The 144,179-nt window shown below is 42.1% G+C and overlaps 2 protein-coding genes across 3 annotated transcripts; one reads left to right on the top strand and one right to left on the bottom strand.

Annotated features, from left to right (window-relative positions):
- Positions 1-71,045: 71,045 nt before the first annotated feature.
- On the top strand, positions 71,046-109,565 carry SLC7A10 (solute carrier family 7 member 10). Its single transcript, XM_080352095.1, has 11 exons — positions 71,046-71,291; positions 92,807-93,011; positions 99,398-99,549; positions 100,275-100,400; positions 100,861-101,014; positions 102,659-102,782; positions 102,878-102,981; positions 104,083-104,179; positions 107,322-107,471; positions 107,822-107,999; positions 108,898-109,565. The coding sequence occupies exons 1-11, from the start codon at positions 71,153-71,155 to the stop codon at positions 109,023-109,025; spliced, it is 1,557 nt and encodes a 518-aa protein (XP_080208221.1). The 5' UTR covers positions 71,046-71,152; the 3' UTR covers positions 109,026-109,565.
- A 5,183-nt stretch (positions 109,566-114,748) lies between these two features.
- Positions 114,749-141,693, bottom strand: LRP3 (LDL receptor related protein 3). 2 transcript variants are annotated; one of them, XM_080351888.1, is made up of 7 exons: positions 141,207-141,693; positions 136,369-136,416; positions 130,916-131,054; positions 122,671-122,879; positions 121,306-122,392; positions 120,060-120,192; positions 114,749-119,160 (listed from the first exon to the last, which is right to left on the bottom strand). In XM_080351888.1, exons 1-7 carry the CDS (start codon positions 141,271-141,273, stop codon positions 118,348-118,350), a joined length of 2,496 nt encoding a protein of 831 aa, XP_080208014.1. In that variant the 5' UTR covers positions 141,274-141,693; the 3' UTR covers positions 114,749-118,347. The 2 variants fall into 2 exon arrangements, with proteins under 2 accessions (XP_080208014.1, XP_080208013.1); XM_080351887.1 differs by lacking the exon at positions 141,207-141,693 and adding an exon at positions 137,949-137,990.
- Positions 141,694-144,179: the final 2,486 nt, after the last annotated feature.

Here is a 144,179-nt window from a genome sequence, read left to right as displayed (position 1 = left end):
ATTCTGATTTCTTTCTGCTCTGCTGGAGCATTTTTTGTTTTCATCCCCCTTTATTGAGTTACTGACAGCCAGATAAAATACTACAATATACCCACTGTATCTAAAAAATAGGCCTGACTCATTAGGCTGAGTCAATATAACACATTTTCCAAATTAATCTCATATAGTCTAATTTTAAACCATTTTAATGTAATTTTAAAACGTTTCAGATTTTGGCAGAAAAAAAGAGGCAGCTAGCAATGATAAAATAAAGATCCAGCTGGCAAGGAGATAGAAAGGAGAAAACAATTTTGAGAAATACATTGTAAAATGCAAAGAACCAAATATCTACTATAATGAAAACAAATGGATTTTAAATAAGCCAGCTAAATTGTTTATGTATTTTTTAAATAAGAATAATTAACCATCTTACAAAAACAAAACCTTCTTAAATACAATGTACTTACAGAGGCTCTTGAGTGGAAAAGCTTTCTACTGCTCTGGCTTATAGAAGCAGCACACACAAAAGAAATTCTTTTCTCTAAAACCACATAGTAACAAATGTTGTGTTTTGTTCTCACATTGCTCTGCAAAAAGTTGTAGCTTTCTTAGATGCAGATAATTAATTATTAGCTGTCTTAAATACAGATAGGCAAAAAAAAAAGATAACCAAGCATACAGCTACCTTTTACCTGCTACTTTCACAGGCAGTATTTTGGACTGATTATGAGATGAGCTGTTCTTATTGAAAGGAAAAATATGGAAGCTTCCAGAGGCACCTCTAACAGAAGAAATAAGAAGTAACCCGCAGAAAATGGCATTGCTTTTTATCCTGAAAAGGGTATAATAAGAACAAGTAGGATCTCTCTACTTGGTCTTTCCATAGAAAAGTACAGCAACTGAGACAAAAAGAAGAAAGGTTGAAAAGCACGATGTGTTTGACTGAAAATAAAAAACTTGATCTGGAAACTGCTTAAAACATGTCTCGAATGTCGACAAACATCCTGGATAGGCTACATCTCTCATCATGTATCCCTGTCTCTCCTCCCAGCATGGATGAAAACGTTGTCACAGGAAACCCTTGCCACAATGTATCAGATGTGAAATAGCCCAGTTGGGGACATAGTCCTCCTGAGGCACACAGACTCGCTGAGCCGGTTTCTCAATTCCTGCTGTTAAAACACTCAGGCTTTAACAGTTAATTTGGTTTAGGAGGCAAAAATACACTTGCTTTTCAGATGGGTATAGAACAGCGTAACTTTGGAAAGAAAAGCCATTCTGGATATTAGAACACCAATCTAGCTACAGTCAGAGGAAATCCCTGTGATAGAAAACTGACATACGCAAGGACACCAAACCTTAAGCACTTAAAAATGGTCCACATCAGCCAGGATTTGGGTGCTGTGTTATACAACCATGGATAGTGATGTAGGACAGGACAGAACCTTGCAGGTGTCCACCCTGTGGAGCCCCATCCCTGGCTGCAGAACAGTGCGGTGGCCACACTCACCGCTGCACTGGCTTGCAGAGCAGCCCGCATGCATCTTGCACGTGGTTGATCACGATCACTCCAATGAGAGACAGGCCTAGCGCAGGATGGGTACTCACTGCACTCTGTTCGCCACATGAGAGACCTCTCTGATTTGAGTTAAGAATCAACCAGTAACAGTCAACACGGAAAATTGAAATGGCAGGTACTTGGTTAAAATCAGCAGCAAACTGGCAGCAGCCTTAGGGAGTGTGATCCTTGGTCATGCTGTGCTAGAACATCATCCTGCTAAACCCAGAGTCAGTAACAATGGTTATTTTGGCTAGCTGTGCTCACCAGGATCAGCTAGGATTCCAGTCCTACAAGGAGATCTGCAATGACTTGACTGCCATCGAAGTCAGTAAAAGACACAGTCTCATTGCAAGATCAGGGCTACAGAGTTTAAATGCATAGAGCAGCCAGCTCTTCCTTGTCTCCTTTCCGCTGGGTCAATAGGTGTGATGAGGCAGATGACCTAGCTGTATCACCTCACAAAACCTCACTGTTGGAGGTTTTAGGAGTTGGCCTGCTGGCCATTTGAAGTGAAGCCACAGCCTAATGCTCACCATCAGTTTTCCCTATCTATTCATACCTTAGCATATAATCAGATAGGTAACACTCATAGTCACTCTGCTACCGATCGGGGGGCTGAACAGCCACAGATGTGCTCAGTCTCATGATCGTGTGATGCTAATGAGGTGGTATGGAACCAGTCTGGGAGGTGTCTCTTGACCAGACTCCTCAGGTTAGTTGCTGCTGACAAGTGTCTGTCTCCCCTTTTCTTTCCCCAAGGCTGTTTGCTCCAGTCATCAGTAGGTTTAGTGCCAGTGCCCTCAGTTAGGAAGGACACCACAGCTGCCCAGCCAGACTCATGTCCTGCCACTAACTCCTTGCACAACCTCTGACCAGTCCCCAGTGCAGAGGGGTTTCAGGTGCTGCCTCCAACAGTGCAAACAATAAACAGCTTCTGGCACGAGCATAGACCCAACTTCGCCAGCACAAAAATGAAATAGTACCAGGGGATGGTTTTACTTATTCAAATTGGCTGTGATTTCAATATGTCACTCAGAAAATTACTGTGGTGTGCACAATTAAAAAAAAAATAGGAAAAAACAAATCGAAGGGTTAAAGAGATAGAACATTATAATTGATGAGATATTTGTATTGTTTGGTGGGGGTTTTTTCTTCATGATTCTGCCAAAACCAACCTATAACCACAGCACTCCATTTTTCAAGTGTATTTGCCTGAGGCAAGGCAAATTTTTGCACCTACATACGTGGGCTTTTTCCAGGCATGTATGTGGCTGTTGTGAGTGCTATTATCCTTCATTAAAAGTGATAGATCCTCAAGATAAACAGGCATGGATTACTGTTCCCCAGCTGAGTCTGGATCCATTACGTAAGTAGTCACTCAGTTTCTATAGTTCAGCTTCACAAACATAAAGTTATATGCGCTTTCTCTATGTCTCTCATCACATTATAATCTCTTTTGTCTTTACCTGGAATCTCCTATAATTTTTCAGAAACCAAAACAGTTTCTCTTACAAAATATGAACCAAGTACTGAAAATACATACATTAAACTGTGGAGTGTTAGCTCAGTAAAATCCAAGTTCCAAATCAGAAAGTTTTTCTTTAGAAAAGACTCCAGGTGTAATTGCAGGCTCATGCAAGTTTGTTTTTCAGTAAAGGTAATAGAAAATTTTTCCTTTGTTGTGAAAAAAAAAACCCAAACCAAACCAACCAACCAACATCCCACAGTAGTCACTTGTTGTGAGAAAGCTTGTCTAAAGTCATGAAAGGTTGCCTTAGATATACCAGGATGCAACATGACTTTTCTTTTTTTAAAGAACAGACCACATCATCTGACGTTAAACAGACTCTGTCAAAGATCAAATTTTCACAGATGTTATAGTATCTATATTTGTTCAACAAGCTTGCTTCGAGTTTCCACACACAGCTAACCTCTCAATCAGCTCCTTACACTGTTTGGTAGCTAGCCTGAAAGCTTCAAGCACATCTACTTATACAGACATTTAAGTGTGCCTGTGTCCCAAAGCGCTGCAGGTAGTTTCCATCCCTATGAATGAAATCAATGCAGAGAAAGAAGACAGGGCAGGAAGACAAAAGAAATAGTATCAATATTATTTGCAGTGTAGAAAAACTGCCTTACTACTTCTATTTATCCACATCCTAAGTGCTCTGGGGGCAAATTCTGGTCCATGAACATTTGGTATTTGGTTGGAGTGATGTCTATGTGCAGTAGGCAAGCGGCTGACTGCTTTTGCCTGCACACCCATCCACACAGCCCAAAGTACATTCTTCCAATGTACAATGGCTCAATTACGGCTCTGCCTTCAGATGTTCATTTCCAAAGCCATGGCAAACATCTAGTTCTCAGCCCCCTGGCCGAGTTTGCCATGTAGGGAACTAGGGCTGGCTGGAAAAGAGCTCTTCCATTTCATGCAAAATTATTTCAGTGTTTGAAATTTGTCTTCAACACAACATAAAATAAGAACAAAAACTCACAAATATCCTGGGAGACCAGGCCCTGCATCCTGAACTCAATAGTAAGCAGTGAGACCATTCATTGATCTGTGGGAGAGTCAGGTTTGAGTCCCCACTCTGAACCAGGAAAACACAGACTTGAATTTGGATCTCCCACGTCTCGGATGAGTGTCCTAACCACTAAGCTTGGGTGGAGCTCTTCCTCTTGCTTTACCCCACCCTGGATCTGATGACATTTTTACTGGAACAGATATATTTATACGAAATTTAAAAAAAAAAAAAAAAAAAAAAAAAAAGAAGCGTCCAAAACTCAGGAACAACTCCGATAAGAAAAATCATTTTCAGATAATTAGAATCTGACAGAATCTGGATTTATTCATCTATTTTGAAAATGGGTAAAAATACGATGCTTATCCTCTTTGAAGGATCTCATTGGCAAATACAAGACAGGCCTGTTCTGCAGTAGGGAAACAGAGTTTGTCCAGTGAAACAGAGGAAAATAAAGCCATTGCACACTTTAGAGTGCTCCACAGGACCCATTGAGCAGCAGCCAGAGTAGAAGGACAAAGCAAGAGCTGATGCCAAAGGTTTCAATAGAATATAGACTGTCCCAACACTTTTCTAGTCATTGAAAAGACACTGTAGGAGCAAGGAGGATAATATGGAGGCTTCATTGAGCATCCTGAGGCATTGAGAGCAGGGTAAAGAGTAAATTTTATCTCTTCCCTCTCCTGCCAACTCCTTGAAGGGCAGCACTAACTGGGCCCTGGGAGGTAGGTCAGGGGTTTTTCAGGTGAGGATGCCAAGCACTTCAGCTGGTAAATTAGCCCAGAGCACCCTCATGCCCCAGACAACAGCTAGATCCCATTATTTTCAGGGCAGAACATGACCCTGTTGAGTATGGTCCCACTCCTGGTTTTGTATCGTGAATACTCACAGAGAAGACTGATGTGAAAAATGGCATTGGTTTCAATGAAGCTGCCTTGTCTGTTATGTTTCACACTTGCTGAACAGAGTTATACCAGTTTTGTCGGAGAAGGAATTACAAAACTGACCTGACAAACTGCCATGGATTTCACTAGGGACCAGCCCAGCCTTCTCTCGGTGAAGTCCCCACTGAACTGCCTTGCACAGGGCTGAGTCACACAGTGGACTCTGCTGCATTGCTCTGGTCATTACTTCCTTTTCCTGACGGGTCTCTCAACCATTCCATAGATTTTACACCCATGGAATCAAAAGCTCATTGTTTTATGTACTCACAGATCAAAAAAGATGCACTAATTTTCACAGAAGTTGTTTCTATTTCTTGGGTTTTTTTTTTAATTATGGAAGCCTTTTACTATGAAATATGGGATTCTCTTCAATTATTAACAGCTATCTGGTAACTTATTATACAAGATAAAATTAAATGACTGTTTAACCTTGGGCCATACACCAGCAGCAGTCATTTTGTGTGACGCTGCTTCACACTGAATTACCTTGTACTAGGGCAAATCTTAGGGTTTTGGGTTTGTTTGTTTGTTTTTTTTAATTTTACTCTATTTATGCTCAGGAAAAGGTGGTCAAAAGCAAAATACATTTCTCTGGCTCTACCGGAACTTGAATCTAATCCTAACACTACTGAAGTTCTCAAGCACAATCTCAGTTCTGTGAATGTCAAGAAACACAGCAGGTGTGCATTAATAACTGTTTAGGAGGGAACTATTTTGAGTTTTGATCCACTCAAAGCAACAGATGTAATGGGAGATAAAAGAACTAAGGTCTCTCTCTTTCCACACACCTGATTTCTTTTAACATCATGGAAATAAACAGTCTCATTGAAGAGGCAAAAAGCACAAACAAAGTTATGTAGGAAGAAAAGAAAGTTAACTTCTAACACAAAGATATTTGGAGAAATACATGCAGCTGATTACCCTACAAACACTGAAGAATACTGACAAGCCTATCAGTCAGTGCTCCCAGGCAGCGGAACACCTTGTGCTGACCAAGTCACCAGCCCGCTTGGTTGCAATCTTTATTTTTTTTCTCCTCAATATATCAAATTAACACCTCACATCTGCTCTTGAAAAATACATCTCCAGTCAGCTCACTTCCGTTATCAGCAGACAAATATTATTACTTTTATACTATCAAAGGAAAGACTGTAGTCTAGCAGATGACAGCAAGAATGCTAACTTTCTATAGAAATTTTTTTAAGCAGTAACTATTTTTGCCCAGCTTAGATATCGATAGTCTTGTCAGTGCTCCCTATTTACCACTGGCTGGTTCAGGAGCAACAAATTGGGGGCAGATGCAGAACCAGTCATTTCATTAGAGATGTAAGAAAAACATTACTGGATCAAAGGTCCTGCATTCAGACACCAGCAGCAGTGAGTAACACCGATATTTCCCCAGTACAGCCTCCCAGCTTACAGCTACTGCTTCAGCTTCCTACCGTGAGCAGTACCTTTCTTCCTAATAGTCTTTGATGGATTTTCCCTCCATAAATTTCACTCATACTTTTTAAACCAGTCAGCTTCTGGCATCTGCCACAATTCATATCATGTTGTACTGAACTCCTATCTCTTTGCTTTGAACACATCCCTTAATAATTAATTTGCTGTCACATTCTGCAACATTCGCTGCTATCCTCTAATCACCTCTACAGGCCACTCAGGACCTTGTTTGCCTCTTACTCAACCAGGCTGCTAATTCCCAGCCCCTTTGGGTCTCCTGTGCATGGAAACTGTTCCTTGCCTTTGGTTGCCTGCAGCTGTTCTGTCCTTCCTGAGGTGAGCGTGAACACTGTCCGGTGTTCAAAATGTGGATGTATCAAGGATTTACACAGTGATTTAACAGTGTATTCTGATGTGTTCTCTATTCCTCTCCACTTAATTTGAATATTTTGTTTACTTTTTAAACTGCTCCTGAATGCTGAAGCTAACATTGTTACAGAATTAGTTAATAAAACTTCCAAATCTCTGCACGAGTACTAGTAACTATTATAGTTCAGAACCAATGAGGTTGATGTGTTTTTCCTATGCCTATTGCTACACGCTGAGGTCAAAAAGGCTCTGCTAGTATATTGTTGTACAGCATGCAGCACATGAAGATCTGGCATCAGGTATTGTAAGTATTTCAAAGTCTCTGTGTGATTCAGTTTGGTCTGTTAATCTGAAACGTCAATTCAAGTCTTCTCTCAGCTTCTAGGGTTCTTCCCAGAGGGCTGTTCAACCCTTACACTAGGTCATCCTATGTACTTTATAAAAGGCTAGGGAGTCTAGATTAATATTCAAGCTGTTGGAACAGGCAACAGGTCTCTTCTTAGCTCTTTAAGAGAATCATCCATGCATCTCCCAAAAGATGTTTAACTGCTTACACATCTGCTTTAACAGCAGTCTTGAGAGAACCCAGCAAATAACAAATATGACACTAGTTTGTATATCTAATATTGAGGTAAGACCATTTCCAAATAGCTGGTTTTTCTTACTGGAATACTAACCCTCTCCCATACTTTCCCACTCAGTCACTTCACAGAAGACAGGTATCTGCTTTATTTTAAAAAAATCGTTGCTGATGATAACACCAAAAATATTTAACAGGAGTAAATGGCTGAGATCTTACAGTATGTAACCCTTACTTTTACCTACCTCTGACCAAAACATTTAATTGCGAGGGTATAACTAGTTTCACTGTGTCAAATCCTTCCCTCTCAGCTGTATTCCCAATACAGAACATTGTCCTTTACCCTACATTTAACACAGGTGATGGAAAAGGATTCTAGTCAGTTCTATTCCCTAAACCATGGAAGCTGTTCTTCCACAATAATCTCTTTATCAAATAACCAGATTGTTTTCTTACTTAATATGACAGACATTATAAAACACTGGGGACTTTGAGTTTCTTTCCAAAGTTCACAAGGTATGTTGGCTTGTATATACATGCTTTAATGACAAGAGCTAAAACACACTGAAAAACTATGCAGCAGTATTGAAAGTGATCCAGGATGAGCAATACAATATTCAGCTTTACTAATTAGTGCAGAACATAGTTACTAAATTACCAATATCATTAACACACTGCATGCAACTTTGCATAATAGACTGTAAACTAACCACATTGTAATTCCTGAGAACAGATAAGGACATTTGGTAGATGAGGCTCCTGAAGAAATTTTCCTTAGTCACAACAGGATTCAACTCTTCTATTTTCCCTCCCCATCACATATTTTTTTAAGCAGATGAACAATTTGACACAGATTTTTTTTCTTCAAACAATTAGAGAATCTGGTATGAATCTGTGCAAAGCTGAGTGAATTTTCTGGATAAAGTATTAAAATCCAGGTCTCACTCGGTCTCCAGTCCTCTTTGTATATGCAAAACAACATCACATAGATACGGAAAGATAAAAGCCTGACAGACTCCCACTTATTTACCTTTTGTACCACATTACTTATTGCAACCAAATTTGACAAGAATGGATACATAACCAAAAGAAAGAGAATGCTGTAAATAAAATAAAGCTTTATACATTTTTAAAACTCAGGAATATCAGGAGTTCTTTGGCTTACAGCAAAACAAAGGCCCCCTGCCTGGGTTCACCTCCTCTGTGGGAGCTGCACCATCAAAATTGACATAATAACTCTTAACCTATAAGTGGTCAAGAATCTCCCATGAGCTTCCCTGCACTATCACTTCCATGGCTGACCTACCCAGGTATTTATGTAACATTACCTTGCCTAGATGTGAGCCCCTCCTCTCCAAAACCATACACACTTTATCGTTATGATTTCACAGTTACCTGTGTCTGAGACCAGCACTTTGGGTTGAGATGCTTTAGGACTCCTTTCCAGACAGCTGGCCCAGCTGCTGGAGAACTTGCTTGTCTTCCAAGAACACCACAACAAAGGCGTTGCAAGACTAACAGCCCTCAAATGACTTAGTCTCACTGTAAGGTGCACAAGCTCCAGTCCACATTACAGGCAAAGCTGGGCTAAGACAGGCACCCACTTCAGCAAAATTTGTTTTAAAACCACCTCAATATCTAAACCAAGAAACTATTACAGAGATACCAAAGGGACTAAGTCAGCCATCCAGCTAAGATGCAGGTTGGCAGTGCAGTATTGATACTCTGACTAAAAAGCACCTTGTGGGAAGTGCCCCCTCCTCCTTGAGCCTGGGAAACATGGTGTATCTAGTGTATACAACCTGAGGCAAAAGCTGGGAGTCACCCACTTTCTCAGCTCTAATCAGATGCCAGAAAGCACTTTTTATCTCTTCCTACCTCCTTTCTCCCTCTCTCTCTGTCCACTTCGCTTAGAATGGTAATTTGTGATTTGCTTGCAGCAAGGTCTATTCCTACCCAATCTAAGACATGGAGAGTCTTCAGTGTGGTGCCCTTTTCCAAATCCTCTTGCACATAATTAGTTGATATTTAAATACTGTCTGTTGGAGTGGAGTATGTTGTCTGTAAACAATGTGAAGGGAGTGAAAGAGAGAGACAGTCAAGCCAAACAACTTGATATCCTGCCAGCCTAGCAGGCATCTGAAAGGAGTTTTCAATTTCACATCAACATTTTCGTTCCAAGAAAAAAGGAGAACTTGCACTCTATTTAAAAGCTGTTACAGTTCTATATGCTGCCTGAAAAGGAGTGTACTTCACCTAAACTCCTCGCATTTTATCAAAAAGGCAACCTATTGACACAAATTAGGAGCTATGATGCCCTTCCATCTCTATCCATCAACTACTTCTGTCAAAAGACTTTGTATATTTAGGCACACTGGAAGAGGTTCAAACCTGCCCTTTAACCTGGTCTGAGATGTGCTTCTAAGTTAGTGTATAAGTTTCAGCATTAAATATCATGCCACACTCTCCTCACTTTATCCTGAACCACATGCTATCATCTCTGTAAATGATGTCTTTAAAAGTTAGATTCATTTGCCAAATTGAATGTCTAAGGGTGACTTTCGTCTATACTAATAAATTGAAAACACACACTTTGTTAAAAAGTAATCATATCTCAATTACATTCCCACCACTGAAAGTTTTCAAGCTTGTGTCAAGCAAGGTAAAACTACTGGGTTCCCGAAGCTATTAATGCAAAATGGTTATATAGGTCTTTTCAAAATTTGGAATCTACAAACATCTGGCAAACCTTTTGTTATTACATCCTCCCTCTCTGCATGTTTTTCCTTTTATTTGGTTCTTCGAGTCAAGTTGATCAAACACCCTAAAACATATTACTGTATTTTAAATAAAATAATTGAAGTTGAAACAAAAAGGTCTCCTAAACATTGTCTAAATAATGCTTCTCCAGTCTCCTAACATGTTTCGTCCAAAGGAGATGTCTTCATACATTTACAGGCATGAGAATTTTCTGCCTGTTCTCCTTGCTGGCCACATATTATTGGAACTTTAGAAGCCACATAGACTTTCAGCACAAGTCCTGAATCGGAGTTGATAAGACTTGCTAATGAGGCAGGCATATTAGCTTGGGCTTAGCACCGTGCTAATGTGTTTGTACTTGCATCCAGTAGCTCAGTGTTCAAGCAGAAGATCGTGTGAGTCTTTCTTCTCTGGTAGACATATCCATTGCATTTTACAAAAACAGTACCTGTAACCTGCAGGCAACTATGCAATGAGATAGAAGCAATGCCTGTCAAAACACAGACTGAACATTCAAATCCACAAATATTCCTACTGAAATAAGAAGGGCTATGAGCCTGTAACACTGGCTTATTGTCAAGGGTACAGTTAATCCAGGTACATGCACCATTTGCAATGCTATTCCACAGTCCCTATGGAGTTCACTTAAAGCATTTCTTAAATGGCTTTTATGGACTCTGAAAGTGCTCCAGGTACTCCACTCAACTGAGCAGCTTAGAAATTTTACAACTTCAGTATGGTATACACCACATAGAGAGCAGACAGGTTTTCAAACAGGTTCTCCTGATCTTTCACTCTCTCCCTTTTGAAGCCTTCTTTCTCAGGAACTCGCAAATACTTCTTCACAACTGAGTCTCTCCCACCTCCAGCAGCCACATCTCCCACCTTTAAAAGAAATGCACTTCACATACTCTATAGATTATTGTCTTTGCACAGTCTATCCCAAGTCTTCTAAAGCAAAAATGACGTTTCTCAGGAACTGCGAAGCATTGTAAATTGCTTAGCATTCACATGTGTAACATGATAAATTAAGATGCCAAAGAATCTAGAACCTGCTTCTTCCTTTAAGGTTTTGGCTACAAAGTCACCAGAGCAGGCCTACAGTCACATGGAGATGATCTACACATATTTGATGAACTCAAGAGCCAGTCTACAACTGCCATCCTAGCACAGGTCAGATATTTTCCTTAAAAATAAAAATGTGATCTGGAAAAACACAGTGTTTTAAAAAAAAACACTCACAAGGGGAAAGCCGTGCAGCAGCAATGTAATGCTGCCACTGGCTAATGTTGATACGAAGAATGCCGTTCTTCTAGCCACCAGGTCACAGCAATTAGATGAACTGTGGCTGCCGACGTAACAACATTTTGCACCAAGCTGCTGTCAAAGGACAGGGTACACTCAGATTTTTTTTGTAAAAGGCAACACGCTGCCAAGAGAGGTTGTGGAATCTCCATTTCTGGAGATATTCAAATGATGTCTCACCATGGTCCTGGGAAACCTACTTTAGGTGATCCTGCTTGAGCAGAGGGCTTGGATAAGGTGACCTCTAGAGGTCCCGTCCAACTGCAGTCATTCTGTGATTGTGGAATTACCTGGCTCCTTTCCAGAGACACAAAGATAATAACCACTGCTCCACAGTGACACTACTTCAGAGCATAAAGTGACAAATAATAAAGATGAACATGCAGTACCGATTTTATCACATTTTAGAAGTGGCCCTTCGGAAATCTGCATGCCACTCCCTCATCAGTGCTTTATCAGATAAAGCCAGTGCTTTATCAGTTCCCTTGAGCCATCAGTCAGTGCTGATCCTTGGTGACTCAGGTTGCCTATCTGGGCCTTTTCTGTGGTGCCACTAACACAGGTGACCCTCTTCCAAACAAGACTCAGTGCACAGTCCCTTACAGCACACCACCTCCTCTTCCTCCTCCCTGACAGGACAGCAGGAGCGTAGGTTGATCTGTCCAAAGAAAGATCTTCAGGCCGCCGAGTCAGGGTGCCTTGTCGTCTCATGGTAGCAGGACAGCAATGCAGAGGCAATTACATGGATATGACAGCTTATGGACCAAATCCACATGTGTATTTCCACATCATTGTGACTGTCCACATCGAGGGAGGCCCACTCTCCATTGGGTACCATGTGGACAGCTCTGAGCCAGCTTCGCCCAGCTGTCTCCAAACTCATTTTCTAAACTGCTTTCGAAAGGCGCTGTCATCCTCCTCTTGTCACCACTGCAGAAGGCACTGGGGTCACAGCCACTATAGGAAAACAGGAGCAGCTGCAATCTAACATGAGCTGAAAGGATTGAGCCACAACTTCCCCTCATAATACCATGGGGAAGATGAAGGTCCAAAAGGTGGCTTGGGTGCCTTGCCACAACTTGGGAGGGGCTGAGATAGTTGCAGAGGTGGTGCGCTCAGCTCCCTGGAGGGAAGGTGCGCCTGCAATCACTCATCAAGAGGTTCCAAACCAATTAAAAAGAGACGCTCACAGGCTACGTAGTACTTTCCTTTTATTTTTTTTTTTTCTCAAAGGAAATTGCTGGGCCATGGCATCTATGAACTCGCACCTCTTTTCTAGAACCACACGCAGGAGATTCTCCTCCAGATTTTCTGTGAAACTTTAGCACTAGCAAGAGCCTATCCTGCTGTTCTTATTCACATATGACACCAAAATTATCAGATCTGAGTAAAACTTCTCAAGCAAAACCATTTCCCAGTAGAAAATGTCATTTCACTGAAAACAATCCTTTGCTCCAGCAGTATACTCTATTTGTTAACATTTAGCAAATGGGAACTCTCAAAGTAATTTTTTGTGCATTAAATTTTAAAGTTTCGCTCCAAACAAAATTTCTTAAAATAAAAATAATAATTAAAAAAAAGAAAGAAACCAAAACACAGGAAGGACAACCAAAAAACCTCAACTTTCTAATAGCTGTTAAAAATATTGGGTACTTGTTTGAACTTGTTATAGGAAAAACAGTAGGAAAAGCACAACACTGTGACTGTGTTTGGTTTATGTTACAAGTTAATATGCTATTAAAATGTTTAGGTCTTATTATGCAGTTTAAAAATGTTAGTGCTTAATGTGCTCTGATTAGGGCTTAACAAGCCCTTTAAAATGTTACAATGTCAAACCACCAAATCACATTGTCTCTAAGGAGTAAGAGGCTTAAAAAAATCTTTTGTTCTTCACAACCTTACCCTTACATTAATAAAAACAAAATCCAGTCATAATGAGTTTATATCATATATCAGAATGTTTTGACATCCTTAATGACTGGGAGTTAAAAAGTTGGCTTAACTCTATGTGCTAGTGTGTGCTTGTTTGAGTGTAGGAGTTAAGGTTAGTGGTTTTCTGAAAGCCTTAAGTAACAGAGATAATGGAGATGAACATCGCACGTTTTTGCCATAACTGGTGTCTGGAATCCTATTGCCTAATTTAAAGGGCCAGATATGCGACTGTGAATAACTAAGAAAATATCCATATAGCTTCACAGCCACGATGCAGTGAGCAGAACACCAATGTAGTGACGCCGCCAATGAAATCTGGTAAATTCTGGTTAGTACCCGCTGCTAAGCACTAAGATGCAGGTTTTCAAAACAAGTCCGAAAGTGTAACCACAGTGACATGGGGGGCAGGGTGACAGCACAGACTGACAAACCTGGGCCAGTCCCTGCCACCTTACTCAGACCATCCTGCACTACATGCCAGCCGCAGTCTTGCAATGGCACTGGCAGTCATGGATTTCCAGTATTAGACAGTTCTTACAGTCACGCTCTCATAATAAACAGCTCTTGTTACTATTCCTCACTTGCAAAAAATCTCCACAGCAAAGGACATCTATCACAAACTGCAACATGACGTGACAAACAATTAACAGAGTAACAATATTTGCTTTATGAAACAGATGCTTACGAGAAAAGAATTGCAAAGTACAACATTCTAATTAGGGGAGGAATTGTTCTGGTCTGTACAACAAAGGATACCTGCAATGGCAGTCAGTGGATATTCCCTATCTATAGCTGTGCATGAAACATTATGACAGTAAACACGATATGCTTTTGTTCTGCTCTTCTAATTTCAATGTGTATTACTCTCTTGAATGTGAATGATCACTTGGGCAAAATGTATTCACTTCAGTGTATGCCTGGCTTTGTTGAAAACCGTAAATTTGGGAGACGTCCAATCGCAGCAAAACAAACTCACATAACTTATCTAGCTAATTACAGAGTGTGAACAGTGAATTCTAAAGTAATAGCCATGGTAGAGCTTGAGGTTGAAATATGCTTGCATGCCTTATTCATCAAATAATGCCAAATAAATAATTCAGCAAAATGCTCAATCTTCATGGATAATTAACAAAAAAAGTGGCCTAATTAGCTCAATAAACTGTTTGCTGCAACTGACTCCACTAAACTTTAAAGGACCATTCTTCATGGATACAGTTTTCAAGAGGACTGTTAAAGCATGACTGGGTATTTTCCAGTGACGTGAGATGTGTTTTCAAGCTGACTACTGTCACAAGTCAGACCATTTCAAGATGTTGAGAGCACCAGTGGGTCCCCACATTATTTTTTCACTGCACGTAACTCAAGGTTACGTTATCAACTCAACTTACACACGCCTCTCTGCTAATATACCACTCCGCCATAGTCAAGCCCACAGTATTTACTTACTCCTCATTAAACTGGATCAAAATTTCTTGCTAGATAACAATACATGGAGAATTTCTCTTGCCTTTGGTTTTACTTGTTTACTAACATGAGCCTATTGTGAAACAAACATGAAAAATGTTCAAAGGCTTAAAAAGTTCTTTCCCTTTCTCTTCAACTTTCATGTGCTGTTCCTTTTAAATATGTGGTAAATTTATTTTTTTAATTTTCCATATTAATTTCCCACGTTCCTTTGTATTAAAATAACTAACACAGAAAAATGATTCCATCTGCTCTGCACTCAGTTGTTTATGCCTTCAGAGATGCTGGGCTCTCTGCAGAGAGCAAATAGAGCACTTCAGAGCTATTATTCCCAGTCCAAATTTTCTCCAACCTCAAGCACCCAAAATCACAAGGTTAGATTAAAACTAATTATTATTAATCAAAGTCAGCAAGTAATCCAGACACACACACACACACAAACCTTATGCTTTAGTTTTCTTTCCATTTTCTTTCTAGTGTCTGAACTATTCTAGTATACATATGGCAGGTTTTCAAAGCTTTCTGCTTAACAATTACAGCTTAAAACTTGTGTGTGTGAGAGAGAAGAAACAGAGTGAGAGAGGGAGAGCAAAAGAGAGACAGGCAGCCCTGTGCCTGCTGATTCAGCAGGTACTCCTTGCCCAAAAGGGATGGGGGGACCAAGGCCAGCAATGGGTGCCTGGGCCACCGCCTGGCATAGTGCCCCGATGTACCCAGGCACTGAGGTCAGCCTCGTGCTCTCCCATTTTCCGGGGACATGTGGCTCTGGGAGGTGCACAAGCACAAGGCGCATGCCTGGGGTCAACAGCTCCCCAGGACAGCCCACAGGCAGATGTTCTGCACAATTGCCTGCACATTTCCCCTCTGTGGGCCCATAAAACACTCCAGCCCATCTTCCTTCTTTGTTTTGTGCTCCTCTCTAACTCATTAACTTATTTCAACAAATAAGGATACTTTTTTTTCTGTCCTGTGTCACCCCAGTCTGGTGCTGCAATGACAGCAGAAGCTTTGCAGGGAGAGATTTGCAGAGAGGCGCAAGCCGGACTCCACAAGCTGCTTTCCAGCTTCCTTCCCTGGAAGTGGCTGGTGTGAGTGAGTTTTGCTTCATGCACATTTTACCCTGTGCCTGGGACACTAACCAAGGCTGGCAGCAAACTACAGGCACAGGAGCCTGCAAACATGCTCGCTGCCATGCTGTGGAGCGTTACTGCCCTGCTTTCCCGCAGCGCAACAGAGAGTAGCGTTTACTGTAGTGGAGAAACTATTAAAGTCAAATCCTGCTAATATTCCTTAATAGGCGAAAGGCAGAAGAGTGGAGGAAGAAAGCAAACAATACGTAACAGCGCTTAAATTATAGCAAAGGACATTTACAATACTCCCCTGTCAAGAATATGTCATGTAATTGTATTTACTGCACTGAACAGAGGTAACCAATGTTTTGAGAGGGTGGTTTTGCACTCCCAAGATGACTGTCCTTTGGGGACAGCATATGTGAATAATCAGTCAGACATGGGATATCAGCTGTGAAAAAACCTCCTCCAGCACAGTGTGCCAGTTATGATGGCTAGAAAGTTAGCTCCCTCTCCTGGATTAGACCAGAAAGTTAATGTACGGTGCACTGATCCAAACCAGGGCTCAGGCATTCTTTGGCATTTTTATTCTTTTTCTCCCTTGTCCTGGAACCTCAGTCAAGAGAAATCTATGCTTCCTGAAAAACTGGGAGATCGCACATCTGCAGAGTCCCAGCAGTGTGACCTGCTGTCACAAAGCGTCAGGATCCATAAAAACGTCATTGCAAACCAGACCTCAGTCATGGCTTTGAAACTTAGCGCTTCAGCTTTTCTGCAAGCAAAAGGACCATTGCTGTGAGTAGGAATTCAGCCTGGACAGAGTACACATAAGGACAGTGGGACTTACTGCCTGAGCTGAGAACTCAAGAACTTAGGCCAAGTTGGAGACAGAGAGCAGACCATAAGAAGAAATTTTACTAGGGTTTTCAGTGTATTTACGAAGTGTCTTTGCAAAAAGGTTGAAATATTGCACAGTTTTCACATGGTTTCCAGACCACACAAGAACACAAAGCACTTTTATTTAGAGAATTACAGCCTCAGTTTGCAGATCACAGAAGCTTGTAAAGCTGAGATGAAACTAGGAAAAGAATGAAAACATAGGTGTTCATAGCTCACCATTTGGGATTTGATCAGATTCAGATAAAATCAATGGCAAAGTAACTAAGAAGTTCCCTTTGTTTTAAATGTAGGGCTTACCATAGCTATGTGAAACAGCACATCCTAAAGTTTAAATAAAGTTGTTTTCCTGTCTAACTGTAGACTTTATTAACTGATAAATACAATCCTTTAAGATTATATAGGATTGTTCATCTGAGAAACTGAAATTTTGAATAGTACCCTTTAGAGATAAACATATGCTCCTTATAAATAAGAAAACAAGACAAAACCAAGAAACAAAATGAAATGCACACAGGACAAGTGATTGCCCAAACAGAAGACCACTAGGATTAAAGCCCAGACTTCTCAACTCCTCTATCTCTGCTTTCACTACAAAAAGATGCATTCTAAGATGGAGATTATTTTTTAAGTGAGAGAAAGAAAGAGACATATCTACAGACAATTCAACCTCCTCTAAGTTGGAATCACCTCCTGCAAGAGGCTCTTTCTTTCTACTGAGGAGTCAACTGCCTTGCAGCTCAAACATCCCAGTTAGGTAGTCAGAGCCTTTTAAGAGCAGTATTGCCAAAGAGTTTTAGAGCACACATGGGATTCCGTGCCATAATATCTCACTAGCTGGGTAAGAAAAACAATCTCGTTATCCAACCTCAAAAGCTTTGGAGTTTATATTACTATTATAAGTAGATATTCATAGATACACACAAAGTTGTCTCCAGGGGTGTTGGTGCTGTATAAACACTGAGCCAGCAAAGGTTACTCTAGTTCAATTGCTTAGATAGGACAACCTCCTTATAAAAAAGTTGTGAACCTCTTGGTTGCTGAGCTTGGATCCTCCTGAGCATCTCTCTCACAAAGTCACTATTCGGCGGCAGACTTTGGGGCCAGTTTGAACAATCCCCATTACTCTGAGGTTTCAATGGGTGCGAGAGTCCCTTACTGATTGGCAGCCTTTCCCAACATGGATGAGGTGCAAATGGGATGTATAGTGTTGTGGGCAATGCCTGCATTGCCCTGCTCTCCAGATCTGCCACTCTGGAAGACCTTCATGAGAGGCAAGACATATCAAAGCAGTTCTAATAAAAGTAAATAAAAGTCCTATTTTAAAGCAGAGTATCTGCCCAATGAATTTCACTGCCAGAATTATGTTGTCCTATTTAGTTAAATAAAAAAAAAAAAAAATCTACCTTAATGCCACACAAATTAATAGTTAGGTTAGGACTAGTCAGCTAATACTAGCATCAAATGAGGTAGGTTATAAAAATGTGCTCTCTTTGAAATACTAATAGCAAAACATCACACACAGAACAGCCTTCTCACCCAGGAAAGGGTGCAGAATTTTCTGCCTTTGAGGATGATCAACAACTGTTGATTTCATTCCTGGGATCTGGATGAAGTTTGGCTGTAGCAAGAGACCAACTGAGTCACTAGAACGCTTCCCACAAAGGACAAGCAAAGGACTCATTAGCTTTGGTAAACACCAGGTGGAAAACAGACAGCAAGGGCTAGCAGCAACCCTGATCATTCTGTAGGAGTTCAGTCCGGAAAGGAAGAACAATATCTGGATTAATGAAGCACAGAGATACAGAAAAGATACACACATATTGGAAACCTTCAAAGGGTCCTGTGACATGTATGTATATCCCCAGAAAGACATATATTTTGAGGCAAAAGGAGGACTCAAGTTGTTCTAAACTATGTTTTCCTGGCTCTCTGCACAACTGGTATCTGTAAAGGACTCTCAAGACTAGCAGAGTATGGAGCACAGAACCTCTCCCAGGACTCAGGCTAATGACATCATTTCTATGTCAGGATTAATCTAAGTTGCCAGAAATTATTTTGGCTCCTGTGGCTTCTACAAAACTCCTGGAGAATTAAATATTCCCAAATCTTCATTTTGCAAAAGCTGTACCTTAAATTTGGCCCTATATATGTCATAATACCATACAATCTGGCAGTATTTAAACACAGATAGTTTGTGCTGAGTGCACAGTAGTAACTAACAATATAATTGGTCTTCTATTCTGAGTATTTGGTGTAAGAATTTACAAGCTTGTATAATGTTCCAGGGTTGTAATATTACACATCTTGGAGATTTACTGTAATTCCTATTGATATGAACAAAAAAATTCTTTCTGAATGAAATGTTGCAAGTTAGCAAAGACTTTTATTCTCTACTGCATAATCTGATTCCTGTTTACCCTCAACTTTAATATTAGCTGTGACAGCTATATTAAGAAACGCCTACAAAAAGTGGTGGCTTCATAAACTCTCAAGTTCTGCAGTGACTGTTGAGCTCTTTTTAGTCAAATAACAAAACTGAAAATAAATCATTCCTTTTATTTTTTCACTAATAAAATGTGTATTTTTATGGTTGGCTTTCACTATTATTATAAAATAAAATTAAGGGGGGGGGGGGGAGAAAGAAAGTTATGTCCATTATACCAAGTGTTTTCCACAAATGCCTCTGATAGGTTCATTGCCAATATTTTGTTGCTAGTCCCCCTGGAAACCAATACAATGGATTTCAATTTTGTTTCTTAGAAAGGACGACTCCAGTTTCATCTTTCACTCTGTAGATGTTCAGTAACTGCTGAGATGTTCTGATGGTCAATGATGTTATCCAAATAGGTGTCAAATTTTATAACAGTTCTGTGTTAAAATAATACTTAAAAAATAGTATATGCACACTAATAAGAACCAGTTGAAAATTATAAAACCCCCAGTTAATTTAAATAATTTAAATGTATTATTTTTAAGTTAAAATAGAATTATTTACAATTTAAATATTTAAAGCCAACCAATCGCTTTGGTACTGTCAGCTTTTCCATTGCTCGATTTCTTAGCCCTTCTACTCACTTTTGATTCCACATCTCTGCAGTCATGGTATAATGGGAAAAGAGAAAGTAAGAAACAAAAAAGTTCATATTTTAAAAAACTCATTTTCACATGATGAAGCTTTACCTTTTAACCCATTTCAACTAATTTGCAACTATTTTCTTGAATAAAACCAGAAAAATTCTCAAAACTGTGTATTTTAAGAACGTGAGTTCCCAGTAAGGACTGAGAAGTCTAAGGGGTTTTTAACAAATCATTACTGCCATGATCCATTTGTGAAAACAGCCCTGACTTTCAGTGAAAAGTAGTGAACAATTAAGCTAAAGCTAGAATATTAATGACAGCCAGTAATCACTTTGAAGCTCTATGCATATGGCCTGTTTGGATGTAGACCTATTGTTTCTGGTCTTTTTGGTTGGAAGCAGGTCCACTTAATGTCAGCCTGAGCACTACAGCAAGAATCAGTCCTGCCACTCTCCTCCCCATGTTCCCATTGAGCTGAGATGCACCTGTCCCACTGTGGAAGCACATAAGAGACAGAGAAGACACATCTAGGGACAGGATCAAGGTCTGTGGCCATTCTCACCTCATAAAATGATTGTGGAAAAGTCAAAGGGCAATCCAGCAACTCAAGAAACTGCACTATGCCGTTAATCCTAGACTCTCTTTGAGACCATGCAAAATAACAGCCATTATTATGAGCTTATGCTCTGTCAGCTACCAAAGAGCGGCAAAGCACCCCCATACCTTAACTGCTACTTAAATGAGTGTTGAAACATGGGAGGTGATCAAGAGACTGTCTATAGAAGAAGAGAGTTTCTTACATACTCAGGAAATCCCAAGAGGTACTTTGTCCTGCTTGGAGACAACCACCATTGCTGAGGTAACTCAGCTGCTCCTCAGGACTCCTCGCCAGATTCTTGCCATTCCTGGCAAACAGGACATACAGTACGTTGCTGTTCTGTGTTGCTGCTCAGTACTGCACCAGTCATAGCAGGAGCTGAGCGAGTGCTTCATTCAAACTAAATAACAGCGCCCTGCAGTGTGAACAGGATTTTTACTTTTGATTTCAATGAATCACAACATACGCGATTGTATTTCTTTCCAAACTATACACACCAAATCCTAAGTGGTCGATTAGTGTTACTTAAAAGCTTATATATCATCTCATTTTCTTTATGTAGGTCAGATGTATTTGAATTTTTTTTCTCATCTTCTTCAGTATTATGAAACTGGATGGCAAAAATGTCTGAAGTTCCTCTTTTATAGAGGGTATATCTTGTACAGAAAGTGCTGCTTTCATTACATCTTGAACTCTCTTTTTTTGACCTGTCTCCTTAGGTTAAAAGGCAAAGGTTGGCCAGCAGTTGCTTTTATGAAGGACTCAGGAGCTAACTTATCAAGGCCATAACATCCCTCTTCTTGTTCACAGTGCCAGTGTTCAATTCACCTAGCTAACAGGTTGTTTCAGTTAAACATTCACATCCTGCACACTGAATTTGTGAACTATGAATGGTATCCGTGCTATTGTTGATACACTCTTTTAGAACCTGTGGCACATCGGTAAATGTGGTTTTTCTGCCCAAACATCCTTGAATGACACCAGGGTATTTGTATAAAGAATATAGTGGGAAGGGATGCTAAAAACTGAAACTAAGATGAAATTTGAAGATATAATTATAGTTAAAGAACTTGTGTTTGATTACTGGGCTTTACATCTGGGAGTGTCCTGTTGCGCTCTCCTATTAATATAATCTTGGCAATCTGAGAACGACTGGGCAAAAGAAAAAACCTATCATTCTGCACAGATGTGAATCAGCAGAATTGTATTTTCTCAACTGGGAAGTGGTTTAAACTTCCTCTTTCATCTCCTATTGTTTTTAGAAAATTGTCTTGTGATTGTTCTTCAGCTACACAAACGAAGCCACTCCCTAGATAGGCCCAGGATATGCTTTGATTTCATTAACAATTTGAAACAAAAACCAAGGGACCTAGCAGTAGGATTAGATACGTACCAGGAGATATGACACCATCTCCCTGACACGAAGTGGTTTTTTTTCCATTTCAAGCAATGCTGAACTTTGATTAAATGTAGATAGCCAAGAAATAGTCTCTTGGCTTAAAAAGGGAGATGCTTGTCGTCTGTACTTCCCTTGGCAGCACTTACTAAGTACAAAATGGGACTAAGCCACCCTCTGTTACTTCCCTTGCAAATCCCATGGCAGGGAGCAGAAGATCATATCTGCAAGTTAAAAGTGCAGATTCTGGACCTCAGTGCGCCCCAGACCTATTACGTATACACTGGCAGCTGCAGGAGCTCAAAATCTGGGTGCAACAAAGTCTTACAAAGAGCTGTTCTCACACTGGTGCATCTTTTGCCCAGACGGCAACTTCCACTCTGAAGTATCACACACATTGTTTGACTGTCTATTGCAGCACGGCCTCAGATGCATTTATTGAAATGCTGACCACCACCACCACCCCCATGCCCATTTTCTTTCACTGACAAGTGGAACTAACATGGAGGAGGAGGAAAAAAAGATACAGGAAGATGACAGTCTGCTGCCAGCACTGCTTACAGAAACATTCTGCGTGAAATGTTTGCCTTCATCACAATCAAATGCATTTGCCTTCATTTGTTTTCAGGGATTTGTTACATTTTCACTTTCAGTGGTATAAACAAGATAGTGAGAAAAGTTAAAAGAGAGATGTGCACCTAGCTAGTATCTGTGTCTACCATGTCTGATAAGTCTGCCCACATGTCAAACTCTCCACTTAATGGTCATCAGATCACACCAGGATACTAGAAATATCCCAGGAGTAATTCATGAGTGCTAACCACATCAAGCTCATTAAAATTACACTTGTCTCATTTGAAGTCACTAATACGTGAAAAATGCCCAATTATAGTTTTTAATTTCTATATCCCAGAACTTATGGGTGCCTGAGTTTTGAAGGAGAGGGACAGAGACTGCAGTGTGCAGCATTAATTCTGCAGGAGAGCTCCCAAGGGGAGAATGGGATGGTGGAAGCTGCTGAGTTGCAAACAACTGGAGGCAGGAGGGGATCTGTGAGGTACACCTGTGTTTGTCTGAGTTTTCCCTCTTCTCTCAGCATCTGCTTGTGGCTTTTGACAGAGACAAGGCTCAGGGAAGAGGGAGCTGTGGAAAGGTGCTGAGGCAAAATCTTCAGGGACAGCAGTAGACACTTCAACTCATACAAGATACTTCTGTATTTTTGGTTCCTATTGAATTAAAAACTATTAACTGGTCATAAACTTGATCAGAGAGATTTATGATTTTTAAACTGGGAAAAAAAGTTGACATTTTAAACTAGACAAATTTCCTTTAGTCAGTAAAAGACTTGAACAAACTAAGGGAAAAGTGATTTCACGGCTATCAACATCAGAGTAGTCAGCTGCATAGCATTCACATTTCATCGTAGAAACAAGCAGATAATCTCCTTCCATTGTTTGTAGTAATCACAGAGTGCTAAATAATTTCATGTCATTATTTTAGTTGTGCAACAAATGAGAGAAATAGCAACTGAAGTCTAAAGCTGCTTCTGTGTGTTTTGTTCTTGCATTTAAAATCTGTCCTTTTCTTACCTGTTTAAGACAAATGTATGATTTACACACAGTGAATGTAGGAAGAGGACAGACATACTTTTGCCAGAACAAAAGTGTCCCCTACATCTGCTTCCTCCAGAAATTGTCTTATTTATATATCAGTTTCAAGATTCCAATGCTGTGTAGAGGTGAGGCCGTGTAAAATGTGTTAAATATAATTGTATTCTGCTAGCCAGTAAAACTTAAGCTTTCTGTAAGACTGAGAAAGCCCAGACACTTAACACCAAGTGAAAACAGGAAGTCTGTATTATTCAGCACAATTCTCACTTCAAGCTTGGTGATCTCCTTTAAAATAGATTGGTGTTTAGGCTACCTAAAAAGCTAAGAAAGTCAAACAAATTTTTAATTCTGTTCATTCATGCCTGTATTCTGATAGCACAGATTATGAAATAGACCCTATTGTTTTGGGGTCTGTTCAAATACAAAAGCAAAATAATCCCAGCCTACAGGAGTTAATTAATGACATGGATAGAATAATCCTAGCACACTCGAGCTTTGCTTGTTCACCTTTAACATCTACAATGTGCTGTAGATGGGAGGGTAACACTGCAAGATCCGCTTATACATCAATAGCAAGATATTTGTTGTTCTTGCTTGGTACAACCTGGTATTGATCCCTTACTGCTGGCACAGATTAAAGGAGAACATTTTCAAACAGATCCTTTGCTTTTGTTTTGTTTTACAGAGCCACATGGTAACTGTGAGCTTAAAATAGATATGTTCTACCTTCGATCTCTAAGGCCCAAATCTAGATTCAATTTTAAAACAACATTTTAAAGACAATTCAGAAAATAATTGGAAAGTCTCAGATCATTTTTATGCCAACTTTGTATTGCCAACTGGCATTAAGTATCTCATCATTCATGAGTACAGCACCTGAACACATCACAATGCAGAGTGACTGCTGAGTTGCACATTTCTCAGTGTGTGTGTGTGTAAGGAATGAGCAGGGAGAAGAGGGAATGTATCTTCTAAAAGTACTTTAAGCCAAACGCATGCATCCTTAATTCACCGCAATGTCACGAGATGCTCTGTATACACCAGCATGACCTTAGATAACCCAGGGGCTGCAACAGCTCCACACCAGAGTAAGCTCAGACAACAGCATGAGCTGTATCCTTGCTTAAGCTGAACCTAAGAATAAGTTAATTTGGGGGAGTGTGTGCACATCTGCTGCTTTGACAGCACGAGGATCACTTTTCACTGTAACACACTTGAAGCAGAGAGAGGTCTGGAGAACCTGAACACCCAGTGTTGGAAGTGAAGACAACATTGTTGTACTGATGTTTGTTCTTATTAATATACTGAAATCATTTGATGGTATTCCTCATGAATGACTCTGGAGAAGACAACGAAAGGAATCAGATGTCAAGCTGCATCTTCCCCACAGAATCCATGTGTCTAAGTACAAAACCATAGAGCCACTGAGCGTACTATTACTAAACTATCATCGCAGAGCCAGGCAGATGTGATGTTAGCTAAATGCAAAATCGTGCAGTAATGACACAAAAATGCTCTTCCTAGGTGAACTTAACTGCTAAGTAGCCTACACAGAATGTTTCCTATTACTAAAGGCATTCATTTGGAGATCTCCCAGGTATTATGGCCCAACCCTGGAGAGCTGCGTGTCCTAGTGACTTGAGCCATGGAAGTGGGAACTTCAAAGAAAAGAGTAGAGTCACATTGGAAAGAAGGGGTGGACCGGTAACTCAAAAGAGCACACAAATGGGGAAGAACATAGTCAGGAAAAAGGAATATAAAGAGGAGGAAGAAAGAATGGAGAGACATTCTAAAGAAACAAGAATGCCACAAAGGAGCAAGGTCAGCAGTAGAGTGGAGGAGGGTGAATTTACTGGGAAATGCTGTTTTAGTCATGCCGAAACTGTTAAGTGGTCAACTGGTTTCATCTGGAGAGAATTAGCGGGCCAGAGGGGGAGAAGATTCACAAAACTGCCTGAGGAAGTGGTAGTGTCAACCCCCCATCGCCAAAAGCCTGGCTGTCAGCACACTCACTCAGGTTGTATGGGATCAGTTGCCTTTTCTGGCTGATGGTATCCGATCCAACATTTCTGGAAGTGCCTTGCCCTAGGGCGTTCAGAGAACAGGGAGAGAGTGATGGAGCAGTCTCTCATGTTAATGCTGTTTCACTCTGTAAGAAATACTTTTATTCAGCATGTGTGAAGGATGAGGGAGCAAGGAGAAAATTATTCCATTACCTGGTTGTTGACAAGAGGGATGAAAAGATTGAAGTTGCTGAATAGTGGCTATTTAAGAATTTCTGCAAAGTGGAACAGTGACCAAAGGACAGATTGAAAACAATAAAGGGAGCCCAAATTACATCCCAGTGAGGGCAACTGTGTGCTCTCTTAGAAGATGTTGCTTCCAATTCTCTCAGGCAGAATGGGAATGAAACATCTGTAATCCAGAGCAAGTTCTTTAACTGCTGGGCAACTGGATAAAAAAAAACTTACAAAAAATCCTGTTCGAAATGTTTGGAACAAAAGGAGAATTTAACCTGACAAACAACAACAATTCATGTGGTTTTCAATTTGGTAAAGAAAAAGTGTAATGTAATGGTTTACAGAAAGTTTTTTAATTATTACCATCATTATTGTTTAGCTTGGTGAGCAAGCCAAAAATGGATTTCTTGTACAGATCCAAAAGAGAGACAGGAACAGAAACAGTGGGCATTTGCCTGTGAAACACAGAAAGTTTCAGGAGAATTCAGGCACCAGCAGTGGGGAAGCTGCAGAGAGCAGCCAAAGTCAAAGGCAAGAAAGCTGAAAAAGAAAAATAAGATACAAAGAGGAAGAGCTAACCCCACCCTATTCTTTCTGGCACCACAGGCATCCAGAGTACATGACACATGATTTCTTCCACTGTATTACGGGAGTAGGAGGACTCACTTGATTTCTACCATGCCTCCTTCTTATCTACCATCTTCCACCTACGTGTAAGATTCAGAATTGCCAGAATTCAGATTTTCTCTCTTGGCAACATTGCCTTGTCCCTCCCTCATGTCAGTCTGAATGTGTTGGGGTTACTAGGGTTTGCTTTGATCCTGAACCAGATCTGAAGACATCTGCAAAAGCCCTGTTCAAGCTGTGAACACACCCTGAGGTTAAACAGGTTCTCCAGCACTGCTCAGTTATTCCCTCACAAATGTGTGTAAAAATATGTGGTACTTTTTTACAAAATAAAACTAGTTAGGCAGGTACAAGCATGATTTCATTCATTCATCTCATTCTTCATCCACACAAGTTCAAAATCATTCAGTCTAAGCAATTGTAATAGTAAAACCACTCGGAAACTTTGACTTTACAGTGAAATATTGTTCAGAATATACGTCGGTTGGCTAACTTCAGGATCTTATTTACTTTTTTTGGCACACTTTTTCAGTTCCTAATGTGGATAAAAACAACATACCTAGTAGTTCAATCCTTAGCCACACTGACTTACAGGAGTTATTTTGATTTTTTTAATCCACTCTATTTTACTTAAAAAATACTCAAAGGTTACATTGAGCCAGTCATGGATCGCCGTGTGAAAATGCACCTCTCTATCTAATAATCAAGAACACTTCAACTAAGGGATGGAGTAATATGCTGAGGACCAAACCCCATTCAGCCTTATGCACGTGAGCAGCCCAGATAGAGGACCAATTCTGTGAGAGTGTAGGACTTTAGGTCTTTAACACAGTGGAGCTTCTGTGGGCAAAGTAAACGTAATAGTATCTTCAGGACTTCAAATCAGCTGTGTTACAGAATATAGCAAATATAAAACCCATAGCTCATGTTTTGCTTTAAACTGTCTCTTGCTTCTTTTACACCACCAGTAGAAAATGGAGATTTTTATAGTTATTTATCCTTAATGTGTTTTAATGTTCTTTCTTTAAATATATCACAGAGTGGTCTAACAGCACATTATTATCACAATCAGTAACAACCACACACCTAAGGAATGGTTTAGGCCCTTTGCAGCGCACTATATTCATGTTACTTCAGCAGTGACCCGTGGGAAGTACAAACTTACGAAACATGAGATATGGGTTGAGTTTTCATTATAGGTTAAATAATCCAAAAGTCATTGTGATTCATTAACCCATTTTTATGCATGTCAATAAGATTGCCTGTCCTGTGATAATTGCAAAATTATGGTTATGAACCTCATAATTAATCTGTATCCTTAAAAAAAGACCAGTCAGACAACCCAAAAGAGGAATTCCTGTGGTGCACAGCATTATGCACAATTACTGCACATTAACACAATCTTAATTATTAATCTTTTGTATTTGCATAGTACTTTTGATCCAAAAGCACATTGAAAGCTGTATACAAAGAACACCAAAGAAATGCTTTAAGCTCCGCAATCCTGGAGCAAGACCTCCCTGTCCCAGGAAGCACTCCGCAGGCAGGGATAAAAGCTCTTGGCCACTCGCACCACGGCAAACCTGCCACAGAGGGAAAGTACCACAGGACTTCAGAAATTCTTACAAAAGCAGAGAGAAGCTCTACTTCAACATTGAGCAAGCTGAAATTTTACATCTGTCTTAGTTGGAAGAATGTCATCTTGAGATATCGGATTTTATAGCACAGAATGCCAGACATCACATTTCACGTATCCATTTTGTTTAAAAACACGCAAATTTCTGAATAAACTGAGTTGCACACGTTTCCCAGTCTTTGCCTGGTCACTTCCATGCTGCCCCTTACACTAAGAACAGCTTTATTTTCCCTCTTCTTGCTTATGTGTGCTGTTCTGCCATCTTCCTGTAGAAACCCTTCCTCACAAAGGCTTGAGCAACACAACTTAAAGAGGAAGTAAATTTTAAAAACAATAGCTAGAATACATATGACTCACTATCTAATTATGAATAAGATCTCTCTCACTTATCCAGATAATAAACTCCGCAGAACAAGTATTGTTCCTTTTTTTTTTTTCCCCTCCATTATTATGGGCCAAGTAGTTTGTCATCTTCTAATATATGCATTGTTAGGCTTACAAAACAGCTAAAATATACTTATCTATTTGGTATTCAGAAAACACCAGGCATTGGTCAATAGAATCAAAGTAACCTTGAAGTGTTGAACTTGATAGGAACTCTCCAAGTCATTTACAAAACACAACGTTCAGTCTCTCCATTGTAATAATCCCTTCAAAATGTCACAGCAGATACCACAACAATAGAACGGTTCTAATTTTAATATAGATACACATCATAACCAGAAAACACGTCCTGCTCAAGCGGACACTGTGATGCGTTACATGGCATCTGGACACTGGGGTATCACTGAATCTGAGATGTCACGCTACTGGCATTCACCTCCTTTCAGGGGATCAGCAGAAAAGCTTCTGCCCAAAACAACTCCCACTTTCACACGACAGCCATGAAATTGTTGTATAACCAGACAATAGTGAAAGTAAATAAATATATAAATATAGTCAGTGCTGTCTCCTCACTCCTGTTTACATTTTAATGAACTCTTCTAGTAATAACTTCCAGCTTCCTCCATTTCCAGAAAGCCAGCACTCCATAAATATTGAGTTGTACTGTTATCTGCTGATGTACCAATTTTCTATAAACAGAGAAAATCCAAACTTATCACTGGGCCTAGCTGTTGAAAAAGGTTAGTATAACTAAATAACAAAACAGGAATGTTGTTTACTTGTTAATGTTCTACTAATGAAAAAAAGCTGTTATGGCTTTGATTAATCTAGACTATACTAGACAATTCTGGCATAACTTTCCTTGAGGAGTGACTATTGATTTCCTTTTCATTCTACACTTTGATACAACATATCTGGAATCTAGCCCAGGTTTCATAACTGCTACTATCTCCACATTAACAGCCTGTGCAAGATTAGAAATAGCTTTTGAAGATATATACAAGGGTGAGGCAATCCAAGAATTTTCTCCATTTCCACAGGTTGAGCTTTTACATCTGTCTGTGTAACAGCTTTTAAGGAATTAAAGGTGTTTGTAGGCATGATCAAATTCATCAGTTGCATCTAATTAATTATGCCATTGTTTAATCTTTTAGCACTGCATTATTTTTCTTTTCTGTTCTCTTTACTGTCTGTATTAATAATACCTGCTGCAGACATGGTAATCACCAGATACTAAGGGATGGTGACTGCTTTATCAGCATGAGCTTGGGAGAGCCACACAGTCTCATAAATGGTGAAGAGCAAGTAATACCAATGGTCTCAAGCAGATGCCAATAAAAATCTTCATACTACTCCCTTTCATCTCATATTCTCTCTTATGATACTCTGTATATAAACCCATATTTCATATGGATGTCTCCTATTGATTTCTACACACACAAGGCACAGGCATAGCTTGTCCAAAACTTGTAGGTTAGGTATGTAGCTTTCACCTATGAAACGCAATGTATTCAAAAAAGGCCACAGAAATTTGTGAATAAAGAAAATCATTTGTAAAGAAAATATTTGAAAATACTTAAAAATATTTAGCGTAGTGTATTGATTGCCTTCCACATGTGAGAGCGCATTGTCATAATGTATTCTGGTCATTTACATAGTAAGTGACATGGTATTCATGCCTAGATAAGTCTTCTTTGAGAGTTGGTATGTTCTATTTTTCCACTTTACTTCCTCAAGTATCACAGCATCTTCAATCAATATTTTGCAATTGTCATGAACTCCAGAAGGACAAGGCAGGTGACATGTGGCAATGGCTGTTGGGCACAGAACAGCAGCCTGGTGAACAGCAGCCTGAAGGGGGTCTGAACAGCCCTCTGCTGTTGCAGGGTGAGCAGTCACCAGGTGGAGAGCTGAAGGAGCATTCCGCACAGAGCCAAAGCTCCTTCCTCCTCCTCGGCTACCCCAGTAGCCTTAGCTAGAGCTCTCTGCTCACATGTGGAGCAATGGGGGAATTCTGCAACCATAATACTCATGGAGCTAGAAATCATGACTAGTGCAGAAAAAAGTGAAAGAACTAAAGCTGTCTTCAAACAAGAGAAAAATCAAATAGTAGATAAGAAGTTTTCAGGTATGTAAAAGGTTTCTGCTTGGACAAGTATCAAGAAGCTTTGCAGCTCAATATTTGATAGTACTCTCTGAAACAGAGGAGCAGGGGAACGGAGTGGTCTGGGGGCACCAGATCTCCTTTGAGACTATTGAGACCATTCAAAGAAGTCTCTGCCTGAAAGAAGAATAGCAATAAAAGGACTCTTACAGACTTATATTTTTTTAATTAATTATCTTAGTGCATATAGTTTTTCTATTTTTGTTGTTCAAATCACAGAAATATAAGTGAGAAATGGAAGCAAGCGTCTGCTCTCAGGTTGCAGTGACACCAGACAAAACAAGTAGCCATGTTTGCTTCATAGCCCGCAAAACACCAAGCCACACTCCGGGTTTGTTTTCTGCCAAAGCTCATTTCAGAAAAGCTATAGGCCTAATGGGAGCATAGACTAGGCTTTTCTATCCATAGTCTAGTTTCCTGAAAAGCCAAAAAAACATGAACTGAGCTACTGAGAGGTCTTCTAGCACAGGGATCAAGGGTCATGGGAATGGGGCGTATTTCAATGAATATGCTCCCTGCTCTTAGCAGTGAGATCCAACCTCATATGCACAAAGTAGATTATTACCCCCTTGATGACCAGTTGCATTCACATGGGAACCTACCTCAAAAATTGGAAAATTGCTTCTTATATTTTAACTGGAAATTACAGTAGAGCTACAGACAAATGCATAAAAGAACACAAAGGAAACAGAAATTTTAGGCAAAATATATGCCACACATTTTTAATAGTGCAAGTGATTAAGCAAGTTGTTAGGGATGTGACACTAAGTCTTCATCAAGGTCAGATGTCTTGGTACCTAACTAGAAGATACTGGTTTCCTGCAGGTATTGCTTGATGAAAGTCTATGCCCTTTGCCATACAGGCCAAAGCATTTGCTTCCAACCCAAAGAATGTGATTAATAAGGGCAGTAACACAGTAGGTAAAGGATGGAACAAGGAAGGCCACAGGCAAAAGCAACAATTAATAAATAATAGTCTGCAACACTCTAATAAAGCACTTTACATGTCCAATGTGATAACTAATTAATCATAGCAAAAACTTTGTACTCTATGCTGCCTTTCATCCAGCACCTCAAAGTGCTGTACAAATGTTAATTAATATGTAGGCTGCACTTTGAGGAAAGATATTATGGCATTGGCCCCAGTCAATGTTAATTTGTTCTTCAACAGCATGGCTTGTGAAATCTGGTTGACTTTCCCTTTGAAACATAAAATGTGCAAATCTTCCTGGCAACAAATCTGAAAATGTGTTTCTCCATTCAAATATAAGCTATTCCATTGTATTACTGACAATATGGCATGCTCCATCCCTTCACATTGCACTCCAGTATAACCTCACATAACACAGCATGGTTTAAATGTAAAAGGAGATTAACTTTTGACAAGAAAATTGGATAACTGGTATTTTAGTCTGAACATCTGGCACATTTTTAGCTAAACTGTTTCTTTAAAAAGCTGGTTTTTTGCTTTGCATTCACATTACAAGTGTTTGACTAACTTTAGCTCAACAGTTGAGACAGAAAGCTAATTTCTTTGTGGCAATGACTACACTGGGGCTACCCAATGTGACTGGATGTCTGCATATTTTATAATTATTCTAATTCCTCTATTTAGCACTGTAAATTTACATGACATTTTGTATACATTCAACCAATTTCTGCTCATACAATCAATCTCCTGGCATCAAAGGAGTGTGTACATGAACGAGACACATAGGATTTATCTAACAACCCCATTAAAAAATCATAATAGTTTGCTCTTTAAATTCTTTGAGTGTATTCACATTGTGCACACATCCCCAACCACAGAGCTGCTGAAGCAAAACTTCGGGGCCCCTATGATCAGAGCTTGAAGAGGTCAGGTAGTTCCCCTCTGTTACACAGGTTAAGTAGAAAATGGTTAATAGTTGGAAAGCTATTACCAACTAGCCCAAATGCTTTTTTCTTGTCTTCTTAAAATCTCATAATAGCACATCCAGACAACTTTAAATTTATACTGTTAGAAAACACTATTTCTCCTCCAGAAGAATATGTTCTTATGTCATTCAGGTTTTGTATTAAACACGTATTTTAAACACACACACACACACACTTTTAAGTTGTCGGAAGGAAATGCTAAGGAGAAGCAATACCAAACTAATCTAATCCCTAAAGCACTAACACCAGACAAAGGGCTGCCCAGTATTCTGCAATAAACATTTACCATTTATTTTGGGAACCACTTCTCATCTTCATACCCTAGAAAAACACCATCAGAGCAGGACAGAAACAGAACTAGCAATTCCTGACTGTTGAAATGAAGAGAGTTCACAGCAGAGCCAAGTTTCACCTTAAGGGCTGGAGAAGGGAAGGAAGAAAAAAAAAAAAAGAGTACAGAACTATCATTGAACAGGTGTCTGCATAATAACAACATGAGTAGAACTAATAAGCTTAATTTCAGTGAGCTTTGAAGTCAGGTGCAGGCTATTAAGAGAAACAGTGGGTTAGCATTCCTGGGAGCAGCTTTACTAATAGTATTACACAAATAAGATGACATTTCTTTATGATTTGAATGGTCATAACCAGCCAGGGCTTACAGCTTTCTTTTATCAATATAGCGATTAAGGCAATCCAAATCACAATGTAAGCTGACACACCTTGTGTGTGGCTCTGTGTCTGTTTGTGTGCATGTGTAGCAACTGCTTATAAATTATACAAAGCATCTACCTGTGTTACATTTACCCGAAATGATTTAGAACTTAAAAATGCAGATGATGGAAACTGGAAAAAGATGTGGAACCTCTGCCTCGTGGCCAGTGCCACATTTCAATGAATCTGAAGTATCCAAAGGGTACACTTACTACTAAGGAACAGGAAAGAGAGTCAAGCTGTTGCTTGTATCACTAAACAAGCAGCCTTCTGCTGCTCTTTAATCAAGATGTATTTCAATTTCTCATCCTTTCTCCTATCCAGGGACCTGACAACAGCTCCCTACCTACCACTCATCTTAAAACAGAAAGACAGCGTGTCCCAGTGGCACAGAGAACCTTTAGACTCCTCTCTTTTGGAGATTTATGTGTGCTTTTTAATAAAAGGATGAACAATACTTTCCTCTTTGAGATAATAAGGAACTTAAGAATGAATGCAACTTCCATCTAAACACAGTTTAAGTGTGTTGATACAATGTTTCTTTGAATTCTTAAGGGTACACAAACAGCAGCCTCCTGACTTCAGCAAAATGCTGTCCTCACTTAGTTGAATCCAATATCTTCTTCCATTTTCATGTCATTTAAATCCTTTTAGACTAAACATGAAGACTGTACTCTCCAAAACTTAGCACAGAAGCCATAGCTGGAGAAAGCAGATGTCTCCATTAAAGCAACCTATTCTTCCACAAATCTTCAGGTTCATTAGAAATGCTGAAACTTAAAGAAGAACCATGATTACATCAGTTTGTGACCCACTGTACTTCTGGTTAGAGTTTTTTCTTTTAAACCTATACTAGATACCCATTTTCAAGGTCAGGGATATCAGAAGTGATTTGTTAGATGTAAAATACTGTTTATTATAGTCTAAAGAGTAAGCCAGCATGAAATAATAAATTAGTGCCAGATGAAAAACTGCCAGCATTCTCTATTATACATGCCTTTCCCTGGAAAGCATCCCAGATTTTTTTCTTGATAGGCTTTTTTACTTAAGACTCCTTGACTTATGGAGTGTGAGCAAAAGTTATAGCTTATAAAAGGGTCAGTGAGGAGCATTAAGGGGCTCCGAAAACAACAACAACAAACAAAACTTGCATATAAATCGAGCTGTGGCTACAGCCTAAATGGTACAAACTGATGAACTGCAACAAATGCTAAGAAAAACTTAGGGAGTTCACCCACATAACTGCAGTGGGTCAGATACTTGTAGCATCATCAGAAATCTGAAGACTTCATGAAGGAAGAAACCTGAATTATTCTCCTCTTCACCACCTCTCTGCATTGCTCTGTGTTGTTTTAGAGACCACACACATCTAAAAGAAATTAGTAACTTGCCCAAATTATGCATTTCATTCTCAACATGAACTTAAGCAATTTGGGAAGAACATATCTTGACACTATGAAAGGGAAAAGCACTACTGATTTCAGCAAGAAAGCTGCACTGTAATGAAAGACTGGTTCCTGTCTCAAGATAAACGTTGCCAGGTAGACCGCAAATTGGTATCTGTTGCTGTTCTTCAATGGAAAAATAACACAGAGAATTTATATCCTTTTTTTTTGCAACCGTGAGACTAAGAAATGAAAAAAAATCGGCCTCCTCTTCTCTCTCTCATGCATGATTATTGATTTCACCACTATATGCTGAGAAAGCAGGATGGGACCATGGACTGCAAGTCAGCATTAACAGTAGGGGCATAAGGAAGAGCTTAAACCAAGCAGCTGGCTGTGGCTGGAAACCTGGAGAGACAAAGGGATGACTAGAAATTTTCATTGTACGTGTTGCAAATATCATGTAGTTCCAGGTCTGTTGGCTTGCTGCATCCTTACAAATAAGCCAAAAAGTGCCATCAAAAGCAATCTGCCAGCAATAAAGCAACAAAGAGGCCCCCAACCAGAATGGTCAATGTTGAAAATAAAAGGCATGTTATAAATGTTTACATGATGTAAGTTTGGAGTGTAGAGTCCAATAATTCTCACTGGCTCTTCTCTCTCACTTCCGTTCTTGGCAGCTAGATAACAAGTTCAGCCAAGCAACTTACTTAAAATGTACTGACATGAATCTCCATAGTGTAAATAACATATCTTACCTATGAAAGGTGATTATGTTGCCTTTATTCTTGAAAAGGACATCTTCCTAGTCTTTTCATGAAAATCAACTGTTTGCATTCTTCATACAGTTTATAGCATAGTCTATAAACACAACACAGAGTATTACTGTTAGTAACTAGAAGTTTGACATGGGCCCAAATCTAAACCATGGAGCTGACACCCCAGAGCACAGAGGAAGTTTGAATCCGAACATTGCATCTCCAGTCTGTCTCTGTGGGAAATGAATTCACAAAGCAGTAATAATATCATAAACAGCACTTAACGTGTTAGGGCTGATCCTGCCAACCCGAACTCCTCCAGCGCAAAAACTCTTGGCAGGTCTTACAGGCTGCTGAAGTCTCACTGAAACTCTAAATGTACCTTACGTAGTATTTAAGAACCATACCACTGCCAAAGGGTGACATTAACCCTTCTTGTCCGCACCACTGAAATCAGTCATCATGCTGGTGTAAGCTATACATGATATATAAAAGTAGATCAGGCCATACATTACCCCTGCTAGAACACCAGCCATCTGGTGTCATCCTCCCTTCAGGGATTTTATCACTAGTGATTTTTAAATCAGGGCAGACAACTCTCATGAGCACAAAAGTCGTGAAACACACTCAGGTCACCTTGTGCAACAGCACAAGCGCTGTTGTCTGCTCTGCAGGATCAGATCCTTTTTGTTGACGCTGTCTGCAGCTGACAGGCCAGTTCAGTCTGGCTGTCCATCTGTCAGGGACTAGCCTGGAGGGTAGTGTACAAACTGAGAAGGAAGCCAGCAAAGGCACGTGCTGTGTTACTGGAGAAGATGCAGCCATGTCAAACATGTTGGAACAGCACTGCTCTGCTAGCTGGGATCTGTCCCCTGTCCTCACACTACTGGCACTGGCTACAGTTTCATTCTCCAGCTGGCTAGATGTGTGTCTTCCACAGCAGATCAGCATTATCCTCCTGAATACACAGAGTTTCACAGCTGAGATTTTTCTTTTCTCCTAACATATCCAGAAAAATTCAAGTTTTGTCTGTATCTTATTTTCTGAATAAGAATTCCTGGAGCAATTCTTTACCTTTCACTCTTCTCCAATCTTCAATGAAAGCACTAAAAGTGAGAGTACAATTTGGGCAAAATTTTCAGACAGTGAAGAATACTTTCTGTGCAAAGAACAAATTGGCATATGCAAATATTGCATATGGATAAGATTACTTGCAGGGACAGGTACCATGAAGGTACTTGCATAGACAAGTACACAAAGATATCTCCAGTACCCAATTCGTATAGAGTCACACAATGTTTGCATGAGAAATTCAGAGGTATATCTGCTTTAATTAATCTATTATATATACTATTAAACTACTGATCTTTAATGTGTTTCTTCACCCTTATATCAAGCTGGACTTCCAGTGATTTACCATGAAAGAGGAAAATGAGGATTTAAAACAATGGAAATTGCCTTAGCAACAGTCAGTTATTATCACCTTTCAATCTAGGCAAGTCCCAAACGCTTAAAAAAGACAAAAAAACAACAAACTCAACACTGAGATATTCTTTTCAAGTTGGAGGTGTAGAATGCCAAGAAGTAATTCTAAATTGCAGCTGCCCTAGGAAATCTAGGTCAAGACAAGCCAGGCTGACTTGGTGTGGATTCTTTTCACCGGGGCAAAGGAAGATCAGCAGTACAGGTTGAGATCAACAGGGATCTAGTAGCCGGGTTCTCAGAGGATTTTTGCGTCACACTGGCCCTCAACTGGAACTTCAACAGGTTCATGCCCTGTCAGAAGTGATGGAGAAATCTTCACAGAAAGGGAAGGATAGAATAGTGCTCAGGTGGTATGGTACGTGCTAGCATCAGAGCTCAAGAACTCCTTGACACCAGCAGAATGGATGTGACCCAGCAGCTCCAAGCTGCTGAGAAGGAACTGCCTGCTCACCTTGTCATACTTTGCCTGCTCCAGGGTGCCACCAGAAAACTTTCAACTGGAAGACAACAAAGTCAACAGGAAAGAGATGTGACTGTATGTTTGAATGCTCATGTATGAATACTCATACGTGAGCTGATCCCTTTCCTCCTGACACATTCCTATCTGGGATTTGGAGGATGCATCACAGAATTCATAGCATTGGGGATACATTTACTTGCTTTACTTAAGGTAACTTGAGCATAAAAGCTTTTAAAGCTAAACAAACTAAACAATGAAAAAACCAAAACATCTCAAATGGGATAACCCTTGTCAACAAAGATAGCCAACAGCTGACTGCCAAGTAAAAGTAGCCCATACATTTGTGGTTAAATAAACAGAAGATGAGCCTACTAAAAATATATCTTCATGCTATTCATATGTATATACACAGAGAGAGAGCAAAGCTGCAAGCTTTTCCTAGCAGAACTATAGCAGATATCCCTTAAAAGTGCTGCTGGAACACAGCAATGCAGCAGATCAGCTTGGGACTCATCCTCTCACACTTCGGGTGTTACATGTGGCTTTTGCTTCTACTATCAGACAAAACTCCCAGAAAAGCACCTTTCTGACTAGCTGCTGAGCCATTACACCTTTCCTTAACCCCTCTCAGCAAAAAAGACACAACTTAGGATAAATACATAAGTACTAGTTGTACAATCATATTGCCCATTACTTTTAATAATGTTAACTCCATTACTTGTAATAATGTTTTTGTTTGTTTCTGCCGTCTGGCAACCTCTGGCAATTTTCAAAATTAAGTCTTCTCTTCATACAGTGATTGAGGAACTGAAACACTACAGCACTGTAATATTGTTATAGTTTCACTGCATCTGAAATCCTGCTGCTCATTCCCAAATAATTTTACCTGAACAGTGAAGATTTTTTTTGATGGACTTTCAGAGCTTACAGCTGAAGTGAGGTGATCCTGCAATATAAAAAACAATTTATAATATTTGCTTAGCAGTTACAAAGACCTTTACATCCACAAACATCAAATACTCTAAAGCAGAGGCAAAACTTCTAGTTCTACTTCACAGAGAAGCAAAAAGACAGACAGTAGATACCAATTCTGCAGAAGAGCTGGTACTGGAACCCAGGTCTTCTCACATTTCCTGTTCCATGACTTATTCACCAGGACTACATTCCTTCCATTTTCTGGGCATCTTTCCACCTTTTGATTAACCTCCAGTAGCAACCATTAACTCGCCTGGAATTACTAAAGAAAGGGGAACTGAAGGTCATCTATGTTTTTGAGGAGATGGGATAGAAGCCCACCAGCAATCTAATATCAGGCTCACTCCTGGAAGAGAACATTGCCACATGGTTCTTTCAAACCTTCTCTGGCAGCAGAAAGATACTGTGATGTAAAATGCAGCCAGGAGTCATGAAGTCTAATGAAGAGCCAGAATGAATTCCTAGACTTTTTCCACCTCAGTTCCACTGATACAATGAAGTGATTCCCAACAAACAGCACAATTGCTCCAAGTGCCAGAGCATGAATCAGCACATTGGTCCTCTCCGACCAAGGATTCTCCAGCAGTTATCACACTGTTCTGTAAGGCCTTTGCTCTGCCCGGATCTCCTGTTGCCAGCAAAATGAAACCTTCCACGTTTTATTTGTAGAATCTGTCATAGCACCTCATTCAGCATAAAGAAGTCTCCCACTAACTTATTCTGCATATTTCAATTCTGTAGAGTCTCAAATAAGCTCAGACACTACAAGAAATCCTGTAAAATTTATTTGTAAGCACCACTGGAGCAATGTTCACATGCTGTCATGTACAGTAATCAAACATATGCTTCTCTCAGGACTCCAAAAGTCCATGTTCAAGGACTGCATTGACACCATCTTGTGTTTTTTCAAGCTTCCTTTTGAACATAGGACAACTCTACCAACAGCCTGTCACTCAAGAATTTGCAATAACTAAGTTGAAAGTACAAGGTATTTTGTGTCTTGTGGATATTCTAATGCATTAAATCAAAACAATAGACACAAGCATTCTGAATAGCAGGCCACTTAAGTTTATAAAAATGCGCAGGGATTCAAGGATTAACTCTTGTGAAAAATGCAGACATTTTACAGGATAATTTAGGAGGAAGGTAGGTACCTTAGTACAAAACTGTCATACAGAAACCTGATACCTCACCTGGATATGCCTTAATTCCAGAGGAAAACTTAATTTTTACCATATCACCTCATTCCTTGAGTTCTGCTCAGCACTTATACAACTGCCGTCTTGGACCAGGATGCAAGAATTCAGCGCCTGCCCACCAAAGCCTCTTGACTTGCCAGATGGTCTCAGCCATGACTTACAGCAATCAGAAGACCCCACTCTTTCAAAATGCAGTCAGAGCAATGCACATCCTATTGAAGTAGTCATGTGCAGAAAGGAATTCAGAATTAACTGGGTCAGAAAAGAGAGAGGCCAACATGAATACGCCTCCCTAGCCAGGTGCTTAAAGAGCTCAACTAGGAACTCTTTGGAACTGGACCCTGATTTCTGGTGGATTCTTTAGTCACTAATCAACAGATTCATTTCCTCCCTTGCACTCAGTCTGTCTCATACAGTCTTGTATTCCTTCTTACAGGCAGCTGACACAGCTGTCCCGGGAGGAGGAACATGCAGGCTGGAGATGCTCTTGCCTGAGATAGCTCTGAACATTGGCTTCCTCATTAAACTGCTGGACTAGTGGGTAAAATCACAAATGAAAAAAAAAAAAAATAAAATGTAAAAAATAAAAATTAAAAAATAAATAAAAAATAAAAAATAAAAATACAAATAAAAAATAAACAAATAAAATGAAAACTAAAAAATAAAGTGAAAAAAGCAAATGGAACTAAACTATTCTACTTAATTCTTTGAAAGAACAGGAGACAGCATCTATCCTCAGGAAGGTGGTTTGAGCTATGAATCCACAGCTCCTGATGCACATGGACCCACTGAAGCACCTACATATGCCCTCTGGACACCTAGTGCCCTCCACCTGGAGTCACGCTCTGCTCTCTCCACAGGCCACATACTGGAGGTTAACTCTACAAGATAAGGTGTAAAGCCACTTGGAGAAACAGAAGCAAGCTCTCAGTGACTGATCTCAGGTACCAGACACGATACAAATACCCACATGAACACCAAGCCTTGCATTTCCCTCCCAAATTAATCCAGCTATGATCCCTTGCAAATCGATCAATTCCTTGATCCTCTCCACCATGCTGCACAAGGTGGCAAGGCAGTTCAATCAGAGGATAAGAGCACTGAAAGGATAACAGGGGAGCGCTAGCATAGGATGTGAAAGTGTCTACCTGGAGCATATCTAGAGTTGGCTGAGAAGACATGGGGACAAACTCATCTGCCTTTATGGTAAAAAACAGTTATGTCACCCATCCATACAAACAGGGGACTTCTACAAGGTGTTGCACTGCAACTCTGGGGAAGTAAAGAAGTAAATCGAGCCTTTCAGGGATGCAACATCAACTCAACTCAACTGAAAAACATGAAAACCTTTCTCTTTTACAATGTGTAGCAGTCATTCTCAGCCATCAGGAAACTGGTGTCCTTTTGCAATCACAAATGTTCCACCTCTGTATAAATCCTAGTGTAAAGCTATCCGAATTCAACTGTGACTTCCCAACGTGAAAATCCTGAAAGTGCTAATCTTCCATTTTCATATGCTGTGCCTTCTGTAACGAAAGGATTAAGTGTATCTTTTAAAATAAGTATAAAAATTACACTAACATTATGTGAATAGGGAGAATAAACTTTGACAGACAAAAATAGAATTCTGCAAGAATATCTGACAGATGTTTTACTGCTTTACAGTGGTTATAGCCAGCACTTCTGCAACAAAGGGGAGTTTCAATTACTCTGGGGCACCAGGCACAGATTGAAACTCATATTTCCTTATCTATTTAAAGTTGCTCAAATAAGCATAAAGTAGTGGTGTAATCAGAGAAGCTATTTTCATTAATCTTTATTTAGATTTTTTTAAAAAATCAGGCCATGAAGTGAAGTTTATAGGGATGATCTTCCTTTGCATGCAATCTCACGATGCACACAATACCTGTGGGTTTACCCAGGCACAATTCCCATTGAATCTATGGGGAATTTTTTCCTGATTATAAAGCACAGAGTCGTTTCCAGTATTTTACATTAGTTATCTCTGACATGAGTATTGCCAGTACTGGAGCAACTTTAAACAGAGAAGAAGGACTAACTCTGTAGTAGCTTTTGCTTGAATTCTGCTAGCTATGACATTTTGTAAGTCCAGGATCAGCTGTTATTAAGGTCTCTGGGTGTATGGTAGGGCAGCCAGCATGTGACATTCGGCATTTAATTAGAACTTTAACTGAAACATATTGAGACAAAAGTCAGGATAAATGATGCCCCTCCCCTTCATTCGAATGAAATTATACTCTCCAACATATATGTGAGAAAATTATATTGTTTCAAACTCTAATTAGCAAAAAAAAAAAATAGAAAAACAATTCAATTACTTCACATGTATCCCTGTAAGTTATTCATACAGAGCACATGAATGCTGTACCTTCATTAGAAATAATACAGACATGCATTTATACCTAGTATGCCAGCAATTGCAGTAGATGATGTAATGCATATAAAGCAGAATGCTGAAGAGGACAGACTCATTTGGTAGATTTACCTGGAAACAGGAAAAAAAAGCACAAACCCATGATACTCCCATTAACTTCAGCAGGCTTTGGATCGGGCTCTACTTGCCTGCCTAATTAGGGCTCTTCTGGCTTCCTGGCAGTGAATTTCCAAGAGGCCACCCTGCCAAGACCTCTCCTACTTGCTGCTGACTCTACTACTCCCCCTCCCCAAGGAGGTGGGGGTTCTACAACACAGAAACCAAATACATCCTTTTCAAAACTGCCAAGACATGTATGAATCCAAATGTGCAATCCAAACTTCAGTTCAGCTTTAACAGTATTTCCTTTGTCATATGGAAATTATTGCGTGCTCTGCTCCAAGGAAAATACAGATATCCCAAAGCCTTACACAAAAGTTCAGCCTTTAACACTTTGAAGTAAGATACAAGAGTTGAAAGCTGTGGCGAGCTTTACCAGCCAGATTTATACGACGTGTTTTAATTGCCATCTAGCGGGAATAATGTGAAGCTCCATCTCTCAACATTTCTCACATTACAGCCCTTCATAAAGAAATTGTGTCCTCTCCATCCCAGGTGAACTTGTAGATATACAGGACACAACTGCCCAGAAGGTGTTTGTTCTGGCTCAGCTCACCTGCACACAGTGCCTCATTTTGTCTGGGCCAGGGAATGTCTATCAAAACCAAATGGTGGTGTTGCCTTTTCATCCTCAAAAACAAAGCTATATCTAATCGGAATAAGCCCCACAATTATCTACAATCTGAGAAACAAATTATTTCTGTATGCCATTCCCAATGTGAAGCTTTCAGAACGCTGGAAAGACTGAGACTAAGATGCCAGCAGCCCAGGCTACATTTACAGCAACTCTTTGTCATTGGTAATGAGAAGATACTGCAATGCTTAGGAATCTTAATTCAAATCTCAAATATTTATAGGGAAAGAAAAAACATATTTCTTCACTTACAGGTTATTACATTTTAGGGCTAATTCAAAAAGTAGGCTAGCCCTAATTTACAAACATGTAATAAAAAAATAAAAATCTTTTCTTATTTTCCAAAAGTAAAGCGCTCAGCCTACTAGCAAACTCATTAAGCAAAAGCAATTTCCATTTATAAGAGCTTAGATTCAACTTTCCAAATACCTCATTTCTATCCTCCAATTATCATGCCACATATGGAAGATATTACACCAGATACCCTTCACCTTTTGTCCTCAAAGCTATGAGAGGGACCAAGTGTTCCTTATTTCCTGATGAATCCTTAATTACCTGCAATGTGACATATTCCTCCTTCTTTCTTTTTGATCCTAAAATCTAAAAGGCAAAGTCAGCAAGGCACACTGTCTTTCTCTGACCCTTTCATTCTATATATTTCCCAGTCACAGACTTTAAATAATAAACACTTGCAAATGTATAGTACCCATCTGCATTCCCTTTCAGTCTGTCAGTCTTCACAGACCTGGTAGCCTGTTTGTTAATGGCTCAGCTAGATTCGTATCCATGACCAGTTATATCTCAAAGGGCAACACTGATGTGCTGGACATCAAACTGCTGTCTGCCCAGTGTGGTGCCAGAACCACCAGACCCCAGGCAACCCAGTGGTCAGCAGACATTACAGCACAATCAATGTTTAGTTTGTGACATGACTTCAGATCTCAAATCCTACGTGTTAACACAGGCATCACAGGCTGACACAGATAGCAAGGGAGAAACAAGGAACTGCTGGGGTCACCAAATGCATCTGTCCCTATTCCCTACCTTCCAGCAGCACACCACTCCTCATAATAGCCAAGTACGTTAAATAACACTTTTTTAGCTAACAAGCCTGACAAAATGTGTGCACCCTTTTATTTGGCATCCTATCGTGCAAATACAGAAGTTGCTAGGTAATCCAGCTTGCAAAAGAACAGCCAACTAGCACATGGCACTTTACTATCAGCCTGGAGTTCCCATGTTAACAGATCTTAATCAGGGCTGGATTAGCATATTTAAGAAACATTTTTTGTGTAAGTTTGGAATCTTGCCTTTAATATCTGGTCTATGCTAGCAAATAAGTCTATTGCATAAAGTTGACAAAGCTCACATTGGCCAACCTTACCCTACATCTGTGAGGATCACCAAACATACTTAATACTTAGGATAGTGACAGTGGAGACGACTACACCAGTAAGACTGCCACTGTTAGGGACTTCACTCAAGAGAGGTTTTACTAGAGCAGGACAAAAATGAAGCTTTGGTGGATAAGCTGGGTCTGTGTTTTGTTTAGGCAGTATTGTGGTACACCTGCAATCATCTGCATGCTGTACCTATAAAGTGTAAGAATGGCACAAACCCCTTCATCTTATTTTATGCTCTAACATACTTTAGAATAGGAGGGCATCAAAGCAGTGCAAGCAGTTTTCCAGACAGTATGTCTAGCAGCAAGATAAGTTGTCTTCATCACATCTGTGGCTTTGACTGGAAAAGACTGTCTCTGCGGACATGTTTTTCTCATTGCAAATAGCACAGAAGTCCTATGTGTTACAATAATTGTACGGTCACACTTTATAGTACATGGCAAGTGAGGACAAAAAGACTCTGAGCTTCCTATAAAACAACAACCTTATTGAAAGAAGTTCATTATCCCAAAATGATCTGATCTTATTTGTTAATACTGCCTTTCTATTTAAGGCTCATGAACACTCAGCTACAAGAAAAGCCCGATCACATGCTCAAATCCATGTTAAAGTACAAGCACAGTTTATAACTCAACACTTTCTGAATTATTATGTCCTTGGGACACAGAGTTTCTGCTACAATCAGTTATTTTTATTTCTCGTGTAGCAGTGATTCCATCTGGAAACAACACAATTATCTCCTATCCAACAAGACTGCATGCTTCCATGTGCTACGTGTCATCCCCTGGTATCTCAGCCTTCCCTTGACTTCGGTGTTTCAGTTGAAAAAAGAAAAGGAGAAGCAGGCAGTGGCCTGTTGCATAAGGGGTGCTCAGCCCCTGACAGGACTGGCACCAACACTGATTGCTGGGACAATTTTCTGAAGGATTGCTCCCTAATGCCATCTGGATCAAGCCTGACCAGCTACAAGGAAGCTATCAGAGACTTTGCAGGCTTTTACTGCTTGGTTATTTGACTACATTTAGGAGCAATATGATCCATCTTACAGTTAAATGCATGATTCAAGGTGCTCGAAATATCGAAACAGCCAGACATTTTGTGACAATCTACTAATAGCCATTAACATTTTCAAATGAAAAAACCCACAACTCAATGCCAATATTAGTTTAATTACTTACTGTGCTCATAGGGACTAACTTTAAACCATACAAACAAAACTGAAAACCAGTAAGTACCGTGGGTTTTTTTTCAAAACACAGTTAATAAAATAATAGTAATAATGTATCAGAAAAACACAGACGCAACATAATAATTATCCTTCACACTTGCACAGCACGTTTCATCTGAGAAACACAAAGTACTTGAAAGACTAAAATTAATTCTAATTAAACCTTTCAGCATCCTATGTAGTTATTTGACATTTACAGAGCGGTAAGCGAGACTCAGAGGTTTGGTAAGTTGCGCAGGATGATACAGTTTGTCATTGGTGGAGTCAGACCAAAAATCCAGATCCTGGTTTCTCGTTCTGTTTTAACTACCAGGCTACTCTGCCTATTTTGTTCAGCATCAGGTTTTCTGCTATAATAAAACGACAGATGAAGCAAAGGGAAGAGCAACCTGTTTGTATTCAAAAATTGTGAGATTTAATGGCGAGCTAAATTGTTTTAATAACTGACTATTTTCTTCAGGCTCTACATATGCTTCTCCTTTCCCCAGTTTTCCATCTCATACGTAGTCTAAGCATGTTGAATCAAGCACCACCAGGACAGAAATTACCTCTGGAAGGGAAAGGTTTTGTCTGTCCACACAAGACGCATTTTTCAGATCTAGAATTATTTCAAAATACATATAATAGCAGCAGCCATCACATGTAGTGTTTTCCATTAGAAATAATTGTTAAAACATACATATTTAACTAACTGTATTTTAATGAGACTTTTTCTCTTTAATTATTATTCAGTTCTTAGGAAAGGAGGAGGGAAACTGAAGAAGTCAGACAAGAGAAAAGATAGTGGGGGATTAAAAAGAAAGAAGGTGCCAATCAGATAATTGCTTAGACCAAAGATAAACACTTTCTAAAGCGTTAAAATAACATTTCACATTATAAGAGATGTAACATCTGCAAAATAACATTTTTTTTTCAGTTTTTTTTTTCTTAGCTTATTAAATAATTACAATGTAGCCTTTTTCAACCACTGAAACTTGTTGAAAATGTGTCTCAGATCTATTATTTTAAAATTACCAGCAAACATAATAATCACGGCAATTATTTGCAGGTCATCAAGGAAAAGACATAATCTACAAGAACCAACAATTCTGAATGCTGATATCTTTGTTTCAACAATATCATTCAAAACGTAATAGATTTCATGGAGAATTTGGTACATAGACATGGACATTTGGGAAATGGGGAGAAAACTATTACTAATTCATAAAGAAAATTTAAATCTGATCATCCTAGACCGTACATAATTCCTACTGGCCAAGAAACTGAGACTGACAGCGTTTAAATACAGTTTAACATTGTGAGTCCTTCCTATGTAAAGGAAAACAGGACGGAAAATTATAAATCTGATTGTAACTATCCATAAAGGGACAAGATCAAAGGAATAACAATAGATAGGGCAAATTCTTATGCTTAAAGTAATTGAAACACATTGCACACAGAGGACTGAGTCTGTTTAAAAGTACATATGCTGAATTCACCCATTTTTTCATGGAGAAATTACTTACCCTCATGAGTAGAAATATATCTTGTACTTTTGTGCCACAGTATTCAAAAATCTGGCCTATAATAAGTAATTTACAGAACTAAGATACACAGAATCGCATACAAATCACAGAATAGCAGAGATTGGAAGGGACCTTTGGAGGCCCCTCGCCCAACGCCCATGCTCAGCACAGAGCCAGCTAGAGCAAGTTGGTCAAGGCTCAGCTTTTGAACATCCCCAGGACTGGTGTCTCTGCAATCTCTTTGGGCAACATGTCCCAGTGTTGGACCACAATCCTGGCAAAAAACAAAACAAAACAACCCTCCCCCCCAAAAAAAACCCCGCACACCAACTTCCCTCATACCTAGCTGAAATGTCTCGTGCTACACCACGATAACCGACCTTGTCCTTTTGTTGCTGCCTCTGAGAAAAAAGAATCTAAAAGCATTAAATAATTCCTTGCTGAGCCTCCTTTTCCACAAAGAACTGCGTGTTTGCATTTGCTATCTGAGCTTCTGGATCTCTCCCATATAACCCACAAGCGTACGGATGTTTGTTTTTTCCTTTCTTCCCAGGTTTTTTGGGGTTGGAGACCAGCTATTTCATGTGGGTTTTGAGCAAACTGTAATTAATTAAACCGAGTAGCTGCAATCATCAACAGAAAAACCTTAGCCTGCATTCTGGAATGAACAAGTAAACTAATGCTCAAAAAAACTGATGACAAACTACTGTAACAATAAGCTGTTAAGCTGTGTGATAAGTACGTAACTCCTGATTTGGGGAAACATACTTCAATAACTCTAAGTCACATTGTGAAATGATAAAGAAGCAGAATGGGAAATTGTATTATTTTATACCATAGTTGTTTACACCAAAACGTTTGAGAAGAACTTTTTGAATGAATCACACAGAATCCCAGAATGTCAGGGATTGGAGGGGACCTCGAAAGCTCATCCAGAACAATCCCCCCATGGAGCAGGAACACCCAGATGAGGTTACACAGGAAGGTGTCCAGGCGGGTTGGAATGTCTGCAGAGAAGGAGACTCCACAACCCCCCTGGGCAGCCTGGGCCAGGCTCTGCCACCCTCACTGAGAAGAAGTTTCTTCTCAAATTTAAGTGGAACCTTTTGTGTTCCAGTTTGTACCCATTACCCCTTGTCCTATCATTGGTTGTCACCGAGAAGAGCCTGGCTCCATCCTCCTGACACTCACCCTTTATATAGCTGTAAACATTAATGAGGTCACCCCTCAGTCTCCTCTTGTCCAGCTCCAGAGCCCCAGCTCCCTCAGCCTTTCCTCACACGGGAGATGCTCCACTCCCTTCAGCATCTTGGTGGCTGCGCTGGACTCTCTCCAGCAGTTCCCTGTCCTGCTGGAACTGAGGGACCTAGAAAAAAGCTAAATAGACCTGATAATTCTTAGCTGTCACTAACGTCAAGTACATTGCTGCTACAGAATACTCACTTACTACTCAGACCATCATGCTTTGCTATTGTTGTTTGGGTACCAGGTACATGATGTACACAGTTAAAACGTGACACTAGAAGAACTGTCTGTTAGAGAGAGAGAGATGAGAGCTGCTGTATTGCAACAGCAGATCACCTTGCCTCACATTTACCGATCTTTTCCTGAGGAAAACGTCTTTCATATGACCTCCCACTTCCTAATTTAGCAATAAAACCTTCCCCTTTTTTTTTATTTTTTTTTTTTTTTTACGCTAGCAGCAGCTTTTCCTGTTTAAAATATTTTGCAATTTTGTTCAGTCTCTACAAGAAGAGAGGGGGAGGTGGGCAGGGGGCGAGAGGTTTGTTTTTTAAGTGTAGATCTTTTAACTGGAACTCTAATGTTCTGATGTTACAGGGCACCATAAGAAACAGGACAGGATATCATCTCTAAAGGTGAGAAAATTGCTTGTTTTCTGCTCGTGCTTGCTACACCTGAACACTTGTATGACAGAGCTACTCCTGTTTAATAAGCAGACACTCATTTTATGGGACTCCTGCTTTTACAGTCCTGGTTTTCTCAGAGTCTGTAATCCAATTTTTATTCACTTCCATCTACAAAATAATTCAAACTTCCACACATTGATGCCTTTTTTTTTCCTTTTTCCTTTTTTTAATGGAAAAGGAAGACAAGCAAAAACTTGGATTCACTCCACCGGGAAAACCCCAGCTTCACTGACCAATGTCACTGAGAGAAATCAAGACAAAAAGCCTTTTTTACTTCCTTTTCCATAAGAGTTGTCAAAACTGGGGGGATCAGAAAGGAAAAAGCATGATAGGATTTCTGCTTCACCACAAGGGCCTCTTATATTATTTTCCATGTAGCCATTAACCTCTGAAGTAATGGATTGACATGTCAACCATTTCATTAAAGTGACATAAGAAGAAGAATGACTCTGGTTAACACAGAGCACTGAAAGGCAACGAGAAAAGGTCCTCTTCCTACCTGATACATGAACAGTCTGTAAGAGTCTGGGCTAAATTTGATCAATGTGAGGCTAAGATCCACAGAAGTGTTAATTCGTGTATCCTGCCCGGGACACATGACCTCTCTCCCAATGACTCTGAGCACCCATCGTTCCTGTGAAGACGACTGTATTTGTGACTATCCATCATGGTGGGCAGCACCCAAAGCTAGCCATCCAAATTTTGAGTATTTACTTGGAAAATGTAAAGGCCTCAGTCCCAAAAACTGTGTTTGATGCATTTATATGCCTCTCGAAATTATTTAGAGTTTCTGTGATTGCTTGGATGCAAAGGCCATTGGCTAAGCAGTCCACTAATACAAGTAAACACGTTTCCCTTAAAGACCTGCTGGCTCTCAGATGTTTTCAGATGAACACTATTAAAAAAAAAAAAAGCTGGTGTTATGAAATAAAAATAACCAAGGGCTCAATACAATAGACACATATTCTATTTATGAAATTATACAGTATGAGGTCCAAGGAACATGCATAAGAGAGCAATGTATATATTTATACATATCTATCTCACACATGCATACAGCTTACAGTATTGTGCAACAAAAAGGTGTATGTGTTTTTGACCTCCTATTTTTCCTCGTAGCATCTTGTGTACAGCTTAGCTCCTATGCTTGGTCTAATGCAAAAAACTATACTACCACAGATACTTCTATATCAGTTTCAATCTCCCTATTATGTAAAGCACCGTTCGCCTAGTGTATTTCTTGCGGAGACCCCAACCTGATTTCAATAAGGTCTCAAATACTCTTGTAATATCAAGCACTGAGTTGTTGGCCAGCCCTGCACACAGCTACATGTCGAGTGTGCTCCATTTCTGCTGGAGGGCACAGTGCAGCAGGTAGGCAGAGTGCGATAGTTACTGGAAGAGCCTAATAAGATTTTTTTTCCAAGCTGGTAAGGTGTTTAAAAATAACAGTGCTGCTTTCCCCAACTGATTCCCCAACTTATACTAGTACATGGAGTTGTTCTTGCCCAGATGCAGGACAAAATGTGAAGACAATTTATTGCCCATAAAGATATCAAACAGCTTACATATCACTCTTTCAGCTTTTCCCTAAAACAAGGTTTTACAACATAGTAGGCTATCTCATAATAATAAAAGGGGCCCGTAGCGCAGGGCTAGAGCACCCAGACACGACAGCGACAAAGCAGCTCACTGTTGAAAAGCCTCCATTAGACTCCAAGAATTAGGTCTCTAATAACCATGTTGTTTTCAACAGGTTGTTCCCACAGATCTGCAGTCATACTTCCCAAGACAGCAACAGTTTTCCAAAAGTTCAAGTTTCTGACGATCTATTTCTTCCCTTACCACAAGCCTGTTCACCTCTCCAGTCTCTTCTGCATTTCAGCTGCTATGGAAATTGCACCAGCCTGTTACCACACGAGAAGGATAGTATTTCAACTCTCCAGTTCAGAACACACCAGAATTGTGGGTCTTTTTAGACTACAGTCTTTTCTTGCATTTTCTCCACTAGAATCCCAGAATGTCAAGGATTGGAAGGGCCCTGGAAAGCTCATCCAGTGCAATCCCCCCATGGAGCAGGAACACCCAGATGAGGTTACACAGGAAGGTGTCCAGGCGGGTTGGAATGTCTGCAGAGTAGGAGACTCCACAACCCCCCTGGGCAGCCTGGGCCAGGCTCTGCCACCCTCACTGAGAAGAACAGAAAAACGTGATAGGTGCTTGCCTAACACATCAGGTGACTGGCTCCAAAACTGATTAGCACTTATTTGTTATCAGTACTTTGCTCCTCACCACTGCTACTGAGTTGTAAATATTATCAGGTGGTGAAGAAAAACCTCATTTGCAAGAACACTAAGCATTTGGCTGCCTCACATTTAATATACACCTGGGATCACAAACTCAGCATCCTCTTGCTGTTCTCATTTGGAAAGCTCACTCTCAGATCCCAAAGCACATCTGTCAGATTGAACCTTGAAGAAGGCACATCTGAAGACAGACAAGTATGGTACTGTTGGTGACCCTTCTATTCCATCAGTCCAGTGCTCTGAGAATTTATCTGCAATGTAAGACACCTGGAATATGAATCCTACCCTGTATGAGGGCCTGAACTATGTACACCTTCCTGGGCATAAGCTCTGCTATGTTCCACTAGGCATTAGCAGTATGATGCTCAAAGTGCAAAAAACAGAGAAAGAATCCTTAGCCAATGGTTGCAGTACTCAGCTTGGGGAAAGGCAGCAAACTGAACAACTTCAGTAAAAGAAACAGGCAGCGGCAGCCTGTCCTTGACAAGCTATCTGAGAGAGCACTGCTGAGCATGTTGCCCTTGCCAAATTGTCCATCCTAGCAGGTGAAGGCCTCAGTGTCGAACACAGGGTCATGGGGTCTGCAGCACGGAAGTGAAGCTGTGTCAGCCCGTGGTTACACACGGGACCATAAGGGTGCAGAGGACCCTTCCCCTGCTGCGCACGCAGGTCGCAGCGCCGGGCAGCACACGGTGCGTGCTGGGCTCCCTGCGCTGCAGCAGTGCTTCACAAAAGCTGTAAGTCAGAGCTGCTGTGCAAAACTTGTGGAGCATAAGCCCAGCATATCACATGCAACAATTCCCCACTGCAGGTAAAAGGGACAGAGTCATTTTCATGGACTTCATTTCAAGATTCTGAATATAGTGAATTAGGTTAAATCCACACGAGATAAACTGATTTCTGCATCTGAACTTTTATTCAGAAGCATTCAAACTGTGCCTATTCTGCCCATGTAACACAAGTTCACTGGTCACGCCACACCACCCAAAAGCACCTGATGGTTAAATATCTAGGATATAGATTATCAAACTGGGTCTCATCTTTCCAAAATATTGCCACTTGGCCTCTTCACCTCTATTCTGCTAGCTGCTTTTCGCCCCAGAAGAGATGCAAACAGAAATAGAAAAAAAACAGATAATTCAAGAATTTTCAGGGAGAAACCAGTCTGTGTGCAGTATACCTGTGTTTATGGGCACCACAGTGACCTTCATTACCCTTGGAGGCAAAGGAGAAACTGAGTTCTTATTCTCTTCAAGCGCCTGCAGCCCTGATTCATGTTACCTTTTCACCCCAGCACACGTTCTTGCAAGGAACATGCAAAAAAGCAAAGAAACAACCATGTACAACTAGGGGCAGTGCCCTATTTTACAACACAAAGCAAAGGGCTGTAGGCATTCTTCAGAAATTGAAAAGCTAGCAAAAAAAGGGTGTGTTGGGGTATATGAATTTTACCTTCATAATTACCCTGTTATTTAAAGCTAATGAATAATTACTACAGCAACCTTGCTGTCATACAGTATACACCTACTCATCCACAGCTCAAGATGAAATCAGAGAATCGCATTTGGGACCCAATCCTCCAAATATTAATACATCTCATTGAGTTTAATGCTTATTTTGCCAGCATCTCATGGAATTAAGCATCATTTACTGAATCAGGTCCTTCACTGGCATTCACTGGTGTCTAGTCAGCTTCAAGTTAAGCACATCTAGGATATTTTATATTTCAAAGTAACTCTCATTCATGTTTACATTCCCCTACTGATTCTTTATTGGGTTTTTTCTAGCATTTGAAACTTGAAAATGCTGAATTTTCCTTCAGAGGTGCTGCTGACAAAGAAAAATCAAAACCAAAGACCTTCATTAGAACAGTGATCCACAATAACTGAGAAATCCCAAAAGTGAAAGTAAATTCAGACAGAGATGAAAATTTTCGCAACTTTTACAACACTAAAAGTTTGAAATATTAAGACACTGAAGTGTCTGTATTCTCCTCCATAGATCTTGCAATAGGGCCAGTAGTAGCAGAATTTAAATGGCTCTCCTGTAAGCAAATTTAATCTGCGTCCACCTTTTTAGCAAAGTAGATTTTCTGACTACTGTGTGCTCCTGTATGAGAATCAGATTAAAACCAATGCTTGAAGAAAAAAAAAAGAAAGGATAGAAAATAACAGCCTTGAATGTGCTTTCCCCATATTGTGCCCTCTCCATAGGAAAGAGAGAAGAGAGGTTGAGACTCATGAAGAGTGATGCAAAAGCAGGTGAAATCCCACTTTGATTCTGCTTACCAGGAAGGAATAAATACTATATTACCCTAATTGAAAGCAGGTAGACTTTACTCAGTTGCATTATCAACAATGAAACCACTGTCTCATACACAAAGAAAACAGAAATAGGCCCACTTTAGGCAAAAGCGGGGTTGGTTTTATTTTGGTTTGATTGGGTTTTGTTTGTTGGTTTGGTTTATGTGTGTGTGTTTTCTTTTTGAGCGGAGGGTTAGGGTTTTTTGTTTGGGGTTTGTTTGTTTGACTTAAAGACATCCTTGGGAGGGTACAGGAAAAGAACGCAGGCTGTGTCACAGCAAAGCACTGACCTTAGCTCTCTTCTGAGTAGAAGGAAAAGAATCTGTGCAACGTCTCTTTTTCCTCGCCTATTAATTTTCTCCGCAGCCTGTGGTACAGGCAGCTAGAAGAGAGGAACAGGCCAGCCCTTCTCTCACCATCCCAGGGGGAGATGCACAGAAGCATCATAAGCAGCAGAACCCAGCAAGCAGACTCAAATTCACTCCATCTACAAGGACACTTTTACAGTCCCTGTCATCACAGTTCCAGAGTTCTGGCAAAATATGCACTGTCACTCAAGGAAATCAGGGTGATCTGTTTGTTATTACCACTAAAGTTGAAACACACACAGTTATTAATTAGAACAATCTATACTATAAAGGAATTTAAGACTAATTTCTAACACCCTTCACCTAAAATCTGTGTTCGGAACTCAAACTTCTTCAACACATCAATGCAGTTTGATGACACTTCTCAACCAGAGTTGCAGTATGCTGGTACAGTGTAAACCAAAATTATCAGCTATATATACACTGTACCAACATAAAGCAGACATAGTAAAAGGCGTGAGATTATATTGTCATCTTTGTCAATCTCAGAATTTTGTTTGATATTTTCTAATGTAACAAGCTTTTACAATGCATATGCACAAAATACTCATTACTGACTTCACATCAGCCTGCATCATCTGCAGGTGGTAATTTCCAAGGTAGCTTGCCCATTTTCAGCTATATTTCCAGAATTACCCTGACACAGATGTCATATTCCCCGCAAGAAAAGAAGGGAATAGTATAATCCCTATTTCAATGCTGAGAAAGAGAGCTGAGCAGATTTCCTGTGACCAGAAAAAGAACAAACAGAAATCAGGCAAAGCTCCTGGACTCCATTACTAATTAGAACAATTCCTCTAACAACCAGCTATGTGTAGATCCAAACCTCCTCAATTTTATTTCTCTAACAAAGTAAAGTACAGACTAAACACACGTAAACATTTGCCATCTTTGGAACTAAAACACTGAGCATGAATTGCTTTGGACATTGAACTTATTTGGTTCTCGTATCACCTCAGTCATATGAAAACTGTACCTCAGAAGGTATTTCCTACCTGAAAGGTAAACTTAATATCATTTTAAAGCACCAGAAATAAGTTTTACAATTAAAAAAAAAGTACATGAAGCATGAACTGCATCTGGTCACCAGTTCTCAGTTATACAGACTAAAATAAACCAAACATCATCATTGCTGATGTGAACCAAGCAACTGAAATCCAGGGAAGGACTGAGGTCCAACCCTGGAAATCCAACACCTTCAAGTGATAGCACTTGTAATACGCTGAGAGTGACAGACGCGTTTTCTCCATGCGTAGCATGAAGACAGGCAAGAAGTCAGCCTAGGCTGAGCAACATCACATGAAATTAGCACAAAACCAAGAAAGCTGACAGGATGCTGGCGTCAGGATTTCTGGATCACAGAACTGGATCCAGAACTTAACTGGATCACAGAACGTCATTCTTATGGCTGCAGAAGAAGAAACATGCCACCAAAAAACACAGAGAAGGAGAGGGCAGGATGCTTTCTCAGGGGAACACCATGGGGTAATGTTATCACTCAAAGCTTTTTCATCTTTCAGATAGCAAACACAGCAGAATAAGTCAGTATTAGGGTGGAACACTGTTCTGCTCTTGGCCCCCTTTTTGGCCTGCTCTTCCCTCCAGTCTAGGCATCATGCAGATGGGCAACAGGTCCAAGTAAGAGCCTGTCACACAACAAGGCTTCTCTGCTGATTTCTGAGCTACCTCTTCCCTGGGAACTGTTGCAAAAAAATGCCTGTTGATCTACAAGAGGATAGTGGAGTAACACAAGAAAGACACTGACAGTCCTACTGTGGCCATCAGCAGGGGAAAAGCTGTGTATCTTTTCACACTGAACCTGAGTTTATTATGGCTTCACTCCCCTCAGGGTTTTTTCACCTCCTCCTCATCAGGAAGAGGATGGAAATCCTGAAGAAGAGAATAATGAACTTAAGTCAAAGTCAACACGAGAGTCCCTTCCGCTGAAAGTGATGGAAGAGGAGGAAAGAAAAGGCAGCCTGGAGCTGGAAGGAGCAGGCCAAGACCTTGTTTGCAGGGGAACAAAGGTGAACTAAACAGGGAGAGTCAGAGCACAGACATCACTGCCTGTCAAACACCTCAGGAATAAAGCAGTGCCAGTGTTTGTCACCTTACAAAACACACATGGCCACTCTGCTCCCACTTGCTTTGGGGACTGACACATCTTTGCACATGTGCTTCTCAGCTGACTCAGCTCTCCTGACAGACCCTGTGGGGACATGGGGAAAGGGAGACAAAGAAAGACAAGCAATTGAAGGTAGTGATTGTGCATCTCAAGCTCTGGTTCTCGATTCATTTACAAGGAAAAAAAGAGTACGCAGTTGGATAGGACAAACGTTGCCGAATCTTTGCTATTAAATGAAACCAACTCTCATTATTTCTGCACCTGCTCTGTAATTGTGACAAGTAGGGTAAATGCAAATGCACTCTAGTTAATTTTAGTTTTCTGAAACCACATAAAAACATAGCAAGATTTGGAATATTATCCATGTTGAAGCAAAGCCTTTTAACACCTTCTGAGCCAGCTATAAAACTGTTGCTGCATATCAAAATAGCGAGAATACAGACCACTGCATGTTAATGTGGCAGCTTTTCAGCACATCACACCTTTTACCTATTCTTATAGATTTATAAAAATGGAATTTCTCAGTTGTTCTGTTCACCCGCAGGCAGCACTGCCATGGACACAAGTCATTCACCCACTCACTGTATGCAAAATGTCAGATACCGGGTGCCTAGGACCAGGCCAATTACTCACAAAACCAAAAGGACCATGAACAGCTACCCTGTGGGGAAACACTTGGGCTCAAAACTATCGTTTTCTTTCCTTTAAAATACACTTCTTTTCAGAAATGCAGAAGTTCTGGCAAACCACAGAAACAGAAAGAGTGAAGCAGCCAGTACTTCAGCTTGATAATATATCCTAGTGCAATAACTCAGTACCAAAAAGGGTACATATTAGATCCCAGATAAACAGTTTCAGACTGCCACAGTTAATGAACGGTGCCTGTTATGAGATTTATATGTGTACAGTGAGCAAATCCATTATTCAATATCCTCAATAGTATACGCTAGATCTCATGGATTAGGAGCTTTTGTGAAGCCTTTGTAACATGCTTCTCCCCAGCGCTTTTTCTACCTATTATTAGTTCTCGTTTCCATGGGAGCTCTCCATGCATTAGCCTTACAAAAGTCACCTGAATTACTGATGAACCGGGAATAAAATACCTGCAGGGATTTCACAGCTGTGCCCAGAGGTATCAACCATTGTATGCATCATTTTCAGACAGTGCCCAGTTTGTAGGCATTTGGTCCACACTGGGCTATCCTGTTGATCTATTGTGTCTTTCAACAGCCAGTTACTTGGTCTGTTGGGTTTTTGATTACCTGACAGTAACTTTTATTTATTTCCTAGCAGCGAAGCAGAAAATGTCTCATGATTTAATGAGTCTACAGGAAAAAATAATTTTAAATTACATGCCATCCTCAGAGATCAAGTGAACTTGCCACGATTTTAGATCCTGTATGGTTTATTAATCAGAGAATAATACATGTCACAAAAGACATTCAACAAACCAGAATTATGCTATATAAATGATTTGTGGATGGTCAGTCAGAGAACATCAAATGTATTTCCAATGATGGAGGATTATTTAACATATGTCCAGAAAAAGACCGCTGGGAAGTCATTCGCCACTGCAAGTCCTCAACACCAGACAGTTGTTGGGTGTCCTATGAACTGTAAATTTGGTGGCAGCAGAGATTTAGATCATCAGAAGCCCATAACATAAAAAAAAACCCACAATACACACCAAACTGTTTGATTAATGCCTCTATGAGAAGCTTTAGAAAAAAGCTACAGCAAATCTGTGATGAAGACTTCAACACACTCTCCCCACAGAGCAACCAGGAAGCCAACTACTGACTCACCTGCTCCATCAGAGCTTTAGGCTGTAGCCTCAAAAACACCTGCTCTTTCAAGAGCCAGAAGAAATTCAGATGACCTAGATAAGTGTGACAGGGATGGCAGAAAATAGCATGCCCTGCAACAGAGGAGATCTCTATCTAAGAAAGCAGGGACAGATGAGAATTAAAAACAAACCAAAGAAAAAGGTGGTGGTGGGGGGTGGATTGGAAGCTGTAGCCAAAGGTACACGGAGGAATTGTTTTATTTCAGTATGACTCCAGGCTCACATGGAGCACTCATCCAGGACTCTGTCAGTATCTGTACATTCAGCTGCTTTTTAGGGTGAGAGAAAATGGCATGGATAATGTGCTGGATTTTGAGCAAGGAGCCCTAGTTCTGGTGTGGTCAACAAGTATGATGTAAAACTGAAGATGAAAAGGAATTTCCTAAGATTCAGTCAAGATACAAATACTTTTATTTACAAAGCCCTAGGAATAAAAGGGCTCCACCAAAGGGTTCCCCCATCTACAAAGCCTAAACACTTAAAAATGTGGTCTAGCAGATTATTCCTTTTTAAATGGGAACAATCTACTTTTCTAATTAGCAAAAATAAATAAGCCTTCTGCCTCTTACTTTTTTTCTCAACTCCCTCCCCTCCTGCCTTCAATCTTGTCTTCTACCTCTTTGTGACTGACAAAGACTTCTCACTCTTCTGGAGATAAAGCAAACATGACATCAGCAAAGCTGAAAACTATTTCATATTGGCTTGACAAAGGACTGAAACTCATATCAGGTGTACCTGGAACAACAGAAGCCAAGAGCTAGAGTGCTGGGTATGAGACTTGGAGAACTCAACCTGACCCCCGGTTCTGTGAGTCGTCTTCTGCAAACTTGCCTGGTCAACCTCCCCTGTAACGCCGCCTGCCCCAGAGGGCTCTTGTAGAGCTGCTGTGGTAAAGTCTGTGAGGCATGCTGAGGACAAGGGAATGGATGCCAGCAAGGAACTGCTCTTCTCCCTGTGCACTGTGTTCCTTTCCCTTCAAGTTAACAGGAATTGGAGCAAAGCCTTTTGTAATGAACATAACAAAAGACGATGAGTTGGCCTCAAAGCAGTAATAAAAAAAAATTTAAGAACCCTTATAATAAAAAACACATTCATATAACTGGGTTTTATTATTTCCCACAGTTTTATTTTAATATATGACTCAGAGTGTGGAGACAAAGGTGTGATTCAGAGCAATAATGGGACTTTAAAAGCCTGTGCCACAGGGGTGGGCTAGGCCCTCTGGTTGCCATTTACAGGAAGCCCCTAGTCAAACAAAACTACTACCCAGGTCCACATATGCTTTGCCCACATAACAATATCTGCATGAGGTTTGGTGGGCACACCGGGAGGAAGAGACAGGAGATGTGTATATGAAGACAAAAAACACTGCAACTACAGACCAGCAAAAGTGAAAGCGCTAGCCTTTAGATGTTGTTAAGTAGAGGTATTACTTAACATCACATACCAAAAAGAACACCTTGATTCTTAGTCCTTGCGGTTTAGACTTCAGGAGGCTGAGCACTCTGAAATCCACATACCACATGGTGCCATCCGCAATCAGTGCTGGGTAAGCAAATCAAAAATAGGCAAAGCAGATGATTTCAGCCATGGCAGCACGCAGGTGTTCATCCAGCACACCTGGGTTTTGCCTTCTGCACACACCTGCACTTGCTTCATGAGAATCACCTGCATTTCAGAAAATTCTGTGTTCTCTTTCCTTCAACAAGTCATCTTAGAATTGTCAGTGAAGAGAGTCAGATGTTTGTGAATCAGTGGAGTATACCAAGTCTCACAAGGATGTGCAGCATTCAGCCATAGCCAAGTTAAACAAGATTCTTTGATTTGTTACAGGCTTCCCCAAAGATTTACTCTGAGCTCAGTTTGAATGGCCAACGACTCAGGTAGAAAAACTCCAAGTTGTCTGAGCTATCAGCAGCTCCCTGAGCTATTCCTGAAACACTATGGGACTTGACTCCACAATTTGAGAATTTCCAGCTGAAAATATTCCATGTGCCACAGGCTGGCTGTGGTTCCAGCTCAACAAAGCACTTAAGCAAGTTTCATTAAGAGCACTTGAAGAACAGTCTGCTGTTCTATAGTTCCACAGGTGATATAAGGTCTAGATTGTCACTATTTTCAACACTACATGCCATGTAGTGCTGGACTTCTGCACCTCAGTGCTTTAAAACTGGCTACAGTCAGACACTTTGCTCTTTCAAGCAAGATTACCCAAGAAAATGAGGGTTTGCAGTTGTGCTATAGGTCTGTCTGTCTGTCCACATCTTCCAAGCTTGAAGGGGGGATGAGGATGGTCAGAAAGCATGTAAGCACATATGCAGAGGGTCATGAAAGGACATTGGGCAGAGTACTGAAGGGAGGTGGAAAGAAGCTATTGAAGTTAAGGTGAGCTGCACAATATGAAGGCATCTTGCAGCAACACTTGTCGTGTAGACAGAATTGAAGAGAGATCAGTGAGATTACAAGCATAGCACTATCTCTAGATTCTAGTCCTCCCCTACTAGAGACACAGCCTTTCACTAGCTTACAAATTCCCCTTGCGTTTCCTTATTGTGATGTGCAGATAGCAAGTGAATACCAACACCTGGCTGAAACTGCATCTCTCCAAGAGATTGATGTGCTCACATGAAGGATGATTGGCCAAAAGCACACACACAGAGAACAGCCCAGCTGCTTTCCAACATAATCTCCTTCTCTGTTGGCAAGTTGTTCCAGAAAGAAGAAACATGCTGCCTTGGAGAATCTTCTGCTTCTACTTGCATTTGTGCAGGCTGCTCCCTGTTTGGACTGAAATCCCTCTGCACTCTCGGTAACCCTACAGAGAGGTGCAGCCAGAAAATCTCACCGCACCCACCCACCTCCTGAGTTTTGTCAGGCAACACCCAAAGAGCCTAACCCCTTTCTAGGGAAAAGGGCAAGTAGGAGAAAAATCTGATGCTATCATCAAAAATGTTTGGGATGATGCACTGCACTGCAAATCTCCTACCCCTGTGATAACACTGTCAAAGCTTAACATAAAGAAAAGACATCCCGTCCCTCCTCCACTTGAAAAAGCCCACCAGTGCTAATACCAAAGGATAATACAATACATAAGACTACAAGTCTCTAGGCAGATGGCAACAGGAAGGAAACATCTGGTCTAGAGATAGGCAACCACGTCCAGAGAGGTACAAAATTTGTCCAAGGTCACATTAAAAGCACCAGTGTCTGAGTATCATTCACTGTTTCCTGGGCTGGGGCACACAGCAGCTTTGAGAGAATGGGCTCCCTGGCAATCCTACCTACCTATAGCATCCCTGCTCCCATGTAGCTTTTCTTTAAACACAAATTATTTGGACTGGGAATCATCCAAGGTTGGCAGGTTATAAATGGCCACCCAAAACTGAAAGAAAACCACAAATAGTGATTCTTCAAGAAGTGCGAGGAAAGAAATGTTTGGTGGTGCTGGTCTAGTGCATTTGAGAGGAACAGGTGTATATGGCCTCCACACCTCCTTCTTGCTCTGCCCTGTGTGTGAGCAAAGCTCAAAAGCATCACAGTCCTTTCTGTCTGAGTGCACCTGTACCCCGCAGCAACCAGAAAGCAGGGGTGGGTGGATGACCTGATGTACTTGCGAGAGCCTGTCATCTCTGTCTCAGCAAATTTTGGGGCCTGAGTTTATCATTAGTGGCAAAGCCAAGCCCAGATTTTAACCTCCTTGCAGGTCTGTTTTCCCTGTTTACCAGAGAAAATTATTTAATAAAAACTATTCCAGCGGGTTTACAGTGTAGTTTCTGTGAACTCTTTTAAGAGGTAAGTACTGGAGGGGATGTGTATGAACTCTAAGCACAATGCACTTAAACAAAATATACATTTCTGTCTGTAAGACAGCTCTTCATCTTGCACATAGATGAACTCCTTTACAACAGGATAATCTATTTTATTTGTGGTTCTCTGTGCAAATATACACCAATACATAAAGTGAAGAGCATGATGTAAACATGCTCAAAAAACAATACAATTATACAGATAAGAAATGTTATAATTTCCTTACTATTGCATAATACCATAGATACGCCAGCTTAATAACAGGAAGCGGGGGGGGGGGAAGCTTTTTCATATTTCAAAGACTATTAAACAACCTGGTGTGCCAAACCAGCTTCCTCATTCTCAGATGTACACAACAAAATGAGGTTGTACAATGGAGGGTCCACCCTGAACCATTCGCAGCACCCCTGCAAAGCACATTGTGTGGCTCCACTGGGCACCTTCAGGCACAGCAATCCCACCTGCGCTGCACAGGCAGGGAACACACCTTTGCAGGAAAATACTGCTAGCCTAGCTAGCAGCTGAGATATGACAGCTTCTTATAGCACCCCTCCACTGAAACAAGCCATAGGAGCACACCTTGTCTCTTCCAGGGAAAGCCAACAGGCCAATGTAAAACCTCTCACCCAGGGCATACGGTTCGCAGGCCGTTTAGAAAGCTGTTTCTTTCTGTTTCTCAGCTGTTACTTAACACCTTCCAGCTGAGACCAAGTAACAGGCTGCGTAAGCACTTCTAGTCAGTTCTAGGGCAAAGTCAAACAAGTTGGTTCAAACCACTGCCAGGTGGCACAGCTAACTTGTTTTATTTTGTCCTGGAAGACTCAGGCGTGCTCACAGGTCGGGAAGAGTTGAGAGGGAGCTCCAAAATCTTGGATGAACAGAGCTAACTGGCATCCTAAACCTTAGTCCCTTTGAAGGCAAAGCCAAGACAGGTTAGATTAAACACCACCAACTTTGCCTTGACGCAATCAATTATCAGGAAGACAGTATTCATAAAGGCAGGAGACAGCAGTCTGCTCCGTTGTGTCTCAGTGGTAAATCTTTGGACTAGCAGCCTGGAGATTTCCTCTGGCAGCTGACTTACCCCTATGGGCAGAGAGCTGCTCTGCCCCAGCATCTTGAGCGCAGGCCCACAGCACACTGACAGTCACACAGTCATGCCTTGGGCCCCAGAGAGGGCAGCGACCAGGATCCCCAAACCAGGCAGGAGCCTTCAGAGCGCTCAGAAAGAGCACAGCCAGCAGATCCCTCCTGCAGCCATTGGATGCTGCCACAACGAAGCTGCAGGTGTGGTTCAGGCAACTTAAACACAATCAGACACAGTATTCCAGAGCTAATGCCATTAGCAAAACCAATGCTACTTGAAGTCTTTAAAACAGACTACACTTTTTCTATGACCTGTGGATCATGGTGATAATGGCTGGCCTCATGTGAGAACAAGCTTTATCCCTCCATCTAAATTACAATTGCACCATATTGAGACTGGGAGAACACATGGCAGAACAATCCCCGATCCTCTGTTCTTCCTATTTTGCTTCTCCATGCATCGGGCATGGATACACAACTGTATCGCACAGCAACACTGGAACATGTTCCAGCTGCCCTCACAGAGGTGGCTCATTCCCTCACTGGAATACCATATAAATTTGTGCTTTGCAGATATACATGGAAGGATTATTAGACATATATATATATATATATATATATATATATATAATGACAACGTGAATCCAAACGCACTTTAACAAAACTTTTACTACTGTGGTAATTTTAATCTTAAGCTTAGATACAAAACTTTGAGGAACAAATACTTAAAATAGCACAGGAAGCGATTGTGAGCGCTTTGACTTTAAAATACTGTTACAGATCCAGAGTGCCATCTACTGGGCATCTCGGAGGATGACAAGAGTTCATCGAAAAGGGGGAACGATTCGAGTCGTGGGTTTTGTGTCCGATAGGGAACTTGATTCAGTAGATAAAGAAGAAGTGGCAGATATGAACTAATTTTCTTTAAACTAGAGCTTTTAACTCTGCCCAACGTGCCATGTTCATAAGCAAGATAATACAAAATAAGAGCCAAGTGACAACTGTCATGTTACCTGTGTACTGGTTTTAAAAACTAAATAAATAAACAAACAAACCTACGCCTCTTGAGGTAATTATACAGAATGCACTAACAAACCGGGAAGAAATTTCGAGGTGGGTCTCCTGGAATCTATTCAGGGACCAACGTTATTAATTTTGAGTGGGGACTAAGCATGGCATCTAAGAATGGAGCCTAAGAATTCGTGGATGCATCAATATGAAAGCAACCACAAATGCAGAAGTGAGGAATAACATTAAGGATTATCTCAGTTGACTGGTGAAGTGGTGTAAAGTCAGGACGCTGATATTCAGCTGCACAAGTGGTGCAAGAAGAACAGATCTAGCACACAGATGCGGAATAGGGAAGGACGGAGACTGTAGCAACGCAGAGGGGGAAAAAACCTGGTGGTACTTTTCCTTCTGAAAAGGATGTGAAACAGGTTATAGTGAACCTCAGGCTAAGAACCTAAGTCAACAGCACAACTCAGTCACACATACACACAAAGAAGAAAAAAAGAAAATGTCCCAAGCTGAGAGAAATGTCACTTGTAAGAAATGGAGGTCACTATTCCAACCCATTTGGCTGTTTTGATGGGACAGCTTCAATATTATGTCCAACTTAAGATACCATCTTCAGAAATTGGAGCCAGTCCTGATGACAGCAATAAGAAAAGGGTGTAGAAAGCATGTCTTTTCAGGAAAAAAAATGAAGAAATCAGGCGTGCTTGCAATCTATAAAAGAGGAGACTAAATTAAGTGTTCTAGCAAACTGATAAACTAAAGCATCGTATAGAAAAAATGAGACAGTTTCCTAGTGATCACTGAGGAGGAGAGAATTATAGTATGCTAATCACAACAAACAAAATTTAGATCGGTGATTGAAGAAATGCTTTCTAGTTATCATAGTTGTGAAATGTTGAAATACTACAGTGTTGTCAGAGATCTTTAAAAAAAATGCATACACCAAATGCTTGTTCTGAAATCGATCATCCTTTCAGGGCCCTTTCACTACCGCATTTCTGTGTGCTCTGATAACACACCAATTGTACCAGTGCTTAACTGAAACTAGGTTCTTTCAGTAACCCTGGCTCTAGAAACCTCATTTATCAACAACCTACAAACAGGTTTTTACATAATCTACTTACACTCATCTACTTATGAGCTGTCATTAAATATCTTTGAAGGGGTGATACAATGGTCCCCTTCATATAGCTGGAAATTCAGAAGTAGAGCTTTTACACAGATATCTAACTGTCCAACAGTTCATAGCTAAAGGACAGCAAAAATTCTGGTCACCAGACTCTATGGATAAAAGCTTGCTGCTCAAAGGGAGTGCAGTGGAGTATCTGGCCCTGACTTTTCTGTACATTGCTAAAATACTGCCATTTCTAGAGGCTATGGAAGGAGTTATTAACACTAGGAAAGCTCTACTGAATACAAGACCCACATTCCTCTTAGAGGAGCTCAAAACGTAGTCATACTGCCTTAAGAACCTCCTGAGTTTCAGATGATTAAAGTTCCCAGATGTTGCAGAGGATCATGAAAGAATGGTATCAGTCAGCCTTACCTACTGAGGCTCTTCCCAATGCCTAATGAATGCAATATACTACAGAATTCGGAAGATATACTTCATTGTCAGAAATAAATCAGAGAGCTTTGCAGAAGACCTGATTCTCAGCCTTCTTTTCCAACTATCTCATCCATTCAACAAGCCTGGAATGTACTCTCAAAACTCAGCCCACTCAGAAGCCACTGTTGTAAGCCTGAAGATGATGTATTTGCTAGCTCCAGCTCTTGATCACATTCCTGCCCTTTACTGACATGAAGGGGAGTCTTCCCAAGAACTTGAAACAAGAGGAAGAGACAAATGAATGTTTTATTATAAACAGAGGCTTCCTGCTGCCTTACTGCATACCAGAGGACATCTTTGGTTAGAGATGGTTGCTGGATTTCTATGTATAGTCCTTCATTGCCAGCACTCACACTGACCCCTACAGATCAGTGAAGGAGAACTCCACTTACCCCTTAGCACACCGTGTTTAAATTGTCCCGGAGAGCAGTTCTTTGCTCGGGCAAGGCAGCGGAGGGCATGAAGGATCTTCATACCCGTTGCTAGAGTTGCAACACATTCTATTTACTCAGTGCTCACATTCTATTTACTCAGTGCTCACGTTGCCATTTGGCAAGGTACAAAAGTAAAAGGACATTGTTTATAAATAACATTTTTTGTGAATGAAATTTGTAATAATCAAGGAGGATGATAGAAACATAAGCAGCAAGTTATTCAATTATATTTAATCATAGGAATTACTTTTACCTGTTTCAGATGCTTAGCTAGTTTGCATGAACTATGACCTATTCCAGAACTGTTCTACCTCTTTCCTGTTGCTATTATTCAGAGAAAAGTAGCTACCCAAAAAAAAAGCTACTCTGGACAATTTCCTCCTTTATCAGACTAGAGGAAAAGATTCTCCTTTCAAACATAAACCCCCCATTTTCTTACTTCAGCACCAGGTAGTGACACAGGAGTCACATACTAATGTGGCTTCCTCTGCTCCAGCTTTCTGAAAACACAGAGGTACAATATCACATTACTAGACATACAGAGAACACCATTTTTTTCTACCTTTATCATATAGTGACTGAACATGATAGAGCAAAGTGATAGAGAATGAGATGCTTTCAACAAGTAACTGATCCACCTGCACCTACATTTAGGTTGCCTGTTGGGACTCATTCACATTTAAATCAAAAGGCTTCTTATGGTTCCCTCACACTGATGTCACCTTCCAGTAAATGGGCCTTACTCCTGCTTGTAGGCTTAATCCTAATGCCCTACAAGTTTCAGTACTACTACAGGAAGGTGACAAAGCACAGAGTAACAGCAATCCTATCGCAGTGGGACCCCGCAGTCCCCAGTCAGCTGTGGGGCTGGCCAAATCCCCCTCCCATGGGCTTGGCGCAGTACACATCCACCAGCACAGTTCAGACCAGCTTCCCATATTTAGTTTGGATGTAACAGACTTTCCACAGACACTGTTCAACATGGGAAACCTTTCTCTCAAGTTTATTAGCAATTAAGAATCATTTTACGATCCCATTACTCCCCAAATTTCTTTTTGCTAAACTAGTCAGCCCACTGTTTTCTTTAAAGATACTTGAAATATAAACTAAATTGTAGTGTAATTATTTCCCAGCCATAGTTTATGGTGACCCCATTAAATTCAAAGTTGAATTATGTTTTAACAGCTATGGTATGTTTCAGTTTTGTAGCATTATCTTTTACCACAACATAAATTTGTTTAGATGGATACAAAAAGGGAGTGAGACTGGAAAGAACATCTACTGTTCATGAAGAGTCTTTATATTTCTTTAACCTTGCTCTCTTTCCATACACCGCACATACATTACAGACCATATTCATCTGAAAACTCAGTCACAGCATCCCTTTGTAAATGGCATATTAAATTCCCTTTATTACTTCTTCCCAAAATGCAAAAACCACACTGCATTGTTTGCTTCTCTTTTTATTTTTTTTTAGAGCATAAGTGGCAATGAATGAGATAACTGGTTCCAACAACTTTAATAATTCCTGTACATTTCAGAACATTGAGAAAACGAAGACAAAGATAGCAACAAAGGAGAACACATGCAAGCTTCACTGCATCCTCTCTGTGCAGTTGCTATGCAGCAATTGCCTTCCCACAAAGAACTTTGGCTTTTTTGCTTACTAGCATTTCATCATTCAAGTAGATACAGTATGTTCAGATCCAGAACAATTTAAAAGAAGTCTTCACTCTGAGAGCGCTCTCATATAACTACTAATTAGAACGTACATGCCCTCTGACTTGCTCATTTTGGAACTATATTAACAATACGACAGAATACACAACCTAAATAAGCAGTCAACGCTACCACAAGAAGAGAAAAGTCCTCTCTTCACCCTCATGCAAAAAACACAGTGAAGTGGGCAGGCACTCAGCCTAGGAAAAAAAAAAAAGGAGCAGTTTTTGGCAGTTAATGTGGGCAACCTTTGTCACTGCTGTCTTTTCCAACAGGTTTCTGGCCCACTGCTGTTTTACGCTTCTGTGTTTTGCTATGGATGCAGGCATATTGAAAGCTCATGTAAACAGCCAGCTGCTTACTCCTTCGGCAATACTAAAACACTTAAAACTTTGAAAAGGGAAGTGATTTACTGTGCATACACTGGCAAAATAATCACTTAATCAGTGGTTTTTATATGGATTTAAGTAAAGAATTTATCCTCTTTCCATGGACAGATGAGAAAAAGAAAGTACAGAAGTCTGGGACTACAATCCTAATATAAGTTACCAGCACGGATTTCCTGACTGTATCTCCTTGCCTATAACCATTATCCCATACACCACGTACTGTTTCATGCATCAGGGGTAGACTGGGCAGCTGCTGCACAGCCACCATCCTCCTCCATCACCTACACAGCCGCACCCGGCCTCGTTTGCCCACCCTGTTTATTACCCACACTACCTGGTAACTAGGCTAAACTTCTTACAAGCTTATTGTCTGCACTAGAGGGTACATTCTGGTGGAGATACCACAAAAAAAGTACCTACTGAATAATGCTGTGTATCCTGAGAAAAATACAATCATATACAGGTATAAGTCCCTTCAAATGGACATTTATAAGATCCCTCAGGTGTGAGGTGAAGGGTTGGGTCTCCCATGCCAGACGCCTCCATGGTGACCGAGGGAGCACATGCTGCCTGTTCCTCCTGGGAACAGCCCCACACAAAGGCAAGGGCACGGATCCTTCCCTCGAGGATGAAACTCTCAAAACAGGATCTGGTGCTGACACTTGCGTGTAATAGACAGTATCCTGGCCTTGCTGAGCCACAATCAGATGTGCCAGTTCATTAAAGTTCCTGCTGCGAAAGGTGTGATGAAGCTGATATTTCACCACACAGTTTTCCTGCACTAGCACTGTTCTTTTAGCCTTGTTCAAAATGCATCTGATATGAAACTGGGTAGGAAGACAATGCTCTTAAGGTTCCTCTGCTTTTCTCAGTTTTAATGGTTTGTTGGCTACCTCTCCTAAAGAGACTGTTTCAATGCTTTTCTGTCAGGTTCTCCTTTCTTACCATCAGTAAAAGACTTGGAAACAGATAGATAAAGTAACCCAGTTGTGCCTCATGGCTTTCAACAAGGAGGAACAACTACAGAACAATGTATTGATATCAGCAAGCAGAGGGCACACATGTATGAATACTTAGCATTTTCCCTGGAAAAGCCTCCTAAACTGGCCAGAATGTTTAAAAAACATAAATCCTGTAGCTGCTGCACGGTTGAGTTTAAGAAGATTATGAGAATTAATCAAATTCTAGTGTTTGTTTTCATCATCCCACAGCCAGCATGCACTGTTCCTCTGTAATCAGCATAAGAGGCCTGACAAGGATTTTTATCTTCTACACAATACCACAAAGATTATACACATATTCCAGACCAAACCAATATTTCTACCACAGCAAATGAAACCAAGTACAGTGTTAATCCTTTCAGGTAGTCATTCATTTAACAGATTCTGTGGTAGTTCCCTGAAGTTTAACTGATCCTAAACTTCATTAGGCTCATAGAAGTCAGCAATACAGTTAGTAATGCAGTTAGCAACACCATTCATTCCCATATTTATTGATTTTTGGACTTTTTGGGATGAAGTTCATTCTAACTTCTGGTTCTTACAAAAGAAACAGTCACAGATAACTTTCACATAGTAAATCATAGTGTCCATATAAAATTAGCGCATAGAAACTTTCAGAGGCACTAGAAATTACTTACACTGCTACCAGTGGAAAACATAGCTTTGAAACAATCATTTAAACCACCTAGGAGACATACCTAAAACATGAGGTTACTTTTGAGCATCTGAAACTTCATTTCTAGTCTTCTCATTTCCCTGCCTTTAAAAGGAAAACAGTAGTACTGTTTACATAATTCAGAGGGTAATTCTTCTTGTAAAATGCTTCCTTATAAAAAGTATACAGTAACTCAGAAAATTACCTTTTAGAAGTAGTTAGTGAGTCAGTTCACTTAGAAATTACAATTCCACAAAGCAACAGATGGAGTTAGGAAACAAATCTCAGTTTTGAAAATTAATAAGCCTTTCTATAACAGCAGCAGTATAAAGCAGCTTTATAAAGTAAACTCACTTGCCACCATAAGCTTTGTAAGAAGAGTCCACTGATTTCCTCAAATGACTCACCTGACATCAGTTCATACTTCTCATTCTGAAGTCAGACAAAATCAGACCGATATCACCACAGAAACTTGCCACCTTCCTTTACCTAGGTGAAGGACCAGACCTTCCTCCTCCCATTGATACCAACCCACAATAGTCAATTTCTATTTCTGCATTGGTTGCCCACAGATTCACATTTTCTTCTCGCGCCTCCCAGATACCACATAACCTTCTTATGAAAATTTTCTAACCTGTGCACTTTCAGAACAGGTCACCACAGGTGGGGGGATCCTCTCTGAACACAACTGCTCTCATGAAGGGGCTCATTTTGACTTATAAACAAGGAATGAAACAGGGATTTCCATCAATAAACCCTTGGCTGTTAGAGCATGAGGGAAGAGCCCAGGTTTCCAAGCTATGACTTAAGGAAACATCATCCATTGACATTCTTACAAAGGCAGTTTGTCCACAGAACAAAAGAAAAAAAACCTGTGAATTACTACATGCCATTATTTCCTTGCATTTACCTTTGTATTCCTATGTTCTTGCTGCAATGAAGCATCCCAACACTCATGCCCCATGTGAGGAAAGGAAATACTTATTATTATTATTTCCTTCAGCTTGCCAACATGTGACTCCAGCTGCAGGTTATCAACATTGCGCTGCCCGCCCAGCTCAGCACCCGGGCGGCTGGGAGGACACCTCGCAGCTGCTCAGCACCCACAGGTGCCAGGGAGCTGCTGCACACACGGGCTGGGGGTTTAACCCCTTTCGCAGAGATGTGATACCAGCGGGAAGAAACTGACGAGAAAAGGCAGAAATCAAGCAGCAGCATTTGGGGATTGGTGTGTTGGTTTTAACTATGCTTGTTTGGCCACACACGGTCAGCACTGATTACAAGCAATAACATGCTTTTTCCTTTAAATTATTTCACTAGCCCAACTAATATAGCACAAGCAGTGCGTGGGCCGCCTATGAGAAGATCCAGGTGACAGCGAGCCCCACACGGAGCTGGGCTGGGTCATCACAGCCGTCCAAAATGAGCTGTGAGCACTCAGGCTACCTGGGTGCTGGGGCAGAGCCTGCTGACCGACAGACCAAAAGTGTCACTTGACGCGTGGCACTCACCAAACCGTGCTAACTTTGGTGTTACTGCGGTCGCTTACCCTGCTCCTCGGGGGACACGTTCGCAGGTCCCTCGGAGGCAGCTGTCACGCCTGGCACACGCTCCTCGTGCGACACACAGCCCGCCCCGGACACCGCCACCCTGCGAGGGGCCCTGGGGAGGCCGAGGGACCCGCTGCCCGCAGGTGCCTTTACCTCTGAGAGGCGGCGACACCTCCCCGCCTGGGACACCCCCCGGCCAGGACACCCCCCCCCAGGGCAGGGGGCGGCGCATGCGCGCCGGGCGGCAGCGGGTCAGAGCGGCGTGGGCAGCGATGGCCGGCGGGGAGCAGCGCGGCGCGCCCGGCGGCCCCGAGCGGGTGGCGCTGAAGAAGGAGATCGGGCTGGTCAGCGCCTGTGCCATCATCATCGGTAAGGGCCCGCACCGCCGGCCAGGACACGCCGGGCAGCGCGTCCCGCTGCTGCGCGCCCGAGGGCAGCGCTGGCAGCCCGGCGCGGTGCGACTGGGGTTCGGGACCGGCCGGCGCGGGGGAGCGGCGGGGCACGGCACCGCGGGCAGGTGTGCCGGTACCGGCAAGGTTACCGGACGGTGTTGCATCTCGGCCAGCGGTGAGCTGGGCAGAGGGAGAGAGCGGCAGACGGGACGGCGGCTCGTTATCAGCTGTAATGCACAGTCCTTCTTAAGGGACCAACAAAATTTGACTAAAAGCTCCCTCCATCCCGGCCATTCACTGAACACAAAACCCTGAGATTTTCTAAAGCATTTTCCCCTCGGCCTTTTGAGCTCTTAAGGCTTATGCGGCTCTTATTTCTAAGGCTAAAACAAAAGCTGATTTTTTTTATCTCAGGTTGGGTTTGTTCAAAAATTAAGGTGGCATCTGGGGCTTTCTGAAAGCTGCCGAACATCCCAGACCCACACTATCTGCATGGAGTTGGCAGCATGGCCAGCGGCAGCGATACGCTCTCCCACTTCCCGCGCCCGCCGATTGCTGGCAGAGCCACTGCCACTCAGTGCCCTTTCCAACAAACCTGGTTTGCAATTCAGAGCTGCCAGCCAACGAGGCTGAATCTGCTTCTCATGCTTCCCCGTAGTAGAGTCTAAACTGATAAATCAGGGCAGGCACCTTCCCTCTGCATGCTCAATCTCCATGGTGTTTGGGCTAGGGAAGTGGGGGTGAGCCTGGGGAAGGAGCAGTTTCCCAGCCAAATACAAGCATCCTTTACAAACCCAGTGAGCCTCAAAACCCTATGGGAAGACCCAGCCATTGCCTTCTCCACCATGGGCTGTTGGAAAGACTTACAGTGCCAGCTGAGGCAGTACGGGAAGATGGCAGTGAGCACAAAAGCTGCCACATCCACAGGAATATGCTGCGCAGTAGCAGAATTGGCTGGGACACCCTGTTGTGTCTGCACGAATGACGTCCCCAAGCTTGAGGAAGAGGACTTTACTGCATACTTTCTATAGGTTATACTACCTTACTGCAATTTTATGCTGTTAGCCTTGTATACCTTTATGCCCTGTTTAGATGAAGGAAAAAAAAATACCATATTAATACCATTGAACAGGATCTCTTGCATCGTGGGTGACGCTATTATATAAAAGGAAAATATTTAATACCATTCTCATAGTAAAATACTAAAATCTAATGGGCAGCTATAACTGTAGTTTGTGGGAAGGTGTGTTCTAGTTATACACACATACATTTACATTGAATCCTTTGGCATATTTGAAAGGGGAAATCTAGTTTCTGGGTCTCAGTGGAGCATAGATAACCTTGCGTAACAGTGGGGTATTTGTGGGTATTCAATGAGACACAGTCCTGTCAGTAAGGCGCTTCAGTGTTAGATATCGCCTAGGTTGCTGCTGGCCATAGGGGAAATTTGTGTTGTCTATGTTGTTTGTTAGTTCTGGTATTAGATAACTGTACCTCAAGATTGCCACCCTGCTCTCTCTGATCCCTTCCCAGTCAACCTTGCATCAACTTGACTCATTTGTGGTATGTTGCAAGCAGAATACATACATATATATAAAACTCTGGTACAAAATAAATCTTGTGAAACAGCCTCTCATCTAGTCAAAGACATTTGAATAGGGAAAAATGTTTATATTTACAATAAAATCTAGTACTGTCAAGCTGTTTAAGTATTGGAGTATTAGGCTTCTGGCTGTTAGAGCTAAGGAGATGCTCAGCCTGCCCTGTGGAAACAGGATACACACTGGTTTGGGCAGCAGTGACTGTTATGGGTGGGCAGAGACATCCCCTCATCCCACCAGCTGCCCTGCAGCTCCATGGTCTGTGCTAATTCCCTGCAAAGCGAGTGTTCCTTTTCTGCCTTCCTTCCATGTTTTGAATCACAGGATAATTTTCTTACTGCTTCTACAACCAAGATGTTTGTCAACGTAATGAATTGCTATGCCATCTTTATGCACTCACAAAACATACTTTCAAATGTTTATCCTCTCTTTATAGAGGTTTGAAAGGCTTTGCCCTAAGAAATACTAGATGTTCAGAAAAAAAATAGCAGAACAAATAAATCAAAATAGGAATATAATATGCCTGTCTTATATCCAGCCTATAGGACAGTCTCCTGATTCTCCCAGCAGGCTAACTGTCTCATAACGCTAAGACTATCCTTCATTACTTTATTTCTTTATTTTTTTGCATATGAACAAGCCTACTTAGAGAAGAAGTCTGTTTCCAAAAGTTATCTCATGTTGAGGCAGAAGACGCCTCTTTTGGGATATCCTAATGTAAATGCAGGTACTAAATACAAAGCGGTTTTGGTTTAATGCTAAAAAGAGACTGATACTTAATGACTATAAGGCTGAACACAGTGTTTAGCAGAAGTAACAAATCCTTCTGGCAATTTGTCTCTGCCACGCAATTTTGGAAGGTGCCTGAGACTTGCTATCAGAGCACCCAAACTGCTCTGTGTTCAACATGGCTACGTACAGTGAAAACAAATCTCTCATGGGCTGCAGCTATTAATACTCTTCTAATGTACTCAATTACACTGCAAATTAAGCTTTCCAATACTCAGATGAAATGATACAGCTTAAAAAATAGTAACATATGCACTTTATTATCTACTAAATAATAACTTACAGGTACTGTCTAATTGCTTGAAAACCCAATTTATATTTATTTAGCAGACACATATTTAATTCAACAGTTGTTTTATGCACTTTCTATATAGTCGGCTTTATATCTTCTTTGTAGAGCTGTATGCGTAACAAAGATTATTGCACGTGTATCTTTTCTATAAGCACAGGCACATTAGCTACACAGAGAAATTCTCATTCAGCGCCTTCAGTGAGAGTTTTGCCTATGTAGATGAAAAATTAAGAAGCTCCGTGACTTGGCTTTGTGTAGTTTCTGCCACATTCCACTGTTCTTTAGAAAAGTACAAGAATTAGAAACAGCAGCCTGATTAAAGTCCAATACCAACCTGATACTTTTGGTCTGGATAATAAAATTCACCTTTCTTACACTAGAAATGCATATGCAACTGTATATACAAATTGCATGCATAAGGCATTTGACAAGAGGTGTTTGACTGTTATTTTAATACAGATCAAGTATTTTTATATAAAACAAACAGTTAAACATCTCTTAAAACATTTAGTTTTGCATCTTAGAAAACTGCGTAAAAATAGCCATACAGTCACACTCACATTACAAAGTCTCTTGTATACACATGGATGATTTTATGTGAGGCTATATAAGACCCATGAAAAGACCTGCAAATGGAGCCACAATAAAATGCCAGCTAAAACGAAATATATCTCTTTAAATTATTTTGCTGAGCACAGGCAGTCAAGTTATCTGTGTCAGCTGACTTTGGGTTACTTAAAAAAATCTTGCAGTAGTTATTCTACTCACATACAAGCTTGGTATAAGATCAGCTGTAAACAGGTTCTTGCTTCAAGTCCAATGATAGTATCAAAACTGTTATCAGATGTCCAGCAAGCAACAGGTTCACTTATTGCTACTTCTGGAAGCAGCTTTCTGGGATTTGTTCACATTGCCCAGCACACTGCACACACTCAGCCAGCTTAGGGATGGTCTGGGCAGAATGCATGCGAGCTGAAAAGCCCCTTTGCATGGGAGATTCTTCCTTATGTCAGGGTTGTCCTAATATGTAGCACAATTTAGTGTCCGCATCATGATAACCCATCAAGGGAATGACCAAGTAATTTTCCTTAGTTGTCATTATACTGCCTGGCATTGTACTTATTTACTAACAATTGTGTATGCACCTGCAGGGAAGTTTTCATTTATGTAAATATCACTTCTAAGGGCAGTGCTCCAAGATAACACCAGGTTCAGAAGTATGATTGCACTGGATGTCATTTTTCCTCCTTGCCATTAACGGAAAACTGTTCTCCAGCCTTCCCTGCTGCTATATCTTTGGCCATTCTTATGTGCCCTAAATTCTGCAGACGGTTTTATAGGCAGAAATCTGCTCTGGGATTTGGCAAGCTGCTAGCTTAACACTGGGGAAGGACAACGCATGGAACTGGGAATAGCTTTCATGCTCATATTTTTCATTAGAATAATAACTTAAATAGAAATGGATAAGTATTAATGCCAGCTACTTGGTCATTCCTCTCCGATCATGTTTCATGTGCCACTGTTGCTTAAGGAGACTGGTTATTGGTCATTGAATCAACCGGCACCCATCAGATCTATGTCTTTATCAAGTAATGTATCAAGTCATTAGGAGATCATTCCCAGACAGCCCCACTGGACTTCACTGGAGTAGTACCCAAGTTACAGAACAGCAGCAGAAGCAGAAATGTATGAGAAAGACACAAGAAAAACACCCACATCTCTAGATATTGATTTCTGTGATCCCACCCAGGGTCACAGAAAATGGCAGTGCTGCAGCAAGGCTTTTCCCTCTCGGAATCTCTGAGAGCATTTCACTTTTATAGCTAACTGAAGTCGCAGGACATGCTTTTGTTAACTGACTTGTGAGGGTAATACAGATTACTTCAGTGGTTCTCTCTCTCAAAAAAAAAGTGTTTCTAAAAAGAAAGTGTCTTCCTTATCTCTGTTACACACCTTGCTAACTAGTATTTGGAGCATTCAGTTCCACATAGCGCTTGCTGACATAGCACACAAAGTATTCACACATACATGACTGGTTTTTTTCAGGAAAATAATTCAGGATCTAGCTCTGGACTGTAGAAATGTAGAAAAGTCATTCAACATCTTGTTCTCTTATAAATGCAAATTGTGGTTAAATAAAGGAGGGAATTTTTGTTAAAGATAAGTGGCACATCTACCTTAGTGGCAAGAAACCACAAAGACACTTTTGAAGCACTCGTGAAGATTGTTTTCTGTACAGTCCAGAGTCTTAGGACTCATAACTACTGAAAATTACATGTCCAGCATCCATATGATTATAAAAGCTAATAGGTGTCCACAATTTGGTATGATACCCAGGGACATACTACTGAGGAAGAGCAGACCCTACATTTTGAAAGAAAGAGACCTAGGGATGCGCATCCAAAATTGGCTGTGCAAGTTACGTTTATGGCTTGATATGTTTTAGGGGTGATGCCATCTTCTTGTGTTCCTTGAGGCTGTGCCAGCATACAGTTGTCTATCAGGATCGTTGGTGGTGCGCTTTCACCTGAATTCAGGGAGCTGAAAACAAGCCACAGTTTCACTTGCAAGTAAAAACCTTGGCAAAGTTCAAACTAGCTTGGCAAAAATCCAGGGAGATCCTAGAGCTTCTCTGTGCTAGCAGCATACCTCTGAGTCTGAGTTTACAGAGGGAGGCAAAAAGGATCCCTAAGTAGAGATTCCTAGCAGAAGAAAAAAAAAAACTTGAATTAGCTATATATTTTTCTTAATTCCATCTTTCTGGGCATAGAAAATGGTTTTGTTTGTCCATAGATGTGCCTTTCTGCTGCCGTCTGTATCCAGGAGAATTCAGCATGTGAAGTCCCTCATGTACAATACAAAGAGCAAGAGCCAAAACAGCAGGAAAAATATCAGTATGAACAAATCCCCGATATGATCTTCAGGAACAGCAGTGGGGCATAACAAAGATCATTTGCAAAACAACTCAATCTGTACTTTATAAAGTCAGTGATACTTGAGCAAAACTTGCAACGTTTGTAACACAATTCTGTTCCCAGGTTATTAACTGTCAGGCATTCATTGACAGGTGGTTTTTGTTTGGGCGGTTTTAGTTTGAGTGGGTTTTGCTAGTTATTTGGTTTTGGAATTTTTCTCCCTGTTACCTCCTAAACCAGAAAATTCTGATTGGGATGCAGTGACTCTGACGACAAGGCTGAAGCGATGGGCTTTCTGCAATGGGTGTGAGTAGTGCAGATACCCTGCAACAGAAACTCTTCTTCTTCCTTGAGAGATGAAAAAACAAAGGTAGCAGCATCCTTTGGTAGTGTCTTACTCCTGATCTGGCAGTACAGTGCCTGCTTTCAGCAGTGCCATAAATCTCCACTCGTGTTCCCTTTTCCTGTGCCTTGCAGCTCATTTCCTTCTAGCATAATGTAGCCTTTTCTGTTGAGAAAGTCTGTTCTGCTTTGGCAGGCTCACAACAAGCAGAAATGGTTTGGTAGAGGTTTAGCTTTTTTGTGTTTGGAGCTCTTTGTGTGCCAAACTTTTCCTTTCAAGACCCTGTTTTTTGTTGGGCTGTGGGGGAGTTTCTACTAGCTGCCACACTTTTTTGTCATCTTGATTGCAGCATGATAAAATGAGAAGACATTTGTCAGTACCAAAGTGCCCCAAATATAAAACATCCTAACAGTGTTGTTTTTTCTGCTGGTCCTGAAAAACTCAGAAGTCTCCCAAAGACTTCTTTAGCAGATGTTCCACGGTGAAGAGCAGGGAGCCAGCAATCCAGCATGGACTATGCATCTCAGCATCCTAATTCCCTTTTAAATGCCTGTATCCCTCTCTGTATAGTGAGAAAGCACAGAGAATATCCAAGCCCTATTCTCCTGCAGAGGAAAGCCATATATAATGATAAAAACATTTATTCACTTGCCAGCCTCCTCAAAAACCTCCTTATGCAGTATTAGTTTGTGCTCCTGGTGTGTTCTTCTGGCACTGGCCTCTGCAGGTCAGGGCTGAAAACAAGATTAGAGGAGTGATTGTCTACAGTTTGTTCATATCTTCAGGAACCCGTAAATTCTGGGGTTTTTTATTTCAGGGTAATGAATGGCCCAGTCGAATGGTAGGGTCAGCTGATTAAATTCTTGCTCCTGAACATGGTTTATCTTCTCTTTCAGACAATAGAATCAAATTCCATTGGGTCTTAGAGAAAGAAAGGTGTAGAGGAATGGTGATGTTTAAGCCTGGGAAAGGTGATGTTTAAGCCTGAGGAATTTCTGTATCACTGAGTAATGAAATAACCTTCATGACCGAATTGCTCCAATTCATTTAACACCTTCTTTAGAATAGTACCAAAACTTGTGCAAAAATAAAATCTTTCTGCACTGAAAATTAAGTTGAAATTTTTAATCTGATCCTTAAGTGCTGTTGTAATCACACTCCAGAGATGAGGCTTCAAGATCAATAGTGTAAAACAGCATTAAAAAATCAGTAAGACTTCAGAAAGGTTACTTCTGACTCCAAGAAATAGGTCAGTGATCTGGTTGAGTGGCATTTTTTCTGCTATGAAAAACAATAGCTCTTTCATCAGTTACATAGAGCCACATAATCTAGATCAGGCCAAACATCTTAATGTAATATACCACAAAAATTATGTTTGAACAATATAAGGACCTACTTTAGAGTCGCAAAAGCCAGGAAATACCAAGTTAAGGAAGAATCTCATTCTGTTGAATACACTGGATCAGAGAACTAAAATCCACAATGTCGTACCATCTATGAGAATGTATGTCACAAGGCTGCCCATCACAAAACCTCTAGTTCACCTGTGACAATGGACAACTCACAGACATGTTAATTATGCTACATTAATCTTGGGTCAGATAATCACACAGAGATGAGCAGTCAGGCTAGAAAAAGTTGCTCTCTGAGTACAGAGATGTATTCAGACAGTGGAGGATGGAAGTTGAGCTCTGAATACTGAAACGCCTTCTCCATAACTTAAGCAGTTTTGCAAAAAGGTCATTGTACTTGAACACATGTGCATGACACAATAAGCTAGAGGTCTGATAATAAAAAGCATCACTAGTTGGCTAGTCTTTTGTAGTTCCTACGTGTCTTCCATCTTTTTACCCGTTACATTGTGCAACCACTATGAGACAAGGACAAAAAGCTTTTAGCACTTGTCATGTATGATGGGTCCCATATTGCACTGCGAGATCGCTCCTGCTCCAGTCCCATGAGGCTGATGAGTCCAAAAGTGTGTTCCCTGCCAGCCCATGCCTTGGAAAGGATCAATATGTGCTTCTCCATAAACCTGAAGATAATGACTGTCAAGGAATATGAGGACTTACAGCTTTAAGCTGTGTGCTTTTGTATCATAAACGTTCATCCTTTTGTACAAAACACCCAAGAGATCAGTTTTTCTTAGGGAGTTGCAAGGAATGGACCGAGAAGAATGAAAATGAGAGGTTGAGTTCCTTCTCTGGATTATTTCAAAATTCTTTAGCAGCTCTCTTGAGAGCTAAATAGAACAGGGTTTGCTTGTTTTTAAGGTCATCCTAGACTATATTTTATTTCCATTTCCCCATAACTTTTTTCTCTGCCCAGTTTTGGTCCTGTTTTGATAGCAGACTTATTTCTTTGGTAGTTGGGGTTGCAAGCCTTATTTTATTACTAATTTAAAACAACACAGACAGTTCTGATGTCCACGAAGGGGAAATGAAACCATTTCAGAAACAGCATTCTAGGACTCCACAAACACAGGAGTTTCAGTGTTTCTGATACTCTTAAATGCTGTCTGAAAACTTGAAAAGCCGTACACTTTGGAAACATAAATAATCAGCTCTTTTTATGTGCCTTGAAAATAGTAGTAGCATTAGTTAGTACAAAAGAACAGAAAGTATCTGCTTGTTAAGCTTCCAAATGCTGTACTCAAGTAAGTTAAAAAATAACTGAATCAATATTTGATTGTGGGTGGTGTCCTTGCATGCCTAGAGTTCACCTTGGAAGGGATTTCTATTTGAATGACAGAACTAAAATGTTTGTAATTTAAAAAAAGCGACAAACTACTTTTTTATACTACTGCTAGTAGATCTTGTTGCAATAAAGCCATTTCTTACAGTGAACTCTGCCAAAGACCAGTAGGACACAACGTCTGCATGTTTGTTGGTTGTAGACATGGCCAGTTCCCTAGCAACGCATTAGGATTTAAGCGAAGTATTACAAAAGGTACCCAAATCCTGTAGGTATTAGGAGTGCGTACAGAAGGAATAGCTCCCCTTCGAGCGCTCAGACTCATGACAGAAGATTAAAGACCCTTTTCATAACAGGCCCTGAGTCCCTGAAATCCTGCTGAAGTCAACGAGAGCCAAGGACTTCACTGCCTCATAGGATCAGGCCCTAAATTAAATTAAAGCAGCTAGGTACAGAGAACATTAGTCCATTATTACCCACATAACTGAGCGAGGCCAGCAGCCATGCCGCAGGGAGGTTGGGTGTGAATGAACCATACTGTGCTCAGCTCACACAGCGGAGGGCGATGGGGACAAGTGTAATCAGTTCTTGTTAATTAAAATTATGGGAGGCCAGTCTCACACACTCCTTTTACCACAAATCTAGTAATCAAAATGCTTGCCGTTGACCCAATGTAGTCAGGGCACAGGAGTTGCTCAGACAGCCCAGCTGCCCTTTGCAGCGGGTAGAGATCATTGTCTTGATTTCAGAGACAATGAAAGCAGCGCACAGAGGCCAAGAAGAGTGAATTCACATCCAGCAGGACCTCCCTGAAGACAGGTTTCTGAAAATACCATCTACTGACATCCCTGCATTTCCCTTTGTGGCCTTCTGAGATAGTCCAAGGACTTCGTGGCTCAGATTTAGCTGCTCAAAAGCACCAAAACTGAAAAAAAACCCAAACCAATGACAAAACTTATGTAAAGTGACATTTATAAAGAACCTACTTAAAACATAGGTCTGTTGTCATGTTTGTCTTCTTTCCTAGTAACTTAAAACAAGTAAAACATCTCTGATGTGTGGCAGAACTAGAACAAAAAGTGTATCATAACCAGGGTCCTATACGTTGCCATGGCAGGGGCATTCAGGTCTGTGTTAATCTGTATTTTGCAGGATTAGCTAATTTAATTCCATGTTTCTATGTACTCAAAACATTCTGTAAACAAGGGGTTTTTTTGGTTAAAATTTTTATACAGCTGGTCAACTGCTTAGACAAACTTGGTATATAAAGACACCAGTGAGCAACATGAAGTCTACTAATTCTGAATATACTGAATTTCAAGAGGTAGTTGTGGTATTTACTAACACAGGATTCATATACACAAAAGAAAATTATGTGGTGAAATTCCTAACTCTTGAGATCATATTACAACAGGTCTGGCATTTTTCCTTAAATTCCCAGATCATAGATATTTAACAGCTTCAAGAAAAGCTGACATTTCTTTTGGAAATCAAGAAGTTTCTAGTTCTTGTTGGTAAAATTATCTAAATGTATCCTTTAAAAACAAATTTATGATCTAAAAGTCAAGATTCAAGTCAGCACCAATTTCTAAATACATGAGGACAGCAACATGGCATTGTAGATGATGCCTGTAGAAGGGTATACTAAGCTGATAAGTATTTATATATCTAATTTAAACTCAGGTTGAGATAATTATTGAAGTGCGCTTAAAAGTAGGTGTGAGCTTTAAATCAAATATCATCATGCAATAGTTGTGCACACCTCAGGAAACAAATACCCTTTTTTGCTTTTAAATTCCACCTCATTTCATTGACCACAGTGATACGTAAGTGTATCTTTGTATTATTTGCTAAAATGGAGACAAAGCCATATAGAGATATAATGATACCATACCCATAGTGGTAAAACTAACTACACCAGAATTTGCCAACACAGATTTACAACCAGCAGAATGCAAACTTGAGAGCCTGAATGATTCCCAATTGAGGAGCTGTGAAACCTCCAAGAGCAGCAAGTTTTGCTGCAGAGCTCATGTTTCATTTGTATCTGCATCCAAAATAAGGTTCGTGTAAGATCCCAGGCAGTGGCAGTAGAGCTTTCAGGAGATACTTAATTAGTCTTTCTTCCCAATAATGTAACCTGAGCTATAACACAACAGTTGGTGTATTCAGATGGCTTGTTACTGCTATTTTCGCATTGCTGTGTTTTAAACGTGTATTGCTTGGAATTTCAATTCAGGAAGGTGCTATCAGCATTTAGCTCCTTTACTGTTCAGGACAATATTGAAAACTAAGCTTAACCTTAAAGCTAAACATGCTTAAATTCCCATGATACCCCTTCAGAGATCAAGTGATGTCTAGTTCAGAGATGCTCTTAATGGATCGCAGGTTATAATGTCACAGATTTGCAAAAGCTACATAAGCACGGTCAAAAAATTGACCAGTTGGCCTGAGTCTGACCACACTTTTGCAGAGCTCATACATAAAACCTGATAATTTGAGAGGAAACTAAGGGCAAGACTGGAAATTAGGCTTTGCCGTATTTACACAGCTCAAGCTGTGTCTTTTCTCCAGACCTGTTCATTCCTGTAATGCCACTCCATGCGTTCCCTCGTGTCCCTTTGCTGCTCTAGAGCCCTGGGGCTAACATGGCTCACGTGTGGGTTCTGGTAGCCACAGCTGGGGGTTGAAAGGACCCCAGTGCTTGCAGAGAGAAAGTTTTAATTCGAAATTGCATACAGCCATTTTATTGCATCCTTCAAGTTAGCCAAATGATGACACTTCCATGAGGACTGGCAGCTTTCAGGAATGGACAGGGTGAGGTTTTCCCACTGGGCAGCAGTTCCTGGTAAATTTTCCAGTCTGCTCAAGTAATCTGTTTACTGTGCTCAGTCAGAATGAGCAAGAAGAAGAGAGGAAGAGAGAAAACACAACAAACACAGCAACAAACACCCCACAACCAGCATTTTCCATGAAATAAACTATACTTCTGAGATGGTGTGAGGGTCCCTGTCACTGGCATGGGTAGGGCTGAAGGGTCTGGACTGGCAAAAAGCTGTAGCTGTCATAGTGTCCTTTTCTGACCCACAACACTCCCTGACACAGCTGAACTCTTTGACTGTTAATAAAGCTAAGTTGGTGAGCTTTACAGCAGCATTTCATAATTGCTTTTTTTCTTGATAAATACTGAAAATCATTGCAGGTGCAGAAGGACTAGGAGAAGCATCCCAGAGATGCAGCTGTCACTTGTGGGATTTTTCAGCCAAGGGAGAAACATTAAATCAGCTACATAGACTGACAGCTGCCTCTTAAGCCACTATGGGGGGACCTTGCTCCACTGTCAGCTGCGTTCCTTAAAATCCAAATTTATCTAGTAGTTATCAGCCAGGCCGTGTCCAAGAGAAGACCCCCACCTCCTCCAGCCTGCATACAGAGCAGGGCATTAGGAACTGCCAATTTCTACATGGGGGGATTTGATGACACATTTTTGCCATTTGCAGGTAAAATTTCAAGTCAGGATGTTGAGAGCCAGAGAGCTCAGAAAACAGATGTTGGACAGATAACAAGGGCTAATACAGCATAAAGCTGCACTATTTATAGAGAGCACTGTGCAGTGCTGCACTTTCTCACCAGGGCAACCCAGGCATTTTAGGAACATTAGAGGGGTTTCCTCCACATCTCTCTCACAGCACCATGGTCAGTTTGGCATTCAGTTTCTCTTTGGAAGCTAGTGGAAGGGTTGAAGGCTTCTCTAATGCCATGGACTTCTTTCCTTCAAGGGTCGCATTAGCTCCTTTATGTGCTGAAGTCCCACAGTCAAGGGGGTGGTACAAACCCCTCTTGCCCACCACTCCCTGCACCATTGCCAGTGGTGATGCAGTGGGACCCACCAGAAAGGACTGCTCTGCAACTCTGTGTTGGGACGCCCTCATCTTCACCTGGCACTACTGCGCTGCCATAAACCCTACTCAAGGTCCCTGATGTCAGGGCAGAAGGAAGGAAAGGAAGGTGCAAGATGAAGCTCAGCGAAGTGGCTGGTAGTAATCCCTGCCTGGACACAGCTGTACTATTGCATAGGCTGCTCTCAGTGCAGTAGCGTGCTGCAGCTTGCTCAGCATTACTCCTTGGAGAATATCCCAAGGAAAATGCCACCTAGTCCCTAGGAGATGGCTTTTCCCAATATTTCTGCCTTATCATTGCAGCATATAGAGAAGGGCACGGGAGGCTGAGGTTTGCTCTCTGTGGTAATGAAATGCAGCCCACATATCCCAACACTGGCAAGAGAAGAGGAGAACAAGTCAGAAGTTAAGGAAGTAGAGAAATCAGACCAAGTACAAGAGTCAGAACAGAGGAGCAGGAAATAAAGCAGTGGACTGTGTGCCTGAAAAGAGCAGACAGAGCCTGCAGCCAGTGAAAGGATTAGCAGAATAAAAGGAGTTCTCAATTTAGAACAACAAAAATCCTATCATACAGGCTTTAACTTCTCCTTTGATATAAACACATTGCAGCAGCGTTACTCAAATAAAATGGAATAAAACCATGCACGAGCAGATGTCCAACTTCTCATTTACTGTTTCACATGCTCCTAAGAAGCCTGATCCCTGACATCTCCTGGCCATTTATCTGCTTTACTGTAGGTCTGTCCTCTGCACGCATCATCTAAATGTTTGGTGTTCAGTGCAGAAAGGCATTACTCAGGTGGGGACCAGCACCGACTGACAGAGAAAACCATGTCACCTTCCAGGTGCTTAACTGGGCCCTGCAATTTGAAACATGAAGATTTGTAAATTAGTCTATCATACTCGGCATATGCCCACGTGCATACTCGGGAGAGTGCGATGCTTGCAAGCCAGAGAATGGGGTTAAAGTTTCCAGTGCTGTTTTTGGTTAAGGGAGCATTTGCATTTGACTCTAAGTACTATAGTGATAATATCCCACATCATATCTTTTGCAGCGAGGCATTCGCAGTACAGATGTGCCCTTCTTACAAGTACAGTCAACACCTGCCAATATAACCTCCTTTGAATATTGTTCAAGCAGCAGATTATTTTGTGATGATCATGTTACAAAAACAGATGCATAGAAGCATTCTTGATAAAGGTTCACTTCATTAGCCTTCATCTGCAGAAGAAAAGCAATTGACAAATTATCCCTAATTTTACAAAAATAAGGTAGAAGAGTATCGCCTTTCAGAATGGTAGAATTTTTAAACTGCCACATTTTCCGTTTTTAAGCTATTTGGTACCTTGGCAGATGTTGAGCTACTAATGGTCTGAGCATGGTCAGCCTCATACAGTAACCAGCAGGCTCCAGCTGAACAGCAAGGTACTGCAGTCCCATAAATACACTTTGCAGGTGCTGCTTTTCCCCGCTGGTAGGAAGTGATTCCAACTAACAGTCATCATCAAGCAGTTCATACACCTTAAGGCAGAGCCAAAAGTGCAGCTTACTACTTTAAAAGAACTATTCAAATGATGCCAGATATATTAGAGGTCTTGGGAAGACTCAGGGTAGCAGTTCTCACAAATTTGCTTTGACTGCTCTTCTCTAGATGGTGAATTTTTCATCTAATTGCAACACAGCTGCCTAACGCATCCCCAAAATCACCACGGTGCAGCTGTCATGTACAACTAGTATCCACTTGCCAGTTCTGCTCATCAGTGCTCTTTGCAATCTAATCAGTCTTACATTTTCTTAAAACATCACAGACAATAAGACAGAAGTTCTTATCTCTCAAGGAAAAGATAAACGCCATGATCTTGCAAACAGGTTGATTACAGTAACACTGGGGAAAACAGCAAAACAAATAAGTGACAACCACAGTAATATTCCCTAGAATTCAGGCTAAGAATGATATTCCATCCACACTGCAGCTCGCCGAGTTCACTAATAGACACTTTCAGTCCCTGATTTTTCCCAGCTGATGGCACTGCTGGATTTTGCTTTATTCCTGCCATTTGTGAGCTGGGTCCAGCAGCAGGGACCGATGGGGCTGTGCGGGTGCAGGGGCCAGGGCAATGTCAGCCAGGGAAGGGTGGGTGTGGCGGGCAGGGCTATATTTTAACATATAGATATTACATTAAAATGTATAAATATTTAAATGTTTGACAGCTGTCCATAGTATCTCATGCAACAGCAAAACGCTATGACTAAAACAGACTATCACACCCTCTGTAAGACTGCATCAGTTGTTTTTAGTGAAAATATGCCTTCCTTTACTCAGTTTTCTGTTCTAACCGTGCCTTCATTGTTGGAAAAACCTGGTTCTCAGGTCCTCATGGACTACACCTGTATTTTAGTGCTCAGAAGGTAAATATCTTCTTTATAAATCCATGACAAGTTACAGAAAACACTTTTGTTGGTATTTTACATAGCCTGATATTTAAAATCTTTAAGGTTGGGTGTAGCATAATAAGATTATAAATTCTTCACCCAGTAAAATCCACTTGGAATGCTGGAATTACAGTTTATAATGACTGGTCATGTTCATACTTGCTAGGAATTTTAACATAAATATTTGAACTGAAGTCAGATTTTAAGATGATTTAATTTTGTTAAATACCAGTCCCTGTAGACATTAAATTTTCACTGTTATTTTTATAGCCGTTTTTCTTTTGCAAGTGTATTAGCAGAGGAGCCATAATTCATTTTCTACTGGTACAGTAGTTACATTTTTTACTTGCATGTGAAGTTAAATGGCTATTATTTTAATGCCAAGCTCTATAGATTCTTTTATTCTTCATCCATTCTTCATTAAGACTTTTCTGATGCTATTTAAAGGCAAAGCAGTTCAAAGCCATTACATGGAATAACTAAAACACTGCCACACAGCCTAAATTCATGCTTGACTAGAAGTTAAGAAAATGTACTCGGAGCATTTGCCGGTTTTAGTTCAGCAGAGTCCCTCTATCCTAATAATTTTTTAGGCCTGAAAACCTTGTTGTTTCAGAACTTCATGTACCGTTTGTATTTTAAGGGCATACACAGACACACATATAATCCCTTGTATTATTCTGTTGGTCAGCTGGAGAGGAGCAGGGCAAAGGCCGAGCAGCCCCTCGTGCCCATCGAAAATGAATCAAGCCAGTGGGTCTGCCTGTGCTGCCACAAGATTTCCGGTTAGCACCAAAATTATGAGCTACGCTTGTTATTTCTTGGCTGGTTTTGTAGGTGTGTCATGCTCCGAGTTCACAAACAGGCAGTGACAATCAAGACTGGTCACTAATGTCCTCAATTAGGAGTGCTTAACGTCTGAAAGCCAATTAGTAGCTGGCAATTAGCTGGACTGCAGGCTGCTTACTTTAGCAGTTTTCTGCCAAACAAATATCTAAATAAATACCCACTATAAGTTACATCATCATCATTGACGTAATCCACCTCATTTAATTTAGATTTAAACAATTTGTAAAGCATGATTCCTTTTGACTAAGCTTTTTTTTTTTGTTAATGTTAAACTGTAATCTCAAATCTTTACAATATTCCTTATTCCCATAAGATATATATATATATATATTTATTAACTCCCAGGCAAGATGCAAAGTTTCAGCAATTGTTTTTAAGAAAGGTGTTCTAAGCAATGACACAGACTGTCTGAACCGTATCTACTTACATGTGGGAGTCTTGAGAGGATGAGTAGATTTTTGGTTATTCTTCTATTCACAGCTATCAGTAAAAACTGTCTCAGTCTCCTGTTAAGAATGCAGTATTTCAATATAGCAGTCTCAAACATGTCACTTGAAAAAATAATTTTGCTACAGCTTCATATTAAAAAATGACAAATAATGGCTTACATTTCCCACATTGGTACTGAGAAAGGATGTCAGACTCACCCTTCATAGCCAAGATACCCAGACACAAACCATCTGTTACAACTGTACCAATGGAAGACCCAATATACAGTTGGGGATATAATCTGTGATGATGCTGAATACTGTCTTCCTCATTCCTACTCTGATTCAGTAAACATGGGATGCACCTCCACAATGATACTGGAGGAAGCAGAACACTCAGGTAATGCCAGTTTCCCTCTGCCAGCTTTGTTGTTAAAATTTCACTTTGTAAGAGAAAAAGCTGCTTAGCCAGATTTCTGGTTTGTATTACAGACCCATTCAGAATTTCTAGATGTGTAACATGGATCTTCAATGAAATGCACAAGCAGTAAAAAGGCATGGGTGATATTTTTCTCTGCTAACCACACAGGAAATTGCTTAGTTTTATCAGAAATATGTTCTCTAAATACAGTTAGTAAGGCCATTCTGAAAGAACTCCTGAATACTTTCAACAGCCTGCAAGATCCATTATTTTTACAGGCTGTGTGGCTTGTGTGCTGCAGATGATTAAAAGATACCCTAGGGACTTAGCATGAATACGCAAAGTATTACTAGGTCCCTTTATTTTCTCACAAGCACAGTGATATTTAGTGTTTTCCTTCAAAGTGCAGTGCTTGAACTGTTTTCATGAGAATTCAGCTTTTGCTTAAGAGTTTCAACTCCCCTAGTTACATTGAAATCATCAAACCCCAACCCTAAATGTGCTCTTCAAAAGCCAGAGGAACTCAACACCCTGGATTTGTCAGTAAATCCCCGTGCCCTAATTTTCAGGTCTATATCATGGTTCCTGAATGGTTTAGATCCACACAAAGCACTGACCTACAAGCAAAACCACACACTGTGTGTGTAAGCAGCTGGTTTGGGAAGGCCACCCCTGGGCCAGGTCTCAACATCAAAGTTGCGAGCACAAAAGATCCCAAACTTAATTAGATAAAGGCCTGGAAATTTGCAAGGATGGGGGTTTTGGCATTCTGTTCAGCAAAAACCTGGTGTGGGACCCTCTTCCACTAAGTCGGTGGAGATGGAGCGTGGCTCATGGCAGAGTGAACTGGCTTCATGCCCACTTCATTGCCACGTTACAACAGCTGGTCTGGGTTTGTCCAGCCTCCAGTGGGCTCAGTGGCACCTGCCAGTGCACAGGGTCACAGCCACCCCGGCCGTTAGGGCTGTGAGTGCGGCTCACAGGGAACAGACTGGGCTCCAGTCTCAGACAACTCCCAGCAGCGAGTTACAGCACCGTGTACAAAATGCAGCTGGGAAAATATTTGTTCAGGATTAAAAAAAAAGATTAAACAGCATAGATTCCTATATATAGGACTTTTTTCTTCTATTATCTTCATCCTGTTGTCTCGCTATAGTCAATTGCTGCAGTGTGCACTGTTTCCCATGCACAGCACGATATTTTGTCATCTCTTATATCTCGGCGTTTGTTGCCTTTCCCCGCCCCTTTCACAGTAACTCTTGAAGTTGTATTATTCCATGAGAACCTCAGCTTTTGTTGAAGAATTATGTTCCTAACCCTCATGAGTTGTTTTAGAAAATTGTCCAAATCTGAACCGTGAAGCCTTTGAAAAAAGATAAATTACAAAGCACAGAAGGCAAGTAAAATAGCCTGAAATATACCACTGCTAAGATCTTATCTGGTGTCATGACTTTTTTGTTGTTGCTCTGGACAATGTTGAGAATTTTGGTGTCTTAGAAAAATAGGAAGTAACATCTTTTCACACCAATGAGCAACTCCTGAGCAGTTCTGTTGACCGTTTAAGTTAAAAACAAAAAGGCTTTTCTTTAACATTGAGCAGGCATAGCTGTGAGGTTTACCTTTCTCCTCACCCCCATCGCAGACCACTGTTATTGTGAATTACAAAAAAAATTTAAAAATCACATAATTTGTCAAGTTCAAAGCCCTCAAATATCTCTCTTACAAACTCTCAACTGACTAGAACAGAAAGAGGATTTCATTCCAGAGGTCAGTATTTTTGCAGGATGCCTTTTCAAGGCTCATTAGTGCTACACAATACAGCACTGGGTCGAGGACAGCATCCGTCCTGCAGAAAACTGATCCTTGTTTAAGGTTAGGAATATGAGAGGGCTGAGCAAGTGGGTGTCTTTTTATTAGTAGCAATAGTATTGTTATTATTACTATGAACGTTTGTACATGCCAGGGTAGCAGGCTTGGGCCAGCAGAGACAAACTCAGGCTTATCATCCCGTGCTCCTTGGCACGCTTCACCTGCCCCATGTCACATGCCTCCACCTCCCCTTTTGTGGCAGGCATAAGGTATTGAGCACCTGCAGTGGGCTTGGGGCGCATGGCACCATGAGCGTGGATCTACCTTGCCTGTGCAATTGTGCTGTGTGAATGCATCAGTACCTCTTTGGGCTTGATCCGGAGGTGGTGAGAACATCGCCCACTTGGGAGGCTTGTAATATTGCGTTTTTAGATGAGGTCCTGTTTACTGTGATTACTTAGTAGTGATTTGTTGGGATTGGTCACACAACTTCATATGAAATTCAAGCACTAGTTTTTAAAGTGAGGTTGGACATGGCACTTAGTGCCATGATCTAGTGAACAGACTAGAGTTGGACCAAGGGTTGGACTCGATGATCTCTGAGGTCTTTTCCAACCCAGTTGATTCTGTGATTCTGTGTGATTCTGTGTAGTTCTGTAGCAAGAAGCTCTAGTAAAAGCCATGGAGGAGCAGAGAATGTGGCTGTTTTACAAGAAGTAATTAATTTTTTCCATCTCTTTACATCTTAGAAGAAAAAATAACACAGAGTATCAGCAGTACTAGCACTAGTAAAGCTGAAACAAATTATCCCCAAGATGGTGAGCACAGCAATGACAGTCTCCCTGAACTGCACAGCCAATTCTTTCTTGCCCCAGAGTTTCTGACCAAATTACCTCCAGTTCCTGCTGACCAAGGATTGCTTTGAAATACCTATTCGTAGCTAAAGCATCTGCCTTACTGCTAAGTCTTCTGGCCTAAGAACTTCTGCTAAGGAACTTGAGACCTCCTGAAAACTCTGCTTCTCATCAAGCACTTTCTGACATTTTCTTGGAGCATTTCAGCAGCTCATCATGTCTATTTTTAAACATGTCCTACCCTGCATAAGGCAAAGGTACTTCCCAGGCACATTTACCACATTCATGGCAGGTTTCCATAAGAACATTTTGTTGTCGGAATGGGCGTAGCACTTCCACTTCTGCTGGTACGGCTTTTACACATGTTGCAAGAGCAAAATAATAGGAAATCCATAATGAGGTTGGAAGGTAATTTTGCCTTATCGTGTATTCATTCACAAAGGACATCAGCTTTTTAAAAATATGATTAACTACTTAATATAACAACAACAACAAAAAAATCCTGTGAATGTTTGTATGAAAGGACAATTCAGAAGGCTGCCTGTTCCTTCAGATAGCTGCACCCAGAAATCATTATCCTTACATTTAAAAAAGTACTAGCTATTTCCAGCTCAATATAGACTCACCCATGAGGAGGAGTGCTTTGGCAGTGTTCTATAGCAGGACGGTGCCACTTTAAGCCATGCTGTGCCATGTAAACCTTCTCCCCACAGCAATTTGGGTTTGGTGCCCCTCGGTGCCCAGCACCCGTGCAGCCGGGGATAAGCAATGCTCTTTCTTAGCAGCAGAAACCTAAAGCACAAAAAGATACAGGACTTTGACAAAACCAAATGCAAGCATTAAAGTAAAAAAAAAAATGAAAAACCTTACCATAGACTATATCTCTGTGCATTGAGGCTGCACTTAATCACTGCCACACCAGACGACTGCCGCCGCCTTATCTCTGTGGTTACACCTCAGCGGGACTCGTCTGTCCCCTGGGGTCCATCACAGCATGGCCTGTTCACACCGCTTCCCACAGTGCTGCTGACACATATCTCCGCCACGACCCCACCAGCAGGTCTGCCCATCACCCCGAAGCAGCTGAGCAGATGCAGAAAGCCAGGCATGCAGTCAGCTCGCACCCCTTGCCAGCACGGGGGTCACCCCACCAGCCCCACACAGCACAGGTCTGCAGAGATACTGCACTGTAACATTGCACATCATCTTGATAGATTCCTTGTCAGTTTAGAGGATGCCAGGCTGCGTTTGGATTTTATCGTGACTCAATGTGCTGACACAATGGAAAGGTGACAGTGTGGGGGTGGAAGGTCTCACCGGGAGCTTGCTGAAGGATGGGTATTCGCATCTGCTCTTTGCTGCCAAAAATAGCAGCAAACCTGAACTAAGGTGAAAGAGAGCACTGAGAAGGCAGAGACAGCATGTGGGGAGCTCGGAGACTCATTTATGGGCTGCTTCGTTCTGTCTTTGGGCAATTCCTGTTTGTTCACCATTGGGGTTGCCAGAAAGGAGTACTGTCCCATCCCAAAGAGGCAAGTAAAATCTACAGATCTATTGTGGTGAAAAGCAGTATGGCCTAAATTCAACATGCTCCCCAAAATGGCAGTATTTTCAGGTGTCTGTGAAAAACAGAAATACGCATGTATCTATGCTGGCAGGTACTCTTTCCCATTTCTCCCTCCATGAGTCACAGTGCCCAAGGGGCATCCCTGCACCCAGCCTCTCATGGCCCCTGCATTGTGTGCTATGCCATTGGGCGGGGGGGGGAGGATTTTGACTTCCCAGCCCCCCTGAAGACGGGCCTTATCTTGTCTAGATTCTTTTCAGGAGGAGATTAAAATCTTCATTACAAGATGCTTCTAGCTCCCTTTGATATATTTGGCCACGGTGGGTGACAGCACACGGTTGTGCAAGCTGTCTGAGCTCATGCCACAGAGCCATTGGTTGCAAACAGGCACTTACCCTCCCGGAGTGCCAATAAATAGCAATGCTTTCCCAAGCGTCTAATCAGATCAAATACAATCATGCAAAATCTGGGAGAGGATTTGTTGGGAGATTCTTGTTTGATTGGGTGAGAGCTGTGGGTTTGTTTGCCTTTTTTCTTTAAGAAAAAAATGCATTTCTCACTTTCTTTACCTAACTGCAAGCCTTTTATCCTTTCCAGGTAATATCATTGGTTCTGGGATCTTTATTTCGCCAAAAGGAGTTCTGGAGCACACCGGCTCGGTGGGACTTGCCCTCATTATTTGGGTGCTTGGCGGCGGGGTGGCTGCCCTTGGCTCTCTATGTTACGCCGAACTGGGAGTCACTATCCCCAAATCAGGAGGGGATTATTCCTACGTCACAGAGATTTTTGGTGGGTTAGCTGGGTAAGTACCCTATCTCTATAAAGTAATTTGAAAACACTAAGTATATTAAGTTTGGAGAAGATATCTGACTTGGAAGAGACACGGAACGTTTGTCAATAAAATGCTTTTGCAAAGTGATTTTTCCTGCTCTCATTAGAAATACCAAATCGCTCCTACACAGAGCTACAGACACTTTCACTTCCTTCTCTTAATAAAGTCCACGAAAGGAAAGAACCAGGTGGTAAATGATGCTGCGTCCATGTGACATTCCTGTGTGCCAGCCATAAATGATCAGTACCTTGTACTGAGGAGCTTCACACAGCAGGGAAGCCAGGATGGAGCTACTACATAATCCAAAACCCTCCTTTGCCAATGCAGAAGGCAGCAAATATTTCTGTGGCATTACACTGTGAAACCTTCCTACAGCAGAATACAGAAAACTGCTGGATAAGGAGATTTTCCCCCAGAAGCGTCAGGCTCAGGTGCCCGCTTGCACCACTGCCTCACTTACTGCAACTGTACACAAACAAGGGTTGTAAATTTGAGGAGAGGGAAATGCCAACTCAGGGAATGATTTCTCTTTGAAAATACCTGAAGTGGAGTAGTGTGCCTAAGGGAGGAACGGACAAGTGAGAAGAGGTCATCATTTATATTTGACTGTATATTTTGTTGCGTCAGAAAACAAGCTTGTCGCAGTTGAGCTGGCCACTGAGCTAAAGTAAATCAGCACAGGCGTAATGCTGGCAGGCTGTCCCCCAGTCCCATGGCCTGTCCCCTTGCTCATGCTGCCTTGGCTCAGTGCCACCCAAGCACTGGGCACAGCCAGCATCCAAAAACACATCGGGTGACAAGGGAGTTTTCTGGTGATTGTCAAACATAAGCCACTGCCTTATTCTAGTTCTTATAAAAGTCTGTGTTTCTTCAGTCAGTAGAATTGCTGCTCTGAACATTGTCCCACTTAGCATAGAAAATTACACTCATGTCACAGCATGATTGAGGGAACAACAGCATAGGCTTGGTTAACCAAAATCTCAGCTGATCTTCACTGAGGTTTGCTCTCTCACGGGGTGCAGGAACTGCACAGCAAATCCCCGCACCCCCAGGACGCTGCAGCAGGCAGCAGCTTCCCCAATACCTGCTCCCAGGAACGGGGTCTGCAAGCAAGGAACACAAAAATGAAAGAGCATAACATTGCACAAGTGGTCACAAGTGCTATCCCAGGAATATCGCTGTGAAACCATCAGTTAAAGAAAACCAAAAGAATTATGCTTTCTAGGAGAGAAAAAGAAAGTAATTAGAAATCAAGTATGACTAAACCCAGCTTTAGTTGTTCCTCAGCTCACTCTGCCATGTTCAGAGAATTTGTGTGGTAGCCCGCACACCCATTGATGGGTCACTACCCAGCATTTACCTGGGGACAGAGCAATGCTTTCAGCTCCAAAAAAGCAGGGGTCTCCCTGCTGCAGCAGCAGCACACTTGGTGTCTAGGCTTTCAATGAACAAGCAGTATTGAAAAAGCACAACCTCATCACCAGAAGAGAAGCAGCAGTGCTCCCGTTCTTGATTTGCAAAGACACTTTTCATTTTCTCACAAGAAAATACACCATGTTGTAAGTATGGCCAAGGGTTACCTTAGGCAAGAAGCCTCCTGGTAGGTTTTTGTGTAAAAGACAGAGGGGCTCGGTCATAATTTCCGGTAGAGCTGGGCTGGGACTGCACCCTGCTGCACACTTTGCTGAGCCACCACCTAATACCTGCAGCTCAGGGGAATTCTCACAAGCACCTTCAGTTTTCCACTTGGGAAGAACCCATCACCTCCCGGCACTCTGAGCTGGATGGGGCCCTTCGGGAGCCTGCACTCTGCCTCCCCCGAGGAAAAAAACACTGCTTCTCAAAAAGTTCCATTTTCTTTTGTAATGTAACCCTTCTACAGTAAGCAACATCAAATTTAACACACAAAGTTTTAGTGCATCTGCCAAAGGATTTTCGCAATGGCAGATTTGGATGATTTGGTCTATTCACATGAAGATGTTTATTAGAGGAGCATGTACCGTACCCACCCAGCCCACAACATTTCCTCTTCACATCCGTTGTCTTGTCCCTGCCATTCAAAATCCTCCCTATGTTTTCCTGTATAGGTACAAGGAACAAAGGAGTACTATTTGGTTGTAACAGCCATTGGAGTACTACATGCCCCACCTTCTGTGCCTGAGAGTGTTGATAGTTGGTTGTGTGAATAAATAATAATTAAAAAAAAAATCATAGCACTGCTAGGTATGATGTAAGAAAGTGAATGGAGTAAAAGAAAGAAGCAGAAGCTCTGGCTGCAGAGCAGCAGCCCTGTTCTGTGTCTGGGTGCAGCTGCAGGACAGGGCACAAATGCTGCTGACAGCGGCGGCGATGGCAAAACTGCACTGGTGAAGGGACATGGCCCAGCAGCTCTGGCCAGGGGAGAAGGCAGAGGTGCAACTTCTGTTGCACTGGGCTCTGGTCTGGTACCCGAGAGCAGACTTCTCACTTTCATCTTCATTTAGAAATCATCTTGGTTTTAAATAGCATCTGTGCATGAGCACAGTAACCGCAGCGAATGGGTCACATCCTGTGCTGCTGGAGCTGAGCACAGCTCATCTTACATGCATATGGGCTTGCATGTCTGTACAGATCATAAAAAGAACATTGCCCAAACAAGTAAATGACAGGCTTTATACGTATTCTTGCAGAAGACAATTAATAAATTCAGCTTCATGAAAAAAACACTAGTGCATTTCTGATAAATACAACTTCTGATAAATACATTTCTGATAAATAATGCTCAGCAACAACATTGCAACTAAGCTGCTTCTCCAGCAGTGACTGAGGACTGATGATAGATCCTTACTGAAAATCAATAGGGCTGAAATCAGCAGAGCGCTCTAAGCCAAACTTTTATGTGTCACTCCAAACTACAAGTAAAATATGTTTCAAATACCCTTCTTTGTTTCCTTTTTGTTACTGCAAAAATCTGAAGTTTCTGAAGGCAATAATTCTTTCAGCAATGCAGGATAATATTAATAATATTCAAGTAGCTCCAACTTTCTTAAACCAGTTCAGATTCTCCCATCATAAGGTGATCTGTACTACAGCATCTTTTTCAAACTGTTTTCTTTTGTTAACAATACAGCAGTAGGGTACACTATAATTTTCTATTTTCACAGGCTGCTGTGACTGCATATTTTTTATCTATTTCAAGATCCTCTTGGGGGTACAGGTACATCCCAAATACAAGTTCCAGAACCAATTTCACCAAGTCCACTAGACTATTAGAGACCCAGATCAAACCATCCTGTTCATTTCTTTCAACAGGTGAGGAAATTAGTATGCAGAGATATCTGAAAAAAATTCAGTTTTGGTCCAGAGATGACAGGCACTTCCATATGAACGCCACACTTTCCCTAAAGCAGTATTTCCTACCACAGATTGTCCCTTATTCCACTGAAATTGGGAAAAATAATCTAATTAGAGACATTATTTAATACACATGCACATTGATGGGAGGATAGCCATTAATTTCAGTGGACTTTCAATTAGACTTAACAAAAAAACAAGGCAGAGTCCTTCCAGCTAACAGCCATTGACAGTCATTACATGCAGCCACGAGTTGCTCAGAAGAACAGTAACCTCAGACAATAAGGTTATTTTACTGTCCCTTTTGCCATTAGCACATGCAGATGCTTGGATTGCCCACACAAACTCCAACACTCAGGAGAGAGAGAAGAAGAAAAATTTAAAAAGAAACAAAGAAAGATCATAGGAGCAGACACACCTTCCTTTTCTCTACATTCAGCTGTCTCCAGCCTTTTTCTAAAGGTCTGATTGTTTCTCAGTCAGGAATGAGAGAAGATTTAACTTCTCTGGTTCTTGTAGTGCTGTAAATTACTGAGTAACCACATGGGGTTCAGCTCCTGATGCTCTCAGTGCCACAACTCAGCCCTCAGGGCAGTTTCCACTTGAAGAGCCACTTTCCCACTACCCACCTTCCACTTGAAGAGCCAGGCAAAGTAACTCCAGGTGTGCCACAATGACATTTCCCTGCTTCAAGCTGGACTTTCGGCTGCCAGAGCTGTTTACACCCCCTCTGCATGGCTGCCCCAGGCAGAAAGCACACCTCCAGTTATCAAATTTCATACACCATGATAGGGAGGACATCTGAAAATCAGTTATGTCTGCAGGAATATTCAGCCCTATGTCACTTAAATTAATCATAACTGATCTGGAACAGTTGTTCTTTGCTAAGGAGATGGCAGTCTTAACTCTTCCAACACAACATATGATAAAAGGTGGTGCTTCAAAAGCAAAGACTTCCTAGAACACTCAGGTTGTTGGGTAATTTCATCAGGATTAATTCCCACCCACAGCAAATGCCTCTTCCCCATGAGCAGTTTAATACAAGAACAGCCATTCCCATCTGGCTGGACCTCTGGCTCCCAGTCCTGCTCCTGGCAGCTGCCGACAGCACCACGAGGGCCAAGGCAAGTGCTCGGCAGTGCAGCCCCAGCCGCATGGCCAGGGACGGGAACGTTGTTTGAGTGACTAGCGTGAAGATCTTTTTCTCAGAAACAGGCTTTGGTTAAAACTTGCCGGGAAAAAACACAAGATAAAAGTAGACCTACATCTTAGGCAAGCTTCCTTCTTGTTTTAAAGCCATCTGTTCTTTGAGCTTCATTTGACAGTGCAACTTTGTCACTCTCTGCTGAAATTCTGCATTTACTGTAATTGGCATTATCAGTTCTGAATGTATTTCAATTCAGCATGAAACAAATTGACTGTCAGAAATCTACTGAATAATTCACATTCCCGTTTAACTGTATTCTACCCAATACCAACTGTAGCGTGCTCTATATCGTAGCATAAAAGGGTCAGCTTTGCCCGGAATACTTTTTCAGAGTCATTCACCCCACTGAATGTTTTTATCTGAACACAGTTCTCTGCCTACATAAAGCACGCGGGTTAAGATGAACATGGCAGGGAAGAGCTGGTGGCCTCTGCCCAGCAAACCCCGTGGCCCCACGAGCACAGCTCTGCCCAACCCTGGCAGCCACCAGCAGTGCTGCTGGGCACACCTGAATGGGACTCCTGTGGCAATGAGGGCTGAACTTGACCTTGCTGAGCACCACCAGCATCCTAATGCTATCAGTGAGCAATTCCTGCAGTCTTTAAGTCAAGGGTGGTCTTCAGTGTTTTAACCCAGTGAGTCCCTGTGTTGGGGTTCAGCTTCTTAGCTTGCCCCGTGCTCAGGCTCCTGCTTGCAGAGCTGCCCCAAATTGGGTATGCCACCCTCAGCACCAAACAGCACAGAGCTGTTACTGGGCAAAAACCATGCTGAACCACAATGGAATACATGAAAAATGGGGAAGGGGAAGCAGTCGCACAAAAAATAAATAGGAGGGAAAGCAAAACAAAACAGCAAAACTGAGTTTTAAAAACAATAGTACCATTTGGGAAGGTACTTGGGAAGGTGATGCTCTTGCATCACACCAGCTTACCAAATCAATTCTGGTAGTTAATAACAAAAGGAAGCATCAGATTGACCCCATACTTCTCAGAAACAAGGCAAAGTAAAGGATGTGCTGTGTATCCTTGCACTTTTACATTTATACATGTATGTGAAAGAGTTAACATGTATGTGTACATGGCAAGAAGGATTTCATTTTCTACTACAGAAATAATACTACTTCAAATATCCTAAAACACTAGCCAGATGCACTGCTGATTTTACAAGATAAGTGGTTTTTTTCCTTTTCCTAGAGTGAGAAACCAAAATATCCCACACTTTATATTTGCAAGGGCACCTCATTCAGTGCAATCAGCTGCAGCTGGAGGCAGAAAACCAGCCCCGGTGGGACCTGGTTGGGTGGTCGCAGAACACTGCAGCACTAAGCTGGCCTGGCCCAGGCTGCAGAGCTGAATGGTGACAAGAAACCCCCTAGTGACCGTCAAGGAGCCAGTAGCAGCCACAAGAGTGCAGCCGGCCCACAGCTGGCGGCCCTGCCAAAACCCTTCAGAGATGCCTTCAGCGTAGGGACCGCTGTGTGCTGCAGTTAACATGTCAGCCCAGGAGCAACAGAGATGCTTTCACTTTGACATACACAGCTAAGTCAAAGCACACCCACTGGACATAATCCTCACTCTTTTATACATCCCTAAACTGTGCTTCGCTTAAAAATGTTTAACTTAAAATTCAGATTGCACTGGGAACATGGGAAAAGGGATGAGGAGAGGCACAAGTAGGTGACTGTTAGATGTGACGGGGACAAAGGTGCTTGGTCTTGGTGCCTCGGGCACCATCCTGAAGCACTGCACCACTGAGCATGCATTACCTCCAGCACACGCCCAGCACTGCTTTCTTGTGCTTTTTCTTGTCTTTTCAGGTTTCTACTGCTGTGGAGTGCAGTGCTTATCATGTACCCAACTAGTCTAGCTGTCATCTCTCTGACCTTCTCAAACTATGTCCTGCAGCCCGTCTTCCCTAACTGTATCCCCCCCTATAATGCCTCCAGGATCCTCTCCATGGTGTGTTTACGTGAGTATTTGCTTCTCGCACACACACAATGTTTGCCTCAGTTTTACATGGGACTGCTCAAGGGGCCACCCCAGCCAGGCTGGGGTCATGGCCACAATCCAAAAGGCAAGCAGGGAGGTCCCAGGACAGGCACCATGACTGGTGTGGGATATTCTGTCCCTTCCCACTTGCCTGCAGCAAGCACCATGGGCTGGAGCAGTGCACAACGACACCCGAACCCCTGTGGGTCCTGAGGAAAGTGACAGCAGGTGATCCTGTGGCATGGGACAGGGCTGTGCTCCCTTCAGAGCCAGCCACCAGCACAGGTTACCCATAAACATTTGAGCCCTTCCTAGTCTTCTTTTACATTCACAAGTGCGAGTGTGTAGAAGAGCAGCACGCCACTGGCTCTGCATTAATTATGGAGCCAGCAGAAGCAAACCAGAGCTGCAGGGACTCCAGCTGTTCACCGTTTCCATGAGAAGGAAGCGATCCCCACATGTTGAGCACTACTCAGGCACAGTTACTAGAGCTGGGGGAGCCCCGAGCGGCAGCGCCTGAGGGGGGAGGCTGCTGGCCGCCAGGGATGCCCCTGCAGCTGGGATCTCCTTGGGAAAGGCAACGCTCCTCCTCACCCTGGCTCCCGGCAGGAACGCGTCTATCAGTCTGTGCTTTTCAATGCTTTGCCTGTGTGTTCTTAAATAGACATAATTTCATTTCACTGAATTCAGTCTTTTGCTCTCCAGTCCTCCTGACCTGGGTGAACAGCTCCAGCGTTCGATGGGCAACACGCATCCAGGACATATTTACAGCAGGAAAACTCTTAGCCCTGACCCTTATCATTATTGTGGGCTTCATACAGATCTTTAAAGGTACTCTGTGAGACAGCACTAACATGGGTGTCGTACTGTTGATAGACTTGATTTTACCCGCTTACTGCACTATTTCCTCCTTAAAACCGACCCAAAGGTACCCAGGGTTTAGCTGAACCATGATGCTATGTACTCACATAGCCATGGAAAGGATGGCACAACAGAGAAATCAGCTGTATCTCCTTTAAAAAGTCGCTTTCCTACCCACCTTGTCAGTTTTGATGTTTTGATAGAATAACAGGGGGCAGCTGAGGATGTTTCACAATAGTTACTGAAATTTTTCAGTCTGTTGTGTGTCCTTTAGATCTGAAGTGCTCTGGGTGTAAAATGAATAAGCATGAGCATGAAGTCTCAAATCCAATAAAGAGTAAAAGCCAAAAGTTCACCTGTTTCGTGGTGTCTCTTGTAGGTAGCACTTCTCTAGGGATGGCTTAACCTCTTGCTTGCGCTCTCTGTGCAGGAAACTATGAAGAGCTGATACCAAGCAACGCATTCAATTTTTGGATGACTCCGTCGGTGGGGCATTTAGCATTAGCTTTTCTTCAAGGGTCGTTTGCCTTCAGTGGCTGGAACTTCTTGAACTATGTAACAGAAGAACTGGTTGATCCCCGCAGGCAAGTATCCATTTCCATGCCATCCACATTTTCTTGAAGTGCTGAGACATTGGAGCCATCTGGTAATATTATTCATTTAATAAGCTGCAGCGATGTCATTCTGTGTCTATGGGACCAGTCTTTCTAAATGAAGGATTTTTTTGTCTAGAACAAATAGCAGGCAAGTGGAAGAAACACTGAAATTAGAAACATATTGCACAAAGCATTAACTGAATCAAACCAGTCTATAGACAAAGCAGTATCTCTCTGGCACTGTTCAATCATACAGTACCACACAAGTTTTTATAGGGAGAATCACGTGTATTAGAAAAACGTTGATTTATGCTGGAAGTCACTTTGCTTTCCTACTCAAAGGTGATCTTCCCCAGAGATCTGAAACAGAGAAGATTGGAAAGTCATTGCATGATGAAGGCAGCGATCTCTGCCCCAGCACAGCTGTGGGCACTCGCCCACCGGGGCGACTGACATCAAGTCGCTGCTGGTCCTGGGTGTGGGAAGGGGCTTGGAAAGGATTGTCACAAGCAGACTGGGAAAGCTGGAGGGAAAGTGATTTTTATAAAGCAAAGCTCAAACATTTCAACATTCCTGAGCTGATGAAGTGGAGTGACAAACGCCAAGAGCAGCTCTCGGAGCATTAGTTATTTCTAGGCATCCAGTGCACACAGCAATTAAATGAGAAGTTTAAGCTGTTACACAGCCTGGATGGAAATGAATTAAAGCTGCGGCCTTATGAGTGGCTCTGCACACGCCTTCACACTAGTGAGTGGTAAAGTGTACGTCCAGAGATCTTGGCAGGAATAAAGAAAGTGTGGTAATGTTTTCCCTCAATGGAACACCAACATTGTAACGGACCACCACAATTTCAAAGCTGAATAATGAAAAGTTATGATTTAAATAAGGCAAATATGGCCTCACTTGAGAAATAAAAAGGAGTGAATGGACTTCATTTTTTATTTTTGCAGTTTCTGAAGGGAAACCAAAATACAAAAAAAGTAACTGGATAACCAAGAAAACTTCCCATTTTTACTAAATCTGTTCAAATCACAAAGGCTAAATACTTTTTTAAAAAACATTTTTTCCAAATCTGACACACAGAGAAAAGTGCATGATTGTGTTAGATACAGAATGGTTCAGGTGTCCACCTCTAAGGAGGTCTCTGAATCAGAGGCCAAGTACATCTGTTCTACTCTAAGTGGCCATGGCATTTTATGACCAGACCAGGTTTACAGCATGGGATGGGCCAAGGCAGCCACCTGGACAACAGGATCCTGTCCCTTTTCAGAGCAGACAAAGGTAAAGCAAAACATGGTGTTTTATTCCACCACTGGTACTTGTACCTAGGGTTATTGAGAAAAGGCTGCTGGGTTTTTCAACAACACGCTGCCTGAGTCCCAACCAACAGCCCAAAGGGAGCACATGGTGGTTTTGGCCCAGGGAGCTGCCCTCTGCAGACGTGGCATTTCATAGCACTTTTAGCTTTCTCCAGCCTGCAGCGGGTCAGAGCCTATGGAAACACGGTTCCCTCTGGAGAAACAGCCAATGAACCCACCTAGCTGGGTGACCTTCCCCAGGCTGTACACGGTTGTTGTGGTCTCACTGTGCATGACTGTAATTTCTTACCTACCCTCCTGATTCTTTTATTAGGAACCTACCTCGTGCCATATTCATATCCATCCCATTGGTGACATTTGTGTATACGTTCACCAACATTGCATATTTCACTGCCATGTCACCCCAAGAGCTCTTGTCCTCCAACGCTGTGGCGGTAGTAAGTAAACCATTCCCTGGATGTCTAAAATACACTTTGATTTCAGTTCTGTGCTTTGCAGTGTATTTCAGTTTCTCTGCCTTCTGTTGCTTTAGACATTTGGTGAAAAGTTACTGGGCTATTTTTCCTGGGTTATGCCAGTCTCAGTGGCCCTATCTACATTTGGAGGAATAAATGGATACCTTTTTACCTCATCAAGGTTAGATGGAGTACAATTTTATGAACATTATCTAATTTGGGGAGGGGCTGCTTTAATTTAATTTGCTAAAGTAATGCTAGCTAGATATTTTGGATGTTGTGGAGCATGAGGTCGTTGTTGGGTGTGTTGCATACATTCAGATATGAATTGCTTTGTTTTTAATCAGCAAATGTAATATTGAATCATGGAATCTCTTGCAAAATAATCCTTACGAGCTACTGAAACTGCCTGCAGATGTGGAATTGCTCACAGTAAGAGCCAAACACAGCTTTAACATGGAACCTTAGTCATTTTACATCAATAAAGCTCCAGTAGCTACAAGCTAAACTGTGCTTTGCTCAAAGAGGAGTTTTAGGGCCTGGTGCTGTTCCAAATTACAGATATTTTCCTTCCCATGCTGGAAAAAACTGTTTTCAGGCAAGATGCTTTGCGTGCACACTGCTGATAGTGGGACCAGAATCTGTAAAATCTATTTATATTACTTCACCTGTCTGAACTTAATTAAAAAGTAACAAAATTTTTGGGAGGAAACAAGTCAAATATCTTGTGAAAGTTATTTATCTCAGCATTTTCACAAATATCATGAGATGCGACAAATCTAAGAGCATACCTAACAGATTATACGCTTTAAAAGGAAATATTAAGGCATGTTAAACCTTATCCAAAACATTTCTGACACTCAAAATATCTATGAGGGGTTTTTATGCCTTGGCTATGTATGGCTGATCACCTCACAACCTACACAGTACTCATCCCACCCTGGGCAAGCAGACTGCTGGCCAGCAGGCAGGGACTGCACAGATTTCAGTCCTCCTCCTCCTCCTCCTCAGAGGTAGTTCAGCATCTCAGAGCAGTCCATTTCACAGATGACAGTAGCCATTAAAGGCCTCATATTCTGAAGGATCTAGTTGAGATAACTTACACCGTGTTATGCTGGCAGGCTCTAGTGGTCTCCCCAGTCACAGACCGGCACCCGCTGGCCACAGTTCCCTTCCACGCCCAGACCGATGCAGGCAGTTGAGATTGGAGATGTTACATGGCTAGATATTGAACGGGCTGTTGTACAGCCAGGGGATTCAGCGTTACTGTTCTTCTTTCCAGGTTATGTTTCTCTGGTGCCCGAGAAGGCCATTTGCCGAGTTTGCTTGCCATGATCCACGTCAAGCACTGCACGCCCATCCCGGCCCTGCTCGTCTGCGTAAGTTTTACCATCTCTGCTCTGTCGCCCTGTAACCTGCTTTTAGAAATACTGAATCATGGAGTGGAGAGCTGGAAAAATCCCCTGAGAGGCCATTTTACCCCAGAAGAAGAGAAGCAAGTCAGCCTGGAGTGCTGCTGGTGGGTGTTGGCAGTTCCAACAGCCCCAGAGAGGAACAGCCTTCAGCCTCAGAAATAATTCCTCCCGCTCCCAACCACCCTTGGCACCTGGAGGGTTCCCTCACACCTCACTTGAGCTGCAATAAAAGCCAGTTACCACTGGCCCTACCCAGCGCAGAGACAGAGACTGGCTTTTGAAACAGAGATATTTCTGTAACAAAAGACAAGCTTTTTGACCAATTTTACCTGCTTTCCACAAACATTTGGAAATATCTGTGGTCACTGCTAATCCCACCCAGGCAGGACTGCTTTAAATCCCACCGCCAAAGCCAGAGACATGGCGGGTCCCACAGAGAGGACAAAGTGCTCCTAAAGTCTCTTACTTTCAATGAGCAAGGCGTCTTGTGAGGGATGATCAGACAGTGCTCCAAGGACATGGGGTATTTTTCTGTGGGCCAAAAAATTAACTAGGGACAGTGATTAGAGTGGCCCTAATTAATGCATCTGCTGAATGTGTCAGGTAGACAAGAGGTCACCTGCAAAGATCAAAACCCAACAGGTCAAGCGGTGGGAGGGTTTGGGGCTGGTCAGCTTGCTGGTGTGCTCCCATGGGAAGAAGATTCTTCTCACTTTTTATACACCATAAATGTCCATGATACTAATGACTTACAGAAGTTATTACTTGAATCAAAGAGCTTCATACAGTTTTACCAATGAAGAAGATAGAATATGCGATGGGCTTTACTGCAGCAGATGTTAAAGAGGGAAATGACTCCTGGTGCTGCCCTCCCCAGCTGCATGGCCCGAGCAAGGGAATTTCCCAAAAGGCATTTGATTGAAATCTTGGCTGCATCCTCTGCTGCCAACTCTAGATTTATCACTGATATTAAACCTGTGAGGGTTTGACCCCAGATGCACTGGGAAGGTGCACATTTATGTGTCTCCTGGCTCTAACAGCAATACTGGCACAATACACCCAGACCAAATTTCGCCAGATAAGCCTCCTGCACGTTCCACTTTTACGACAAAATATCCATCTAGCTGAGGCTTTATGGCATTCCTGGGGCCTAGTGCTCCATCACAAACATCTCACACGTTGCCTGTGCAGGGTTTTGGGGTACACTGTCCCCATCCTGCCCCGGCAAGCAGAAGCCACTGGCCCCATCATGTGCTCCTGCCAGGCAGCTGAGCTCCGATGGTGCTGAGGAAGCAGAACTCCTTTGTCCTTAAAAATACATCGGCTAAAATAACATGCTGAGTTTCAGAGGCTGTTTCGCTGTGAAATAGCCCCAACATGAGGGGGCCACCCAAGCCAATCTGGGCCATCTATCAGGCATACACCAGCCCCCCCACTCAAACCATGCTCTGTGAATTGTAGTGCCAGTCACAGAACCAATGCTGCATATCAGTTCATCACTTTGAAGCATTTTAATGCAGATCAGGGTATATCAAATGCTGCTATGAAATATTAATTCCTTAAGAAATAGAAATATAAAAATAATATAGCGTAGGCAGCTACAATAGCAAACTGGGTCAGACTTTAGGCAAACTTAATTAATACATCAGGTTCCTTTTTCCCTTCCAGTGAATCACACCTAGCTTTTTGCATGGAGAGAGATTTCTTTGTATGTGGAGAAAGGCTTTTTTAACATCACCAGTGAGACCTGTATTTTTACTAATCCTTTCAAAAATCAAGGGGCCAAGCTAGATGTAAAATAAAGAGACTGGGCTTTTTTTACAAGGCAGTGAGGAGCAGCTGGCTGTCCCGCCTGCTGTGTGCCTGTGGCTGGGTGGCCAAGGGGAGCAGCACACCCCTCTGAGCCTCACACCGCTCAGGGATCACACCCACACCATGAGCAGATCTGACACATCAGTGTCACCTACACGCAAAATCTCACCGCTCCGAGTGGCACCGCTGCAAAACCCGTCAGTGGCAGGAGAGGGTCGTATGTGCGTACGATATTGTGTGCCTGTCAGAGGAAAGCAGGGAACATGTTATATGATGTCAATATAGAACACCGCCCTATTTTAAATCCATTTTGTGGAGAGGCTGCTCAAGGCATTGAAAACCCCCTGCCAAGCCTGTGAGGCTTTGAACAAGGGCATGAAGGGACCAAAGGGACATTTGACTGTGGTGGTGCTTAATTCCTCGTGCCAGTGGCACAGAAGCCATCCCTCCCGAGAGGACGTTGCTATTGAAACAGCTAATTACAAAAAAGTGACATAAGCAAAAGGATCGCCTGGGGTAACACAGACCAAACTCCTGAGTGGTCTCTGGAGGGATTTGGGTATTTAGTTTCCTTCAGGTTCTGGCCACCAGCGGACAACATTCACAGGACCAGTATGTGGTGCAGGCAGGGGCTCAGCTCCTGGGGGTACCGACAGGCAGGGGTGCAGGACCCAAGGAACAACCCCTTGACTCCTGAGCCAGCTCTCTTGGATTTACAGAGTAATGCAGAAATAATACAGTACAAACAGGCAAGCATAGGCACGGAAATTTCTACCATCCGCCAGTTTCCAAACACAAGCGATGCTCAAAAGATTAATGATGCCAGTCATCTGCAGCATAAGCTGTGGGCCAGCGGAGTTAAAGGGCAAAGCTCTTATTCTTGATAATATATAGGGCACCTGCAACAATGTAGTGTACTGACCGCAATGTGTTAGTCTGCAATAAATACTTCTTTCATCCCATAGAGCTCAATAGTCTTTAAAACACACAACAGAGGTGGATGAGTGGGGCCACGGGCAGCATAGCCCCCCTCTGCCAGCAACCCTGAGTATTTAGGAACAGACTGGCTGGGCTCTGGCTTCAGCATGCCCCAAATAACCCTAAATCCCCATTCAGCCCCATCCCCACAGCTTGGGGATAACGCACTGAACTGCAGGAGGCAGCAGATGCCCAGCAGTAGCCGTAAACAACAGAAGTCTAACTGCTTTAATGGGGGTTTTTGGCTTATTTTTGTTGATTTTAAGCTGCCTTTTCTTGTAATGACTCAAGTAAGGCTATGCTTCTCTCTTTGCAGTGTTTGGCCACCCTTGTCATCATGCTTGTTGGAGACACATACACACTAATCAACTACGTGTCATTTATTAACTACCTCTGCTATGGAGTGACAATTATAGGCCTGTTAGTGTTACGCTGGAAGAAACCCAAAATCTTCAGACCTATCAAGGTGACAATGTGAAAGCTAAATCTCTGGGTTGCAGTAGCGATGCAAATGGTGGGACAGGCACACCAAGCCCTCCTTCCTCCCGTTTTGAAGAACGGCTTGTTTTCTGATTTAGTGATAATGTTTTGAGGTCCCAAACCATGTCCCAAAATGTCATTAGTATAAAAAAAATTGGATACACAGGCAGACCCCTTGTGAACTCGCTGTGATGGGCAGGGAGGTCAACAGTGGTGGAGGGAAGGGGGCATGACCCATGGGGGGGTCCTGAAGCCGCAGCGCTGCCTGCAGTCCCACCACCAGTCAGCCCCTGCTGCTGCTCTGCAGTTGTGCTCTGCTCTGCTCTCTCCTGGTAGGTGAACCTCCTCGTCCCCATCACTTACCTGGCATTTTGGGCATTTCTGCTGATCTTCAGCTTATACTCCGAGCCGGTCGTCTGTGGAGTTGGACTCATTATCATTTTAACTGGAGTGCCAGTGTTTTTCCTTGGAGTCTATTGGAGAAATAAACCAAAGTGTGTAAATAGGCTAATAGGTAAGCCAGCACCGCGGTGCCTCGCTGCGCTCCTGGGGCTGCTGGTTGTGCCTGGGGCTGTGGGGACCTGCTTAACCTTGGTTGCATCAGCACTAAACCAGCCAGGGAACCACCTGTGCCAGCCCAACTGCCTTTCTCAGTCACAGGCAGCCCCTTGGCACAAAGTGGCCGGACAGTGCTTGTCTTTGGGCAATGGCTTTGCTCCCTCCTGGGCACATTTGCTTCCTTTTGTGCCCCTGTGCAACTCCCCATCCATTCAGCTTGCTCATGGCAGCCTGTCCCAGAGCAGATGCATGGGAATGTAACTCTGAGTCCACGGAGGCTAAATAAGTTATCACAAAAAGACTAATAAACAGCCAAGAGCTTTGCCTCCCCATCAGCCTATTTTCCTCCCACCTGCATGTCCCGCTGCACAAGCCCAACACGACACGATGAATAATTTCACACTCAAAAGAAAGCCTTACATTACATACATAATTACGTTACATAAAATTAAAATTGCACACAAGTCTTCTATGTTTTGGCTGTGTTTGACTTTTGATTGTTCTGCTGCAAGGCAAGGGCTGTCAAACAAGCACACTGCAGCCCTTGGCTCTGCCTGGGTTTCCACCGGCTGTGTTGGGGCTCGGCTGCTGGCACAGCCAGGGGCCGGGGAAGGGCTGTGGGTGGGCATCCCTAGAGCTGCCCGTTCTCCACTGCCCCTCCTGCACAGACACTGAGTTACAGCTGAGCTGGAGGTGATGGGGTTGAAGGGGGCACTCAGCTGTGCAGCGAGGTCAAACAGCCCCGGTTGGGAAGATGCCCCGTTCATTCACATGCTGCATCGCCCTAGCATCACGCTTTTGTTTAAAAGAGTTCGAGCATCCCTGTTAATGCCCTACATGTTTGCTCTTCGTAGAGTCCGTGACGTGCTGGGGACAGAAGCTGTGTTTTGTGGTCTACCCTCAGGGGGGAGTTGCTGAGGAGGACGAGGCACCCTCGGCGGCATCTCAGCGACCCACGAGCAAGACAACCATGAGGAAATGATGACACGGCCTCTGAGGCTGAAGTGGCTTCTTGTTTACATGCTGATTCTTGCAAAAAGTTTTTCTGTAAAAAAAAAAAAAAAAAGAAAAAAAGGTTTTTAGAGCTCCAGTAGTGAAGCTCAGAAAATGAACTACAACACCCATGGCATTTGTAGCTTTTAGGTTTTCCCTAAAAAAAAAAAAAAAAAAAAAAAAAAAAAAAAAAAAAAGAAAAAGAGAAAATAAATAAAATATAAAATAAGGTGCTGGTTGGTTTTTTTTTCTGCCAACGTACTTGCTCAGCAGGGGAAAGCAGCACAGATACAGCTCTGGAATACCGATTTTAGCAGCCATGAGAGTCCATCGGAATCATATAGATTCAGGCGTTTCAAAAGCAGGGCAGTTCCCGACTCAAAATCAAAGTGGAGAAATCAAGAGAAAGCGAGGAGACCCAGGGCCAGCCATGCCAGCAGGAAGATTCCTGTTTCTGTCCCTGGGTGGGGTGAATTCCCACATAACACGAGGTTTCAAGGTTGCACCCAAAGGCTCGTCCCCCCGCTCACCTGCAAGAACACGGTGCGTCCATCCGAGCATCCAGCACCGGCTCTGCCAGGGCAGGGTCATTCATAGAATCATAGAATGTCAGGGGTTGGAAGGGACCTGGAAAGCTCATCCAGTGCAATCCCCCCATGGAGCAGGAACACCCAGATGAGGTTACACAGGAAGGTATCCAGGCGGGTTGGAATGTCTGCAGAGAAGGAGACTCCACAACTCCCCTGGGCAGCCTGGGCCAGGCTCTGCCACCCTCACTGGGAAGAAGTTTCTTCTCAAGTTTAAGTGGAACCTTTTATGTTCCAGCTTAAACCCATTACCCCTTGTCCTACCATTGGTTGTCACCGAGAAGAGCCTGGCTCCATCCTCATGACACTCACCCTTTGTGTATTTGTAAACATTAATAAGGTCACCCCTCAATCTCCCCCAAGCTAAAGAGCCCCAGCTCCCTCAGCCTTTCCTCATAAGGGAGATGCTCCACTCCCTTCAGCATCTTTGACTGAGCTGAACATGAACCAGCCTGGGCACACCTGACAGGGTACAAAACCAGCAGTCTGCTTGACTGTTCAAAAATCATTTGGTGATACAGAAAAAAAAAAAAAATACAGAGGTAATGATAAAAATCTGAATTATCTAAATTTTGAAGCATTTTTGCAAAGGCAGAGCAGATGAGGATGGAGCTCATTGCATTCCTGTGTGGAGCTCGGCACCATCCAGGTGCTGACGGGAGGATGGAGATGTGGAGGGTTTGCAGCACCTCAGCAGTGGGAACTCGAGGGAAACGTGGGAATGAAGCCCAACGCGTCTCTTTTCCGCTGACGTGTCAGGTGATGGCGCGCTGCTTCAGAGACAAATTCCCCATTGCCACTGTGCTCAGCCAAGCGAAAAGTTAAATCATTCTCACATCAGATGTTCTTTAGAAGGCGTTTTGCATATTTTATTTGTGGCAAACACTAGAAGAAAAGTCTAGTTCACATATTTAATTAATATATAGAGTTTTGCTGCTGTAGCAATATGGCCACTTTCACACCAAAGAATCTTTTGAAAATGCAAAACGTGAGAACAGCTCCGAGCAATATTTTGAATTGCTACTGTTCCTTTGCAGTTTTTGAAAACAAAAACTATGACATTCAGTAGCCTTGGTAACAGCCATGTTAATTTAACTTAAAAAGTATCTTTCCTTGGTACAAAAAGTAAGGATTCATTATCTCTTGGTTTGTGAAGTACCGCATGCTCTACAGAGACTTAAGAATACTGAAATTAAGGAGCTAGTTGAAGGAACATATCTTTCCAACACAATTCATTATTGAGAAGTATTTTCATTTCTAAATATCTGTCCATCTGTCTCTGAACTTTCATATGGTCGACACGAAAAAGAAACACAACTTACTCTCTTTGTATAAAGCTGTTAATCGTAGCAGATTAAAATATGTATTTAGCTAATGAAAAAGGTGTGGGTTTGTGTGTGTATACGCACACATGTAAAGAGAGATTCCACATTTTAAATAGTCATGAATATATAAAGTTTGCTAATGAAAATCGTATGTATTGAGACTGCTATTTTTGCCTTTTATTTAAATTCACAGCACACCTACTCTATTTTTACTGGCTGAGCAGCACCTGAACACTTAATCTGTGTTTGAGGCTATAGTGGCTGAGTCTTATTTTCCATAGTTCAGAATTCACTTTCTGTGGTATAATTTCCATCAGATTAATTTTTTTCAATAACTTTATTGTCTAGTGGGAAAATGAAATGTATTATAGCACTAGTAATAATGGTTGCTTTCAGAACTGCTAAGTTCTGTTGTGGTTTGTTTGTTTGTTTGTTTGTTTTAATAATTAAGGTATGGAAATCAGCCAGTACAGAAACTTTGCAGCTCTTGAGACAAGAAGTCTGTATGGTAATGAGAAAGGTAGCAGTAGCAATAATAATAACAATAACAATAACAATAATAATAATAATAATAATAATAATATGTGCTGTAACTGCTACCAAGGCTTTCCTTGGGTTTTGTTTAAGGAAATCAAAAGCAAAATGAAAGGACCAATTGCCTCATAGTTGTTAACCAGGTTAGGCTCAAATTTTTCCTGATTATATTGCCGTGTTTTGAAACAATCAACATTTGGCCTTAAAACAGAAGGCTGAATCTAGAACAGGATACTTTAGTAGAGCTCACCTTTGAATTACATACCAATCTCCAAAAGTTGTTCCACACTGCCTAATTTCCTATTGAGGAACAGCTTCAGCTGTGCTCCCAACATCACATACACTATTTTTTCAAGCCTTCACAAAAGTTAGTTCCTAACATTTACAATTTCTAACCATAGAGGTCAATATACAGAACTACAAAGATAAATTCATATGCTAAATTAAACTTAGCAGCATGCTTGCCCCCTATAAGTCTGACTTTTCCAAAAGACAATGCAACCAGTCCAAAGCAGACATAGTCACTAGTATTTTAAAGCCTACTGAACAAAAGAAAAACCCCAAGACAGCTGACACTACAAGTATGTCAAGAATATTGTGATATCTGATGCAGGAAAGCAAGTTGTTTCTGAAAGAAAGAACTTCAAACAAAGCTTTAAAAGTAATGCAGAACTATATAATACTCTGTATTATATGCTATTGTGATTATGTAGCACAAAATATTTGAGGCTGTAATGCAGAAAGCTACTCTGTGCTGTTTATTCTTTTAGCGCTGGCAATAATACAGCATTCAGAGTATTTCAGAGGGAAAATAATACAATGCAAGTGTTAATGAGTATATCAGGTGTAAGCTTAATGCAAAATCAAGTAAAGATATATTTGATTATTCATATCTGTATTATGGCAGTATCGAGAGAAGCAGCAATGGATCAAGACGTCACTGGGACCTGCTGTGCAAAGCGGGGATGGGAAGGTGGTCCCTCACATGTTTTCATTCACTTAATTAAGGAATTGGTTGTTTTCAGTTCACGTTACTACACAAACCAGAAGAGTCTGATCTCAGCAGGGTCAAGGTGAGAGACTTGTATCAGGCCAGAGCTTTCATCCAACTCTGGAAGAACTGATGAGTCACCATGGATTTGATATTAATTTGAATTGGAAGTATCTTTACAGAAAACGTACCTGAAGTATGCAGACACGGTTTCATTAGCCACGCTGTCACTTCTGCGTGGAGCTGGTGGCTCCAGCTGAGCACAACCAGCATCTGGTGAGCAGCTGCGGTGGTTGGGGACCTGGGGACAGATCCACTGCCACTGCCGTCCTGTGAACGAGCTAATGCTGTGAAAGCAAACGTGTCTCTCCACGTGGAAGAGCTGAAGGTAAATGAAGTGGCTCATCTTTGAGGGGAAAACAAACAAACAAACAAACAGAAAACCCCAACAGACATGCTGCCCCACGCTTCATTTCCAGAGGCCTTTGCCAATGTGTTTCTCATATTTCACTCTTTTCTTTTGAATTCTTAAAACCTTTAAGAGAAAAGCTGCTTGCCTTCCAGCCCCTTTGTACCAAGCACTGTATGACAAGAAGTTAGCAATTATTCGGCTGCTGAGAATTTTATGAGAGATATTGAAGTACATGTCACAAATGAAAATGTAAAAAAATCCAAACAAAACGAAAAAGACCCAAACAAACAAACAAAAAAATCAAGGGTAAACCTTGCTGGAGTTTGTATTTTCAGAAAGCTTTGGGATTGGGAAGTGTGTGCTCTGTCTCTGGAGGATGCTCCTGTCTGGGTCACCACCTCTGTCCCCAGCTGTGAATTCAGGCAAAGCCTCTTGGTTTATCCAACTTCCCATCCTCATTCCTTGACGCTTCTCACGGGTGCTTTAAACTCAGCAAGAAACCTCTGCGCTTGGACACGTGAAAAAGGAAAATCCAAGCAAAAGGGTTAGAAAGTGGCCAAGAGATGCTGAGAGGCCAAAAAGAAATTTGTCTTAAAGTCCCAAGGTAAGAGATAGTGATAGAAGAGACAGAGATCCAGAAGGCATCATGAGGCAGCAAACACACAGAATGAAGAGGGAATAAAATATAAACCTCTACCGCTCCCATCAGCCCCAGGCACCACCTGAGGCCAAGAACACAAGAGCTGGAATGTGAAGGGGAAGGCTCTCTGATGGAACGGTTTGTGGGCTAACACAGAGACAAGAGATGAGCTTTGCTCCCAGGTGATGAGCAGCCAGCCATTTGAACCAGGTCTGAAATCCTAATGCCTGCCTGGGAAATTAAAACTCAAGTTTCCTGCAAAGACCAAAAATCCTAAATAAGCAAACCAGTTCTTCCTCCCAGAGAATAGTCTGAGTAAAAAATACATAATTCCCTCAAGGCTTTTCAGGTTAGCTCCTTGGTTTGTCATACCGCACTGGACAGATAATCTACGAACTGCTGCAAGTGTACAGGTATCATTTATTACCCCATTTCGATGTTATGGGCTATATTAATTTTGGCCTCACTGACACCATGATATGGTTTGTAGTATTACTGGTCTTGCCACTATCACCGCAGCTGAATCGGCACTTCAGGACGAAGCAAACACTCTTTCTGCTGGGCTGGGAGATATTATCCCTCTGCAGCAAGCTGTGTCCTTCATGGCTACAGATAAATCTGGATAACCATAAAGTCTGTCCAATTCTCTTCAACAGAGATAAAGATTTCCAAGTCTGTAGGGTAAATCTCTGTCAACACAAAATAACTCAGCCCCCACCTTCTACTGAAAAACAGCAGGAGAGAGCCAGTGGTGCCCTCCAAACAGGCTGGGAAGGATCAGCAAAACAAGCATTGCCCTCAGTCATGGGACTGAAAGGCTGCGCTTCAGAAATGATATTTTTTAACCACCTAAAGAATCATACACTTCAGGGCTCCTTTTTGTTATTTGGGGTATAAGCATACATGCATTTTAAAGGCAATTGTATACAACAGTGAATTTATAGTGGCAAGATTTCACATGCGCTCTCTAAAAAAGTGATGCACTTCCACAGCTTCAGCTATGAGAATAAGCAGATGATAATAACAAATTAAAAACACAGCACCAAAACACACCATACCCAAACCAAAACCCAAAGCAAAGCAAACCCCCCCCACCCTTCACATTCATGTCAACACATAGAGCGAGGGTTGGCATATGCAGAGTCAGACAAGGGCTGTAGGGGTACAATTTAAGTATTCTTGATCTTCGATGTTAGAGTGACAGTCAGAAACCCACAGTCTCCGGGCACATGAAGTTTTATTAAAAATGAAGAGATCCAAAGCACGAGCAAAGTATGACGATGCCCAGCATCTTACTTGCTTAGTATCATTGTCCAGAAACCAGCAGGCACCGGCAACAATGATGCCATACCTGAACCATATATCTGTACATACGTTACGGTAAAACCTTATACCTAAATAAATATATACAACATAAAAATAAAAATTAAAAAAAAAAGCAGAGAACAGAAAAAGAAAACAAGTACATTTAAGGGATATTACAGAGGGATACACAAGCCGGAAGGTGCCAGAATTGCAAACAGAAATATTCCTCGTGTTTTAATAGCAGTAAGAGAAAACATAACGGGGTCCTTCCCCTTAATGCTGCCTATCAGTTTCCATCATTCTTAATCCAGCGCAGGCATTCTTCTCTATTCAGAGATTTTTTAGGATTCTTTTTGGCTGCTTGCGCAGTGGAGCTTTGTATCTTAAAAACAAACCAACCCACCCAACAATAACGACAAAAAGCCACCACCGCCAAAACCCACAAAACTATCTGAAATACTTGGTTTCCCTTCTGTCTACAAAAATCTTTAAAGAGTGCAGAAAAGCATTATTAAAATAATAACAATTCTAACAAGTTTATTAGCTGACTAATGTTAGGTTGTATAGTCATTAGAGTGGGGTGTTTTCCACTGGGCAAAGACACGTGACAATGAGCTCTTCCTGTTCACATGTCTGGCATAGTGGCAGTTTTTCACCTTTTTTGGTTTTTCCAAATGTTAGGAAGCTCTGAACACAAGGAGCCTTACATGACCAGAACTCGGGTGTCTCGGAGGATGGTTGATTCACCGCTAAATGCTGAGAGGAGCTGGGGGCCGGGCAGCCATGCACCAGGGCAGACCTTGTGGTTTCTTCGGGTATTGACATTCCAGGACACCACAACATACCTGTTTGTGCTCACAGCACAGACACTGAGGTTTCTTCTGCAAAATTGATGGTACATTTGTGCCTCTTCCCTCCAAGGAATGAGCTGGGGGAGCCGGGAGAGAATCCTGTCTTGCAGAAATCAAAACTTAGGTGCTTACAAAGAGCATCAGCCTCACTGTAAGGGTACAAATTCCAGCAGTGAGGGCTGTGAACGTTTCTGTACACTTCAAACATCACATTTTCATTAATCTGGATTTTTTAAAGTGTCTAAAAAAACCCAAAAAACCACCAAAAACTTCTCAATGAAATTTCCACTGAATTACTGAACAGATCAGTACACAAAATACATATGATATATGTAAGAGAAGATGTGAAGCTACACATCTTAAAATAAAATACAGTGTTAGCTGTTGTTCAGAGATGTTCCCAAAATAGAGCAGTATTCTGAAGCATGTATATTTCAACTTTAAGAGCCTTACAGTGGTGATAGTTTAAGGCATAGTATGATCAACATTATTATAGTAATACTCTTCTGTGACAGAATTAAATATGGACTTATTTCTAAGGTCCTTTATATCTGCACAATATTAACCTTGAAATATAGTCTTCTTCCCAATTAAAATTAACTACTTTAGACATACCTTTAGACCCTCCAAAAAGGACCCTAAAACCTGTAACCTTAGATGCAAACAACAACCCTGGCAGTGTCATGACTACAGTACACAGCCTTGCAAAGGTGGAATGTACCTAAAATGTGTAAAGATGCTATGAAAGCAAGATCTCTTTCAAAACTACATTTCCTTCAATGAAACGAATTCTGATCACAAAAGCACTTGGAGAAAATCAGTGAGCAGTATTTACTTAACGTAACTACGACTCTTCCTTATGCATTTTGCTACAAGCCCTTCCTGCTATTCATGCCCTTAAGGAGTTTGAATCTTCTGCCCCTGCAATGCACAGTATGAAATCAATTTGAAGAGGACAAAAAAAATATCACTTCAATTTAATTATTCCATGTTACATTTCAGTAAAGCCGAAGTCCCGATCCTTGTTCTTTTTAAGGAACTGCCCCAAAGAGAGTCCCAGTAAAATATCCAGGGCAAAACATAGCCCATTTCAACAAAAGAAGTCTTTGACACTCTGATGTAAACTGAACTGTTGGCTGTGAAAGCCTGTTGCCTTTGCAGCCAGAAGGGTCCAGTGGACAGCAGAGCCCAGACTCACCTCGATTTTACAAATTCAGTTAATACCTTTGGGCAACTTGAAATCCTACAGCAAAAAACAGGCTTCAGAGCACTCAGGTGTTTAAAGAACAGCGGGATTCACTTCCTTGTTAATTCCTATGTAAAAAGTTTTAGTTTGTCACTGCATCGGAGAGGAACTGAAGCAGAGCTCTTGTTAGAGCAGGGGGGAGCCTGGCCAACACCCCGGCCACTGCGGCACGGCCGAGCCACCACACCGTGATGCTCTGGCATTCTGCACCAGGGCACCCCTGGTTAAGCGATGTCACCTTCCTCCAGGTAAATAACTTGCTTGCTGTTAATTACGCTCTAAAAAACAAAAAGGCATCAGTTTACATTTAGGGTTGTACAATCCACACAGTGCTGGCTTTGAAAATGGCACTAATCTATTTCTTTTCTTAACATAGAAAAGCAAACAAAATCTCTAAACATAAAGAAAATTTAAAAGATTTCTACATCAGCACCTAGGTAGCAGATTTACAAGCAAACATGAAGCAGATTTTATTTCAAAATCAAATACAAGTCTGATCCTGACAGTCACCAAGCGCTCAGTGTTTCCTACTGCAGCCAAGGGGAGTTGTGAAGCCTCAGTACCCACCAGGGCACAGCCAAAGTAGTAGGATCATAAAACTCCCTGAAAACAGAAGGGAGGAGGGCAAAAGAAGGGTAGGGAGAAAGCAAACAGTTCTTCAACCTTCAAAACATCACTGTGAAAAGAGTGTAACATATGACAACACAAACAAGAAATATTGCTGCATGTGGGGTTCAATGCACGCTGCTTATCCTCAACACTGCTCATCTCTGATTACAAAGCTGCAGCAAATAGGACACCTGGTGTCACTCTGGGTATTCTACACAGCAGCTTTGGTTTTAGTGGGCACCTCAAGGTACACATGGCCGTCAAAACATTTCTGAACGAAGCAAATAGTGAACAATTTCTATGAAGAGGAAGCTAGAAATGATTTTATTTCCTTTTAAGTATTTGTGATTGAAATTATTAAATTTTAATTAAATTATGATGCCTAAAAAGACAAAAATGTTATTTCTACTTGAGTACTCATGGTTGCAATGACTGGTACCTGCCCCAGGTCTCAACAGAGTTCTCTCTAGTTTCAGTAAGACCACTTGAAAAGAAAAGAAACGCCAATTCCCTGAATGCAGAGTGAATAAATGCACAGAGGAAATACCAGAGGATGGAGATGCTTCCAAACTGCCCTCTCCTAGCCCCTGACATTGCATACTGGCCTACTTCTGCCCCACTGGAGTTTCAGGAATAACAAGGAAGACAAAAACTTGTCCCATTTAGTCTTGTGCTGTACTCCCCAGGGGATTAAAGCACACTGGTTTGAAGAGCCAAAGTGGAGAGCACAGGCACACCACCTATCATCGAAGTGCACTGTGATATAAACAATGAAGTTACAAAATTTACAGGGCCAAACCAAAAATTTTTATTAGCAAACAAGTAAAGATTCATCGTCACTGGTACTGATTTCAGAGAGGGGAGTAGAGGACTCTAACATTGGCACTTCCACGGAATGGCAGCAAGCTGCATGAACACCCAAAGGCTCCTCCCGGTATGAGTTAGGGCAACATCGGTTTTGTCCATCCACTTGGATATGAACATTCACGGGGCTGTCTGGATAAGCAGACTCCCATTTTTTTGAGGGTAACCTACATGGCTCTTCACTCAGCGGATGACTTCTACTTAAACTACTGCCCTCTGGGACAGTTCTCCTGGGTGCTGACCCTCCATGGATAGTTTCTGTAGCACTTTCAGACAAAGGATCTCTGAAAGTCTTTCCTGAATCCACGTTACTGGACTGCTTAGGCTCACTGCCAGAGGTCTCAGCACCTAAAGGTTTATCAGTGTGTCCAGCCTCGGGCTCTGCATGTGCAGCTGTGCAAGTATTCGGTAAGACATTTGAAGGTGATAGCTCTGTGATTTCAGTCTCTGGCTGCAAGCTGCTACACCCAGGTTCTTGTAGGCCCCTGGCTTGGCCATGGGAACCTGCCTCTAAACTAGGTCCTTCAGGAGAAGGCGGAGGACTCCGAGTAGTCCCATCAGCATGGTTGATGATTCCATCACCCAGTGTAGTCTGTGAAGTGCGAGCGGGCGTCAGGAGCGGGATCTGTCCTCTCACCCGAGGTCTGTGGAAGAGTCTGTTCCAGAGCCTGCCCAAGCGCCGCCGAGACGAGCTCCGTCTTGATGAATGTCGCCTCATCTGCCTCCTCATGGCTGTCCGAATGTTCTGCAGCACAGAAGCCTGTAATACAGATGTAACAAACTATGATTTCTCGCATACTCAAAAGGCTTCTCCTAAACCCTGTTCTTTCCACCAATATCACCACCTTACCAGAATTCTCAGACTTGATCCCTCACTACCTTGTCAAACACGTATTTTCTAATTAACTATTTTAAAATACCAAAGACAGCTCCGCCTGTACCAAAAGACTCTCTCCTAAAATGTTTCCTTTATGAGTTTAAGCTCTGCTTGTCTACCCAGGAAGATGCTCCAACTCACACAATCAGATCACTACTAAAGAACCAGAGTGCAGACACTGAGTCCTCTATCATCAGCAATAGCAAAAGCTGATGACAGCAGAGAAGAAAGGCCAAGGCAAACTACTTCTCCACTTGAGTAACAAACTACAAGAGCTTTATAACACTGGGAACTGTTATCACAGTTGGGTACTTTTGACAGGGCACAGGAGATTGTTGAAAACTCAACAGTGAAACAGAAGAATGACTTCATGGCTTCCCAGCGTAACGTATTTGTAAATGAAAAATGATCCCAGAATTTCCCAAAAATACTACTAAAGACCTTACTTATCGCTTCAGGTACATTTACAGCTTCAGCTTGAAAAGCCTTTTTTCTATTTACTTTCTGACCTTTGTCTCTGTTCATTTTATCTTGATGTACAGCAAAACAGCATGTGCTTATCTCACTGCAATTCTCTAGCAAACACATTTAATGTGTTCAAAACTACCCAAAGCACCAAGCTGGATAACTGTGGTTCTTCAGCTCCAAGTAAAATATACACATTTTTATATTACTTCTGTACCATTAGCACAGCTGCTCAAAGAATACAGTTCCAGACTTATTCTATCTAATTTATAGCAGTTTGGCTGCTGATGGGCTCATCAGCACTTGTGTCTCCGTACTTGTGATGCATTGTACACAGGGAAGTCTTCAACCGGGGGGATAAGTCCTTGTGCAATCAGCTGCCCGTAGGACGGTGGAGCTTCCCGCCGCACAAACTCTGCCTCCAGTCGCGTCATCTGCGTCTCAAATGCTCTGGAAACAGAATCAGAGGGAAAACATGGAAGTTTGTCCTGCCTTCCTCACATTAATGTATAAAAGCAGCACAGACAACCTCCCACTAGCAGTAAAAATGCAAACTTTCAACGAGGGTCCCTGAAAATCTTACTAGGATGCTAAAATTGACAAAAGGAATAAGAGTAGAGGGTATAAGCATTAGTGATTCAAAGCAGCAAACTCTCTGGTGCAGTCCCAGGTTGGACTCCGTGGCAAATGAAGGTTTTTCAGCAAGGGCCCAAAGGTTATTTTTGGAAAAGACAACACTGAGAACTGAAAGCAACCACACAACAGGGGCAGTTTGTAGCTGCAGAGAGCGTTGGCTGGCCTGCCAGAACCAAGGCACCGAGGCTTCCAACACAGCACAGCCGCTGGTTTTCAGCTCCTTAATCGTGCGAATTGGATAAGGAGAGAATGTAAAGCACACTGTGCTGAAAACACAAACGGTGTCAGCAGCACGGCACGGAGCTGGTGCATGTGACAAGAGACGGGATCTGAATGTCCCTTACAACTCTCTCCCAAAGGGCAGAACCAGGCTAGCACAAACACCCAGAACACGGAAAAACACACACTATCCATACAGCAAGACATATGAGACCCGGGGAAAGAGGCACAGCTCACACCGATGAGAACTCCTGCCTCACCACTGCAGGACATCGCCTTTAGTAGAACTGAGAACTAGAGTATTTGAGGAGAGTTATTCTGTTCAAATTCAACAAAGCCTTCACTGTAATGGTTGCACATTCAGTTTTAGGCAGTGCAAGGGCTTTGTTGCAGGAGGAGGAGGAAGGAGAGGAAACTGCTCAAAACAGTTTTGATTCAAGTTAGATACAGGTTCTGTCAGGCTGCACGATAAATGTGTATTTCTCACAGGTCACGGAAGACCTGACATGCTCCTCACTGCTTCCAAAAATTGTACCTACTCTTCTCTAAGCCTAATGCTGTCATTGCCACTTAATTGTCATTAATTCCTTGGATTGATTTCACAGTATTTTGCAAATTCCCTGGTTAACAAATCGATTATTTTTTCCTCTAAACAAACAGGAAAAAAACTTCACAGCTACAAAAGCATTACAAACGCAAGATGCTCACCTGTATTCCCTGGTCCTCAGAGAATATAATTTAAACGCACAGCCCAGCGCTATCACCAGCAGCAAGCCGCACACAAGACTCCCGATCAGAGCAGCTGTGATGACCTTCCTGGGAACGATCACCAGGCAGTTGTGTTCATCGCTTCCATCCTGGCAGTCTTCTTGGCCATCACAGCGCCAAGTCTCAAAGATGCACAGATTTGTACCACAATGGAAGTTTCCTGGCTGGCAAGTGAAGCAGTTTTTTTCATCCGAGCCATCTGGGCAGTTCTTTTGGTTGTTACAGCGGTCAAGTATTGAGTAACAAAGCCCACTGTTTCCTTCACATGGGTATTCGTTCTTCTGGCAAGCAGGACAGTTCTCCTCATCCTTGCCATTTGGACAGTGCCACCAGCCATCACAATGCTGCTTATCTGTGAAACACTCCTCATCGCTTCCACAAGGGTGTTCCCAAGGAAGGCAATAGCCTTTCACTTGGTAGGTTGCATTAAACCCATGGCCAGTGCTCTTGGAGCGTGCATGATATGAGACAGTGAGCTGGCCCTTTGACGACTCCACGCTCACCGAATGCCTATTGTTGTGGTATGAAAATGTTTGCATTAATTTATCACCTCTCTCTCCGATGCCATCATACACCTTTACATAGTCGTTGTAGCCTAACTGCAAATCAAGCTGCAACAGAACATGTCGATTATCTTGGGTGTCCACGTACCATGTGCAACGAAGGTCTGATCTGCTGTGATCAGCACGGAACAAGTCTGGGGAAGCAAAAGATCCATAAAAATTACCCAGCCTTTTGCCACAGGAAAGATCAGGGCAATTATCTTCATCTGAACCATCACTGCAGTCCTTAACTGAATTACATCTCAGCTCGTTCATCAAGCACTTGGTGGAGTGGGCTGCGCTGCACTGAAACATTCCTGAGGGACAGATACTGGATGGAGGCTCTGTTGGAGGGACAGTGCAGTTTCTCTCATCTGAGTTATCACCACACTCATCCATGTAATTACACTTCCAAGTACTGGGAATACACTTGCCATTTGCACAACGGAATTCATCTGACTGGCATACAGCCTGACCTATCTTTCCTGTGAAAGAGGGTAAGGAGAAAAAAGTCAGTATGAAAACTTTTGGAACCACCTGATGTTAATTTTTAACATCTACTACCCTGTATGTCACAAGTCACTTGATCAGGCCAGTGCACCTCATGAATACTGTTAAAAAGCCAAGTGGAAATAATATCAGTGGTTAACATCCTAACAGCTCATCAAGACGGGCCCAAGACTCCTGTCCACACAAAATCCTACTGTCTTCAAGTTTTGCCAGAGAGAGTACAAATGAAACCAACAAAACTGCGAGATTTTACCTCTAATATAAGAAAGGCGAAATCCCTGAGCCTGTCCTGAGCTTGATGCATCTGAGTGAAAGAATATCCAAACGTGCTCCCTTGCAGAGATGAAAGATGGAGGTATGGAAGATCCACACACTTTGTACTCCTCCCTCTTGGAAGACGGGCCAATCATCAACCAGTCTACTGCACACTTATGAGAGTCTTCCAAATCAAAGTTCTTAAAACTGTTAGGAATAAAAGAAACCACAAGTTAAAAAGAGGAAACGTACCTGAAACAAAGCCAGAGAGAAAAAAACAGACTGCGACGGCTGGCTTTCTGCACCAAGCAGCGCTGACATAAAGAGATCACATTCAAAGATAATGAAACACCTACAGCATCTTGAGCACATATAAACAGAGCACTCAAATTCCCTCCGTTTGGAAAAGTACCCATCTTATAGGCACAAACAGCATGCCAACTAGTTCCAAAAGCTGAAATGATGATTCTTCTTTTACTCAAGCAAAACTGGTTCCTAAAATACAGACAGGAGTAAAAGCAAAATTCCATAATACATAATACAGAAGGCAGATTAATTTCAGCAGTTTTTTCCAACCTTAAAAGCTATGAAACTATGAGGTGAGAGGGACACTACTGTACTGGAAAAAGAATAATAGGGAGCAGTACACAGGACCCTAAAGGGATAAATACGAGAGACAAAAATCAAGTCTTCAAGCTATGGATAGGCAGGAAGAGAGCAAGAACAGAATAGGACTTCAAAGAGTGGAAATGGAACCTAAAGTCTAACACTATTACTTTTTAATTCAAAGACCAAAATATTCTCTTTCTGGGAATGCAAATAAGCTTATAATATTTTCCAGACAAACCTCCATCCTGCCGCTGCCCCAAGCCCAGTGATTATTCAACAGCAGCTTACCAAGAGCAAAGAGGTGCTCCAGTTGTTTGCAGAACACTGGAGACAACCAGATAATACTCCCTGACCTGTAGCTCAGGAATCATACAGCATATTCGGTGTCTGATGAAACAGATTACATTTGCACTCGGTGATCTGCAATGACAATACCATTGCACCGAGAAGCACACTCGTTGGGAAAGGGCACGCTGTTCAGAACGCTTAGAAATTCATTTCAGTCCTCTTTCATATAACTCAGCTACACAAAATTAACTTGGTAGAAGTTTGTGCACACTCCTTGGAAATACCTAGACAGAAGTTTCGAAAGACTGAAGAGGTGCTATGAAACCTCCTTCCACAAAGGGCTTTCCACAAACATAAAGGATTAATTGTTCGGAAAAGATAAATGGAAAGATAATTTTCTGATACCACTGTGTATTTACAAAACACTGTCAATTCCTGCCAGATCTCGTCTTTTGGAGGTGAAAGGGAAAGAACAACAAGTACATAAAGTAGCTTATTCATTTAAGCAGGAGACCCAGCCAACACGCACCTTTAGGTTCTGCCAAACATATCAGCAATTAATGACTCTAAAAACAAAATATCGGCAAAAAAATGAGTAGATATCACTGAAAGTGTTAAATTAAAATGGAAATTAAGAGATGTCCAACAACATACGTGCAGGCAAGGACCATCTGCCCAGAAATACACCCTCCTCCTTTTCTAACTCTCCTCCCACCATGCTCTATGTGTCTTCCCAGCTGGGAAGAAATATTCCCACAGCACGTATTTCTTTGCTAGAAGCAATCTTATCCAGCTTCTGAAATCAGCATATTTTGCAAGCAAGTTTTAGATGACAGTGCAGTCAGAATGAAAGGACTGAACTATTTAGCCATGCAAAGGCAAACTAAAGCGTTTCTGTCCCAGGTGTTCTGCAAGAAACTTTTTAATGACTAAGAAAGTACATGAACAGGCACTACAGCATGAAAAGGAATTACACAAAGCACCAGAGAAACTACAGGCACCCACATCAAGTCTGCTGCAAGAGATGTGAGGCAGCATTACTGAAATACCACATTGGTTTTTCTCTCTGTAACTCATTTTGGGACCAGACATCAACAAGGCTTTCCATCGTCTACTTGGAGGATTGCCCATAGGGTTTTCTTGTCATAAAGACTTTTTGGATAGGTATTAAAAATACCAATCTGCCCAACAAAAACTTTTAAGAAAAGGAAAAAGTCATTAAATCAAGAAATAGAAATTCAGAACTAGGCAGGGGTGGAATGACTAGAAAACTTCTGCTTTTGCAGCACAAGATCATTTACTAAACATTTTCATCTCTTACTTCTATAGTTATTTTGGATGTACCAGGAGCAACCTAAAGAGCTACAGAATTTATTCTCCTATCCTGCTCATCTCCCATCACTCCCACCGGGTCCCACAGCCACTCAATTTCCCCCTACTACTGTCCATCGGGTAAATAACTCACCCATAGAGAGTTACACAACACAGACTGCACGCACCCAGGGGAGAATTTGCCTATATAACAAGCTGTCTGCACCTCACATTAAAATGCATTTCTTTCTAAAAAAAAAATAAAATTAAATTAAAAAATGTAACCCTTTTAAGATTCACACAAAGCAGGAATACAGAGAAGTCAGCTACACACATGCCCTGTTACAAACTCCTCTGCAGAACAGACTGGCAAGGAAGTATCATCTTCAGCGGCCCCCCTGAAAACACGATGCCCCTCAGGGCCACACCAGCTACTGAAACAAATGCCTTGGTATTCAAAAAAGTCCCCCTAGGAGTTTCAAACATCACTGAATAAACACCATTTCTCTGAAATACAGATGTTCTAGTTTTGATGCAAAATTTTACATATAATAGATACCATAGCAGTTATAAAATTTCTTCTTCTTAGGGCAAAAGCTAAGCCAAAGTAATTATGTTCTACCTCATGCAAACTAATCAACAGACATATTTTGAGCAAATTTTGCTTTGATTAAGGCATTGTCGCTCCACTCCAGCATTCTTTTAAGTTATATTGTCTCCAATCAAAGCAAATTTTGTCCCATTTCAACTGATGGTGATTTTCACTCAAGACCAAAAGCAGGGTATATTTGAATGAGCCATCAAACAACCTCACCACAAAAACATGCTCCTTTGTAAAAAAATTCAAAACAACATGCATACATATGTGTGCACGTATGAATATGTACAATTGGTTTTCACTTTATAATCCATTTGAAACAAGGTTTTATGTAAGACGTTTCCGCCACATTAATCTGACATTAAATAGCCCAGTGATTTATTTTACCTAAGAGTCCTGAATAGTGTGTTCAACCTCTGCTACTCCACTTCGTTCATCATCTGTAATTAGATCTAGCGCTGCTGTTGTTACAGTCTTCTGAAGAATAATTTAATCCTGCTACCCACAAAATAGAGTATGGGGACATCTACTTATTCTATTGAACCTTTTCCAACTGGAATGCAAATTTTTCTGTCAAAAGGATTAGCCCAATGGTTGAATGATTGAGGGCATGCACTGGAAATAAGGGACAAAGTCTCATGCTCCTACTGCTTGTAGGGCTGTAAAAACATCTTACAGTCTTGGAAAAGTACTGAATTAAAAGTCTGTAGTTACAGTTCTTGAGGGAGGTCTCAGGCCCTTTATATCCAAAATGCACGTTATTTTCTGTGATTAAAAGAAGAAACAGAATCAAGTCGTACAGAGATTACCAATGGATAATATCACCCATATCTCAGGCAGCACCAGTCCGTACCGTGGTATTTTTAAACATCTTGGGGAGGGCAGCAGAGGGTTTGGGAGGACAGCAAAAGAAGGGTCGGTTCAGCTGCCAACCCTATCCAGCAGTGCACATGTCTGACGGAGTGGGATGTGGACCCAGAGGTCCATCCGACCGCGCACAGCGCACTGAACCCCAGCCCTTGCACCCCTCAACCGCAGCCTTCTCCATCACACCACGGCTGCTCCACGTGATGCTGACAACCCCTCCACCCACCAGTTTCTCTTGCTGTGGCACCTCAGCGCTCTGTGATGAAGAGAAGAAGAACCGGCTTTCCTCCAGGCTCCTCTTCCTCTCCATGACCAGAGCCCACGGTCCGAGCCGGGAAGGCATGGAGAAGAGCAGCACTGGGGCACGGTGCTGCAGGACTCAAACACTGGTATTTCAAGCACTTAGGACTGCAATATTAAAGTACAGAACCCACCACTAACACACGCAGCATCCTTTGAAACGCTTTGCCCCTTGGGCTGTTCTCAGTGTTACCTGTGATCTCTGGCACAACACAGGAATAGATGAGGAGACTCATGGGAAAGATCTAAATTACTGGACCAATTTAGCAGGTTTTCTTGCTTCTGAAAAATGCTGTTTGAAAGCACTAAGCCCACTTAACTTGTTTCTGGAATGCCTCTTCGGCAGCTAATTCCTTTAGAAAAATGTAAGAATAGTGTATTAAACACTGGGAGCATTCAAAGCCTGAGGATCGGAACAACTTGATGCGAACTGACAAACACAACACTAAATCTCACAGAAATCTGCAGAAACAGGTAAAACCACCTGATTTTTCTTTCAACAGTATGATACTGAAACAAGGTTACCTCCAACACTGAGCAGGACTCCAGGAGCTTACAGAACATTACAGGATCAGGCACATATCAGATCTTGCCTGTAGAATTACTCAAGTGAAGCAACAATAGCCTACAATTATATTTTCCTATCAACTGTCAAGTATTTTTTATGTTGCTGGAAAGAACTTCATTAAACCAGCTTATCATAAATATTCATTTACACTCTGAAAAGATGAAAAAAATGTGCTGCCTGCAAAACTAATGGTTAGCAGAGCTAAGCTTTTCGCCATCTGCACTGAAAGAAGGAGAAGCAGCTAGGGGAAAAAAAGTAGTACTTCCATAAATAATGTAGGGAATTCCCTACAACCCTCTTTGTAATTTAAGCACGAACAACCACAGAGTAAAGCAAAAAAAAAAAGCATTCTTAATAACGAGAATAGGACAAACATGGGATGATCACGAAAACGAGCAAAAAAAGGGTAAACTCTTTGAGGCCAAGCAGATGTAAAACCTGAATGGAGGTAATTAGTCAATATTTTTTAAATGATGTCTAATTTGGCCCTTTAAACTCATTAAAAAATTGGAGAATAAATATTATGTGTAGATCAGTAGAGCACAGTCCCAAAATGAAACAGACCAGCCAATTAAGCAAAAAAAGTTACTTCTATTTGCCAACCTCTCACAGCAAGTGCAGACGGAGAACAACTGATGACTTAATTGGCTCATTAAAAACTTCTGCTTAACCACTGAAGCACAAGGGCCTGGAAGTGAGGAAAGCTCTATTCTGTTCCCAGCTCCCAAGCACCAGCTAACTGTGCAACCTTAGGCAAGGGACACAGGGGCCGTGTTTTCAAAAGCTGAGCACATGCAACTGAATGAAATAAGTGGCTATTATGAGTTTTTTCCAATTAACGCCAAGTTCTGAAACACTGTGAGTCTGGTAAAAATAGAGTAGGAAGCAGTCCCTTTAATTCTTCATACAATTACAGACCAGCAAGCCTTTATGTGAACAGGCCTCGGTTTTAATCAGAAATCGAAACTCAGATGGTATCTGAACATTTCTTTTTTCAAAGCAATGAGGCAAGTGCCTGAAGTGGAAGCCGAAGAAGGGGATCCCCCCTCGCCTCAATTAGTAAGAAACAGCTTGAGGAGATCACTAAATAGATCACTTTTCAATACTCTCGTCTTGAATTCTGAACATGGAGAACATTTTGCTCTCAGTCCCATAAACTCGCATCATAAACCACAATTCATCTATACTCTGCCCACACCAGGTTAATTACAACCATCAGATAAAAGCAACTGCTAACCAAAAATTATTTCGATCTTTTTCTCAGATATGAGGAAACATACATATATAAATCCTTTTAAGGATGGTACAAAGGCAGCTACTGCAAATGACATCTTCATCTGATCCTATGGGATTTTTATGTAGTCCTCTGTGAAAACAGGCACAAAAATAGAGAAAATGGGAGGAAAAATCAAGTGGTTTCCAAAGCAATAACTAACATACTAATTACCTGAATCTAAAGTGACACAACATAGTCCTGGAAAACAGGAGCTACACACTTGTGCCCAGGTCTTAGCAGCACCATTCCGCCAGACACACAATTATAACAGAGAGGTGTAAGCACAAGGAACACAGATTTCCTGTTCTTGTGAAGTCTCCACCAAGGATTTCTAGAAAGTAAACTATAAAGGTAAGCAATAAGCACAGAAATGTGAGGATACAAAGAAAACAAATACACACACATCAAAGGTATATTAAGACCAAGCTTCTGAAGGACATGCTCACAGGAGCCAGCATCTTACATCCGCATGTAGATCTGGGCACCATTCTATCGAAAGCTGCTGAACAAAACAAATTAACAAAAAATGACCACTGACTGCAAACGTTTTAGAAATCAAAACTACTTTAAATGGCAATTTTATCCCTTAATGACTCCTGTTGCATCTCAAATGTGATACTTATATAACGCTGCCGTCTTACTCTCAATGAGAATTCAAGATCAAAGAAAATGCATTCAGTGTGACATAACACAGAGGAGGTGGGGGTTTTAAAACCTTTCAAAATCCAGACACTATCACAAAACCTGTGATTCATTTTCCTAGGAAAATTTTAAAAGCTACTCTTCTATGGCCTTATCAGCACACTGTTAGGACAAGAAGCATACCCAAGGGGAAAAGATGTTTCTATTTGAACCCTCTTTCCCGGTTTGCCTGTATCATGCCAGCCTCGGCAACTCAGCTGCTTCTTTTGCACCCTTGGCATTACAAGGGCTACATCTTTTAAAGAAATCTTCCAGTGCTGTAACATTTTTCATTCCATACACCATAGTGAGTCATTCCAAGTACATTTATAGTCAGAAATGTAACACCACAATATTACTCCCAGGATGTAAACACACGGCTCCCAGTATTTGTATGTGCATAGCAGGGCAGGATATGGCAGTGACAGAAAACAAACCCATTAAGAAGAAAACTTGCAAATCATATTGCTATGCACACATCTAAACTGTATACACACATTAGTACCAGTTTCCTCAGCTTACTTTCCTTTATTTCTTCAGCCTGTGTTACACTCGTACTTGCAGAAGAGAAGCCCAGTTCTAACTGGGAGCTCTGAGGCGTTTTCCCAGCATAAACTGCAGGACTATTGTCCTGAGTCTCATTTGTATGCTCCTGCAGAGTTTCCAACAATCTCTGCTTTGAAACAAATTCCCCAAGTTCAATACAATTTAATGGGGTTTAAAAGAGTGTTTCTATTTATGGTTCTCAAATGCTGGCAGGTATCTACTTCCTTATTTCTGATGAGTCGTTCCTATTTTAAACTATGGATGGTGGAGCCTTCCTATTATTCCATCTGTGGCAGATTTGTTTTTAATTGCTGAGCATCTGCAGTTGAAGAGGTTTGCAGTCCTTTTAAGCAGCTGAGCAAAGAATGAGCAGATGGTGTCAAATACAACAGTACTAAGAACCAAACAAAAACCCCTTTCCTAGGTTGGTTGGTTTGTTTGTTTTAATAAGAAATTCTTAGTTTGGGAAGGATACTACAATTAGCCCAAAGAAATTATGGACATTTGCAATATGCTGATATCATAGCCTAACATTCTTAACAAATCATTCGTAATACATTCCAGTCTTTTCTGAATAGTATTTTTATAGAATGAGCAGAAATTGTGCCACAAATGCTAACCATTATGTAATTCTGTTGGAAATAAATGTTAAGCAGAAAAGCACGTGTCTTTTGGTTAACAAGCAACAATAAGCAGTGATTAAATTCAACTGTCAATTAAACATAGCACCATCTCAAGACATTACAGAAAAAGCCAGTTTTGCTCTCAGAATTTTATGTATTCCACTGAGGCTGTTGCAGATTTTATAGCCTTCACCTATTCCTATTTTTAAGCAACTAAGAGAAGATGGACTATTTAATGTGAGTGAATATATCACTGTTTCCTACTTCCTCATCTATCAGAGGTGGATGAAACTCACACAGGTATTGTGAAAGTAAATACATAAAGAGACTACAAGTGACTTGCATATATGATAATGGATGTCAGAAGTAGCCTACAGAAATAAGACACAGCAGAACACTTCCAAAATGAGAGAGGTGCCCAACCTGCAATCATGTTCCAGTGTAATCAACTACAGCTTCCTTCCACCACTCAGTAGCTCTGACAAATGGCCTCACTCCGATCTATCAGATACAAACTCACATTTTGTTTCACTTAAGCAAAGCAATCCTTTATCTCCACACAATATCAACCCATACCTTATCGTTATCATGTCTCCACGATCTCCTTGAATGTCCCAGCTGCAGTTTACAGCTGGAGGGTAGTTCAATGGCCAAGAAGGACTATAGATGACTCCCCGTCTCTCTGTGTGCTGTTCCAGTTTTCCACTGCACGGAGCTGTTGATAAGGGGGGAAAATATATCGTTAATGCTTTGCCTCATCAACAATTCACATTATCTACAAGAGCTTTCACCAGTTTCTGGGGACTGCAGACAAGAGAGTCAACAGTTTTATCCTCTTACTGCTTTCTTCCCTGCTCACTTTTTTTAATTAAAACTCCCACTCTAAGTGTAGGTAAGTATAACCTGCATTTCAATGCAGGATCAATCAATAACCTTGTATGAATCTACCAAACTCTACAATCAATACTACTGCGTGCATCTGCCAAGAGGATGTAACACAGAAATCCTTTGTACAAGCTTCCCAAAGCCTGGGTACCTCACCCAGCAACTGGGTACAGTCCCTAGAAGCTCATTTTGTTGTGACATGTTTCCCAGAGATGTTGTTTATTTTCCTAACCATATAATAGACACAAAGAGTTTATAATGGTTAAAAAAATAATCCCCTACAAAAAAGAAAAAAGTTAAATAGATTCCGATGCCAAATGTTTTCATTGAACATTACTAAGTACTCTAAATTCCTTCCCAAAGATAGGAGAAAATTTCCAGACAGGGAAAGGAGCAAACAGGGCTAAATAAAGCTCAATATTTTCAAAGCACTTTCAGATCTTCCTATGGAAAACAGCAGGCCAATTAAGGTTATATCAAATACTGATAATTTATAATTAAGTAATTCAAAAATAAAAGTTAAATGTTCCAAGGACAAGGGGAAAAGCTGTTCTGATGGGAAAATGTACTCTCAGCAGACTACAAGAGAGAAAATTCTGTCTAATGCAATAGCTATTCTGAACGTTCTCCAAAAGTATTTTAAAACTATTTTTAAAACAAATTACTATCTAGAGCATGACTTGTGGATTGCAGGTGAATATTCCAATTTTTTTAACAGCAGCTTACCTTCTCATAGCTTAAAAAGGTGGCAAGGAAGAAAAGCTTGCCAATACCTCACATTCCCCCATACGCATAGGCATCCAAATACACTTGTGTTATAAATCACAGATTTACAGTATTGCTTGGAGTTCAGCCACATAAATCTATAATTTCCAGTTCACAGTGGGATCAGACTGGGCTGCACTGGGGCCGGGGTGAAGAAGCACCGGTGGGCAGAGCTGCCTGTCCCCACCCCAAACCTGTGCCTGGCACCATCCCACTTGTTCCCAGGAAGCGCTTCTTAACCGAGAGCCACAGCAATATCAAAAGCATGAGGCGAGTAACTTATCTGAAGCAAAACATATAAAAAGCTGCTATTTTTACTCTCCAAGCAGGGCATTCCATTGCAATGTATGCAAATAATTCCTACTAGTTTCAAAGGCCACAAAAGCATACAGACTACATAAATACGAGAAAACATCTATTTTCCAAACAAATATTTTGCAGTAAAGCAGTTCCAAAAAAGCCACAAGACAACACCATTTTTGTTATCGCATTTCTAAAACCAGACAGGCTCCACACTAGATGCTGGCAAAATACCGACACACAGATGCAATTCCAGCATTGTACAAGCAACTATAAGATCCGAAGCACTTTTCAACTCTAGTTCTCAGTTTGTTTAGGTCTCTAAATGTGCTCGTCCACACACGTGTCACTGCATCAGTGCATCACAGCAGCATAAGAGGACCTAGAGCTAGCAACCACATAAAAGAAGCTGGAAAGACTGCATTTCATAGCTGCGCGATGACGAAAACTTTTCAATGGGAAGGAAACAGAATGCACAAAACAGAAAGAGCAAAACCACCAGACAGCACTATACAGAGCCTTCCAGCAACAGCTCTGCAAATATTTCTGTTCCCCTTGCACCAACCACTGTTCTGCATTAATATCCCTTATTTGCAGTATACGCAACAGAACAGAAAACAGAATCATAATTATACAAAGTGCATTTTAGTTTCCATTGACATGCTGGTGACTCTTCCACTCGTACATTCATCAGTGCAGTTAAGCAGAGCTCTTATTCTCCCAAATACTTGTTCCCCAGTTTTAGGAAGTATTTACAAAGATCCTGAGCACTAGTTATTTGAAATAACTCAGCTCTTCTGAAGCAACACCACCAGCGTTTTCTTTCCTTTTCAAATAATGTACATTTTCCTAATTTGCAAGCAGGGGATCAGATGCAACATGACAGTTCAGGTTCTCAGTGAGAAATGCTTTTTCATATTAACACTGCACATCTGCTATGAACGTGAGACACAGAAGAACTGAGAAAAAGATTTTCCATTTTAACAGAAAAATTGTAGCTGTGAAAATCTAAGGACACCAGCAGGGTAAGGGCTGCACTACCACTCCATGCCATTTTGGGCAGTTCATCTGGCAATGGCCAGTGTTACTCAATACCTGCCCACAGCTTTATCCCTCTGACACACAACAAGCCTTTCAGACTTGCCCAACTCAAAATGAAAAGAACAGCAGCCTTTGTAAGAGCAAGATTTGAACAGACCACTAATCTGAATTCATATTGTCAAAACGCAATTACACTATTTTAAGGATACATCCACAGTCCCCTAAACGTATTGGGGTGAACGAGGGACACACACTTATCCACCTCCCAAAACTGTTATTGTGTTTACCCAAACCCCACTTGATTGCGTTATGTTTCTGATGCCTTTCATTTCCCAGCAATGCTCATTACTATGGCATTTGTAATATATCAACAGATCTCCTTCCTAACCAGTCGTCTGCCCCTTTACTCCTTGTGCACTCCCCGCTGAGTGGCAGACAAGGTGAAGTACCTGATCACTGCTTTCAGCAGCTTTTCTTTCACCTATATAAATTCTGAAAGGAAAACCTGCACTAGACAAAGCCTTCAGTGCTGGCAACAAAACAGCACAACCACACCAGGGCACAATTTCATACTGTTGAGGTTTCGGTGTCAGTAAAGGGGCCCCACTTCCCCACTCAGCTCCTGGCCATGAAGCGTGTGGAATCCGCACAGGGATCAGCATTGTTGGCATGACAGTGTGATTACTTCAGGAAAACAAACAAAAGCCTTTTCAAATTCAAAACATCCAAAGGAAAGGGAAGTCTCTAAATAGAAAGGTACAGTCTTGGCTTCTGAAGGGCTTATCATCCGCAACACCACACAATAGCAAGGACAACATTTTTTTCAACAATTGTTCTATAACTCTCTTTCTGCAGCATTTCTGCAGAAACCCAGAAGTGAACACTCAATTTACTAAAAGCTCCCAACGGCTTATGGTTTTCATATTTAGGATTACTGAAAAAACATAAGAAAACACCAATCCCTGGATTGGGAAACGAATCCACAAAAAATCTTGCTGAGATGGTGCTTTAAAAAAAAAAAAAAGGATAGATTCTGAAGACAAACAATAATGAATCTTTTATAGATCAAAAAACAAAAACCAAAAAAACCAACTTTAAACATATTCCAGAAGAGGTTTGAGTTCAGAGAGTTTCTGTCAAACAGGCATAAATCTTAATGAGGCTCTTTCTGTAATAATCAAATGGATTTCTTCTACTGTAAACAGCAGTAGATTCCCCCTGCCAGTTAAATATGCCACAAATACTTGCAAGAAAGTTTCCAAAACTTTACAAGAATAACATTACTCCTGGTTTTGCAAAAGTGACTCTAACAGAACAGACATCGAGCTCCACCAAAGGACAGCGCTGGGGGCACTAAGCTGTGCAGGAATAAATTTTCAGACAAACCCAGCAGAAAATAAATGCTGTAGTTTCACACTCTCCTGTGATGCCCCGGGGTCTGCCCCAGTCCCAGGGGATACATCCCAACCATCTGCTCCAGGATAAAGGATGGTTTGCACTTGCCACAAGGAACCTTCTCTCAAAAGCGAACAGTTGGCAATATCTCCTTCAAGTGGCTGTCTTGGGGTCAGCAGGAAACTCTCCCCAAGTTCTCCAAATGCTCCCTCAAGGAGGGGGCGCACACATCGCTTAATGCGGATCCTTTAAGTCTGGGGAGAGAAAAGGGTTTCAGGCTCCTCTTCATTCTATGAGTCTTCAGCAGGCTGCTTCTGCTCCCATATCAGAGCATGTTCAGAACAGCAAGCATTCCTCCCAACTTGTATCAGGCCTCCAAAGGAATGTCTCCTGTGAGATGACTTCTAGCAGGGTCACCTGCCCTGCGACTGCACCACCCTAACCTATTACCCTCCACCACACAGCTAAAAGAAGCTACACGTGGATCACGTTATTGCAATGACCTTTTATGACCATTTTTCTCCCCCGCTCCAGTTACACTGTCAGGAGATAAAGTAACTCAAAACTAGTATCAAGACAAGAAAACACAAAGGCTACCCTGAGGTTTTCGGTACACTTGAAAGAATAAAAGCCAAATATTACAACTTGCTGCTTCTAGCAAAAGAACAGCATTAGAAAACAACAGAGCCAACTGGATGAAGCATTATATATTTCAGGCCAAGACAGTATCACCAGTCTAGGCCAGCCACTGTATAATTACTCAATTTACACTTTGTAAACTCATACCAACGGATGGCAAACTCCACCAAAAGCCAAAGAACCGTCCAGGCAGAACAGACTAGGACATAGATGAGATTTTGGAGTTTTTCCAACGAAAGAATTAAAACACTATGCTGCAAACAGCACATCCTACATGGTTCATCCACAATTTCCCTCAGCTAAATTGAAGGAAGTCACCTCATCATAAAACTACTACCTTTTCCTGATTTAAACCTTCTCTCAACCCTTCACGTCAACTTCAATGCTCACATTAACCAACCCACTGCCTTAGAATTATCTTCATGTTTTCCTCTTTCTTTTCCTCCTGTGTCCCTTACTTGGTTCTTCTGTTTTATGTTAAGCTGCAACCCCTTAGGGCATACAGTATACCTACCAACATGACAGTGGATTGACAGGTGCAAGAGGGCCCTTATCACTGTGAGGATGCTGATTGCAATGTTCCTGTAACGTCAGTAAGTCACAGTACCGCTATAGAGAAGGAAATTACAGTAAGTGCTGTGATTCTAGTTGAATTTCCACTTTGACATTCATGAGACATTTTTAACATTCTTGTTTTAGCTCCCCTGGGAAGAGGCCGCTGTCCCTGGCCTGATATTCCCAGGCACATTTCCTAAACATGTTTTCTCCTGAACATATCAGCACATACTAGGACCTTAGCCCCAGGCTTGCGATTTTTTCCTAGCACAGCGACACTGATGGAATCTATAACCCCAGGAAGAGCGAGAAGTCCAGAACTCCCTAAAATGACATTGTTACTCTGCCTCAAAGGTCCTACTGTTTCGTTAAAAGATCTCTTTGCATAGGGAAGAAACAGTAACAACTCAAAAGAACAGTAAATACAAGTAAGAAAAAGAACGTCTTACCTAATGAGGTAACAGCACTTTCTGTTTTACCGGTCAGGAAGAGGTTCACTGTGTAAAGACAGAAAAACACTGTTCAGAGCGGTTCCAGCGGCACAGGGCAGCAGTCAGTAGTTAACCAGGTGTTGCGAGGGTGTTAATACAAACGCATTGCGATCCTCCAGCAAGAACTTTGCTTATCTACACAGGCAAGTCATGTGATCAACTGTCTGCCTTCACTGCAGCCATAAAAAAGGTCAATACACAAGGTTAGTTTGGCATCTGTCAAATATGCTACCGAAAGAAACAATGGCCAACCTATTCTAAATTGTCTTCTGCGGGACTCATTTTAATTGGGGAAGACAAAAGAACAGTTACACTGAAACATCCATCGTCATAGCCAGTCATCTTACCTGCTTAAAGGCTGGAGAATACTCATGAGATTATCTTTAAATACATTTATTCTGAATAAGGCAAAGTTTGTTCCTCTCGGGTCAATGTCACCTTGAAAATAAACCGCTAAATATAACATTATTACCTTGACTAACCAAAGGCAACAAAGCTTTCAAAAAGGTCCACTGGTAAAATCAAAACAGGATGAGGCGGTGCTGGCAACACACAACTGACTGACGGATTAGTTTCCAAATACTCTTCACTTTCTCAGAAGTCTTCTCTCACAGTATATATCACCAGAGTTGGCTGGTAAGAGTAATTATTGACCAAAAAAAAAAGTTCTCCTGTGTAATTGTTGCTCCACAGATCAGCACTAACATATAGTTCCATATCATTTTCCCTATATATTGTTTAAGGCCCTTCTCTAATGATTACAGTGTATTTTGCTAACTGCTGCATTTTAGCAGTATTCTATAATCTACAAAGACCACCTATTAATAAATTGACAAATGTTGAATCAGAAAGGGTTAAAAGGTTAACAAAACTTGATTTACAACATCCCGGCCCAAGCACTGGCTTTGGCTTTATTTTGAGTATGTTAAGTCCAACATCTTTTTGTAGCCGACCGGTTGGCAAGCATTTAGTAAAAAAACATCATTAAAAAATGAACAATAGGAGAAGAGAGGAAGAGAAACTGTCCCTGTTCCCAACAGTCACTTGGGAAGCTGCTGACAATTACGACTATTTATGTCTCAGAGTAGCACACACAAGTACAGCCCCCCATTGTCTTAGACACCACCCAAACACATCACAAACCGATGACCCCTGCCCTGACCACCTCCTGGTATAATTTAAACTAGCACAAGAAGAAAAAACTACCTAGGACTAAAGGGGTGGAAACACAAAAGCTAAAAATGATCTCTTAGCTTGCCAGCTCTACCCCAGCCACACTTTTCTGTCAGTGGTGGGTCTGAACTATGGAATCACAGCAGCCCTGCCCTGATGAACATCTGGATGTCCACACTTTGGACCTTCTCCTTCCCTCAAGCCACATGTATCCGTGGCTTGAGAAGAAACAGGCCTGAGCTGCAGGTTTGCGTTAATAAGCATTAACACAATGTTCAAAGGACCTTAACAGTGCTGATTTTTATTACATAATTAATGTAGAGTAACATTTGTTATATGATAATAACAAGGTGCCATGTAATTACTTCCTTTGTTTCACAGCACAGCTTGCTCCATAGGTCAGCAACGCTGCCATCCCGCACCAGGAAACCGCTCGGCTCCGGTAACTCTTGCTCTGTGACAAACCTTGGATCGCAGCAGTAACGGTTTTCACACAGCATTAAAGTACCGCTATTCCTGTAACCATAGTAATACGGTCATAAAGACCAAGAAGAAATTAACCAGTGATTAAGTCACAAACTTAATTTCATGAAAATTAAAATATTTTTGTTTGCTCCAAAGAAAGTACATAAATATACACCACAAAACTATTATCACCACAACTGAAAAGACTGTTTGAAGATGCACTGTATGGAAACGCCTGGGTCTGTACATTCCACAACCTTTCTTCATGTTTCCTAAACAAATCTTCCCAATGGCCATAACAGAACGCGAGCTCCCAAGCACAGGTTCCCTCCCATGGCTGATGAGGGGCCCCATGCCCTTTAAATGGAAATAAGCAGCATGAAGACAAGGGGCGTGATAGAGTGGAATTAGCCCACCCAGAGCCACTTCATTTTCTTCTGAGGGCTGCCAAACAAATAGCCCCAGTTTGCCACCAGAAGGACAGAGTTACCAGCAGCTTTGCAGGCCAGGCCTGGCAGACACCTAGGAAAGACAACCCTCAAAACTGTCCTTTTACCTCTGCAAATGCAAAACACCTATTGTCCACTGTTGCAAGTTCTTTGCTCTCATTTTCAAACTCTTTCACACTAAGTCAGTAGTCGAGAACAGTTGTTTAAAACAGTGTAAGTTTCACATCAGGTACTTTCCCCAGCAACTGAATAAGCTTACGGTTTCTCTTCCTCACTCTCGGTCTCGCTCAAGATGGTCAAATCAAACCACAAGAGCACAGCATATCAGCATTTCCTGAAGCACTCAGCTCTCAAAAGTGTCAGAGGCCCAAAAGAAGGAACAGCCATTCCCTGCTGGTTTTCTTGACTCTTGTCAAAATAAAAACAGGTGAGAGACATGGGGTACACTAGAAAGTTTTCTAGATGCTCTTTTCCCTAACGGTTGGGAAAAGTCATGGGAAAGCCAGAAAAAACAGAAGTGGTTCAGCTGGCTTGAACTCCATGTAGGAAACTTACTGTGCCTTTATTTGGATTGCTAAATAATTCTCAGGGTGAGGTTTTCAGCTGGGAAAGCGGTGATTTGGATCAAAAGGGAAATTTACATCTTGGCACCTCCAAACCAAGCGACAGCCACCAGGCTTTTCCCACAGCCAGAAGGAGACACCAGCTTTGCTGGTTGGATTATTTCCTATTCGATAACTTTGTGTCCTCCAGAATTTCTCAAGAATGAGAAACAAAGTGGCCTCGTGAAAGAACAATTGCAACAAACCCGGTTTCACTCTCTGGAGCTGCAGTTTACAGACCAGGTCACACACAGCAATGGTCAGTGGCAGCGCACTGATAATGACACCAAACACCACGCACAGTCTACGGGAAAACAAAAAGTAAAAGCAAAGAATGGCAAAAAGCATGAACCAAAAATAAGGATGAAAGGAAAGGACAGACAAGCAGGAAGTAAAACACAAAACCAGTTAAAGCAGCAGCACTGTATTCTTATAGGTTCTTATACCTTACAAGCTTCTCACCTCTCATGTTTCTACTACTGTCAATTGTGCAAGGAATAGGAATAAAACTTCTCAGCTGAAGAGCCAGACCATGAAATTCTAACAGTCACAGAAAGCAGAAATCTACTAAACTTTCAACCTGGCATTACCCACAGCTAAACGCAAGAAGTATTCTCACTTAAACTCTGCAGTTTACATTATACTTTATTATCTTAGTCATTTCAATAATAACTGTGCTATTTCTGTTAAATACCAAAAGCTTTAACAAAGGTCTGACCAGGCCACAGAAACAATCCCAAGAAATACAGAGATACAGCAGAAATTTGTATCTTTCTCTAACTTTCAATAAACTGCGCTGCAGACATTATCCTTATGCTGTGCACATCTCTCATATCCCCTCAAGTCTCCGCAAAAAAAGTTGTACTAGATAGAACGGATGTTCAAACGGTTTTGTCGCTTAGATAGCTTTTTACGTTGCATTTCCGTTCATTAAAATAGATACATTTAAAGTAACCGGAGCAGCTTTTAAACTTTAACTTCCTACATTCTTCCAGGCAAGCACTGATGTTAAAAAGAAACTTCTACAAAAAAACAGAATGAGCAGTCTGGCCGCAGATACCCATTTCTGATCATTTATGTAAAGAATGCTGTAATTTGGGATGATTAAAAATGAGCTCTAACCCACTTGATTAGCAAATAGCTGTGGTTCTAGCACATGCTGGTTCGAGGAGCTGTAACAGTTGACCAAATAAGCATGGGGAGCGTTCGGAGCAGCCCCAGCAGCGCTCAGCTGTGTGCAGTGCCTCTGACAATGCTGCTCCACCACAATCCCTTGGCAGCACGCAGAACGGAGCAGTCAGCTTTAATAACTCCTAATTTCTACGTGCCCCTGTTAAATACGCGGGGCCTTTCACTCGCTCATTCTAGTCACAGGCATCAACGCTTCTTCCTAACAAAAAACATCTTTCCTGACAGAAAGGGCTGACAGACTGGAGACCAGTAATACACTTCATCGCGTTGCCATAACTTAACACCTGCTGCGAAGCAGAGCGGAGAGCAATTGCTTCAAGCAGACGGGAGGGAGGAGTGCAGAATACGGCAGAGAAACGGGGGGGAACCGTTTTTCCAGGCTGCCACTGAGGAGAAGCGAGGGGAGGCGAGCAGCGCGCCCGGCGCAGGGCAGGCGCGGCGGCACCGCGGGCGGTTTCGTAACGGCCCCGGGAGCCGCTGCCGCACCGCACGAGTCGCAACTCCGGAGAACGCACCCAGGGTGCCTCAACTTTTTCTCTTTCGCCCAACCCCCCCAACAGACGCTATGCGGGGTCACCGCAGCGGTTTCAAAGCCAAGGGCACAATGCTGGCTTCCGTAGGAGCGGGCACAACTCCGCTCGGCTTCCCCGCCGCCGGGGAGCGACCGGGCTCGGCCACCCGGGCGGGCGCCCTGGGGGACGCCCGCCCCGTTCGGAAACGGAGGAGCGGGAGGGGGATCCGCCGAGCCGGTTCGGTGTGTCGTCGTCCCGTCCCGCTCCCTTCCCCCGCACCCCCGCCCCGGTAACTTCCCGCAGGGGAAGAGGGGGCCCGGCAGCCCCGCCGCAGGTGCCCGCACCCCCAGCCGCCGTGCCCGGACATGCCCCGGCGCGCAGGGAGCGGCCGGGCCGGCACTCACCCAGGCAGATGGCGGTGAGCGGCACCAGCGCGCCCTGCCGGAGCTCCGCGGCCGCTGCCTTCTCCATGGCGGGTCGCCGCCGCCTGCCCTTCAGCGCGGGGGGAAGCACGGCAGCTCCGGGGAAGCTCCGCGCCCGCCTCGCCTCTACGTGGAGCCGCGGGAGCCGGCGGCTCGGCCAGCCCGCGGTGCCCCCGCAGGCCGGGGGGCCGGGAGTGGCGCGGCCGCCTGGCGCCGCAGCCCCATGGCCGCTCCGCGCTGCCCGCTCCGGGGCAGGTGGAAGAGGACAGACCGCAGCGCCGCCGCCGCTCCGCCGCCCCACGTGACAGGCCCGCCGTGCAGCTGCGGCGGCCGGGCCGGAGGGCGAGGGGAGCGCCGCCCCGCTCCGCGCCCCGCCGCGCACACCTGAGGGGCCGCCGCCAGCCGGCGGGCGGAGCGCGGCCCGGGGCGGAAGGGAAGGCGAGGGCCGAGCCCGCCCGCGCAGCGCCAGGGCGCCGGGCCGCCTGGCTTCCTGTCAGGCACGGGGCGACCCGCGGCCGCCTCGCCCCGGCCCCCTCCGCCGCGGGAGCCACGGCCATGGCGCGCCCTGGCACCGGGGCGGGGCGGGGGGGCGGCAGCGCCGGGCACGGCCCGCGGGGGCTGCCCCTCCGCCGGGCGGGCTGCGGGGAGCCCGCGGCCCCACGCTGGGAGGCCGCGCCCAGCGCCGCCGCGGCCCGCCGGCCCCCTCTGCCGGGGAAGCGGCGCGGGGGCGGCAGCCGCTGCCTCCCCGGCCGCCGCAGCCGGGCTGGGGGACCCCTCGGCCCAGCCGAGCCGGCGCGTCCTCTCCCGCCAGGCGCCTGTGGGCGGCAGCGGGGAAGCGGCGGCCCGAGCTGCCTCCTCCGCGGCTCGCCGCACTTGGAGGTTTTAAATTAGATGTCAGCGGTACCGTGCACGGGGCGATGAGCCTCCCCCGAAACTCGGCTGTGCCCGGGGCTCTCCACTCCCTTCAGAGCACCCTGCGGGTCACTCCCGAAGGGATGGGACCCAAACGCTTCCAGGCCCTGCAGAGCGTGAAACTGAAATAGACTCGTCATACAAACAGGGTTACGGATCCATCGCAAGTCAATACAGTTTGGATCACTAACAACGACGTAAAACCATCTTGTTCCGCTGAAAACAGACAAAGGCTCATGTGTTCACAACAAGCAGCGAGATGACAAAGTTAACTGGGAACTTCAGGTGCAGAATCACAAAACAGCGAAAGATGAAAGACGTTTGTTCAGATGACGAACTGCTAAAATGAACCAGCTCTACCTGACGTATTTCCTGAACGTTTCATTGTTTTCCCGTTTACAGGCGCTCACACCCTCCACCAGCACATCAGCACCTCTCTTGGTGGCACAGCTTCTGCTGAGGAGACAAGCCCCCACCACGCTGCAGCAGGTTAATTCAGCTACACACACCAATACCAACAGAAAACTTTGTGACAGCACCTTAAATTACACAAATGAGGGCTGTGCTGCTGGCCACTGTTTGATCTTCCAGGGCAAAGATGAGATCTTGCTACATTTCACTATAAACACTGACAAAACTTCCGCACGTGCCTTAAACAAATTGCATCTTTGCGTTTGGTGGCTATGTAACAAGAGAGATCCCAGGGGAAGCCAGTGACAGGTAACTCGCCCGGCTGTGTGCAGCATCAGGCTTGTCACACCAAAGGCCCATTTGATGCATACCCAGGTACGCATCCGGACAGGTATTTCAGACGTTTGTTAATTACGCTTGCCCCATTGAGGAAAACAGCTGCACAATTCTAAACATCTGTTTATATGGTTAAAATATGAGAGAAAAGCATAATTAGCCTGGGGTGCCATGCTCTTTAAAAATATTAATTATAACTACCTTCCTCATCCGCCCATAAGCTCATGAGTGTAATTTTAAACAGGCAGCTCAGTTAAACAAATACTTTCAAATGCATCTACAATAAAACCGTTCCACAGAGCTACTGTCACGGCACCACATCTTGTTTAAAATTAACCCTCTCGGCAGAAAGTTTCTAAGATTTGGCCAGGGAAGCAGAGAAAAAGACCAAACTCTAACATGGAAAAGGAAATACCAGCTATGAAAGAAAAGGCAGAAATGGACAAGAAAGTGCCAAGCCAGGCTGATTTAGGGCACTGGTGATGACAGATGCTTTCTGGAGCATCTACGGGAAGCAGATCTCACTGGCCGTAGAAAGCACTTTAAAGTTGATGCACAGCCTCAAGTTCCCTTTTGCTGATGCTTATTTGATAGTGGAAACCTCTGGCAGAGTGGTGCAACAGAGGGCTAAGGGCTTCAGTGCCTGGAAGCATCACAGGTCACCAAAGGACATCACTCAGCACACTGAGATACTGCTTTAGGCCTTTTTATTTCCGCGAGATGAAGTGTGGCTACTGTAACATCTCTGGAGTTCAGGCGATCCTTATCCTTGCTGAGCTATAGACTTGCGCCTTATCTTAGCAGCCCTTTGATGGAATTATAATAATTGTAACTCACATTTGTCTGTCACTCTGGATCTTAATGGATGCCTAATGGATGATTGGCCTGAGGATCAATTCTATCACATCTTGTCTACTCGGGATGAGAGAACTGGATGTTAAAATAAATACTCCTACCATACTAAAGATGCAGAAGTAGTAAGCGGATCAATACAAACAAAGTTTACCTGTAGGTGAGAAGGCCCCGCACGCAGCACGGAGGGGACCTGGCTGCTCTGCAGACACAGCCAGCTCTACAAGTACACGTGTCCGTGTGCTTTTCAGTTTCCACAACTACATTCTTCCTAATCTAACCAGACAATTCTTAAACCTTTAATGGGCCCATGATTGTAAAATCATTCCGTCTGGGTTTTTGAGCAGTAATCTTAAAATTACAGGTCTGTAACAGCAATAATGGAATGTGTCAAGGAGTTTTTCCTCACCGAGTCTATTACTGTAATAAAATAGTGTAGCTCAT

The sequence above is a fragment of the Nesoenas mayeri genome (genome assembly GCF_963082525.1).
Source record: "Nesoenas mayeri genome assembly, chromosome: 12".
NCBI lineage: Eukaryota > Metazoa > Chordata > Aves > Columbiformes > Columbidae > Nesoenas > Nesoenas mayeri.
This window is presented reverse-complemented; position numbering and strand designations above follow the sequence as displayed.

Coding starts and splice junctions, on each gene's coding strand:
- SLC7A10 (XM_080352095.1), top strand. CDS start 71,153: ATGCGCGCCGGGCGGCAGCGGGTCAGAGCGGCGTGGGCAGCGATGGCC. Junction 99,550..100,274: donor CCTCTCCATGGTGTGTTTAC/GTGAGTATTTGC, acceptor TTTGCTCTCCAG/TCCTCCTGACCTGGGTGAAC. Junction 108,000..108,897: donor GTGTGTAAATAGGCTAATAG/GTAAGCCAGCAC, acceptor TGCTCTTCGTAG/AGTCCGTGACGTGCTGGGGA.
- LRP3 (XM_080351888.1), bottom strand. CDS start 141,273: ATGGAGAAGGCAGCGGCCGCGGAGCTCCGGCAGGGCGCGCTGGTGCCG. Junction 136,417..141,206: donor GCTCACCGCCATCTGCCTGG/GTGAGTGCCGGC, acceptor GTCTTTACACAG/TGAACCTCTTCCTGACCGGT. Junction 122,393..122,670: donor TCGCCTTTCTTATATTAGAG/GTAAAATCTCGC, acceptor CCTCTTTCACAG/GAAAGATAGGTCAGGCTGTA.